The following is a 105,086-nucleotide window of genomic DNA, read 5'->3' as shown; positions in this document are numbered from 1 at the left end:
ATAAAAATATATATTGCTCTTTTCTACTTGTCACTTTGTTGTAATTCAGTTCTTTTGTCCATGTTGAGATCCTGTAGGAATGATAACTCTTTTTTTTTGAGTGATCTGATCTGTCAGTGGTCGTGTTGTTGACAGACTGTGATCTGATGCTCCAGAGCAGGTTAACTGTTACCATGGTGATATACCCCGTTAAAAGTGAACCACCGTCGTAGGACTGAAAATCCAGAGTTAAACCTGAAGTTAACTCGCTAACCCCAAATCAAATTTTTTGAGAGGTTTTCTTTTTATGACTTTTTTTTTAATGAATAAGCTTTGACACAACTGTGGTTAATATTGTGCACAAGAGGCTGCTAATGAGTTAGCCTAAATGTCACTGATTTCCTTTTAAGTGTTGTTGACATTTCAGGAAAGGTAAACTAGATTTTCTTTTTTAAATCTTGCTTGCCAAAATTTCTTTCAAAAATTGCTTTTACATTTTATGTAAAAAGAAAAACACATGCTGTATTTCAGTGCTTCTGTCACTGCAATTTTATCCTGATTTATCTTTGCTTCACAATGCAGCGGAATTGCTACGATGCTAAGCTATGCATGGATAGGTGATAGGTGTTTTTGTCCCTATAGCTTAAAAATCAACACAAACATCAGAAGAAAAAACAAAATATATGTTGGTTTTATATGTTGTTAAAGTTTCATGTACGTTTCTAAATATTTAGGTTCTTTTTTTTTAAGTCTTTAGGTAGATTATGGTTGAGGGAAATATGACATGATGCCTCAAGATGTTTTTCAGTTTTTAAGGATTTAATAGTAAAATTTGGTTTTGTGCAAAAGACCAAAGTGATATTTTAGCTGAACTTTAGCTGTATTATATTTATAAAAGCAAAGATTTGTATGTTTAGCCCTATCTAATGCTAAAAAGAACATAAACAAGCACAAACAATTTAACTGGGTTAAATTAAAGGTAAGCTTAGCTTTGTTTTGCACTCTTGCTCAGTTTTTTGTTTACTTTTGTACTTACTTTCTTTTGCTTTGTGTACTGTTGGTACTGAAAGTAAAAAAATAACTGCACTGATGAAGATGCACTCTTTATCCACTGTTGTTGAAATTTTTACATTATTATAATTATTTTTATTCTATTTATTAAGTTTTAATTTACTTATTGATATAAATGTACAACATACATTTTGCAAAAATGTTCCAGTTTTCACCAAGTTACGATTAATCACACAATATCAAACTTTACTGTTAAAAGCAACAATATCTCTGTTTTCCTCTATTTCAGGGGATATTTACGGGTATTTTGTTAACTTGTTTAAGTTGAGTGTTTCGGTGTTTAATCTGTGGTACATTAGGGTTTACTTTTTGACATTTGACTTAATACTGTGCTGGTTTACTTATTTTAATTCTGACTTTATTCTCAATAAGTTCAGCCTCAATGTAAAAGTTGATGTTTGTGTATTTTTTAAATTTTTTGTTCATCCTGCCACCACAAGATGGAGACTAACACCCACTTACTAAAATAAGACTTGATGGGAAATGCTCCACACCACTGACACTGACACTGACACATCCCACTTTCAGACTTGGACAGAAAAGATCTTGAAATTTTATTGATTTATTGATATTTCATTGCACAGGTTAGGTAAAGATCATCATATTTAATATTCAACTAAAACTCCACAACCTGACCTTTGATCAGAAAGGTCAGAGTGAAAGCTTCAACTATGTTAAAGGCAGAAGTTTTTAGACTCTTGGCTGATTTTTAAAATCTATTCTCCTGTTCAATCTATCTGTTTTAGTTTATTTTAATTATGTATTTTATTTTACTCTTTTTAGATCCCATTGATATGCAACTTTTGTATATCATCTTGTGTTTCTTTTATACCATGTTTAAAGGACGGCTTCACATTTTTCTTGCTGTAATCATTCCTCCTGTTCATACTGACCATCAGAAGATCCCTTCATAATGCACTTACAATGTAAGTGATGGGGGACAAAATCCACAGTTCTCCTTCTTTCCAAAAATGTTTTTAAAAGTTTATCTGAAGCTAATATGAAGCTTCAACTTCAAATGAGTCAAATCAAGTAGATATCTTTCAATGTTACAGTCTTTTTAGAGAAAAAGTCCAAAAACTGAAAACAGATTTGTGTATTAGAACTTTGTTTTTTCTTCTTTCCTCTCCCATTAATCATCTCACGACCCCTCAGATTTATCTGGTGACCCTTTGGAGGGGCCCGACCCCTTGGTTGGGAACCACTGGGCTAAACTAGCTAACTGTATATAAAGTAGTTGAAACTAGCTCCACCTCCAGCAGCTACAACAGTAACATGCTGCTCTAACACTGATGCTTCACTATTAATGACGTCATATATATTAATATATCGGTCAGAGGGACCAAACCACTACTTTTACTGCAATACTTTAACTACATCAAGCTCATAATGCTTATGTACTTAAGTAGGATTTTAGATGCAAGACTTTTACTTGTAATGGAGTATTTTTACATTGCTGCATTGGTACTTTTACTGTGGTCCTGATTACTGAAAACATAACAGTAGTCATCTCTGGGTTGGTGGCTCACAGCAGGAAAGCACCGTGGATTTCCACCAACCAGCTTCCAGTTATTTATCAGCCTGGTCATTCCCAGCACAGTTTACCATCCACAGCTTTGAATAGCTTATCTTCCATCCCTCTCCAATGGGAATTTGTAGCTATGACCCGTCTTCCTGAGCACATCCTTTTCCTTCAGTGATATACAAACACTGACAGACTTTCAGGGAAAAAAGTAGCCAGTCATGTGCTTCCCCTGCTTTGAGCAACAGCCATTAACTGCAGTTATAACTAAATAATAATAAACTAGGAAACACCTCAATCCAGTTGTCATGGAAATTGGCTGAAAACACTAAACACACATATGAAATAATACACAAAATACTGCTGGGTTGAAGATGAATAACTATTATTGTACAATAAGGAGACAGAACACACAAAGATTTACATCAGTTCGTCTCAGCGAACAACAAGCAAACCTAATCTTTTATAGTTGAAGAAGGAACAAAGAAATGATCTGTGGTTGGTCAAATCATGCAAACTTATGGATTACAGCCAATGGCAAACAGCCACCAGATACATTTACATGCACATGTATGTTAACTTGGAGCCACATCACCTAAAGACACAAATCAAGGAAGAGCCTCGAACCATATCTGGCCTTCGACCCCTCAACATGTCCTGTTTACTGCAACGTTGCAAGCCATCCACCAACCCCTCCACCTCCTAAAAAAAAAGTGAGCTTATATAGATGTCATGTGAAGTACATCACTTCAGAAATGATGATATTATACGTATTGTTGAAATGTTAATATGCTGCGTATTACAGGTGTTGAAATGTACATACTCAACGTGTCTGTGGTTTGCAGAAACGTACAATGCCAACGTTTAATTCTGGCGACCAGACTGAAATTTGTCACCTTATATAGACGTCATCGGTCTTATGGCGTCTATTTGTGGGAGTTCAACAGAAGTCTATCGGACTATCCTAAAGGGGTACCCAGTGTGTTAAAACGAGGAGTGAGAATGGGCTGTAAAATGATAAGACAATCCTTTGGTCTTTGATTACCTTCGCACAATGCACAACGCTTCAGTTCCTGCAAACAAGGGCCAATAATTTCCTGCTATTGTACAAGACTGGCTCGGCTGTTTATGATGTTGGTGAGTCAGTCACTTAATGGAAAACTTCACAGTCCGCAGATGATTGGTAGTTCCCTGCAGAGCCTATGATCAAGAATCTGAATTACAAGCCCTGACCACTGACATCAATTTGGGAAAATTTCTTCAAAAACTTTATTTTTAACTGCCATGTTGTTGTTTTTGACTCATAACTCACCCTGATAGGTTTGTCTGCTAACTTCCAAAATACTGTTTATATCATTTAGTGTCAAAATGCAGCTCTACGTTGTTGGTTCCTGCACTAAATGTTCATATATTTTGTGCTCTAACTCATGAATGTGAATGAGTAAAAACATGTTTTCATGAACCTGCAAAAAAAAAGGTCATCTACTCAAAGACTTTGTGTGTGAATTTTATTTAGATTGAATTTGTTGGTACTGAGAGTTACTCTTGTTTTGTTTAAAACCCTTAAAAGTTCAGTTATTTGTTTCTTTTTGTACTTAAATTCATGAACTCTGTGTACTGTAGGCACTAAAAGTTAAATATGCACTTTCTCCATAATTAAAAGTTGTTATATAATGTTGCTAATAATGTTATTTATTAAGTTTTAATTTATTTATTTATACAAATGTATAATAAGTAATATGTACATAAGAGGTGTGTACTTTTTAACTGATTAAATCTGTATTTAATGTGGCATGTCTTTAATGTCAGGCTTTACTTTTTGACATAAAGCTCTTCCAGTGAAACCACAGAATGTATTTGTGTGAAGTGTACTGGTTTAATTTTCCTATTCATTTTCAGTAAATTGTTTTTTTAAAATTTTATTTCTGCCTCTATGAAAGTGGTTCTCAACCTTTGTGGTGTCAAGGACCCACAAATTGATACACATCCCGGTACAAACCTGTATTTGATAAGCTGTAGTCTCAGGGATCCTCATCTGATAAGATTTAGTTATTCCATAACTGTCTATACTGTAGATCGGCATATTAACAATGAAGAGTATGAAACCTATAAACGGAGTCATTCTTACACATTCTCTCACTGGACTAACTTTTAGTCAATGAAATAGTGAAATGTAAGTATTCCCCATTTTTCTGGGGACCCCCTGCAACCCCCTTGAGAACCGCTGCTCTACGTAACACTTAATGCTTTTTTTTAATCACCCTGATAAGGTGATGAACAGAAGAGCAGATGAACATAAAATATATAGATTTTTAGCAAATTTTATTTATAAACTTAACTTATATTTAACATTTTGTACAGCAGATGACAAGAAACAAGCATTTTTAAAACATAACATTAAAGTTCAATGTCTCCCTTTATTGTACAGGTAAGTCAAAATATACAGCACATTAAATTAAAAAAACAGTAACACTGATTTGATATAAAAATACATCTTCAAAATATTACACATACGAACACTGACCTGGTTCTCATTTCCCTAAAAAACAAAACTCACAAGCACACATACAGGAGAAGCACCACGTTTCCCAGCACTAATGTGAAGTCTAGCGTACACATTTATACAGTGACTCTCTTTTTATATTATTATTATATATCATATTACACAATAATCTTTCCAGCTTAAGTTCATTATAAAAGTAACATTTAATCCAAGATTAGACTTTCACTGCAGATGACATTTGCTTCGTACAGACACGGTGATCATGTACACATCAATGTGTTCATCATACTAATGTAAAACAAACATTATGATACATTATATTGGACAACCCAACTTTTAAACGACTGAAATGAGGAGAATGTATCACTGGAGTGAACGTCTCATTTGATGGGAACTCTGGAGAAAAAAGGGCGAGCGCTGACGACGTTGGTTTCTTTCAAAGCGTCTGACAGAATTGCTTTGACGATTCTCCTGTCGGCCTTGGTGAGGTTAGTCTTGAGCTTGAGCAGAGCCGAAACGTGTTTTTCACTGTGGATGAAAGAAGGGAAACATTAGAAATGAACTTTTTTAATCCAAGACAACATTAATCTAATTAATAGAAGATTACTATAACAAAGGTGGATAAAAGGTAAAGTAGATTATGGTGTGGAAGTATACAGTATATTCCTTCTCCTGCACATACTTGACAATAGTTAGATGGGAAGATTGATACTGTTTTCATGTCTTCATGTTAAATATGAAGCTAGAGCCAGTAGACAATTATCTTGGTTTAGCAATCAGACTGTGCAAAGGTAAAGATGATAAAAAACAGCTCTGAAAATATTGATGTTTTTAAACATAGACTAAAAACCCACCTGTTTAGCCTGGCTTTTATGTAGTATCTTATTATTATATATATGTGTCTTTGATTTCTTGTACTTTCTTTTACTATTTTAACTGCTCTCTTACCATTAATTTATCTTTTATTGTTGTCTTATTCAATTCATTCTTTTAAAGTAGGTTTCATTAAATCTTTTTCTGTCTAATCTATTATTATCTTGAATTAGTTATTTTATTTACATTTTACAAGTCACCTTGTTTTATTTTTTGCTATTTTACTTGTATCCTGGTGTGCACTAGTGTCCCAGTCCATATTTACCATCCTGCGTGTTTGTCAGTCACTTCTAAAGTACTTTGAATTTCATTCGACTTGTATGGAAAGTGCTATATAAATAAAGTTTGGGTGATTGATTGATTGATTCTTAAGCTCACTAGTGCCAGCACATGACCTGTGAAACCACTCATTAAACAAAAGAGATCCAACATGTTATTTTGTGAGTTTTAGAGGTGCTGGTACCTTTGGATTGAGCTAGGCTAGCTGTTTCCCCCTGTTTCCAGGCTTTGTGCTAAGCTAAGCTAACCAGCTGCCAGCGCTAGCGTCATATTCACAGTAAAAGTGGTATCAATCTTCTCATCAAACCACAAGAAAGCAAAAAATATATATTTCCCATAATGGTAAACTATACTATTCTTTGGTTTGCATGTGAAAGTCTTACAACACTGACTCAGAGAGCAGAGGAAGAAAAACAAGACAGTTTACTGTCAAAGTAAACATTTGGAAGTAAACCTCATCCTCTGTAAACTGTTGACTCTAAATGTTAACATAACTGACTGTCGTAGCAAGCTTTCATTTAACAGCAGCACTTTTCTTTGTTTCAGTTCTGTTTTTCTTGGTAACTCCTCCAGAAAATTGAGCCTCTGCCTTTCATAATAATATCATAATATCATCCTCCTACCAGGAAACATCTGAACTCATGTCAGAGGTTTTAGCTCAGTTCACTTCCTGTTTCCTCTCAGCTCTTACTGAAAAATATGTTTGTTAATGTTCACCCTAATGTCAAGTAAACCATGTTTAATGATTCTGTCTTTATTAGGTCACTCACAGCTAAATAAGGACAGCTGCACATTTGCTTTTGCTAATAATAATAATGAAATGATTACCTGAGGTCAGGATAATCAGTTCCCAGTAATACTACTTGCATCTGTATGGCAGGGAGGTCTTGGAGTTTCAGCACTTCTGCAATCTTGTTCAAGATTTCCTTCAACCACTCCTCCTTTGATCCCTGTGAAGTAATTTTGTTTAGTCTTCAAGTTTACTTCAACAGTAATATACAAGGCATGTGTTTTAGGGAGGATTTAATAGTTTTTAAAGTGGATTTTCCAAGGAACACATTAATCACACTCTGCGGTCAGTTCAGTGACATATTTTTTCCTTGGAGTTTCTGATGTTGAACGTAAGATGTTGCAACCAAAAATGAATGTTTTGTAAAATCTAATACTTTTAGATTTTGTGCTTGAGTCTCACCATTTTCACGAATAAACTGTGCAAACTCTCCGCATTGTTTTTCACAGTCATGTAGGCTTTCTCCTGACGCTCCTTGTTCTTCAGTTTGACTTCCCCTCTCAGGAGCCTCTTCACATATTCTGCTGTCACTTCCTGGTGAAGCTGTCCCATCAGATCCTGCAATCAAATCAGTAATCAGGATAAAAAACAACATTATTTTAGCTTCAAATTAAGCTATTTTGTGCTTGTTGAAGAACTACTGGATTTAACAGATAATTTGTGAATCTATAGAACTATACCAGTAATTATCCATGTTTTACTCCTTTTACTACATAAATTATGAATATTTTACATGTTACTAACTATTTTACAAATCATACTGTAGTCTGCATTTTTCCCAACATTCAGGCAGCCATTGGTTTCCATTAACTTTTGTACAGTTCTAAAATCTTTGGCAGACTCTTGAATCTTGCTTGAGTTGTTTTATCCATCAAAGTTAACTTCAATTTTTTGTGTTCTGCTAATTGATTTTCATACTGTATATAAATGTAAAATCTCTCTGAATGTAAATTAATAGAAACCAATGGCCACCTGAAAGGTAAAATATATTCAAAACATTTAAACTGCAGTCCGCTTTGGAAAATGGTCTGTAGTAATGTACAGTCAACATGATTTAACATGTAGTTAAAAGTATACTATGCAGGATTTTCCTAAAAAAAAACAACATATAGACTCATACAAAAGTAATCCCTCTCAATCAAAACAAACAAAAAAAAACAGTGGCTTGTCCTTTAATATGAATGGAAGAATGTGTGTCATGGTTTCTCTGGTTTACCTTGTGACACGATTCAGCTGCACCTTGAAGATCCTGAATCTGTTGTTCAATGCTGACCAGCAGATTCTCAAACACTGACTTATTCAGCCAGTCACTGGTTCCCAGCTTGCGGTACTGTGGCTGTGTGAGATACAAATATGATGCATGAGACATTGAATTATTTTTTCTCTAACTTTTACCACAAACAGATGTAGGGGTCCACAGTCGCACAAAATTTGTAGTAAAAATTCTTTGGCTAAGGATTAGGGTCAAAATTTGAGTTATTATTCATCTACACGGTAGACAACACCCATGAGCACATTTTATGAATTGTGTCCAAATAGTAACTAAAATTCAGTAAATCCCCGTGGATGTGGTTGTTCCCAGAGCTCAAATAAAAATGAAAGGAGGCCAAACAATGTAACAAGACTGACCTTTTTTTAAAATTCTTTTGTTAATTCATGTTTTTTTGTTTGGTTCTGGGCGTCAATGACACAGAGGACTAAGATATATCTGGATACACAAATCTTTTCATGGGATTAGTTGACTACAAGAAAAATATAGAACATGACCAGACTTAGCCTTTAAATCGCTTGTAAATAAACTTACCTTAAGGACCTCGTGCACAGGGCTTAGTAAATACATGTGAGCAGATTGTTTCATGTCCATCAGAACAGACAAACAGCTTTCCCGAACATCCTCTGGGAACAGATCACTCTTCTTAACGAGGAAGTCCCTGCAGGCAGACCACAGGAAAACCCTCAAATTAGCTCACAGCGATATTTTTTTCTGTGATGTTCAAGGACGGGTTCACAATTTTTCAAAGCTGTCTGAAAACAGTCAGAAGCCCAAATGAACAGTGAAACATGTTTTTCTTGTTGTAATCGTTCCTCCTGTTCATACTGTTCGTTAGAAGATCCCTTCATAATGCACTTACAATGTAAGTGATAGGGGACAAAATCCACAGTCCTCCTTCTGTGCAAAAATGTATTTAAAAGTTTATCTGAAGCTAATATGAAGCTTCAGCATCCAAATGAGTCAAATCCAGTAGATATCTTTCAACGTTACAGTCTTTTTAGTGCCAAAGTTCCTCGTTTTGTTACTATACTTCCACCTGCAGCTCAACAGGGAAACACTGTCCGAGGAAACACAAAGAGGGAATTTGATGCTAAAAAGACTGTAAATGTGTCAGATATCCACTTGATATGACTAACTCAGACTGCTGAAGCCTCATATAAGCTTCACATCAACTTTTAAATGACTGTGTGGACACACTGTGGATTTTGGCCTCCATCACTTACATTGAAAGCACATTTGAAGGATCTTTTAATATCCGGTATGAACAGGAGGAATGATTACAGCGAGGAAAACCTCTTTCACTGTTCATATGAGCACCTGACTGCAGTTTTAAGACAGACTTGAAAAAAAGTGAACCTGTCCTTTAAACTGTGAGTTTGTATAAATGTCAGAAAAGTACCTGAAATGTTCAATACAGCTGAGTATCGCCTTGATGAACGGCTTGCTGTTCGGTTTGCTTTGCTTCATGATGTTGTCCTGGAAGATCCTGAACCTGCAGGAGTTTGTATTTGAATGAAATGTTGATATCATTAAGAATAGAACTAACTGCATTTATAAATGACAATACTTAGAAGCAAGTAATCAGTCTTGTTACCTTTGTAATGAATCTTTCAGTTGGTAAGTTAAATCCCGGGCCTTGCTTTGGTCTCCCACAACTTTTACAGTTGTAGTCAAAATACCATTGATGAGCTAAAGACAGATAGAGAACACAAATGAATAACTGCATTTAAAAATGATAATTGATTTAACATTATGTTGTGTTGATAATACTCTACCGGAATGAGGTCATAGGCCACAGGACTGACGAAGCAGCCGTCCTTTCTTGACGGCTCCTCTCCATCTTCCCACTTTTGCTTTGCTTCCTCCAGGACGCGGTCGATGCAAGTCACCATCTCACTCTGGATGTACGAAAAACAACATGAAGCGGTTACTTTTAACACACATAACACTCTTTCACAGGCACTTAATGTTCTTGGCTACTACTTTTTTTGTTCATGGCAAGAATTTCTATGATTCTACCAGGGTGGCACTAGCGAAAATGTCATCAGGTCAATCATATTAAAACTGATTATTGTCTAGAGGGCAGAAAAATGTGGCCTGATGCTGGAGCTCGAGATTAGATCATCTAAAATCCTCCAGAAAACCACAAGTATTATAGTTCCACCTGGGCTTGTTCTAGCAAGTGAATGTTCTCTGTTGCCATCAGGGCATCTTAATGTTTTACCTGCATGTAAAACTAACCGCTAGTCTAAATTGTTCATTCCTTCTGCAATCCGACTACTAAATGCTGTGCTGTGATTTCTCACTTTGCACAGTTTTTTCATCATGCTAACTGACTGACAAACATCCCGATTGCTAGACATTGCTGCTAATGTAAAAAAAACCCCCACCAAAACGAGACCTGAAGTTTGACTAAAACTACCAAACCCAAACAAACCGAAACTAAAAACTGCTATACGTGACTAAAATATAATGAATCTACCTGTTGTTTGCTCAGGTACTGTTCCTCCAGAGGTTTCAGTAACTTTTTAGGCAGCAGCTTTCCCAACGCTTCGTGATCGATCTCACTGGCCAGCTCTGGCTTTCGAAGGATTCTGACACAGAGAGCAGACATCACATTCACAGTCATTAACAAGTCAAGAAACATGAACTCTACAGATTAGGATTAGGAGTAACAAACATTATGTCGGATACTTGTATATTGTTCTACATCAGTAATCTGTGATGCTCAGTGTGTTACTGGAGATATAATTTGCTTTTTCATTTTTCCTCAATTTGCTTGTTTCATTTCTTCCACTTCAGTTAGTGAGCTTCTATATTTCAACAACAAGGACAAGCAGCGACTTGTTTTGAATAAAAAGTGTGTAACCAACTGGTTTGTGAACTCCAGGGTGTGACTCTGTAAAACCATTCTCGATCTGTCTTTTTGCAGCATTATATTATGGTGTAGTTTGTACTGTGCTGCCTTTCCTGAACGATTACACAATTTTAGGGCGAACCGCTTTGTCCATGAATCAGCCTGAGCAGTTGAGGGTGAAAGTGGTGCTTCCTCTTTCACACACTTAGATCTTAGATAGTAAAGACACTGATTGTGGACAATAAGGCCCAATTACACAAGGAGAGATTCATGATATTTTGTACATTTTGTGTACATTTCTTCATAACATCATGGTTTGGTCTCCAACGGACATTCAACACAAGACAAAAAAATCAATTTAGTCCTGTTCCCTTTAGCAGTAGTTCCCAAGCAATGTCTGCTTTGCACCCCTGTTAACCAGTTGCATGCATCTACTGATTGTGACCAGTTCTACCAAAGAGTATTTTTCCTGAAGAAGTAAAATTAAATTCAATGATTCTCAAAAAAAAAAAAAAAAAGCAAAGATTGGAGGAAACATTTTGTAAAAAATAAGCACAAATTGAGACTGAAATGTTCCTTCAACTGCATAATATGAACGCAATAAGCAGAATGAACGGAGGTAGAGGGGTTAATAATGCTAAATTGAAGTAATGTGGTATCCAAAATTCAAAGGGTTTATCCTCTGGGGAGCATCAGAGGAAATGTCAGCACATGTCATGGCAATCTGCCAGTTAAACTGTAAGATTTCTGTGGTACCTGTGAAAGTTTTGTCCCTACTGTGGTGAGTGAGAGAGGTGAGCACTAAACACACCAGGATTCATTCTCTGGAGAACATGAATATCCACAACAAACTTCACTTGTTTTTGAGATACCATTGTGGACTATGCCTTTGGTATCATGGACCAAAGTGTTGATCGAGAGGAACACTTGACCTACAGACCACATGGTCACCAAAATTATTGGGAATCATCCCCTGGAGATCATGAATATTGATACTAAATTTACCAGTGGTGGAAGAAGTGCTTAGATCTTTTACTTAAAAGTTGAATTAATGACTCACTCTGGATAATACTCGTTCACCCAGAGCAGGAGGGAAGTGCAGTCCTTGTCATCTAGACCAAACTCTGCGATCTTTTTGAGTCTGGCGCTGAAGGTTTGGTGGTACCACCTGGCGTAGGAATTACAGATGTGCAGCTCCGGCGGGTAGCTGCTCTTCACCACCTCCACCACCCACAGCAGGTCCTGCTTCAGCTGCCTGCCCATGCTGCAGATGTCCACCTGGAGAGACGACTTCTCCACCAGGTCTGCAGGGGGGCTGGAGGAGGTGTTGTCCATGCACTCCTCCACCAAGCTGTAGAGCGTTGAATCGTGGAGCTTCTTCCAGCCACTGGGCCTCCAGGGCGGCGGTGTCCCATCTCTCTGCTTCCACTGCTTGTCCTGCTCCTCCTCCTGGCAGATGGCCGTCACGGCATATGTTAGAGCCACAACATTGACCTCTGTGCTGAGAGACTGTTTCAGAATCTGCACTACGAGGTCCTTCAGGGCTCTGCGGTCTGCATCAAGCCTGTCCACTTCCTTCTCCCGATGTTTAAGTGCCTCTGCTTCTGTTATCTCCCCAAACAGACACTCCTCTCTCTCTATCAGCAGCTGGCTGGCCTCAGACAAATGGTTTGCCTCAAGGAGGTCCTCAAATGTGGGTATCACTGAGGGAGAAAAGCAAAGAGCAGACCTTGTTTTGAGCTGTTGGAGATGGTGTTTACAATAAAACTTGGCATTTAAACTTCCTGTAACAACTTTCCAAAATACAGATGATGTTTTTATCTTACCATGTAACTTTTAACTGGGAGAACTTTAGCCTGATTATATACTAAAGTACTATTAATGTAACAGAAGGGTTCCATGAAGCGTGAGCAGATAAAGACAAATGTCTTAGTCTTTGGGAGTGCAAGCAGGGAGTCTGTAAACTCTTCAGTGTTTAGAAAGCCCACATCCAAAGTGTAGATAAGAAATTGAGGGAAAGTACTTGGAAGCTCCCCAGGAAAGAAACATGACATGTAATAAACAATGGGCTAGCTGCTGACTTTTAATTGCTTCTAGGTGTGACGGAACGTTTGACGCTTTCATGACGGGTAACTATATATATCTCTGATTCACTTTGCCTTTCCACTCTTTCTCTAACAGACACTGAGTCCATGTGCATTTGATTTGATTGGTACTGTAACTTACATACATATGTATATATACATATATTAATATATATGTTATATATAGGGACTTGTAGTGTTTGTGGCCTTGAAGACATGAAAATCATATTTTATTGTAGAGACAGAATTCAACTGCTAACTTTATCTGTCTTCCTAAAACTTTTCAGTTTCTTCCTGTCTTTCAGTTTCAATGGTTTACGGTTGGCTAACGTTTGGCTAACGGTTGGATGTTTCTGATGTTAGCTCCATTAACTGACCGTTTTGGGGCTCCTTATCGCCGGGTGAGAGGTTTCCATCAGTCGCAGTGATGGTGTTTGGACCGGGTTGAGCTCTGTTGACTCCAAATAACTTTTTGAACTTTTTCTTCAACCCCCTTCCTCCTGCAGGGAGGGAGTTGAAGCCATCTGTCTCCATCAAATCTGAGCGGGTCCTCATCGCTGTCCAAGCGGAGAAACGTGACCAGCAGGCTAAGAAAGGTGCTGTCAAACCTGTAGAGACAAAAAAAACCCCAACTGTAAATATTTGTTAGCAACATTAGCAAGCAACACTGTTTTTGCATTATAGACTATATAATGGTATTTTCTTTTATTTTAGATAAAAAGAAAGCAAAAAAAAATTAGCTTAACAATTCATTAACTGCCAAGGTTGCCAGATCTTTGTGACAAAACCAGCGCAATGATCATTAAAAACCAACTCCAAAACCAGCCCAATGTCGGAGCTCAAAATATGCCTCTGCTAAACCATATACACTGCTTTTAAAGTCCAACAGCATTGCTATAATTGTCAAATGTATTGTAATATCTATGGATTTTTATTCATAGAGATTATTCAAGTAATTTGCATGCAAAATAGGTCTATCAAACCAGCGAACAAAAAATTCAACCAGCAGCAACACCTCAAAAGTAGTCCAATTTTGTGGCAAAACTGAGGACCTGGTAACCCTGGTAACTGCTCCTGGCATAAGTTGCTTCCCGTGTTATTTTGAAAATGAAAGCCAGTTCGAAGAGTAATGAAAACATAAATTAAAAGTGGAATCTGTGATACAAGACATGCAATTTATATCAATAAATTAAATTAGATTAAGTTAAATCACAACATAATTACACAAGAGAGCTAGTTTTTAATTTAATTTTGTGTAATACTCTTGCTTTCCCATTTTTTAATGTTTAAGTTAGCTATTTTTAAAACTGTGAATACTGTCTTTGCATTTTGAATTACTACAAAAAGGTATTTTCTCATATTTTAAATAAAAAGAAAGCTTTAAAATTTGGCTACTTAATTCACTAACACTCCTAAAATTAGTTGCTTCCTGTGTTATTTTCAGATAAAACTCTAACAAACACATTTTAGTCTTTTGAGCAAAAAAGTGGAATGAAAACATATTAAAAGAGGAATCTGTAATTAAACTGTTACTGTTTCAATCAAAAATAATGAGATAAATGAATAAATAAATCTGATTAAATCGTAACACAAAGCATCATCTGGCATCCAGTTTTTCCACATCATCGCCATTTTTCCACATGAAGAAACACACCATGCAAAAAACACATGCAAAACCGGGACACGGAAATGACAGTAAATAAGAATACTACTTTTGAGTGACAACATTCACCTTTCAGCTTCTTTAATTAATAACTAAAAAAAAAGCTTGTTGGTGATTCAAGTAATAAGAAAGTTCAAATAAAAGTATCAGCCTATGTAAGGCAATGTGAGGAAACTTTCTTAAGAGAAAACACTCTACAACACACACTATCAACCAGTCCAGACAGGCAGACACATATCCGTCGTACAGTGCTTTTGTCTAACTCCTCCAGCAGTGTTACTCACCCCGATCTCACAGTCGCTGCTCTGTCAGAAACAGTATACAGCTGCTGTGAGTCAGAGGGTCTTTTTAAAGCAGCGATAAGCTCCTCCTGCTCTAGTTGATGTATTGGTAAATGACTTCCCAGAGTGGTGGAAACTCCACACACACACACACACACACACACACACACACACACACACACACATACCAGGCTTTATTTAGACACATAAGCAGTGAGGCAATGTTGGCCAGTATGACAGACCAGTACTTTAATTCAGAGTGATTTACCTCAACAACTGTTGGATGGATTGTCATGACATTTGGTACAGTAAACGGCTGCAACTAAGGATTGTTCTCATAACTGATCAATCACACAATTATTTTTATGATTAATGCTTTAAAAGGCATATATTATGCATGTTTACAGGTTTATATTTATATTACTGGAGCTCTACTGTTCAAAAAATGTAATAAAAAACAAAATAATCATCCTTCTCGTTCGTAGTGACCATTAGAAGATCCCTTCATAATGCACTTACAATGTAAGTGATGGGGGACAAAATCCACAGTCCTCCTTCTGTGCAAAAATGTATTTAAAAGTTTATCTGAAGCTAATATGAAGCTTCAGCGTCCAAATGAGTCAAATCAAGTAGATATCTGTCAACGTTACAGTGTTTTTAGTGCCAAAGTTCCTCGTTTTGTTACTAAACTTCCACCGCAGCTCAACAGGGAAACACTGTCCGAGGAAACACAAAGAGGGAATTTGATGCTAAAAAGACTGTAAATGTGTCAGATATCCACTTGATATGACTAACTCAGACTGCTGAAGCCTCATATAAGCTTCACATCAACTTTTAAATGACTGTGTGGACACACTGTGGATTTTGGCCTCCATCACTTACATTGAAAGCACATTTGAAGGATCTTTTAATATCCAGTATGAACAGGAGGAATGATTACAGCGAGGAAAACCTCTTTCACTGTTCATATGAGCACCTGACCAACAGTTGAATCTTTCACCAGTCAGGTGACAGATTTTCTTCTAAGGGACTCTCTGAGATTGTCTTTAGTTCATCATTCTGTCAATCCTGGACAGTCCCAGACCAGTACCTCCCTCTGGGGATAATCCTTGTTTCATCATCCTCTCATGTTTCACTTCTTAAAAGTACTGTGTACAGTTTATTCTTTTTCCATTTACAAAGTCAAAATACTTTTTATGGCTGAAACATTACATCAGATTTCTTGTGTATCACTTTATGCACATTTCCCCAGAAATACCATTTTCTACTGCATGTCTCAGCAATGTAATTATACAATATCATCTCTGAGTAAACATAGTTACCAGTATGCTCTGTTAGGACTGCTTGTGGGATGGTTAAATAGCTTCCAAAACCCCCCCTTCCCCCACATCTTTCCAGTGTTGGATTGGGGGGGACTGTGTCTGACTGTGTCAATCTTACTTTTCACCCACTTACGCTGCAGACCAGATTGGTCAGCTGCGTGGAGGCAAGAAAGGAGCCAGCGTTCCCTTTTTTCATTCTTGACATGAACTGTTTCACTTTTACTGTGAACAGCTGAGTGCAACACCATGAATGCCTTCCAGGAGAGACATTATCCCTGTGTTTATCAGACACTTCTGATTTGTACAAACTAGTTGTGATTGATTATAAACCGACTCATCTCAGTGAGTCAAAATGTAGAAGAAGTGAAAGTGTCTGAAAATAAATCCCCCACTAGGATTTTTAAAAATCTCAATATCCATATTTTTTTTCTCACCTTTATCAGCCAGCAGCAGTAATGGTACTTATGTGTACCAACAGGAGTACTTTTGGTTTTTCTTTTAAGGATGTTTTACAGTAAAATGGACCACCAGCAATATATGCATCAGGTAGAGTTAAAACATACAAAAAAGTGACTTTAGTTTATATTATATGATGTCATACAATCTCAAATATTTTAAGGAGGCAGCACCACAATGCGTCTGATTGCTAGTACATACGGCATTAGTCTGTTTAGTGAAAATGCCATTCTTTAATCTGTTCCTGTAAAAATAAACAACTAAATAATAATTATAAAGTAACACATAGAAAATAATCTATTAGAACATATATATATGCTACATATATATGTTATGATACACTTATATAAACATACAATGTCTGTGTATTTTATCATTTCATACAGATACAGATTTTATACATTATGCTGATTCTACGGTGCATATTTTGCCAGTAAATCATACAGTATACAGTATTTTTTTTATTTTTTTTTAGAAAAATTGGGATAATGATTATAATGTTGTAACTAAACTAAATCAGAATTAAAGTTATAATGGTCCTATGTGGTAATGACATTTTTCAGTATGTATGGTTCTAATATAGATTATCATATGTTTGTCAGTTAGTTACAGTAAATTCACATCAGCCATGTTCATCATCACTGACTATGTGTTGATGACAGTTTTTTGATAAGTATTAGCACGTAACCTCTATACAACCTGTTTATAACTTTAATAACCTGATTATTGTTGTGTTGTAAACAGTTTTTCTTACCTTTTGTGCTGCAATTCATCGCTCCTGAAGGCAGCAAGACTAACAGGTGTGTAAAGCTCGTCCGTCTCTGCAGCAGGTCGACTGAACACTGAACTGAGAATAACTTGCAAAATACGATCTGATGTCAGGATGTTGGTTAAGTCACGCTCTGAGAAACTCCCATTTATGCACCCATGCATATTTCCCCTGACAACAAACACTTATGATGTTAGTATGATTGCATGAATGCTTTCGAAATGGCACCTATGTGTGTATGTGCAATTAAAAATATCACCCAGTTTCTCGCGCTGATGAAGCTCACTGTAGGGTGTGAGATGTTATTATGGAGGCGAAAATAAGGTCTAACTGCCTCCATACAACCTCCAATCATATATACAAACTTTTCAAAGCATCTAACAAAGATGAATACAGTTCACACTACAAACTTCCCTCAAGTAATACAAATACATCTGGGAAAAGGTTTTCATTTCCTCAGAAAGAGGAAGTCCAATGCCAGTTTAGGTCTACATTTATTTCATTTTCTCACCTTGCTGATTTATAAATCATCAGTGTGATTTTTAGCACCTCACATACACACAGCTGACTTCCAAGCTCACTCAAATGGATGCAATAATCAGATTTTGCTGCACGAAATGACCGAAATACATCTGATCTGATGATGATCTGAAACATTTCACTTCCTGTGTCTTAAAGGAATAGTTCAACACATTGGAAAGTACGCTTATTTACTTTCTGTTATGGCGTTTTCAAACCTATTGTTTGTTTGCTTTGGTTCAAATCAGTGGATGAGTTTGTAAACCTGGTTCAGTTTCTTTTCACAATGAGAAAATGCATTAAAAGCCAGGTGAGATCATTCTCTCTGCTCATTGGTCAGCTGTGTCTGGGGCGGCAGCAAGAATGTGAACACAGGAAGAAGGTCCTGAAGAAGACTTTGTTACGCTAGTCTGGGTCAGATCTCAATTTATTCTCCAGCTAGTTGCTAACAACTGTTGACTTCACTCATCCGCATCCCAGCATGCAAAGCAGCAGCTGTTTAGCTCAAACTTTTAGAGTACGCCATGTAGGTGGATCAGTTTGAGTTCTTTTGGGACCGCACTGAGACCACTTCCTGTAAAGGGTCTCAGTAGGGTACAGTTGTTGTTTTCAGTCCGAATCCGATGCAACTGTACTAAAAAGCTCAAGTCTGAAAATGCCCTTAGAGAGTAAGATAAGAAGATTTATATCAGTCTCATGTTGGTGCGTTAAAGGACAGGATTGTGTTTTGTCTCTACCCCTTGTGTCTCCTCTGTCTTTGGATCAAGTATGTTGTGTGTAAAGTTCTCTATAAATAGTTGAGTGTTTGTGTGAGTGGTGGGTGACTGTGGTTACACAGAAGTAAACAGCACGACCACTTACAGGCCGTGTCTTTATGTTATATAGCTCACAGTAAAAAAAGAAAAAAAAAACCTTGAAATCTCAGTCAGAGAAATATTTCCACAGACAAAACTGATAAGTTTTAGTTGTACTGTACATTAAAAACCAGATTTTTGTATTCATATAAACTTATGTAAACACACCTTTCACAGCGCCACTAAACAAGCTAAATGTACATTAAATAAAATGTGATTCTAGATATTTGTCAGTTTTTGATCACGAACAGCAGTGTCTATTTGTTTTTGTTCACAGAAAAGGAAGTAGGATATCTTTTCGTTTTTTCTCTTAGTGGTAACATTTACATGAAAAGGGTTTTTTCAGACAGTATTTCATTCCAAAATGTCACAAGAACCTCTAAATTTGACATTTAACCACTGCAGAGTTGGCAAACAAGCTTTGCAAAACATCTCAGCAAAATGAAAAGTGAAAGTATCTGAGCTGCAGTTGCTTAAACTTGACTCCGCATCAAAAGTGAAGGGCAGACAAATCTAAAACTGGAGGTGTCTGAATGAGAGCCTTTATAGGAATTACAGTATTTATTACATGCTGCTGCCTCTTACAGACATTTTCAGTATTTCCACAGAGACGTCCAGGGTTTTGTCAGTGATGAAGCTGCAGGAAGTGTGACGTTCTGAACCACAGGAATTCAACTTGAGCAAAAGTACTGGAAAAAGTATTCAAAACTAAGACTATACTTTCAGGCATCATTTCTGTACTTCTCAACTTGAGAAATGTGTTTCTAAAGAGTTCGGTCTCGCTGACCACAATGACGAGTTAAGATGTTTCCTTCAGAGCAAGAAACTGGTGGGAAGACTTTATCTCTCCTCCACTCTCTGAAACAAGACTCCTCAGTGGTTCTCATGGGAAAATATGTTGTGTACAGCTGTCAAAAAAACTTCCCCAAGAGAACAGATGTAGTGCAAAAGTCACTCTGTTCACCCAGCACTTTTCTCTGGAGTAACTGAACAACTACAGGGCAGATTGACATAAAAATGTGTTAAGAATATTTGTCCAAAGAAGAGGAATCATAATAAACCTCCAGACCTTTGCTCTAGTGCCACAAGTTTGTGAAATTCTTATAATACTTGTGCTAAAACAGAATTTTAACTAGCAGATTTCCATGAAATATATCTGGCACGTTCACTCTGATGAATATTGGCTTGACCTTAATCAGTCACTGATGACACTGTGATTGAAGGAGGAGTGTCTACAGGGGATCACCTGGAGTACGAGTGCTCGTCTCCAGACATAAGACCCCGAGAAACATCCAACACAAACCAAGACTATACTTTCAGGGATCATTTCTTTAGTTCTTGACTTGAGAAATGTGTTTCTAAAGAGTTTGGTCTCGCTGCCCACAATGAAGAGTTAAGATGTTTCCTTCAGAGCAGGAAACTGGTGGGAAGACTTTGTTTCTTCTCCACTGTTGAAGACTGTTCAGTGTTTCTGAAAGAGGCTCTGATGGAGGAAACATGTTCTGAGTGGACTGTTGAATCTCTTCAAGCCGCATTAACTTAAAGATTCACTTCTGACAAAACTGAAATTGTGTCGGATATGTAAATTCCACAAAAAGTTCAAACAGCTCTTTACAAACCCTTAAAAAACTTCCACTTTCTCTCTCCCACTAGAAAACAAAACTATGCAAGAAACAAGATGTCTCCTACTTCAATGTAAAGCCCATTATCAGTCTATGTGCACTGGAGGCTTCAAGTTTCCACGTCACACTTGTTTAAGTTGGCACCAAAGTTGTTGTGACGTTACAAATCATGCTGGTAGGTACGTGTCTTAAACTGAGATATAAGACGAGCACAGAGAAACTTTCCTCCTTCAGCAGATGAATGTGAAAACAAACCTTCATTCTGCACAGTGAAGTCCAACATCCAACAGAAAGAACAAGAAGAAAAACACATTTTTTGACCAGAGGGAAACTTTAAATACAGCAGTTTTAGATCAATATTCAAAAGGTTTTGTCATAGTTTCTCCAGGCTCGTTAGCCTCCGTTTGCTCAAATAACAAAATGAAGATGCTCTCAAAGTAGAGTGTAAATGCAAATTTAAAGACAAACAACATTATATATATACACAAAATAGAATAAAGATAGAAATGTTTATCCATGTGAGCAACAGCTACAAATGTCAGTTTTTCTTGTTGACATTTGCTCCCAAAATTTACCTGATTTAAATATTTTTAATTAACTCAGATTTGTTTCTTATCTCTTTTCCTCTTTGATTGACATATTGATATATTGGAAGAAGTGTGATGGAGGGTGTTTATGTCCATCTCAGAATATTTTTGAAATTATTTGTATATTTATTGGCACAGTCAACTCATAATACAGCAACACTGGTGATGAAATAAACATTTATATGTTGAGCTGCTGCTAAATTCTGCTGCTTCATGGATGATGACACCTCTGAAATATATTCACAAGTTCCTTTATAAACACTCATTGAAAACATATTTATAACAGAACAAAGACACAAAAAATTAGTTTATCTGTTTCAGTTTGTTATCAATTAATGTGTCAGTGAGGATGCAGTTATTGTAGGAGGAGCGTCTACAGGGGATCACCAGGAGTACGAGTGTTCGTCTCCAGACATAAGACCCTGAGAAACATCCAGAACAAACCAAGACTATACTTTCAGGGATCATTTCTTTAGTTCTTGACTTGAGAAATGTGTTTCTAAAGAGTTTGGTCTTGCTGCCCATGATGAAGAGTTAAGATGTTTCCTTCAGAGCAGGAAACTGGTGGGAAGATTTTGTTTCTTCTCCACTGTTGAAGACTGTTCAGTGTCTCTGAATGAGACTCTGAAGGAGGAAACATGTTCTGAATGGAGTTTGCACAGTGGTAAAAGAGGAAGTGCCATTTGAAGGCCTAAAGCTTTAAGCCTAGAGACAGAAAATCTTTCACTGCAGTGAAATATTTAGCAGAATAATAACTTTGAAGTTCAGCTGTATATCTTGTGAATGTTCTTTGCTCTGTTGAACACTTCAATTTGGGGTGAAATATCTTAACAACTGCATTCAAGGTGACATGAACTCTGCTGTGGATTTAAAAAGTCCCCAGAGGAAGAATGTTTGACAACTTCACAACCTTTCCTCCATTGTTACAGCTCATTATTTCCACTTGTACACATACATAATTTAATGGGGAGAGTTCCATGAAATTTACTGATTATATTCAACAAACACTTGGTCTGTTCTGTAGTCCCTCTGCTGCTCTGTACAGAAAACACTCTGCACTGAATATTTATTTAAACCCCAAAGAATTTGACCTGTGGCCATCAACAGGCTTAGGTGGATGTGCACTGAAAGGTCACAACAAACAAGGTCAAAGTTGTAAGTGAATTGTGGAAAAAGCCTTAAAGCTACACTAGCTTTTCTCCAGAACTAACACAAGTCAATCAATCATTGACGATGCTGTGATTGTAGGAGGAGTGTCTACAGGGGATCACCAGGAGTACGAGTGCTCGTCTTCAGACATAAGACCCCGAGAAACATCCAGAACAAACCAAGACTATACTTTCAGGGATCATTTCTTTAGTTCTTGACTTGAGAAATGTGTTTCTAAAGAGTTTGGTCTCGCTGCCCACAATGAAGAGTTAAGATGTTTCCTTCAGAGCAGGAAACTGGTGGGAAGACTTTGTTTCTTCTCCACTGTTGAAGACTGTTCAGTGTTTCTGAATGAGACTCTGATGGAGGAAACATGTTCTGAGTGGACTGTTTATCTTGTTAAATGAGTAGGAACTTGTAAAAACTTCTCTTAAGTGTTTCCAATGTTTGTTGCTTTATATCTTTGCTGCTTAGTTTTAAATTGAGCAGAGGTTTGCAGGGAATCCACCTGTACACAGTGACCCCCTGTACCAAAAACCAACATACCAACATAAGTGGGAACACATGTGTGGATGTTCAGAGTTGTTTGAAGTCGGCAATCCTGGGAAGACTTTGTTTCTTCTCCACTGTTGAAGACTATGCGGTGTTTCTGAACAAGACTCTGATGGGGGAAACATGTTCTGAGTGGACTGTTTAATCTCTCCTGACAAAAAAGATACTGTGTCTAATATCTAAATTCCACGAAAAGTACAAATACCTCTTTAGAAAACCCTTAAACCTCCACTTCCTCTCTTTCATTGAAAAACAAAACTATGCAAGAAACAAGAAGTCTCCTACTTCACTGTAAAGTCTATTATCAGTGTTTGTGCACTGTAAGTCGGCTCCAAAATTGTTGTGACGTTTCAAAAAAAAAAAAAAGTTATTCAAAAAATATGTTGTGCTTGTATTACAACTCCAGCAATATCTCAAAAAACTAAGAAGCATATACATCCTTTTTTCACAAAATGCAGTTTTTCTGTGTCTTCCAGCAGCACACACATTGTATAATTCTCAGACATTTCAGTAATATTTCATATAAGCACCAAAATAGCTCACTATCATACTTCATTACTACATAAACAGTGTGTGTAACTGTTTCCAGAGGTCAACTCTGAGCCCGTCAGGATTTCTAATAGCTAAAGTACAGTTATGTTTTTCAATCCTCTCTTTGGCAATCACTTTTATTCTGAGAGCTTCAGGCGTTCATAAATCAAAACAGTGATTAAGATATTGATTGATAAACAGGGAGAGCTGCAGCCTGCCAAGACAAGTCAGAGTGTTACTCAAGAGCTCTTCAGCATGTCGACTCCTGTGAACAGACTCATTACAAGCTAAACAGAACCAGGTCGACTCTTAGGACATTGTGGAAGGAAACCAACATGAGAGCGAGGCTTTGTAAAGGAAACGGAAACTGTTAAAACACTTGAAACTGCACTTCCTCTGTTGGGAGCAGAAACACGTGAACACGACACTGATCAGTGACAGAACATGAGAAATATTCAAAATTGTGTCTTTATTGAAGATCCAAATGAAAACACACTGATGGAAATCAAAACACAAGAGTGAAAGCTGCCGTCATGATGTCATGATGTCATGCTGTGTGTTTGTGGAACCAAAATCAACCAACCAACCAACCAACCAACCCACACACACCCACACACCCACACACACACACACACACACACACACACACACTGTTTTTCATTATAGGTCATACAAAAGCCTTCAATGTTGTGGTGCAGAAAACAGCTTCTACACACATGAACAACAATGAAAGATGCCAAACAACAGTCTGAGATCATAAAAATTACAAATGATTTAAAGGTTAGAAGGTCTTTATTTTTCTAAAGTAAGTGAACTTTATTAGTTAAACATGTTTTAAACTGTGGGTTTGCATCCCCTCATAAAAAAATTCTTAATACAACAGCTTGATTAATGTTTTGGTAAAACAGGTTCCAGACAATTTATGACACAAACCATTTCATCTTTAACTTCTTACAAGGCACAAAACCCACTCAGAACATGTTTCCTCCTTCAGAGTCTCTTTTAGAAATGCTGAACAGTCTTCAACAGTGGAGAAGAAACAAAGTTTTCCCACCAGTTTCCTGCGCTGATGGAAACATCTTAACTCTTCATCGTGGACAGCGAGACCAAACTCTTTAGAAACACATTTCTCAAGTCAAGAACTAAAGAAATGATCCCTGAAAGTATAGCCTTGGTTTGTTCTGGATGTTTCTCTGGGTCTTATGTCTGGAGACGAGCACTTGTACTCCTGGTGAACTCCTGTAGTTCACAAAGAAACTCCTCCTACAATCACAGCATCCTCACTGAAACTGATACAGATAAACTGATTTGTTGTGTCTTTGTTCTGTTATAAATATGTTTTCAATGAGTGTTTATAAAGGAACTTGTGAATATATTTCAGAGGTGTCATCATCCATGAAGCAGCAGAATTTAGCAGCAGCTCAACATATACATGTTTATTTCATCACCAGTGTTGCTGTATTATGAGTTGACTGTGCCAATAAATATACAAATATTTTCAAAAATATTCTGAGATGGACATAAACACTCTCCATCACACTTCTTCCAATATATCAATATGTCAATCAAAGAGGAAAAGAGATAAGAAACAAATCTGAGTTAATTAAAAATATTTAAATCAGGTAAATTTTGGGAGCAAATGTCAACAAGAAAAACTGACATTTGTAGCTGTTGCTCACATGGATAAACATTTCTATCTTTATTCTATTTTGTGTATATATATAATGTTGTTTGTCTTTAAATTTGCATTTACACTCTACTTTGAGAGCATCTTCATTTTGTTATTTGAGCAAACGGAGGCTAACGAGCCTGGAGAAACTATGACAAAACCTTTTGAATATTGATCTAAAACTGCTGTATTTAAAGTTTCCCTCTGGTCAAAAAATGTGTTTTTCTTCTTGTTCTTTCTGTTGGATGTTGGACTTCACTGTGCAGAATGAAGGTTTGTTTTCACATTCATCTGCTGAAGGAGGAAAGTTTCTCTGTGCTCGTCTTATATCTCAGTTTAAGACACGTACCTATCAGCATGATTTGTAATGTCACTACAATTTTGGAGCCAACTTAAACAAGTGTGATGTGGAAACTTGAAGCCTCCAGTGCACATAGACTGATAAAGGACTTTACAGTGAAGTAGGAGACAGTACATATCTGGCATAGTTTTGTTTTTCAATGAGAGAGAGAAGAAGGGGAAGTTCTTGGAATTCATGTATTAAACACAGTATCTTTTTTGTTAGGAGAGATTAAAGAGTCCACTCAGAACATGTTTCCTTCATCAGAGTCTCTTGCAGAAACACTGAACAGTCTTCAATAGTGGAGAAGAAGACTTTCCACCAGTTTCCTGCTCTGAAGTAAACATCTTAATTCTTCATCGTGGACAGCGAGACCAAACTATTTAGAAGCACATTCCTCAAGTCAAGAACTAAAGAAATGATCCCTGAAAGTATAGTCTTGGTTTGTTCTGGATGTTTCTCAGAGTCTTATGTCTGGAGACGAGCACTTGTACTCCTGGTGAACTGTAGACACTCCTCCTACAATCATAAAAGAGTTTGTGGATGATTAGCTTACTTTACTTTGAGTGACCTTTTACACTTTCTAGTGTATTAAAAAAGTGGAGATACGGTTTGGTTGACATCCAATGTCATGATGTTCACAAGCATACAGTAAAGTACATTTTTTAATAACTGCCCAAATAGTGCACGGACAAGAGTTTAGGAATGCACAGATATAATTTGCACTGGGAGAAAGAAAGAGATATGTCTCCCCAAAAATTTCATGTAAATAATTTCTACCCCTAAAATGCTTAAATCTATTAGTTATAAAGGAAAGTACGAATGAGAGACTTTGTTGTTCACGTCACATTTATGCACCGTTAATGTGTTGCTGATCAACCCAATCACCAGAATAAAACGTTGGCATTAAACGTTTCTGCAAACCACAGATACATTGAATGTCCACGTTTCAATGTTGGCCATTATCCATTGAATAATGATGTTTTATGATGTGACAACGCTGTAGTTAAGGTCTGGTTAGGTCCTCCTCCTAATAAGAAAGTCAGCTCATATAGGTGATACATAGTGTTGAAATGTTAATATGCTACATATTACATGTGTTGAAACTATATATGATGATATGATATTAAACGTTTCTGTGGTTTGCAGAAACATACAATGCCAACATTTTATTCTAGCGACCAGGTTGTGCTGATGAGGCTGTGATTGAAGGAGGAGTGTCTTTGTGGACTAAAGGAGTTCACCAGGAGTACGAGTGCTCGTCTCCAGATATAAGACCCTGAGAAACATCCAGAACTAACCAAGACTATACTTTCAGGGATCATTTCTTTAGTTCTTGACTTGAGAAATGTGTTTCTAAAGAGTTTGGTCTCGCTGCCCACAATGAAGAGTCAAGATGTTTCCTTCAGAGCAGGAAACTGGTGGGAAGACTTTGTTTCTTCTCCACTGTTGAAGACTGTTCAGTGTTTCTGATGGAGGAAACATGTTCTGAGTGGAGTTTGCATACTTGTCAAAAGAGGAAGTGCTATTTAAAGTCCTAAAGCTTTAAGTCTGAAGATTCATTGTAGTGAAATATTTAATAGAATAATAACTATGAAGTTCAGCTGTTTATCTTGACAGTGTGACAGTTCCTTGCTCTGTTGAACACTTCAATTTGGGGTGAAATATCTTCACAACTGCATTCAGGGTGACATGAACTCTGCTGTTGATTTAAAAGGTCCCCAGAGGAAGAATGTTTAACAACTTCACAACCTTTCCTCTATTGTCACAGCTTATTATTTCTACTTGTACACAAACATAATTTTATTGGGAAGAGTTCCATGAAATTTACTCATCATATTCCAGAGAACAAACACTTGGTCTGTTCTGTAGTCCCTCTGCTGCTCTGTACAGAAAACACTCTGCACTGAATATTTATTTAAATCCAAAAGAAGACATCCTGTGACTATCAACAGGCTTAGGTGGATGTGCACTGAAAGGTCACAACAAACAAGGTCAAAGTTGTAAGTGAATTGTGGAAAAAGCCTTAAAGCTTCACTGGCTTTTCTCCAGAACTAACACAAGTCAATCAATCATTGACAATGCTGTGATTGTAGGAGGAGCGTCTACAGGAGTTCACCAGGAGTGCGAGTGCTCGTCTCCAAATATAAGACCCCGAGAAACATCCAGAACAAACCAAGACTATACTTTCAGGGATCATTTCTTTAGTTTTTGACTTGAGAAACGTGTTTCTAAAGAGTTTGGTCTCGCTGCCCACGATGAAGAGTTAAGATGTTTCCTTCAGAGCAGGAAACTGGTGGGAAGACTTTGTTTCTTCTCCATTATTGAAGACTGTTCAGTGTCTCTGAATGAGACTCTGAAGGAGGACACATGTTCTGAGTGGTTTTTGTGTTTTGTAATAAGCTAAAGATGAGCTGTTTTTTGTCATAAAATATCTAGAGCTTGTGTAGTTATTAAAAAATGTCAAGTTTATTGCTGATTTCCTCAAGTAAATGTAGATGTTGTGTAATTCTTCTTAGCTGGTTGTAGTTAGGAAGAGATTTGCTGACAACAACCAGTGTTACTGAACACTATGTTTTACCAGAATAATAAAGATTAAAGGTTACATAGCTCTGGTTCTGCAGTCAGGAAAGATTTTGTCTCCCTAACCTTTCTATGTGGTGTCCAGAGTTCAATCGGATTGAACTTTAACACACTGGCTCTCTATTGTCCAGCTAGTTTGACAGAGTGTTGAGATTGACCTCTCGCTCAGGACAGTGTTTATTTTCCTCTTTCAAAACTGCATGATGAAATAATTCAAGCAGCAGATAAGGGAAAATGTTGTATAGTGGGTGCAAGGATGGTAACAGAGGTTAATGACAATAAAATGTCTGATAAAAAGTTGCATAATTTGCAACTTTGTGGGCTGCTGTTGTTTGCCTGCCAGCCACCTCCAGCAGTTTCTGTTCACAATCCGACTCACGCTATTTCCTGTCATCTCAGCTTTTGGCCACAACATGCAAATAAATTTCTCAGGCAACATAATTGAAAACACCTGTGTGGGCGAACCATGATTTTATAACAGCTTAAAAGTATTTGGCTGGTGATTTTCTATATTTATCTTATCATCAACAAATCTCATGTGCAGAACCAAACCAACAATGGACTCATCCTATTAAGTATTGTGCGTGTATCCAAAGCCTGATATATATTATTCCTCTGTGCTGTAGACCTCCGTTGTTGTCCAAAAACTATTAGAAACACACAATGAGCCACACACTGCACTGGGCGACATGTTCCTTCATACCTGAAGACAGAAGTTACTGTAGTTTTATAGAAACAGCTCCCAAGACTAATAATTGCGATCACGTTTTCAGTCTCAGGAGAGTAGTTTTGTGTACAGCAGACGCCACTGAGCATTTGCGGGAACTCATTTCAGGCTGTATACAAACCATTTCAGGTGTTGTGGCGCCCCGCTGCAGGTGTGAGCAGAGGTGTGTTGGTGTGTTTGTGCTCCAGAACGTAACCGCTGTTAATCAGAAAATAACATTTTATTGATCTGATTCACCGGCTTTCTCACTACCATTGCTCCCTCCCTTCATTCCCTCTCTAGCTCGCTCGACCACAGCTGCTCTCTGTCTCTCTTTTTTTCTCATCTTTTTTAAAATGAGTTTGAGTCGAAAGATTATTATGTAGCTCAACAAGCTAAGAAAGCTGTAAACAAAACTGAGTTCCTGCACATGCTCAGTGGCGTCTGCCATTCAAGGAACCTCTTTCCGGAAAGTTTCAATCTTATCGATGTTATTCATCTTTGGAGACTCATCTTTCTAAACAAACTACGGAAGGAACATGTCACTCAGTGCAGCGATGTGGCTCATTGACATGTTTTTTGGACAACAACGGAGGTCAACGGCACAGAGGAATAAGATATATCAGGCTTTGGATACATACACACACAATACAAAGCATTTTTCCCATACACAAGCACTAGAAAAGGAGCGGCCACACTTGAATACAACAGATCCATCATTAATTTTATCGGTAACATCTGTGCTTTTGGTGCCTTTACATGACATTTCTGTTCTCCGGAAGTTCACCTCCGAAAAAGGGTGTCATGTCACATTTGTGTTAAATAAATATTGATGAGAGCGATCGCAAACTCTAGACAGTCTATAAGAGAGAGACTACAGTTTGTAGTCAGGTAGTGAGATAATTTACTAAAAACTGTGATGAAACACACAAGAATAATAACTTCTCCATTTCCAAACATGGCGCAGCAGTTTCTATTGGCCAAGTAAGCATATCCGCTAAAATTTAAACAAAGGGGAACTTTGACCTGTGAAACCACCAGAGCGGGCTAGACATCGCACAAAACAGGAAACTAACTCTTACTTTATTTGTCAGCCAGGCTTCAGTAGAACTGAAGAGGAAAGTGAATATTTGTCATGTCAAAATGTCCACTGTGAAAAAGAACAGTTTTGCTCCATCACCAAAAAAAGAGGCCTATCTGTCAATGATGACACTGATTGAAGGAGGAGTGTCTTTGTGAACTACAGGGGTTCACCAGGAATACATGTGTTCATCTCCAGACTTAAGACCCCGAGAAACATCCAGCACAAATCAAGACTATACTTTCAGGGATCATTTCTTTAGTGCTTGACTTGAGAAATGTGTTTCTAAAGAGTTTGGTCTCGCTGCCCACGATGAAGAGTTGAGATGTTTCCTCCAGAGCAGGAAATTAGTGGTAAGACTTTGTTTCTTCTCCACTGTTGAAGACTGTTCAGTGTTTCTGAAAGAGACTCTGATGGAGGAAACATGTTCTGAGTGGAGTTTGCACAGTGGTAAAAGAGGAAGTGCCATTTGAAGGCCTAACACTTAAGTGAAATATTTAGCAGAAAAATAACTTTGAAGTTCAGCTGTATATCTTGACAGCGTGAATGTTCTTTGCTCTGTTGAACAACAATGTCTATGGATGCGAGGTTGGTGATACAGGTACAGGCTCTGGCTTAGAGATGGTATATAGAAAAGAGTAATATGAAATAATCAGAAATAAATCTAAATCACATATATGGAAGTGAGAAATTCAGGTCATAATAGAGAGGAAGAGGGTGTGCTATATTCAGTCGCTGGTGCTCTGAACCGAGTTTTCATCAGTCCTTGTATAGGTCCAAAAGAGCTCCCAAGGGATTGTCCCATCATCCATATTCCCTTTCAGTCTGTTGAGCATAGACTCATAAGATGCGTCTCCACCGTTGCATTTATCCAGTCTTTCAGGTCCGGTGATACAGCAGTTTTCCAATGTCTCAAAATAATTCTGGAGGCTGAAACCAAACCCACCATAATAACAGAAAATATTCCTTTTGATACATTTGGTATTTGGGATCTATCCCCTAGTGAACATACAACCGGAGTCAGTGGGATTGCTGCACCAGATTTACTCAGGAAGTCCACAACTTTTCTTGAGCTCATGATTAAACAGTTATAAACTTTTGTCTAAAAAGCTTTAGTTTTTTTGGTTTCTTTGCAGCTATTTCATGCTAATTCATTATTGACCTAGTTATTGACTCTACCTCAGTATGTTCCACAACAGGATTTTGTCTCATTATTCAGAGTGTCCATAAATATTATGTGGTCTGATATCATCAGTACAAAGGCTACACAAAACTTCCTGCTCTGAAGGAAACATCCTATAACTTCCTGCTCTGAAGGAAACATCTTATAACTTCCTGCTCTTATCGCTTCATTGCTAGTCGACATCCAAATATATCCGCTCCATCTGTAATCTCTAATTTAAATGCATATTAGTAAAAGCTTATAAAATGGCAGCAGAATTCATTAAAACCAGCAAATGAACTTTTGTGCTTTTCTACATACTAGACTGGTGACTGAGGAATCGTGTTCTGAGTGGGTTTCATGCACAGCTCAAGTTAAAAATTAAATCTTTTGAGTCATGCAGATTTTAACATCTTCAGCCAAAATGAACCAGCCAAAAAATTTTAAGCAATCACTAGAATGACCATCTTCAGACTTCCATTTTTTTTCCGTTATCTACTTAAAGTTGTATTTGAAAACCTGTCAAATTCCCAAAAAGCATAATTTTTCAGTGTCTGCAGATACATCATTCTGCCAACATTGTGAACCCACATTTCCCAACTTTGTAAAGTCTGCACAGTTTCATACATTTTGAAGTCACCCCCTTTTTCCCAAGAAAATTATATTTCATCTCTGAATTAGGTAAAGCTGTCCAGACTGTCTCTTTGACGAATGTTTGAGGTAGGAAGATCCGGATGTTAGACTCACTGAGAAGGATTGGGGGGAGTTTATTCACTATGTCCACTCATCCTCTCTGTGAGCCAAACAAGGATTCATCCAGTGACCAAACTTGCCTTTTTACTTTAATACACAAACTCTGATCTTTTCCACTATTACAATGCATTCTCAACAAAGTCCTAAGTCTTAAATACGAGATTTGAATATGAGAGAAGAGCCAAAAAAGATTTGACTATTTTCCTAAAAACTTACAACTATTTATTAGTTGTTATCAAGGTTGACAAGCGTCTTGATTAACATACAGTTGTGTACAGTAATATGCACATATTCATGTTAACATTTGATATATTTTAATACAGAAAAGATTAAATAGTGCCAAGAAAATTTTCCTGCAGCTGTGGCCAGAAAGGAACATCTGGAATATGAGATTAAATTAAAAAGGAGGAAAAAAAGCAGAGTAAAGAGACCCATATTTCACTCTGAAAGGAGTTCAGAGGACTAAATTCCCTGTACAGAGTCCTCAGTTCCTGGTTCAATAGCACTTAACAGATACATGGCGCAGGCACTTGAAGAGTTACAGTTTCTTACAGTTTTTGTCCGCTGATCTGACACTAAAAACTCAAACTAAGGTACAACACAGCCTTTAAAGAAGACACATTTTGCAAAAAAAGGTCAAATTCTATTGCAAAATAAAGTGCTGTTGAGAAAACTCGGCACAAAAACCTGCCTTTTATTAGTTACACATGTTGACAGACTTCATCTGAACACAAAGTTTCACAATTGTTTTTCTTCCCTCCTGAAACTTTTAATTACATCCAGATTATCTTGGGAGAAGTTTTACTTCCCAGAAACAAAAGCATCTCCTTCCTTACAATTCTATGTGTCTAATGTGTTGCATTTTATAGGTTTTGTAAACAATATCACATTTCTACATTTGTCTGTGTTAAAGGAGATATTAAAGGAAATGTCTGACAGTTTTCTATAATTCTTCTTATCGTCAACAAATCTCATGTGCAGACCAACCAAACCAACAATGAACTGATCTACTAACAAGTATTGTGTGTGTATTCAAAGCCTGATATATCTTATTCCTCTGTGCCGTAGGCCTCGGTTATTCAAAAACTATTAAAAACACACCAATGAGCCACACTGCTGCTTCATGATGTTCCTTTATTATGAAGTTTGGTCACATTAGTTTGTTTAGAAACAGCTCCAAAGACTAATAACAACAATCGTGTTTTCAGTCTCTGGAGAGTAGTTCCTTGTAAAACAATTGTGCTACATATTTCAACCTCTTGACTTTGTACCTCATTGTAAATTTCTCGAAGACTTTAGTACAAAGTCAAGAGGTTGTGTTATGTAGCACAACAAGCTAACAAAGCAGTAACTAGAACTGAGTGCTCAACAAGCTAGCGAAGCTCTTTAAACGCAGTCCTGCATATTCTCAGCAGTGTCTGTCTTGCACAGAACTACTCTCCTGAGACAGAAAACATGATCGCTTTCATTAGTCTTTGGAGCTATTTCTAAACAAACATTATTAAACTCTTCATAATAAAGGCTCATGTCACCCAGTGCAGCTGTGTGGCTCACTGATGTGCACAGAGGAATAAGATATATCAGGCTTTGGATACACACACACACACAATACTTGTTAGTAGATCAATTCATTGTTGGTTTGACTCTGCACATGAGATTTGTTGACAATAAGAAAAATATAGAAAATCACCAGACTTATATCACATGTGGCAAATGCAGAAATGCCACATGTTTACCACTTACAAAACCTATTAAATGTGACACATGCAACATGTGTGTTACATATTAGAATTGTGAAGAACAGATGTTTTGGAAAACAGAAAACAAGCTCATCATCAGTTTATTTATCAGAAATCTGTCAGGCCAGAGAATTAAAAGTGCATTTTGTAAAAATGAATGAACAGATGTTTTAAAGTTTTATTTTAACTTTGTTTAAAGGATAAAACTGATGTAACTCTATTTTTTTCTTACTGTCAACAAATCTCATGAAAAAAAACAAAACCAACAGTGTGTTAGTCCGTCTCCCAGTACTTCACTCCCCTGTCTGTGGCCTTCAGCTTCAAGCCCATTGGTCCCTGTTGACAACTGTTAATCTTTAAAACAGTATATAAATATATAGTTCAATTGTTTAAAACTGCTCAGTCATTTCCTCAAAAAGCTGGGCACACGGAAATGGTCCATTTGTTGGGGATTATTTTCAGCAGCATGTATCTGATTCTGCACAAAAATGCTGCAGTTGGTTTGAGTTTACATGGCTGTGCTTGAGAGCAGGGTCCTTAATTTTTGTCAAAATATTTCAAACCAGCTTAGGAAAACTGCGACTGTCAACCTTTTCTGTGACCTCTTGTGCTTTCCATTCTTCTTTCATGCAGCGATGCATGCAGTCCATCACATTTCAGTAGTGGTTGGGCAGCAAGAAGTTGAGGCATGGGAAAGGCAGATTGGACAGGCAGTCTGTGTTGACGGTGACCTGCATGTCACTAAATAAAGCTTGGCTCTTGTCGCCGGCAGCATTTCCCTGTTTCTTCTTCAGCTCTGTGAGTCGCTGGAGGATCAGCTGGTGCTCACGGCCCCTCACCAGACCTCTGAAATTCAGAACAGCAACCAGGTGCTTCCTGCTGCAGGTAGAGAAGAAGAAAAGACTAATTATACCCATGAATTTCATACTTGCCACAACTGTGGGGTTTTTTTGCAGGGTTATTAAGGCATTTGAGGAATGTTTTCTGATATACTTGAGTGTCATGGCAGCGATGACCCACAAAAATAAAAAGTTAATTTGTCACTAATTATAGGAGTGTCTTTGTGAACAACAGGAGTTCATCAGGAGTACGAGTGCTCATCTCCAGACATAAGACCCTGAGAAACATCCATAAGAAACCAAGACTTTCCTTTCAGAGATAAATTCTTTAGTTTTTGACTTGAGAAATGTGTTTCTAAAGAGTTTGGTCTCACTGCTCATGGTGATGAAGTGTTAAGATGTTTCCTTCCAAGCAGGAAACTGGTGGGGAAACATTATTTCTTCTCCATTGTTGAAGACTGTTAAGTGTTGCTGAGAGAGACTCTGTTGGAGGAAATGTTTTCTGAGAGGTCTTTTTACTTAAGCAACAGTACAAACTCTTTGTCATCTATCCTTTATTGCATTGTTTAATGTTCCAACTATGAAAAGTAAAAAACCTTTAGCTTCAAACTGTCACAAGTTGGATAAAATGAAGGAAATATTTGGAAGTGTTTACTCACTTGAGCAATCTCTGCAAATGTATTTAATTTTCTCTGAAATTTGCTGCAGGAATGTTTATGACACTGAGTTCATGGTTTCACTGATGAAGGAATCCTGTTTCAAGTGGACTGTTTTGTAGATCTAACAACAAGGCTCTGTTCACTTTAGTTGACTTTTGCTGTTGTGCAACATCATTCAGCAACTCACAGCAGTGACCAGTCGAATATTAATCATACTCAAGGGGAATTGTTACTGTTATAATAACCTTCCAGAGTTGTACAATCTTGTCTCATGCAAAGTTTTGGCATCTGATTAGCTTTTAAACTCATGGATGTGTCACGCAGACTGGACTTTCTGGATCATACTTAATCTTCTCATACAGTAGGCAGCTGTAGCAAAATGCTCAGACCAGTGTAGCTCTTTGTATTTTTATTGACCCAGTTCCATTTTTTATCTCAAGGCGGCCTAACAGCAGTGACAGTTGTTTGAAGGATTGAAGGAGGAGTGTCTCTGTGAACAACAGGAGTTCACCAGGAGTACGAGTGCTGGTCTCCAGACATAAGACCCTGAGAAACATCCAGAACTAAACAAGACTATACTTTCAGGGATCATTTCTTTAGTTCTTGACTTGAGAAATGTGTTTCTAAAGAGTTTGGTCTCGCTGCCCACAATGAAGAGTGAAGATGTTTCCTTCAGAGCAAGAAACTGGTGGGAAGACTTTGTCTCTTCTCCACTTTTGAAGACTGTTCAGGGTTTCTGAAAGAGACTCTGATAGAGGAAACATGTTCTGAGTGGACTGTTTATCTTGTTAAAAAATATCACTCTTTTTTTTTATATGTGTGTTTTTAAAAAGTTATATTTCTCCTTTTCAACACACATAGAAACTACAACAAAAAGAAAACTCCAAACTAAACAAACTCAGGACAGCAGCTAAATCAAGAATTGCCATGTGACTACATACATTTCAAGACTAGTGCAAAACAAAAAAAGGGATCTGCTGCTTTCCAGTATTAGGACACTAGTTTTCAGAGAAAGAAGATAGGAAACAAGATAAATTGCTAACTATCTTTATCGCGTCACTCAAACAGTAATTCACCAAAATGTTGTAGCAAAGTGCTTTCCAATTAGCTCTTGTTAAACTGTTCTTGGTATCTTATTTTTTGTTATCAGTGAATGTTGCAGCCATTTTACGCTCATTCATTACCAAACTTGTTTACCAATTTTCCTCAGTTTATGCTACAGGATTTTGTCTCATGATTCAGGTTTTAAATAAATATATTTGTAATCTGGTATTCTCAGTAGAAGTCTCTACTGTGAAACCATCTGATGTGAATAAAATGTCCTGAGGACCACAACATATCTTCAGACATCTTTTCTTTAAACAAATCTCCAAACACCAGTTTCAGGGTTTTCTTAAGAATCAAAACTCAGATGTTCTTGAGTCCACATGGCAAAGGATTGCCGACTTCAAACAACCCTGAACATCCACACACGTGTTTCCACTTATGTTGCCTGATCAGACTTCCTCTCTGGTCATGTGCAGACCGTAATCGATTAAAATCTCCTTCACTCTTCTGATAGTTTTGTTGCACTTGTTAAAGCAAGACAACTTCAATCTTTATCATGTTTTTGGTATAGGGGGTCACTGAGTACAGATGGATTCCCTGCAAATGTCTTCCTAATTTAAACCTGAGCAGCAAAGATATAAAGAAACAAACACCAGAAACACTTAAGAAAAGTTTGAAAGACAAGTTCCTACTCATTTAACAAGATAAACAGCCCACTCAGAACATGTTTCCTCCATCAGAGTCTCTTCCAGAAACACTGAACAGTCTTCAACAGTGAAGAAGAGACAAAGTCTTCCCACCAGCTTCCTGCTCTGAAGGAAACATTTTAAATCTTCATCATGGGTAGCGAGACCAAACTCTTTAGAAACACATTTCTCAAGTCAAGAACTAAAGAAATGATCCCTGAAAGTATAGTCTTGGTTTGTTCTGGATGTTTCTCAGGGTCTTATGTTTGGAGACCAGCACTCATACTCCTGGTGAACTCCTGTTGCTCACAAAGGCACTCCTCCTTCAATCAGACAAACAACTGTCACTGCTGTTAGGCCGCCTTCTGATAAAAAATGGAACTGGGTCAATAAAAATACAAAGAGCTGCACTGGTTTGAGCATTTTGCTACAGCTGCCTACTGTATGAGAAGATTAAATATGAACCAAAAAGTCCAGTCTGAGTGACACATCCATGAGTTTAAAAGCTAATCAGATGCATAAACTCTGCATGAGACAGGATTGTTCAACTCTGGAAGGTTATCACGACAGCAATTCCCCTTCCGTATCTACAGTATGATTCATATACGACTGGTCACTGCTGTGAGTTGCTGAATGATGTTGCAATGCACCAAAAGTTGATTCAGGTTCAATTTTATTTTTTTAATTTTTTTTACAGAAGTTTTCTGTGACAGTTAAATACTGAAAATGTCAGATTTGAAAATAGTTCCCTGTACTGTGATGACAAAATAACATAAACTGCAACTAAATATGTCGACACCAAACGGTGAGTTTATGCTATTTTGAGCATCTGGCTTCTACAGTTCATGTTCAAGCATCTGAAATGAAGTCAGGCAGAAAAAAAACTTTAGATTAACTAAAGTGAACGGAGATTGGTTGTTAGGTTCTTTACATCAGTGAAACTATGAACTCAAAGTCATAAAAAGTTCTGCAGCAAATTTCAGAGAGAATAAATTACATTTGCAGAGAGTGAGTAAGTAAGTGAGTAAACACTTATAAGTCCTGTCCTCATTCCATCCTGTGCATATGTGAAGTACAGGAACAACATTGAGTGACTCAACCAACAAAAGGAACCTACTACTTAGTATTTTACATTGCTAAGCTAAACAGTCTACTCAGAATGTTTCCTCCTTCAGAGTTTCGTCCAGAAACACTGAACAGTCTTCAACAATGGAGAAGAAACAAAGTCTTCCCACCAGTTTCCTGCTCTGAAGGAAACATCTTAATTCTTCATTGTGGATAGTAAGACCAAAATCTTTAAAAACACATTCCTCAAGTCAAGAACTAAAGAAATGATCCCTGAAAGTATAGTCTTGATTTGTTCTGGATGTTTCTCAGGGTCTTATATCTGGAGACCAGCACTCGTACTCCTGGTGATCTCCTGCAAAGACACTCCTCCTACAATCAGACTGTCATCAGAAACAGATTAAAATATTGTTGTGAATTTCTGCTGAATGTTTTGATGTGACAGCGAATGTATAATTTCTGTAAGAACACAACTCAAAACTTTCATCTAAATCATGAACTACTACTACTTGCAAATTTTCATCCAGCGTTTTCAGGAGGAGTATCTTTGTGAACAACAGGAGTTCACCAGGAGTACGAGTGCTGGTCTCCAGACATAAGACCCTGAGAAACATCCAGAACAAATCAAGACTATACTTTCAGGGATCATTTCTTTAGTTCTTGACTTGAGGAATGTGTTTCTAAAGAGTTTGGTCTCGCTGCCCACGATGAAGAGTCAAGATGTTTCCTTCAGAGCACGAAACTGGTGGGAAGACTTTGTTTCTTCTCCACTGCTGAAGACTGTTCAGTGTTTCTGAAAGAGACTCTGAAGGAGGAAACATGTTCTGAGTGGACGATTGAGTTGTCCAAAAAAAACAAACCTCGTTGCCTAGTAATCAAGTGGTTTTATAGCTGACTCATTTGAGCAAGTTAACACATGATAATTCGCATGTGTTATTCCATTCTGTAGTGTGTCACCTGAAAACTGTTGTTATTGAGCTGCAGTCTGAGTGTTGCACGAAGGGTCACTGTAGTGTGAACCACATGAAGCTGATCCCTTTCATTCAGGTTCACTTCCACTCCAAACAATCATGCTTTATCACCTCTTCATTCAGACAGGAATCAAAGGTCACACATCACATCTTCTGTGTTTTTATCTTACATTCCTCCACATATGCCATGTTTGTTTACTACTGTGGTCATGGAAACGCTCTCCAGCCTATATCACCTGCTTGAGGATTGAGATTGATCACCTCCACCGTTGTGTAAGAGCGCACCTTAAGTATGTTCACAGGGGTTGTGTGTTTGCTGGCTTTGTATACCTACGTGAAGCATTTTTATGGCCAAAGAGTTCATCACCAACATATCATTAGTTTGTTTGTTTTTCCTGTTGCCTGTTTGATTGACCAATCCCATCACATGTCTCCAGTTTTTTGCTCTACTTAACACATGACTTCACAGCAGAGGTCAACATCATCTCACGGGGCATGAACTTAAAGAGGACATATCCTGCACATTTCCAGGATATTAATATGGGACTTTACTGGAATATATATATGCATGATTTACAGTTTATCTTATACTGGCCTTTACAACGCCCCTAAGTTCAGCCTCTGTGTGAAACAGGCTGTTTTAGCTCCTGTGTCTTTATGACTCGCTTCCCGATGAACCCACTCTGCTCATCATGCTCAAATGTAAATTACACACAGTGTGATCTTGAGCATTTTAATCAATAAAAGTATGAAAATCATAGATAATAACAGCACAGAGGCCACATGCTAAGCTCCTTTCTCATCTATCAGAGCAAAAACTGAAAATATTTCCTTTGAGATCCATCTGCAGAGCAGAAGTTTTGTCTGTCTGTGTTTAACCTCTCGGTTAAAAAGTCCATCAGCCAACATATCAGGCCAGGATCAATGCTGTGGATGCTCTTTAACCTTTCTGATAAAATATGTGGTTGGATATAAGTAAAAGCTGAGGAGAAATCTATAAAAACACCCTCAAGGTGTGACAGAATCATGTTAAGTAGGGTGCCCGTCGCATCATCAACACCCCTGCCAGACCTGTAAGCAAATTGAAGCAGATCCAAATTTGCCTGCACTGTGTTCAGAAGCTCGTCCTTCACAATCTTCTCAAGTCATTTCACAACCAGAGATGTAATTGCCACAGGCCTGTGGTCATTAAGTGTCTTTGGAGAATTGTTTTTTTGGCACAACACACAAGGAACCCTATGGAGTTGGAGAGACAACTTAAAAATAAAATAAATAAAATAAAATAATTTTTAAGGATACAACCTCCAAAACCATCAGGACCGGGGCTTTTCCTTTCCTTTACACCCCGTAAAAGTTTCAGAACCCTACTCCTGTCTAAGTGCACGCTGCTCTGCTCGGAAACAGCATTTTTATCAACTGACAGCACCTTGCTAAAATCATGGATGTTAAAACAATTATAAAAAAAGTTCAGTTCATTTGAAAGGTCTAGATCAGGGGTGCCATTAAGGGAGATGAGACATTTCTTGGACTGCATGGCAGGTGTGAATTCCACTGGAAATTTCCACTGGAGTGGAATCCATGAAGGGGATGTGGTCCAAGGAGTGTCTCATGTCTCTGTTGATCTTTCTCTCCTCCACCTTTGTCTACTACTTCCTCAATAAAAAAGGGGAAGCAGTGACACTTTTTAGGCTTTTAAAATAGAAATTGAAAGCAGGAATTTGTGTTTAATGTCTTCACTCTGGGTTTTTGCGATGATGCTTTCTTATGTCTGTTGATTTTGACATGTTTAACTCGACAAAAGTGCCGCATTTCAACACAGAGATATGTCACGGCGCTCAGGTAAACTCCATGTGTGTTTCACTTCAACATCACTGCCTGATTTATTAGAAACTGATGGGAAAAGCCCCCCTCACTAATCTGTATGACCATGGCTGACTCTGAGCTGAGCTGCACATAAACGGATAAACCAAACAAAACCCCCTTAGGTCTGACACCATTATTATCACGAACATGCAGGATTTCCTGGGCAATTACTTCGTCCGCTGTTACTGTAAAAACTGATGTTAATGTAATTAGTCTGAAAGCCTGACACAATAAGATTACATCGAAACTATAAAAAGACCCACGTAAAACATCCAAATAGAGCAGGCCTGTCTTTTCAGCCTCTTATTAAAACCTTTTTTTGTAGATCGTTAAAGACAAAAAAATTAATACACTTATGGTGGAGATTATGAGCTAGTATATACAATTGTGAGTTATTCAGTGTTTAACCTTTTTTATTTAATCGAAAGAGCTTTAAGTCTGCATGCTCTCCTGGTGTCTTTAAGGGGTTTTTTTCTCTTGCAATCCAAAAACATGTAATACTTACTGTTCACATGTTTGAATATGAGTATGAATGTATTTGTCTGTGTCTGTTAAGCCACATTCAGAATAAAAAATAGCACTACATCATAAAAATGCCGCCCCCTCATTAGGGATGAGTTTCTATTGTACGTTCCATTTTGGATCCGGTTCTCTAAATATGAACACTAACAAATATCTTAGTGAACTTGTATCTTTCCCCTTTATTTTTTTTTCTTAGCAAAGAGCAATAGAAACACAAACTGTGAGTGGACTGTGTGTTTTTGTAGATTCACAAGTGGAGACTCTTCTCTTCTGTTGTCCTCGGGTCAATTTTGACCCGGGAGGACAACAGGTGTCATTATGTGCTGTCATCAAAAAAATTGAAATGGTTTTAAAACAGTATTCTGACAAAACTAGGTTAACAAAACAGGTTTAACATACAGAACGATTTTAAATTGTTGAGTGATAAATGCTTACCCAAAGTCTGGGTAATGCTCCACTAAAGGCTGCAGATGGTTCTTTATGTCCGCTTTGTTTTTCTGTCCAATGATCTCGCACAGCTCGTCTCCTACATGGTACAGCCACTCATGAACCGACTCCTGCATAAGAAACATACAAAACAGAGAAAAGAATAATGAATCCGCTGCTTGTAAGCAACAGTGTGACTGTGTGTCTTGTGATTTTCACTTGATGAATTCGTGCTGCTCATATCTATAATTAAACCCAATTCCAACATATTAATTTTAAGTATACTGTTATTATTGTGACCATGACTTTAATATGTCACTATCACCAATTAAGAAATATATGCTTGTGCAACAATCCAAATTTATCATCACTACAGATGTTGAAAAAATGTAAACATTGTTGTTTTCCAGACTAAACATGGAAAAAAAAAAGTTCTTCAGTTATTCAGTTACAATATTGACAGCTAACTTTATTAATTCTGACCAGTTGTGTGACACATCTTTTGAGTTGCATCATGAGAAATGAAGGATCCAAACTGGTTTGCTCTGGTCTGGTGTTAGCTCAGAGGCCTGTATTATGAAGCAGGATTTGGGGTTAGCAAGGTAACTTCAAGTTTAACTCTGGGTTTTCAGTCCTACGATGGTGGTTCACTTCTTACCGGGGTACATTGCCATGGTAACTTAGGCTGAACAGCTAACCTGCTCCAGGTTATCTGTTCCCATAAAAAACAAGTTTGATTTGATTGGACTAAAAAAACAGGTTTGAAAACACCCTAAAAGTCTGGATATCTTGGCCGTCTGTTGTCTTTTTTTAAAAAAATCTCTCTCTTGTCATTTTTCACAACTTTACACCAGATTTTGTTGCAGAAGTTTGCTGCATCAAGACAGCTTATATTCTGAGAAATTATTATCAGCTCCAAATAAATGTCTCCTATCATGTGCGGGCCAAACAGAGAAGATGCTTTCCATGTTGATGGGGAAGTAAAGAGGTCAGTACCATTTCCTCAAACAGTTCAACGAGTTTAGCCCACTGACGGCGGATCTTGCTTGCTGCATTCTCGTGTCTCCGGTTCTTGCACGAGAAGTTATTTTTCATCAGCTGGCCAATGTATTCCTTCACCACATGGTAGTGCAAATGGCTCGCAAACTCCTGTTGCAAGAAAAACAAAGACACACGCACAGGGAGTGATGTGGCAGAGCAACAGGATAGGCACAAAAAAAAAAAGGGAAATATAAGTCACACGACCAGCCGCCTGCAGATCATCTGAGCAACACCTTCACTACTTCCACCTATTCTTTTGTCCCATTTGCCCTCTCACTTCGATGTTTTCTGCAATCACAGCATCCATACAAAAACAATGGTGTCTAAATTGATTCATTGGAACTTTTAAGAGGATCACTAGAGAGCACCTAAGGATTTCCTCTGCAGATCTCCAAAGAAATTTCATATCAGTGTGGAAGTTTATATGCAGCTATTTTTTTTGGCTCTTTTATGCTCATTAAGTCAATTTTAATCACTAAACCTCATGGCTGCCAGGCATAATGTTTCCTGTTTAGTCTGATTTGTTGGATGTCCCAGTGATATGAGATTTCTCTAATCAGGATGTGACAAGGGCCATTAAATCTTTGCCCTCAGTTGGGTGCTTTATCAGATTATAGCCGACACTTTTCCAAGTAACCAATCATTTTAATGTTTGGCCGTATTTCCCGTAAGCAAAATGATTTAGCTGGTTAGTTTAAAAAGTTGTGGGAGAGTGCTGGAATCCCCTGATAGCGTTTTCCTGTCTGTCTCTTCCTAACCTGGACGTGTGGAGGCTTCATGAGAGCGCAATGCTGGGAAAGCTGCTCCGTCTGCCTGTAAAGCTGCTCAAAGTCGTCATCGTTGGTGAGCCACTTCCTCGTCATCATTCTCCTCAGGTACGGCTAGAAAACAACACATGTTCAAAGTGAAAAACATAAAACACATCTCTCAAAAGACTTAATATTAAAGGGGAGGCACCATGCACATTTACATGTCTATATTTTGAATCTGGGGCTCTACTGGAATATCTTTGCATGATTTACAGTTCAAAAAGCTCCTTATTTTATCTTACTGGCCCTTTGTGCAGCTTCTCAGTTCAGCCAGTCAGTTTGGAACTTTGACAACATTTAACATCCGACATCATATCAATATAAAAATGACAGAAAGTCACAAAAAGCACAATATGTCCCCTAAAATAATGCATTTTCGGTTTTATTTGCCATTCATTTGAGTGATGTTATCCATGTTTTTTTCTTCATAATACCACATTAAGGCTGATCCATAATCCTTGACATTGGAAACAGCAGTTGCCAGAACAATCTCCACTCAATATCCACTTAACTCACTTGTTTGGGAGCTTTTGACTGTGTCACATGGTTGCAAGCTTGTCTTTTTGTTATCCATTTTCTGATTTCATAACTATATCATCTATTATTGCATTTCATAAGAAGGTCCCCATTAGCTTCCACTGGGGCAGTTCCTACTATTCCTGTTGTCACAAATATACATAAGACAAGATATATACATTAATAGTTATTAAAGAACAAAGATATAAAATAATAACCTTCATTACAGTTAACTAAAATTTGACAAAAGGTTAAATTAAAGTGATATGAGATTATCAGATTAGGAATGTACCGTACTTTCTTACATTATGTTTCCACATGTCCTTGTACGTGATATTTTGTGATCTTTTACAGTAAAAGCATTGAGCAGTGCTTTCGAGGGGTGGTTGAGGAAAGTAGAATCCTTTTTTCAATTCTCCTTTTAAGAACCACGAAAGCTAATGTTTGCTCTGTGTGAGGAAATGAATCAATGAAAACAGGAATCAGGCTTTCAACTAAAATCACCCGTCTGTATTAACCCAGTATGACGCACTGGATACTGTACCTTGACGTCTTCTTTGAACCGGTCCTCCAGGTCCTTAGTGAGCCTGATGATCAGCCCCTTCACCTCTTGTCCGAACCCTTCCACCTGATGTGGACAGGTGTCCCGGTACTCCTCCATGTGCTGCCTGCAGGAGGGAAAAAAAAAATCAGGGTTAGGGTTAGGGTTAGGGGTTAGGGTTAGGGTTAGAGACTGACGTTATGAAGTGAAATTTGACTTTTGTTAAACCTGCAATAACAGATTTTTTGGCTACTTGGGGGCAGCAGAAACAAGTTGTGAACAAATATCACCTTTTTAAGATGATATGCTGACTATGTGCTTATTTTCCCATCTAATAGTTACGGAGCAACATTATCATTCATTTGGAGTCGTGTTTCTGTCCACCTGGTGAATGTAAGTCCAATATTCACTCTCTTCTAGCTCTGTTTTTGCTCTCTACCAACTCCTGAGAGAAATATCTGGCTCTTTAACTGCTAAATGCTCCACTATGTTCTCCAGCCAGTCTACAGCTAACTGTGTCTGTTTGCTGTTTGATGCTGAGCAGGTAGTGTACTGTGAGTTTTTACAGCTTTTTCTCTGAAAACAGCTGCCCGCTGTGGCCTAAAACAACACTATGAGAGCACTGAGAGTGAACCAAAACAGTAAAGTTGCAGCCAGACAGCTAAACAATGAGCTGAAACTCTCTATAAAGCTCCATAAAACTGAGGGGAGCTGCAGAGTCGCTGATAATTTACTGTAGGTTTATCACTATGAGCCACGACCAACACATTCTCATTTTATAGTTATTATACAAAATATTGTTTATAGTTGCTCTAAGTGATTGGGGGTTTTTTTGTTTGGTTATTTTAGCAACAGATGTGCTTATATATATCTTTTAGAAATACTCAGTTGTTTTCCCTTCTTAACCTTTTTCACATTGGTTTTCATCTGGTTTGTTTTTCAAAGCCTTACTGGTCAGTCAGTTTTTGCCACCAGACTTCATGTGCTACCTCAAACCAACCTCAAACCATGCTCAAAGCGCTTATTGAATGGCGCCTTGTGAATTCATATTTGAAGTTCTCATCCAAAATCTTGCAAAGGGCTCCAGCATAGTCAGGTCTGGCTCTGGGATGATGGAAATGTTTTTGCAGGTATTTGGTCATAAACAAAGTAACTAAGTTGAAATTTTGACCTGATGGTGGCACTAGATGAAATGTTAGAGGATCACTAAAGTTTTTACACTTCATCCTGAATGGAACATAACTGTCTGTACAAAACTGAATGCCAATCCATCCAATAGTTGTTGTGGGAACAACTGACCGGCATTGCTTCCCTAAATCTGTTTGATATTCATTAATGCACCACTTGTTAGTTCAACCTCATGTTCTCAATGTTTCCATCAATTATTTCTAATTGCCCCTTAAGTTTCCCTCCTGTATGAAGTCCTACACATCTATATATTCTTTATCTGATTGGGCTTTCAGAGGAAATATGCTTATATTGACTTAAATATAAAATGCTCTTTATGAATGTGCAGGTCTTGCACATAGTTTCTTGCATATTGGCCTCTGATTCATTATCATTTTTCTTTGTTTGTGTTTTGTAAACATCATGATTTGGACTATACTCAAAAGAAGAGGTGTGGTTTAAAACTGTAAAAAATAGAAGAAACGTGAACATATCCAAGAGACCCCCCCGTGCACGTTCACCTACCTGCAGCCCCGAGAATCTAGTTCAAGAGGTTAAAAGGTCAAGGGGAGCTTGTGTATGAGACACTATCAAACCACAGATTAGCTTGTGCTTCAAACATCACATGACAGCAAAAAATAGAAAGCAGATATCAAAACTGAAACCACACACACACACACACACTGTCTGCGACACATCCTTGAATGACCTGCCACAGCTCACATCTGCTTCTTGTGTGACGGACTGAAGCAGCTGCAGTGGTTTTGGTGGTTCAGCAGACATGTTATAACTACTTCCCCTCCCCCTTCCCCTCCAACACACACACACACACACACACACACATAACACAGCAGCGTCTCTTACTCGCAGCACAGATTCCCAGAAATCATGTGAGGCAACACTCTCTCCAAGGCTGGCACATTCATCCTTTCACTAAATGCAAGTGGCACAACCTCGTTTTAAGGACTGTAACTCGCCTTTGCATGTGAAAGAAAGAGTCTCTTGATCCATTTCATGCTTGTGAAAGAAAGCTTGAATCTTATATAGAAGATGCTGGCACTAATGTTTGGAATCTCCCAGAGGAAGACTAAAATAGGTCCGAGATGAATCATCCAAACAAAAGCTCTTCATTCCATCCGGAGTCTGAGCTTTTTAACCTCTTGTTTTCTCCTTTCGATTTTACTAGTGCAGTACCCATTCAAGACAATGCCTGTTCGGAACGGGACAATTTCTCAACACCTAGAGAGAACAGTGCCCATCCCCTAAACACCTCTCATGCAAACTATCGGTAGACGCTACAATTTACTAATGATTCCTTAACGCCTCACACGCAGGCTATCAGTAGACACTGCAATTTACCGATGCTCCCTAAACGCCTCACACGCAGAATATGGGAGACTACAATTTTGAGTTGAGCTGAAGTTGATCGGATGAACTGTAGTGCCCGTTCAAAACATACCTGAGACATCCTGCATTATGTCTTGAACATACATACAAAGTTCCTGCTCGTGTGAAGAACAGGAATAGAGCTTAACTCTATAAACTTTTTTATATATTGTAAAGACAGAATTTAAAGTGTTTAAATGATCAAAACAGAAGGATAGGATTTAATAGGATTTAGCACACATCTTCTCATGAAAAACTGGAACTATAAATCCAACAAAGTGCATTTTAAATTGTAATTCTTTGTCAGCATCCTGATTTAAAATCTCATTTCTGCTACAGGAAACAAACAGTTAACACCACACAGATTCCCATTGGGTGACTCAGGTGACAGCTTTTTCTTTTTTTTTTTTTTTTTCAGGAGACTGGAGGCAGGCTGCCAGCTTTGGCAGGGTGTGACTTACTGTAAAGAGGTAAAGCTGTTGATGTATGTTATCTGATACTCTGCCCAAAGAGGCTGATTGAGAGCGCTGCAGTGGCGTCTGAACTCTGCCTCAAACCTGCAGAGTGAAGAAGAGACGAATAAAAGTGAAGTTCATGACTGTATGGAGAACAAGCCTGCAGGGGGTGGACAAAATAATAAGAACATCTAACAATTCAGAAAAAAAAAACATAAAACACACTTAAAGAGACACATTTTCCATATTTTGTCATTTGTATTTCAGGGAACAGCCAAGAGATATGGTAACATCTGTAACATCTGCAGATAAATGTGTAAATGTCAGTCAGAAATCTGTTTCTTTATGTATTCCACCTTTACTTTGTTAGACGCTGAGACCTTCTGCAAGAAGTGTTTCCTAAACGGTTGAAGTTTTATCACTTTTAGTGATTTATTACCTTTGTTGCACATTGTTCTTTGTGCTCCAAGAGATGAAACATCTCCAGAGGAAACATTTAAGTTTCTTCTGATCTTTCATACTTTTTTGAGAAAAAGATATGAAGTGTGAGGCGTGTATCAGTCATAAATCATGTGAAGGATTAAGAAGGAACATTCTCACATTACCCAACAGGAAAATCACTCAACACTGGTTTTCATACAGAGGGCAGCATCCTGTTCTTGATTTTTGTTTTGTTTTTCTGTGTGGCTTTTCTACCTTCCTCTTCTGCTTCTTTAAGTAGATTTCTATATTTTGTAATAGGCTTCACAGAATGCTTTACTTATTCATCTGGCCTTGTTTGACCTTTAACCTCCTCACTAATACATGAATCATCAGAGGATAAAAATGCTGGATAAAAATGTGTGTTGCATATTTTAATAACTAAAAATAAAATTAAAAAATATGTTGCACAGCAGGAAAATTACCAGGATATTAAACATACACATATCACACAGTTTAAGCATTGTAATTCATGTTACTGGGTGGAAGTCTGTTTAAGAAAGGTGACGGTGAATGATTGAGCTGCTGCTTAAGGTGGACGTTACTCTTAAACTCATACAGTATTCTATTCTATTCTAATCTATTTTATGAGTATGCGTCAGTCTGTCATTATTTCTGTGTTGCAGCATAAATAAAAAATAAAAGAGAAGATACAGAAACTGAAAATATGCAATCAGGAAAGTGATATTTCAGCCAGAGGAGATGAAGACATTAGAAGAGAAGAGGGAGAGGAGGAAGAAGACGACACAAGCTGGCCAATCTGTTGTTGAATCAATTTGTGTGTAATTTAATTATCATCATCACTCATTTAACATCAAATGTCACTTAACGAACAACGTCTGTGTTTATGTTAAATGTATAGACTTAAAAATGAACAAAAACTGAAAGCTCAATTTAAATAAAACACGTAGTTTTTGGTTCCTGCTGCAGGTTTCAGAGCTTCTTAAGAGCTCTAAATAAACTATTATGCTCCTACAAATGTGTAAGAGTCACTCGTTAATCTACAATTACTTTCTCAAGAGCGTCTTCAGTTACAGTACAATGCTTTAAGGAAACACCTAAGATGGATATTACAGTCGTCTTAGCCTTAAAGGACAAGTTCACAGTTTTTCCAGTGTGTCAGGTGTCCATGTGAACAGTGAAAGAGGTTTTCCTCACTGTAATCATACCTCCTGTTCATACTGGCTATTAAAAGATCCCCTTCAAATGTGCTTTCAATGTAAGTGATGGAGGCCAAAATCCACAGTGTGTCCACACAGTCATTTAAAAGTTGATGTGAAGCTTATATGAGGCTTCAGCAGTCTGAGTTAGTCATATCAAGTGGATATCTGACACATTTACAGCTTTCATTTAGCTTCATATTAGTTTCAGATAAACGTTTAAATACATTTTTGCATAGAAAGAGGACTGTGGATTTTGGCTCCCAAGAAAACCTGTTTCAATGTTCATTTGGGCTCCTGACTGTTGTTTTAAGACAGACTTGAATAATAATGAACCCGTCCTTTCAGATGCTTTTGGGAGACAAGGCCCAGTGTTGGTTATATCTTTGTGTCAGTCTACGGTGCCCAGTTGCATACAGCATCAAAAGATAATTTCAAAAGAAGATTTCTCAGATGGAAATGGGTTGACTAAATTCAAGTTAAGTCATGCTCTGTGTAAGGAAAAGCTTAAAACCTGTTTTGTATTGCACAAACCTCCCTTTCAACATAAAAAGGAAAAGAATTAAAGTGTAATTCTCTTGTATTGTGTGTCTTTTATATCTTTTATGTGTCTCTATTTTTATTTGTTACTGGTGGACAAGTTTTCCTTTCTGGATTATGAAGTGGAAGTCTTTTTCTCTAAAATGTCTTAGTTAAGATTGTCTGTAAAATGTTTACATCAAATGAAAAACATGCAAATTATTCTAACATTCAGTATTTGTACAAATACAGTACACAGTATGTGTTTTTTGTGTTGATATACCTTTTGGGGAACTCTTTCAGCTCTTCGAGGCAAGAAGAAATTACTTCCTGCTCCAGTTGAGCATCAATTACTCGAGAGTTCTTGGCATTTCCTTTTACTTTCTGCAGAGAGAAAACAGAGCAGCAGACAGAACAGTAAACCTGCAGATCTGTGCTGCCCTCACCTGGCCAAATCACTGCACTGCATCAAGAAAAAAATCCCACTGATGAACAGCATCATCTAAGGTTTTGACTCCTGTAACTTATTTAAATTTCCTTGATTAATTAAAAAACATGTTCCACATAAAGAATATCACTATAAATATAATGAATATACTAAATAAATAATATTACAGTGCATACATGAAAAATTAAGTCAAAGGAGGGTAAAGTGTTGTACCGTCGAGATGTCCATGGGAATATGAGAGATGAGGAAGCCCTCCTCCTTTTCTGGACTCTTTCTGTCCCTCCAGAGCTCGTCATTATCAAGCTCAGTAACTTTGTCCAGCGAATATCTCATGTCCCCCTTTAGTGACAAACACAAGTAGATGAAAAAGTTTAAAAATTCAATAAAAAATACGAAACATGATTGAGAGTTAATAAATGCTAATAATAATAATGCTGCTTGTTTTAGTTCATCTTTCGCAGCTAAAATTGAACTGTGTTTGCACTCTAGATGTACTCAGTCACAATCACACGAACAATATAATTATTTTCATTGTCATGTCCTACAGTGCCAGTTTAATTCCTCAGTGGAGAAAGTGAATGGTAATGTGAACTTTTACTAATTACATTTATATGTATTTGATATATTTGGTATAATTATGGTTTGGTTTTGTGACTTAAATGTGACCAAATATGACATTTCTTTGTTCTTTTTTTTAGCTAATGCCATATCTTTACAGTAGATAAACTGACAGAAGATTTAAAAAGTGCACTGACCAAACATGTTTGTTGTCTGGTTTTGGATTTCTAACTATCCAATTTTTTTTATTATTTATTCTGAGGCTCTACTGGAATATCTTTGCATGATTTACAGTTAAAAATTCCTCATTTATCTTATATTGGCCCTTTATGCAGCCCCTCAGTTCAGCCTCTGTCTGAAACAGGCCGTTTTAGCTCCTGTCTCTTTAAGGCCCGCCTTCTGATGAGCCCACTCTGTTCTGATTGGTCAGCTTCAGGAAGCTTCTACCAGCTTCGGAGGCTACGTAAACAAACAATAGTAGCAGGATTTCACTGCTTTTTCTTGTTCTTTACTCGAAATGGAAACTTCTCAAATACAACCGAACATGTTTGAGCTGAATCAGATCTGAAATATGAGAGTGAACAACGTGAGGAACCTTAGCAACAACAAACAGACGGCCACTTGTGGGCATGTGCGAACAATCTGATGTCATCACGAGGAGGAAGTAGACGTAACTTTGCAAACAAAGCATTCAGAGCAGGTTGAAGCCCTGACTTTTGACTTGCAGGGAGCATTTTACATATGTTCACCTCAAGTTTTGAAACTTTAACCATATTTAACTTAAATATCTGACATTATAACAGTATATAAATGACAGAAAATCACAAAAAGCATATGTCCGCTTTAACATTTACAACACAAGCACACTATTGATTGATTGTCACATTTTAGTCAGGTATTGTGTTGGTTTAACACGCTCTATCTTTACTCATCTTCTCTCAGAAGTACAAACAAATACCTCAAATGCTTGTGTTCACCAGCATCATACAGCATAACAAAGTTAAACATCAAATGTCTTATCTACTCTAGACATCTTGTTTTCACCTTCGCTCTGCAGCAGTACTTGTCTTTCAGCTGTTTCATGAAGTCGTCCTCCAGCTGGAGATCGGTGCCCTCATCTTTCATCTCCGGCTGCAGGGACAGACTTCCCATGATCTTCTCGCTGTTGGGGTGAAACATTGTACATTCAGATAGATTTCACAACATTTCACGTTGCTGCACATCTGTGGGCACTAAAGAATGCTGCAGACATGTCGCTTCGTGTCGGGGCCAAGAAGAAATCACGATTTAGATTTCACCAAACCTTTGTGATGTTGTACGAGAAAATTTGGGAGACAAAATAGATGAAATTAGTCATGAAATTTAATAGTTGAGTAACAGAATGCATCTTTACTATAAGTTTCATGAAAATCCAATCACCAACAATCACAATTTAGCATGTATTGTAATGAAATGTGTTCTTATGTGTATGAAAATAAATGTCTGTTATAGTAGATTGTATGTGTGACATACCGTACTTCATTAAAAAGTTTTCTTCAAGGATGCTACCTCACATAATCTGTGTGAGAAATGTGGACATGACCTGATTAAAATTTTCCATTTTGGCCTCAAGAGAGTTTTGTGTCTCCTTTTTTATCAGATCAGCTGTTTATTTCGGGGGCATGCACTTCTCCCAAATGTTGTTTTGAGCACAGTTTTTTGGATTGGAGTGGCCTGATTCAACAAATAAAGTCAGTGAGGCTGCATCTTCTTTAACTGCCCCCCCCACTCATGCTCACGCTGCTGCTGTGTTAGGTATCTTTTCAACATTTCCATCTGCACCATCTGTGGATACATCTTAAGGTAGGAGGTTGTTTTTTTTTAAGACTATAAACATGACAACAAGAAGACAATCAGAACTATTTACTTTCTGGTATGTACATAAACAAACAAGTCATGACTGGCTGAGGACGTTAAATGAATGTTATTCCCTTCTTTCCCTGTCCTTGTTTTTCTGGTGTTAAACTGAAATAAGCCAAAAATGCATAAAACTCTACTAAAACTCTCTTTTATTAGTGTTAGCAAACATGATACCACTGTGTTGTGCTTGTTGCTTGTGCTTTTGGGCTTCTTCAAGGGATGCTTCAATGACCCCAAACCTCATTAATCATCTCCATTCCACCCCTATTTTGGTGCAAAATCGCCTAAAATGCCCAATTAAAATGGCTGTAGCTCCTGAACCACAGTGACTATATGCATAAACAAGCTCCCAAAGTCACTCTAGGTGATACAGAAAGAGACCAGAAGGTCTTTGAAGTCTGTAGGAACTGAAACATTTTGTCCACCTCAAATAAAAATACAAAGTTTCAGTCTAAATAACTGCTTTGTCTGTCAATATCAGGGCAGCATGAGGCTGTAAACTAAATAGCAGTGAATGCCTGTCTAAAATTTGAAGAAGAGAACACACAGTATGACAATTCTACAGTGTTTTCTTGATGAAAAGGTCCAGGTGGATCCCTAAAAGGATATTTTAGAGTCTCCATATTTTTGTAAACATGAGGTCTTCTTGATTACAGTGAAACCACATGGGGTGTGATGGAGCGAGGAGAGAAAGGGAGAGATGTCCAGCTGGCAGACGCTGGTGTCCAAGCAAAGTTAAAGAGGTTATTTATGTAGGTCAGGAAAAATGTATCATAACCCAAAGGTAAGGCTGGATTTACAGCTGGGTAAAGCAACAAAACCTCTGGGTTTAATGCATGTCAACTGGTTTTGATACTTTGAAATTTGCAGTTAAAGTACATTAATTTTGGGAGCTTTTGTTGTAGAAGGATGTTGTGTCAAAATCTAGTTTTATTTGTTTCTGTTTGCATATTCCTTATAAAGTTGTGCTTTGCCAAATTAAAATGAACTAAGTATTATTTGACATTGAAAATAATATGTATCTATGTAATGCACGATGTTGCTAACTGTCAGCTGGTGTGCTGAAGTATGCTCAATGAAGCAAAAGCAAAAAACATCAACAACTAAACACAAACTAAGTATTATTTCAGCACAAAAGTTCTGGTTTCCTTGGATAAAACTGGAACTTGAAGGCAACAGGGTACATACATAGTGAGTAATATGGCCGTGCCCATATAGGAATAAAGGCAAACACTATTAAAATATGACTAATTTACAACACACATCAGCATTTTTATTCATTGATTTTATTGTCAGCAAAACCCATAAAAAGCATAAACAATTTGTTAGTCCGCCTCTAAATACTTTCTGATTCACTACCCTACCTGTGGCCTTAAGCTACTGGCCCATAAGTCCCTAATGAAGATGTAAATCTCTATATTAATTATATACTTAATTTTTTTTTCTAAAAAGGCTCTGTAATTTCCCAAAACAGCTGGGCACTGTAGTTTTTAGAAAACATTACTCAAGCAGGAGGAAATAGTGCGTTTGTTGGGGACTATTTTCAGTGGCGGATGAATCCACATTCCATGCTTGAATGAGTATTTCTGGCTGCAGGAAGGTGTGTGTGAGATTGAGTCAAAATAAATTACAGTGTTTGTGTTCATGTTGATGAGAGAACATGTCACCAAGTGCAACGGTGTGGTTCACTGATGTGTTTTTAATAGTTTTCAGACAAAAATGGAGGTTTATGGCACAGAGGAATAAGATAAGATCAGACTTTGATGCACACACAGCACTTTTTAGTTGTCAGTTACTCGTTAGTTCATTGTCGGTTTTGTTTTTATCATGTCATTTGTTGACAATAAGAAAAATATAGAGTCAACAGATTTATTTTTTAAGAAACAAAGGGACAAAGAACACAATTCTACTATTCTAAACTCTATTTTTATACTATTTTAGTCACTTTAAAGTACGGTAATGTAGTTAGCTGGTTATGAAGATATCATGTGACTGTCTCTGAGGGATGCTGGTTGCGTTTTGTTAATTATAATAACCTTGTCATTTATGCAATCTAATCCACACTGAATATATATATTTTATGAACTCTTGCCTTCATCCACTGACCTCTTGTAGGTGTTGATGATCCAGTTTAGCAAAGCGTGCAGATCCCTTAGCTCCGTCACCTGCGGCTCCACCTTCTTCAGGTGCTGCCCAATGACTCTGTGGTAACTCTTCACGTAGGTGCTGAAGACTCTGAAGCTGGGCGGGTACGACCACCGCAGCTCCTTCTTCACCTTCTCCAAGTCCTCCACGATGGCCTGACCCAGCAGACCCAGGTGGACAGACAGCCAGGAGGATTTCTGCTCCGTCAGCTCCAGGTGAATGCTCTCCACTTTGGCTTGCACCCCATCACCCACCGCTCCCCTCCAGGCCTCCATCCAGCTGCCTGGTAGCCCACCAGGTTCCTCAGCCCTCTTCTCCTCCTCCTGGATGATGCGAGCCACATGTTCCAGAAGCCCCTTGTTTCTAGAGGGAAGGGAGTTGGAGTCGCGCACTATGCCACTGATCTTGTTCCTCAGCTCTCGGTAGAGGAGGCTGAGGTCCTTTTCCTTCTTGGCCAGCTCCATGGGCGAGTCCTCGCCGCACCGCTCCTGTTCCTGCTGGAACTCCCGCCGCATTGCAAGCAGGTTCAGGTAAGCCTCCTCCAGCACCTCCATCTCTATCAGCTTGTTGATCTGCATCACTGGTAATAAACAGAGAAAATGGTGAATCTCTCCAAACGGTACAGTAAAGAAATACAAGGAGAAAGGCAGGCCCACACTGTTATTCACAAACTACTTTAAATTTTACGTTATTCATTTGTTCTTATACAGCAACATAGGATTACTCTTAAAAGACAGAAAAGTAGATAAAGAATAGCAAGGAAACTTAAATGATCAAATTGGAAGTAATCAGTTATCACTCCTCGTTTCACACATAAACTAATGTTCTTTGCTTGAGGCAAGATTTATAAAAGTTCAGACAGTTTCACTGACAAAGTGAACCTTTGTGTATATACACAAGGAGAAAGATCGCTATCGCTGGCTGCGTCTGTTGCCACAACAGAGAAGGATAAAGAGGAGAGTTTAATGTACAGACAGAGAGAGAGATGCAAGGTTGCTCAGGAACATTATCAGAGAAGGTTGCTGTTAGCTTGAAGCTATGAATGTCTTTAAACATACATTTTGAACTAACATTTGAAGTAGTGTACAACTTTTTCTGCACAATCTGAAAACTAATGCAACTAAGGGTTCTTCTTACAGTGAAACCAGGAAACCTAATCCCTAGTCCCTATTTGCTTGATTTCCAAACACTTCTGTAAGATGAAGCACCAAGTAATTATTATTAATTATACACTATTTACGAGCTGGAATCTAAGTGAATTTGACATAGTGGCCAAACAGTGTAATTACAGCTTCTAGGTCCCTCATGTGATGCACACTGGCCCAAAAAGCATTTTTCCTGCACACAATCACTGGAAAAGGAGCAGCTTCTGAGTGAAATTACTTGTTTTATCATCAAAATTTGATCCATTCAGTTCAATAATATTTGGAAAGTCTAAAAGAACCGCATGATTAAATTATTTTATCCTCATTCAAGTGAGCAAGAAGCCAACCGGCAGTCAGTCGGCTCAGCCAGCGGAAGTCTCAGACATGCTGGAGAAGGACTCTACTGAGCATGCTCTATGGGCCCAAGTTCAGTAAATACCTCAAAAGTGCCTTTGAGCAAGGCACAAGTGGGAGAGTCTTACCTGACAGTGGTGTGTGTGGTATTTCAGGCAGCGTGTACATCTCCTCGACCATCTGCAACACCACCTTCTCTTCCTCTTTGTCCACTTTCTTCTCTTCTGCTGACCCTTCAGAGACAGGGTCCAGCGACAACTGCCCACCGGTTTTGTCTTTGCTTAATCTCAGGCTTCGATATAAGGACTTTCCCTTCCCAAAGAAAGACTCACCAGACTTTACCATATTGGGATCTGTGGATGGAAAGCAAACAGGTTATGTTTAAGTATTTGTGTCTTGACCTTCATATGATGTTTGGTGTTTTGTTTTCCTTCCATTTCTGCAGTCAAATGTCAACATTTGTGTTGGGAACTTAAAAGACAGGTTCACAATTTTTCATGTCTGTCTTAAAACAACAGTCAGGTGTCCATATGAACACTGAAAGAGGTTTTCTTCGCTGTAATCATTCCTCCTGTTAACACTGGCTGGTTAAAAGATCCCGTTCAATTGAAGCTAACTAGTGAAGTTTCAGGAGCAGGACCACACCTCAACCGCACCCTTTCCAGCAATCCCATAAATACTAAAAACACCATCTCCTCCTCTTTCGCTCTCGCATTCTGCATCAGAGCCGAGACCGAACACGTCACATCGAGTACATCTTAAAAACTACGAAGATACTTACAAAGAGATACGACTCCCAAAACTCCATCATCAACAGCCTATCGCCCTCAACCCTTTCATCATACTGGACAGCTTGGAAAAGTTTCCATTACTTTCACGACCAGCATAACATAACCTTCCTGTCATTCGATCTCATCACTCTGACTTGTTTCATAACCTATGCCCATTCTGTTATGACTGTTAAAACACACACCATCAAGGTCTACCTGAGTGGCAGCTTCTTTTTCAACTCATAACTGGCAGTCTGGGCTTGGCTGCAAGCTATCCTCAGATAACTTCACTCCTCAAAGGACTCCTCCGTCAAGAACCAGCCAAAAACCCTCAAAAACCCTCAAGCCTACCTTTTAGCCTACCTTTTAGGTTCAAGCCTACCTTTTAGGTAGGGTAGGTAACCAACCAATCCGGTCCGCCCACACCCATCTTCTACTTCAAAATCCAATCGCCCCTGAATCCTTTCAAAATCCTGGCAAACTACTTGATATACAGATAATCTCGGAGCACTATAGTGACAGATCCTCTTTTCATCTCTGAATCCGGTCAAGTGGCTACTCGATTCTGGTTCCACCAACACTTCTGCCACATCCTTTCCTTCTCTGGAACATCTCTCATTCATTACTCTACTCCTTCAGAATCAGAGCCACCACATCAGCTTCCCGCAATGGAGTTCCAGAAAATTTAATTCCACTTATGGGCCAGTGGTCCTCCCAAACATACCATCGTTACATCCATTCGGATTTCAAAGAGCTGCTCAAGTTCACCTTAAGTAATGGGCGCCGCAGCAGATTCCCAACAAAGCTTCCCCACACTGCATACAACAAGCCAGCTAGCAGAGTTCATTCACCATTTTTCTTCTATAAATCACTCAAAGTATCTTGTTGATGGTATGGTCCTTGCTAGTGAAATGTGCTTTCAATGTAAGTGATGGGGGTCATTTTGTGCAAAAATGCATTTAAAAGTTGATCTGAGGCTTTTATGAGGCTTCAGCAGTCTGAGTTAGTCATATCAAGTGGATATCTGTCACATTTACAGTCTTTTTAGCATCAAATTCTCTCTTTGTGTTTCCTCGGACAGTGTTTCCCTGTTGAGCTGCAGGTGGAAGTATAGTAACAAAAAGAGGGACTTTGGCACTAAAAAGACTGTAACGTTGAAAGATATCTACTTGATTTGACTCATTTGGACGCTGAAGCTTCATATTAGCTTCAGATAAACTTTTAAATACATTTTTGCATAGGAGGAGGCTAAGTGCATTATGAAGGGATCTTCTAATGGTCAGTATGAACAGTAGGAATGATTATGACAAGAAAAACCTGTTTTAATGTTCATATGGACACCTGACTGTTTTAAGACAGACTTGAAAATTGTGAATCTGTCCTTTAATGTCCAAAATCAGTAAATTAATGGATTATGGTTAGTTTTTATGTGCTGTCACAGAGAATGCAATTAAATGTTTTAAACAGTAAACTACATTTAATCAGTAGTTATCACTTTTCATAACAATGGACATATTGTTAACAGATTGTCTGATTATCTTTCAGGAGTCTGGTCTGTATGACAGTCTACGGATTCAATATGTGTACTAACAGGTTCTTTCTCATTTTTACTTTACAACTTTGGCTCAAAGTTTGTTATTCAGGGCTACATGATAATTATCTTTTTGGCCCATTTCCCAGAAAACATTTAGATCTGTCAAGAGGAAAAGTACAGGTGTAAATAATAAAAGTAATAATGGATCTGTGCCATTTAACTACCTCACTAAACTATGTTGATGAGCCACAATGCACAATAGAAACTGATGCAGTGTGAGAAGTTACTGTATTATTCTAGCATGTTTTTTTGCCATATTTAGTACAATATTACACTACCAAACTACTGCTGAATTGCGTTTACTCATAGTTGGTAATCCTTGCTCAACATTTATTTATCACCCACATCAAAATCCTGAGATTTCGTCCTTTTTCAGGGTTGAATGTGGGGAAATTTTGTTGAACAGAAGGATAATATGACAGTACTTTTCCACTGATAACTGAGTGACAGGTGTTGTTGGGGCAGAAACTACCTCAACCAAGGAAAAGAGCTCCAAGGGCTGAAACCATTTTATTTGAGTGTCCAGATTCTGAGTGTGTAAATTTATCCACTATATAGTTCCACAATGGAAAGAAAAAAGCAGTTTTCGTGGCATTTTATAGATGTGAAAATGACCATTGTGTAGCTGACAGTGATGACACAAAATGATGATTATTAATAAGTGTCTGAAATCTCAATTTGCAGCTCACTATTGAGTAAACTATTGAGTGTCTATGAGTAACATGGGAGTAGGGTGTAGTTATCTGATTTGCTGCTAGATAGCATCTGTGCATCAGTGCATTTAGTCACAGTAGCTCGTGATGGCATAACATGCTTGGGCTCCAGTTATGAATATAAATAATAATACGCATATAAGGCAACCCTAATTATAAGACCTGCCCCCTGTTTTTGGAAAAATAACGTTACTTTTTGAATATAACTTGCGTCATAGTATAGTTAAGTTCTCACACATTCTACCGCCAGGCTTTTGGAAGCAGTCAAAAATTATTTTCTCTGACAGCACAGATGCTGCCTGATTGTCTTATTGAGCTCCTTATCATCTGTCGAGTGGTATTTGGCAGCTTGATATATTCCGTTTCTGCAGAAGACTCTGGATTCGTTTTCATTTCTCATGAATTCATATCCTCCATGGCAGAAAAGCACGTTACACAAGCCTATAGAAACTGCTACAGGTTAAACTGGACTAACTAAACACTTTCAGTGCCAACTGACTGTAACACACCCACTATGAACAGACTTTAAGACACTCACTAGCAACATTAATGCTACAAACAACCCATAACGTAACACTCTGTGTAGAAGTCGGTTTTACACTGGTACTTTATCTATTTAAAAAGGAATATATGATGTTGTGAATACGTAATTGTCTAGCCGTTAGTGGAGTGTGTATGCAAAGTAACCTATTGACCGACATGGTCAAAAATATTCTCAGCGGTTAACCGATGGTTACCTGTTGACATCCCTACTCTGGACACAGTGACAAAAGATGAACACAGGAAATGTTTCCAAGAATGGGGGAAGGTCTGGGACAAGTGTATCACACCTCAAGGAGAATACTTTGAAGGGGATTAGAGAGGCATTGCTGAAAGATTTATAATGATTTTCATTTTACACTTCAATTTTTGGATTACCCCTCATATTACATAGGTAGTAGTGAATGATTAAACAACAGAGGAGTGATTTCAAACACAGCCAAAGAGAAAAGCTGCATATTGTGCCTTTAAAATCACTGTATGGCCAAAAGTGTGTGGACACCCTTTTCCACATGATTTTGGAGTGTTTTTTCAGTTTGGGCCCCTTTGTTCCAATAAAAGAAAATCTTAATGCTTAATGCGCGTGCCCAAAGCCAGGTCAATGGTTTCCCAGTTTAGTGTTGAAGAACTAGAGTGCACAGTGCCCTGACCTCAACCCCATCCAACACCTCTGGGATGAACTGGAACGCCGACTGTGAGCCAGGTCTTATAACCCAACATCAGTGTTGGACCTCATTAATGCTCTTGTGGCTGAATGAGAGCAAATCTCTGCAGCCAGGTGCATAAAATCTGGAGGAAAACCTTCCCAGAAGAGCGGAGGCTGTTATAGCAGCAGACTAATGCCCAAAGTTTTAGAATGAGGTGTTCAACAGTCACATATGGGTGTAAAGTTCAAGTGTCCACCATCAACACCATAGACATGCAGTCTATAAAAGAAATCATTTCAAATCATTTCAAAGTTACATGGGTTTAAATGTAGAAAATATTAACATTAGCAGCCACAAGTCCTCTTAATCTGAAATATCACAGGATCAATTCTGATAAAAGTCAATGTACAACTTTAAAAAAAACAGTTTATTTAAATGGTAGTTATACCTGTCTTCGGACGAGGCAAAGATTTGTATTTCTTTGGCGTACCGTCCGTCTCGTCTCTCATGTTTTGCAGAGGAGAGGTCACCGGAGTGCCGTCGCTCAGACCTGACAGACAGGCAGAAAGAGAGAAAGAGAGAGAGAGACATGTGACAGCAGCAGAACATTTGTCAGTTAACATTGTTCCTTGTTTCACAATCATATCTATATTTGTCAGTATGAGAAAAAAATCAAGCTTATTCCTTGGACTCAATCCGGTTTTATATTTCTGTATGTGTGCGTGACTTGGCAGTTCATTGTCCTTACAGTGACCTTATACTAAACTAACTGAGGAATGCAGATATTAAGTCCTGATGAAAACCGACTAGTGTGGCTCGATTCCAGGGAAAGATGCATGTAAAAGTGAAAGTCACCAGTAGAGTGTTTCCTGATTACTACTGACAAAGAAAATGATTTAAAGGAAACTGTGAGACTTACAGTAAATGAAATAAACTACAGTAACCTCGCTGAGTGATACAGACATTTCGAAATGTCAATAAACGCTGAGCACATGCTGTCTGTCAAAGGAAAGGGAAAACCCACCCTAAAACATTTCAACATAATCTTAAATCTTGGGACTTTCCTGCATCTATCTGGTGTATTTTTCTACATCTTTCAGACAGCTGTTGTATCCAGACAATCTCTAACAAGCTGACTTTTTTTTTTTACTGCAAGACTCAAGTCTGGAAAACATCTGTTTTAGTATAAATTGAGTCTTCCTGGTTTTGGAACAATCAGCCAATGTTTAGATGATGAAGTGATTCTCTGTACTCCTGAGCTTTGCTACTAGCTATTAAAACAAGGCAACATGGATCCAAATAAAGCAAGAGTCTACATCTATTGGCCTGTTTCTAAAATGTATTGAGAAACTGATTTAACTGGATAGTGGATCCCTAGGGGTCAATAACCCCCTGAAGGCACCTTTAGACTGTGTAAAAACGACAATTGTGTGAGTTTATCAGCACATTATCAGCTCACATCATCCATCGGCATCACTCTCATGTTTTGAAATGCAGCAAAGCAAAGAAGGTTTTCTTTCCTTAGATTTGGTTTGTGTGTGTGTGTGTGCTTTTTCCCTAAACTTTATGCAAAACTGTGTATTCTTCATTGTTTCATGTACTATTCTGACTGGTTGATCCTAAATTTCTGGCAGGATTTTGCCTCAGCCTGTCTTTGATCATCAAAACTCCAAATCCATCATCAGATTTTACCACATTTCTCTCACTACTGTCAACTTTTCTCTTAGACAGCCCAAAATCATGCAGTGTAAAGATAATCATCGAGAAAAGAAGACCCTGCTGCACAAAAAGTATATTCCATTTTTCCTTCAGTGCTTGCTTTCTTGTGAAAGACTGGATAGTTTAACCTCTAAAAATCACTTAAATTAAACAGTCTGAGAGGAGAGGATCTTCCCTTCGAAGTAGCCATAGCTTCATTTAAAAGTGTCAGGAGCCCAAATGTTTCAGACCAGTGATGGACAAGAAAATTGACAACATTACAATAGCAACAGACATGATTTCCAGATAGAGAAAGACCGTTAACCAGTGACTGTTTATAAAGATGGACGACGGATCTCCACTTCCTACTGCTAAGCAAAAGTGAAGCCAAAATATCTTGTTTCCAGGAGCCGCCATCTTGCTTGTGTGACGTCGTTTGAAGCCAGAGTCGGCGCAATAGAGTCGGGTGGCAGGATGACAGCCCGAGGGACACCTTTTTTTTTCCTAGGATGGTAAAGTCATGATCCACCCTTCTCTGCCTCTGATTGGCTAGTGCTTGTTGACCTCATTTGGTTGGGTTGGTTAGGTTTAAGGATGAGGAATGAGACTGATTACGGTTAGGGTAAGAATATTTTTCATATTGTCAAATAACCAATTAGAAACAAATTTACAAGGAAAATGAGCGCTTGGACAAACATCAACATGATCAGAATGACTTAAAATGACAGAAACAATCCTGAGATTATTCCTGAGATTTAAGTGACCATTTTTCCAATTTTTTGACTATATTATATTAACAGTAAGAAAATCTTTTGTAGGTTTTTAGAAAATCATGTTTGTATTTCTCAAAATCACTAAGGTATAGACACATTTCTAACAATACTCCGACCTATTAAAGAATCAAAGACTTTCTGTCTGAAGCTGCCATTGTGCCTCCAACAATCATGCAAATAAAAATCCGCTGTAGGGGAGACGTTTAATGACACTCGATTTTATCTGAACTAGAAAAACTTGCTCTCCTTTGCTTTTATGCCCACACTATTGCTCTTTCAACCTACACATATAGCATCACCCACAGCTGAGTGGAACAAGTTCACATACTCTCTGGTGGGCGTTAAAAAGAATTCTGGGAATTGTAGGCACTTAACTAACTAAAGCAGGTAATTTGATACGCAAAACGTCAGATGTTTGACAATATTTCTCTTAAAAAGAACAATATGTTTCCACGTAAGTAAGCTCTTCTTTGTAGCTTGGTGAGTTAGAAGTTAAATGCCCACTGATGTCATACACGCTGAAAATTAAATCACTCCTTTAATGCTGTAAGGCGCTTTAAATGTGTGCAAACCAAACAGCTTGTGGTGCCTTTTCGGTAAGATAAGCCAAATCTCACCTTGCGTTTCCTCTATTTCTGACCTTCGGAGGTCACATTAAAGCACCTGCCTGCAAATCCCATTTCACAGCAGATTTCATGTTGATACTCACTTGGTGACGAAGGAGTTTGTGGACGCTTTGACGCCGACCCATTGCCGGGTGAGTCTGCTGTGGTTGTGACCTTTGACCCCTTGCCCCCAGGTGAGAGCGGGCTCCTCTCTGCCGCACGTTGGATGTTTTTTCGGAACAACTGCATCACACCCTGCGTCTGCTTCATCTTAGTTGGCGTCTTCTCCATGCTGCTGATGGACGCTCGATCCTCATCGTGGTTTTCTGTAGATCTGTCCATCATTTGTGACATCTCATCCCACTAACGTAACATCCAGCTGCAAGGAAAATGGCATCAAGGGAAAAGGTTGAAACCAACAAAAGAAACTGCACTCTGTCTGCCCTCTGAGAAGTGTGTGTGCAACAAGCTACGGTGTGTTTTTGGTTATTGTGGCTCCAATCAGCACAGACAGGCGGAGCAGCTTTGTTTACTGATAACATGACCGCCTACCTGTGCAGTTCTTGTCAATACAAGAAAATGAAACTGGAAATCTGTTGCAACAGCAGCTACATGCTGTGCTGTCTTGTGTAGTATAAAGATTCACTTGTAGGGCTGCAACTAACGAGTATTTTTTCAATTTATCGATTAATCTTTTCGTTAGAAAATAGAGAAAAATACCCCAGTGGAGCCCGAGTGATGCTTTAAATGTCTTGGTTTGTCTGATTAACAGTGTATTATCATATACAACACATACAAGCTTCAAATCCTAACATTTGAGAAGCTGCAACAAGTAAATATTTTAAAAGATTATTCAATTATCAAAATAGTTGGCGATTAATTTTTGGTTGATGGACTAATGTATTAATCAACTAATTGTTCCAGCTCTATTCATTTGATTCATCCAACATTTTACAAGTTTAACCTCTTAAAATCATTCTTACCCTTACTATTTCCCTCTAATTAGGTTAAAGATCTTATTTTACTTTTTCTGACAGGAAGTATTAAACACAAGACTGCATGTTTTTTTTGTTGTTTGTTTGTTGTTTTTTATGGCAACTATTTAAATGTTCAAATAATTGTTGTAGTCAAAAGCAAAAACTTGCTGTTTTCAGCCTCACAGATGTGAGGGTTTGAAGTTTTGCTGTGTCATACATGATTTAAACTGAATATATTTGTTTTGGACTGTTGATCAGATAAAACAAGACATTTGAAGACATCACCATGAGCTCTAAGAAATTATAACTGGCTTTTTCTGTATTTCTAACACTATAATTTGCAGATTAACCGATAATAAAATAATCACCCCAGTGAAGAGCTTAAAGGGCCAGTTCACTCAAATTACAAAAAGATAACGAAACCAAAAGTAGGACTGCAACTAGCAATTATTTTCATTATCAATTAATCTGTTGATTATTTTCTCTAATGATCAATTAGCCGTTTGGTCTATAAAATGTCAGAAAGTGGTGTAAAAAGTCAATCACGGATTCCTGAAGCCCAAGATGACGTCCTCAGATGTCTTATTTTGTTTGACCAACAGTCCACGATCCAAAGATATTCAGAAAAAATTCCCATTTAAGAAGCTGGAACAGGAGAATTTTAGTATTTTTTTTCTTGAGAAATGACACAAAATGATTAACTGATTATCAAAATAGTGGCTGATTAATTTTCCATCTACCGACTAATCAATTATTTGACAAATTGTTGCAGCTCTAAACAAAAGTATGCAGTATTTTGTAAGCTTTTAGTTAATTTGCACCTTACAAATTGAATTATCTTTTGTCTCAATTATTAAAACATTACCAGCAGTTGAATCTAAGTGTTTTTAAATGATATATACTGTTGTCACAGCTCGGCTCAAGGACTGTGGCAAAGATGGAAGACACACAGGTATACAAAGTAATGAAGTACAATTATTTACAACAAATTATTCAAAACAAAATATAAGTAAATAGGTGAGTGAATCTGTAATGTGGGGAGTAGAAGAGTACTACTTATCAAACTTATCATTTGTGTTTCACTATAGACAGGACACAAAAAAAGAGTTTCCACTGTATAAATAAAGGTTTCAATCAAATAATACTTGTCGTCTACTGTGTCCTGGCCTGCTGGAATCGCGCCATACAGATACTTTCTCTTTTTTTCCTGTTTTTTTGGTTGAGGAGTCCCGTCAAAGTAAACAAGCAGCTGCTAAACAACAGTCTAAGCCTACAGTTTAACCCACCAATTTATCATCATCATTATTATCAGGATGCAATAAAACTTTCAAACATTCATTTGATCTTTTGAGCAAAGGTGGGAAAAAGTTGTAGAAGTATCTTGTACGGGTCAAATTGTTGTTACTTTTTGTAAATATCAATAAAGTCAAAGTAGCCTCTTTGTTCGAATGACGGCAAACAAGGAAGTGACTAAAATACTTTCAGTTGTGCTTCCCACCTGGATTTGTAAGCATATTTTACTGGTAATTTAAGGTTTTATCATTGTAAAAAATACAAAATCTTCAGTGTTTATGTGAGAGTTTAAAATAGGAGATGAAAGTTTTTTAGGCTACATATTCAAAATCACAATATGCAGGAAAATTTGTCTTTTCCTACACAGTTGCCCATTTTTGTCAGAGTCAGTATTCATTTTTTTTCTTATTTTTTCTTATTCATTCATTGTCTTTTATCTATGCTTCAATTTCTTGATTGCAATGAGATTAATTCTAATTTGTAATTGCACTGTTGATTTTCTGTTTTTATGTCTGTGAAGCACTTCGTAAACTTGTTTTGAAAAGTGCTATATAAATAAAGTGTATTATTACTATTATTATTAATATTATTATTATTATAATATAAAATAAATTAGCCAACATTAGCCAGGACATTACTTTTAAATATAAGCTAATTTAATTTACATTCAATTTCTCATTAATTACTAGGAAATTTCCACCATATTGGACTATGTAACAGTCTCTATAGTATAGTAAGTCATAATGCAACACACAACAATAGTGTAAATCTTGGTAGGGATTATAGTGATATCATATCCTTTGTATATAATATCATTATTATACTATATTACTAATGTATGAGCCTATCAATCATGCTTTATGACAAAAAACTACGGCACGAGCCCACAGAAAAGTCACTTATCTGTTGGATAAATGCCAAACAACCTGATGTCTGAGCACCATTGTTGTCACTGAGCAACCAAAACTTATCACTACGACTGAAGCAGAACCGTCTGTATAGTCTCTTTATGTTTGGTCGTAAAGATAAATATTTAACCGGTGCACACAGACACATAGTAAAGGAGTTACAGAGAAGGTATTCAGAAAAAAGTGTCGACTTACCTGCACAGCTCAGGGAGAAAATGACTCTCCTTCTGCTCTTTTATTACGTGCTCTCTCCACCTGCTTTCACTTTCTGTAACCTACCTGACTGGTAAAGTCACTTTGAGATATATTTAAAAAGGGGGAATTACCGCTCGCTGTCAGTTGACAGAGACGAGGCTGAAAACTGAGTAAAAGAAAATTTGAAAAAGTAGGGCAGTCAGGACATGTCAAGTCAGGACATTACCTTCCTGCCTTCTGCTATGATTAAAAAGGAGAGAGGATGAGTTAATGATTACACAAATCAACTGAAGGAGGTGTGTCGTTCACAGTGCTGGAGGACTTCAGACTGTTTCTTTTACAAGCTGTGTTCATTATTTTTCTGCTCTTTCTAAAGTCCTGATCAGTTTACAGGTAGTTTTCTTTCCCCTTCTTTTCTTTTTTTTTTCTTATCTGGAATGTGGCGTTAAAGCATGTGTGCTGCCTGTGTGCTCCAGGAAAACTCATATTCAGTGGTGGAAAAAGGTACTTGTGTTGTTTATTCACACTAAGTAAAAGCATTGTAGAAATACTCTAGCATTTGTTAAAATTAGATGTTAAGCCCCTTTTCCACCAAAAGTTAACAAATTAAAAACAATCAAAAATCCAACAATAACATCTTATACATCTAATAAAGACAACCTCAGACAATTCCATAAAAAGCCAGTGAACAAACTTGCAAACAAACAAAAAAACTAAATAAAAACCAGCATACACACATTACAGAGGGGTTAGTCTCTGTAAGTAATAAATTACTATCTTACTGTAGCAAGTGGGTAAATGTGTCTCACTACATGGACATGGTTGCTAAGAAGAGTCACCATATTGAGTTGTACTTTTACAGAACAGCACTATCTCTCCACTGACACAAAATCAACTTTTTCGCAACAGCAAACAGCCTTAATACAAACTTTTTTCCATCCATCCATTTTCCACCACGTATCCAGGACCGGGCATCACACTGAGCAAGGAAACCCAGATATCCGTCATCCAGCTCCTCCTGTGGGATCCCAAGGTGTTTCCTACTCTGAGCCTCCCCCTGCATGTCTGAGCTTCTCACCCTGTCTCTAAGGCTGAGCCCAGACATTCTGCAGCTGAAACTCATTTTGGCCGCCTGTATCCGCAATCTCATTCTTTCAGTCACTACCCAAAGCTCATGACCCTAGTTGAGGGTTGGGACGTAGACCGACTGGTAGATCGAGAGCTTTGCCTTCCTCTTCACCAAAATGGTCCGGTACAACGCCTGCATTACCTTTGTCACAGCACAAATTTTCTGCAATACATCAATCCAAAACATTTCAACAGTAACACATTTCCATCACATACATACTATAGATATGACCCTTTATTAGATGCCAAAGGACTGGTATACAGGTGGCAGAGGGTTGGTTTAAGGCCAAACAGCACATGAGAAATATGTACTTAAAGTGTAAAAATTCTAAGTATTTCTGCAGTAAAATATCCCCACTGACTGATATATTATTATACAGTATATTATTAGATTATTAACACTGAAGCATCAATGTGTAAGCAGCATGTTAGTGTTGTAGCTGCTGGAGGTGGAGCTGGTTTGATCTAGTTTGATCTGTCTGCCTGTCTGTGCTTTGTCAGGTCAGGTCAAAGTGTGCCTTGGCTGTAATGACAATAAAAGACAACATGATAACAGGGACTGTCATGCCGTTTATGTCCACTGGAGGGTGACATGTGCCATATTTATCTCTGGAGATGGCCCAGAAATTATTGTTAAGCTTTTTTTTTAATTGCCAGAAACATTACTTTTGATAGAAACATAAAGATTTGTATTTTTAACTGCAGTCTGACATCTGCTGCATCTCCACGGTCGAGGAAACTGAGAGAGAGATCATCAGCATTGAATATTTCTGGTGCTGATAAGTGGCATCGTGACCAACTGCTCCATTTTGTGTGTGTGTGTGTGTTAGAGAGACAGAGAATGTGTGTGTGTGACACGAAGTGAGAGGATCATACTGGAGATATACAGACATGAAACTAGAGTCAGCTCAACTTATCACATCCTGTTTTATCCATCATCACATCCATCGTCCTGTTTTCAGTCACAACACTCACATCAAGGTTTTAAACTATTTATTACAACAATATGCATTTTATGTTTTTTTCTTGCTCGTGGTTCTTCATCATGTGATGCTCTGGAGCAAATGTGAGCAAACGTGACACACATAACTAAATGCTAATACAAGAGGAGGCTGGGGAGGTGGAGAGTTGAGCAGCGAGGATGCAGAGCTCAGTGCTGTTATATGCAGACTAAATGAGCACAAAATGTTTATATGGACAGCCTGTTGAGAGAGATACTGCGGCTGCTGAACATACATGATTGGAGGAAAATTTGACTATAAAATGACTTCTGTGCCTGCCTGAATTATTTCCAGTTCTTCTCCGTCTTCATTATCTGATTATATCCCAAACTGTAGGTGATACTTTACAAAAGATGTGCATGTTAAATATTCTTCATATGTCCCTTATAACAAAAAGCACTTATTAAATAAGTGTTTTCACTTGTGAGGTATGAAATTTCACATGGAAAATAATGAATTAGTTTTTATTTACATGTCATGCCAAACATTTCTATAGATATTGCTATTCATAAAACATCAAATAAACAAATAAATGAATAAATAACATGCATCTTTCTGAACAAATGTACAAAACCAGAATAAAAAACAGCAAAAGTCACAGCATTATTGGTAAATTTGTATAATTTCAAATAACATATTCATGCAAAAAAAAAAAAAAAAATCATATGAGTTGTACACCGAATAGCAGAAGGAAGAAAATAAATCCTGCAAGCCTGACGTTTCTCCACATAAAGGACTTTTTTCTCTCCTCACAGATTTTCACTGAGTAATTGGCAGATTTAAATGTTTTATATGTGAACAGCCAACTCAGTCTTTGTGCATCATCCATATTTACAAAATCAATTTCTGTTTTTAATCTTACTAAACAAAGCATTGCATAGTTCCCAGTAAAAAGAAAAAAAAAAGAAAAAAAAGCACAACAGAAAACAAAATGAGATCTGGAAAACCAAATGTGCCAATATTAAATTAATTTTACAAGCGAAATGCTTGGAAAACATGTAGAAACATGTTCCAAACGTAATAAACATGAGATGTGATGAATTCAAATGTATTCAGACATATTTTTGTGTTTGGAATGTTTGAAATTTCTTATATTTTTGTATTTGGAACATATTGATAGACCGGATGGACAAGGAGGTTGATCACACTGTTCGTCGTTTCAGTACTACAGATATTTTGATTTTTTTTACCCCACGGTGAAAACTGCTCACTGATTCAACCCAGTATAACCAACATGAATTCAATGTGAGCACAGCTACAAACTACAAACTTTTATCCTCTTAATATGCACCCTGTTCTTAAACCCTTTTAATTCGAGCCTCCTCTGAAAGAATTACTCAAAGTGACACTAAGCCACTGCACCGAGGCACAAAAATGGTAAAATGTACATTTTTAAAAATATTTTGAATGGAAATGTTTCCCTGCAGCTATGCGCAGTCAACTCAGAAACACGATGTAACCACGAGACTGAAAAAATCCTGACACAAATGTGATGATGTTAGTACTAAAATAGTTTTTTTCTAAGGCTATGTCTGTGGTTAACACAGATGGAATTAACGAGTCTTAGCAAGTTTTAACAGACAGCTTTCTTGAGATAATTAACATACACTGACGTTAACAAATAGGATGTAAGAACATGACTTTACACCTTTTAATAAATACCATTAATACTGTAAATTGCATTCTACAATGTTTCTTCGATATGACATTTAATTTGGACCCTTAATAACTAAATGGGTGAAAACTCAAATTGCTTTAATCGACTGGCTGTACTGTATTTTATCTATTTAATGTTGTCTGGTCAAAAGTCCTTCCTTTTTTTGACAATTATATCTGGGTGTTAAAAGGCCACTGTGTGACGAGACAGTTACTATCCATTCATCTGTTTATCCTTTTCTTTTCCTATTATTCTTCACATTCACTAAGGAAGCATCCACTTCCTTCTTTTACAGTATGGCCGGTTTTTGCCAACAGTCCAGTGATTTCCACGGCGCTGCTTAACTCAGCAGCAGCTCTGCCACACAATGGCTGCCTTTGAGCGCAGGCTTCAGATTAGTGTTGCATAATGTAGGGAAAGCTGTGGCGTGAGCAGTGTGTTATTGTGTGTGTGAGCACAGATGTCCATGAGCTTAGACCGTGTTGCAGGTTCAATTATGCTGCAGGGCTATAAAACCCTGACTGTCAAACTGAGGAAATGTAATTGAGATTATTTGATAATGTTCGTCGTGCTGTTGTATTGTGTGGAGCAAAGGGAGCAAATTACTAACATGTTATCCTCTCCTTCCAGATATTGATTTTTGTTTTTTGTTTTCATTCAGACAGCAGGATTTAAATGAACTCAGTTTGTGTTCATTCATTTCTTTGCATTTTGTTACCACAGATCCAGCATGGACATGGCAGATAACTGTAGAACTGTAGCTAAAAGGTTTAAATGTATTGGGGTGTGCTAACCTGCTCTGTTACATTATCTTGTTAAGCAACGTTATGCTAAAACTCTATTATATGCTAAGCTGTGCTAAAGAAAATAATGCTATGTTACGCTGCTATGCATTGCTACATGTCTTTTTATGTTATATCATGTTATGTTATGCTGTTATTTTATCTGTTTATCTATTTTGTTATCTTATGTTATGTTGTTATGTATATCATTTTATGTTATGTTGTGTCATGTTATGTTATGCTATGTGATGTGATGTTTTTATGTTATCTATATTATGTTGTATTGTTGTGCTATGTTATGCTGTTATGTTCTCTATGTATGTATGTTATGTTATTTTGATATTTTATGTTATTCTATATGTTGTGTCATGTTATGTTAACTATGTTATATTACAATATGTTATGCTACTGTATGTGATCTATGTTATGTTGTGTCACATTATGTTATATTCTTATGTACTGTATGTATCTATGTTGTTATTTTGTTATTTTATGTTATGTTGTGTTATGTTATGTTATGTTATGTATATTATGTTATGTTATTTTGTTATTTTATGTTATGTTGTGTTATGTTATGTTGTTATGTCATGTTATGTTATGTATTTTATGTTATGTTATATTATTTTGTTATTTTATGTTATGTTATGTTATGTATGTTATGTTATGTATATTATGTTATATTAATTTGTTATTTTATGTTATGTTGTGTTATGTTATGTTATGTATGTTATGTTATTTTGTTATGTTATTTTGTTATGTTATGTTATGTTATGTTATGTTATGTTATGTATGTTATGTTATGTTATGTATGTTATGTATGTTATGTATGTTATGTTATGTTATGTTATGTTATGTTATGTATATTATGTTATGTTATGTATATTATGTTATGTATGTTATGTCATGTTATGTATATTATGTTATGTTATTTTGTTATTTTATGTTATGTTATGTATGTTATGTATGTTATGTTATGTATGTTATGTATGTTGTGTTATGTTAGGTATGTTATGTATGTTATGTTATGTTATGTTGTTATGTTATGTTATGTATGTTATGTTATGTATATTATGTTATGTATGTTAAGTGTGTTATGTTATGTTATGTTATCTTATGTTATGTTATGTTAAGAATGTTATGTATGTTATGTTAAGTATGTTATGTATGTTATGTTATATATATTATGTTATGTTATTTTGTTATTTTATGTTATGTATGTTATGTTATTTTTTAATTTATGTTATGCTGTGTTATGTTATGTTATGTATGTTATGTTATTTTGTTATTTTATGTTATATTGTGTTTTGTTATTTTATATATGTTATGTTATTTTATTATTTTATGTTACGTTGTGTTATGTTATGTTATGTTATGTTATGTTATGTTATGTTATGTTATTATGTTAAGTATGTTAAGTATGTTAAGTATATTATGTTATGTATATTATGTTATGTTATTTTGTTATTTTATGTTATGTATGTTATGTTATTTTTTATTTTATGTTATGTTGTGTTATGTTATGTTATGTATGTTATGTTATTTTATTATGTTATGTTACGTTGTGTTATGTTATGTTATGTTATGTTATGTTATGTTATGTTATGTTATGTTATGTTAAGTATGTCATGTTATGTTATTTTTTTATTTTATGTTATGTTGTCTTATGTTATGTTATGTATGTTATGTTATTTTTTATTTTATGTTATGTTGTGTTATGTTATGCTATGTTATGTTATTTTTTATTTTATGTTATGTTGTGTTATGTTATGTATGTTATGTTATTTTTTATTTTATGTTATGTTATGTTATGTTATGTATGTTATGTTATTTTTTTAATTTTATGTTATGTTGTATGTTGTGTTATGTTATGTTAGGTTATTTTGTTAATATTGTTATGTTATGTATGTTATGTATGTTATGTTATGTATGTTATGTATGTTATGTTATGTTATTCTGTTATTTTATGTTACGTTGTGTTATGTTATGTATGTTATGTTATTTTTTTATTTTATTTTATGTTATGTTATGTTATGTTGTGTTACGTTATGTTATGTATGTTATGTTATGTTATGTTATTTTATGTTATGTTGTGTTATGTTGTGTTACGTTATGTTATGTATGTTATGTTGTGTTATGTATGTTATGTTATTTTGTTATGTTATGTTATGTTATGTTATGTTATGTTATGTTATGTTATGTTATGTATGTTATGTTATCTTAAGTATGTTATGTTATGTTATGTTATGTTATGTTATGTTATGTTATGTTATGTTATGTATGTTATGTTGTTATTTTGTTATTTTATGTTATGTTGTGTAATGTTAAGTTAACTATGTTGTTACAGTATGTTATGCTACTGTATGTTATCTATGTTATGTTGTGTCACATTATGTTATGTTCTTATGTGCTGTATGTATCTATGTTATGTTATGCTGTTATTATATGTTATGTTGTGTCATGTTATGTTATGTTATGTTATGTTCTTATGTATGTATGTATGTTATGTTATTTTGTTATTTTATGTTATGTTGTGTCATGTTATGTTATCTACGTTATGTTATGTTGTGTCATGTTGTTAACACTGTTATGTTATCTATGTTATGTCTTGTCATGACACATTATGTTATGTGTTATGTGTTTTTGTGTCATGTTGTTAACACTGTTATGTTATCTATGTTATGTCTTGTCATGACACATTATGTTATGTGTTATGTGTTTTTATTGTGTTATTTTATGTTATGTTATGTCGTGTCACATTATGTTATTTATGTTATGTTATGTTGTTATGTCATGTTATGTCATGTTATGTTATGTTACTATGTTATGTTGCAGTATGTCATGCTACTGCATGTCTATGTTATATTGTGTCACGTTATGTTATGTTCTTATATACTGCATGTATCTATGTTATGTTATCTATGTTATATATGCTATTTTATTTTCCATTACATCATGTCATGTCATGTCATGTCATGTCATGTCATGTCATGTTATGTTATGTTATGTTATGTCACGTAATGTTACGTTATGTCTTGTCATGTAATCCTGTCTGTTACATGTTACCAGGGGTAATAATATGATTATGATTAGGTTATGTACTGTAGTTTAAGGTATATTAAGATCCATTACATCATACATTATGTTATGATGTGTTGCATTTTATGATATATTTGTTTTATTGTCATGTTAGACCATGATATGATACATTACCTTACATCAAGTTACTCCACTATCAGGTTAGGTTGACTTGCTCTACTGTGTTAGGTTGCAATATTTAGCTGTTACTCTCTCAGTCCCAGTTGCACACACACAGAAACATATACCACCCACATCACTGTGTTGTGTCACCTTGTGCCCATGGGCAGCCCTGGAGTGCAGAGTAAAGCATGAATCTTGATGCTGGTATTAAAATGCACTGACAGTGATAGCTCAGTGCTCATACAGCCTTAAAACTCCCAACACTAAAATAACACAGAGTTGCTGTTGCTATTTGGACATAATATTGTGCGTGAAAATGACACAGTCGACCTATGGAAATAAATTCCCTTCATGTCTGCCGGTTGTCCGACAGGTGACCCAGACAGCTCTGAGGTGTTCTTCCTGTCAATCACACAGTCACACCAGACAGGAAATCAACTGTCGGAGCTGCACATCTATTGTTGGTCAGGTCTCATCACTGCTTCACTGCACATGAAACTCTGGCTTCTGCAGATACGGCACGTCAGGTTTGAACTCTGCTCTTTGGAGACAAGTGAACCAGGATAATCAACTGGACCGAGCTGCACACTGTGCTGAATGTCTCCATACTTTAAAATAATCCAGGAAGGCCTATTAACTGTGTATATTCCATTTATCTCTCAAAATTTCTACCCATCTTTTCTCCCTCATCTGCATCGCCTTCATTGAAATTTATTTTTCACCCCAGTTTATATAAATCAGCCCTCTGGGAACAAGTGGTCACAGATTGTGCATGTTTATGTAAATGAAGGCTAGATTGTCTGAAGACCTATAATATTCCCAGACTGTCTACCACCATCATTTATCAGCTTTTTATTCTTTCCCCAGAACGCTGTGACAACAATGTCCCGCCAACCTTCCCATCAACTTGCCCTGGGAGCATTTCCGCTGTGTTCAAGCTGTCAGGCTGTCTGTCTATCAGTGTTTTTGCTGCAGAGCCTGTTTATCTGTTTATTATCACAGCGACTGACTCTCGGTGGTTATGCATCTCTGTTATTGTCGTCATAATGCTGTTCAGGGTCAAGGGGTCATTTTTGTGATAAATAAAAAATAAAAAACTAACTCATCAACTCAAATTAAATGAAGAAGTTTAGGGGAAATGGGAAGAAATTTCAGTTTTTGCTGCAAACCAAATTTGAGTTTTGAAAGCCAAGGTAGGGAAGCCGCACACTCATAACTCTGATGAATTTATTTAACAGATAAAGATCAACATTTCAGCAAACAGCCTGAAGAAGGGTGTTTACCAAAATGTTGATCTTTACCAAAATGCCTGCAAGCCGGCCAGCACCTCACTAGAATAGGTGTCAAAAGTTTTCATTTCAGACAAGAGCAGGCTTATAATTTCTAGCCAGTGAAAACAGATTTTGAATTAAGAGACAGCTGACAAGCTGATTAAGCTAGCTAGCTACAGCTGAGTAGCTAGTGCAGTGGTGGAAAGTATTTACTGTATTTTGAGGTACTTGTACTTTACTTGAGTATTTCCATGTGATGCTACTTTATACTTCCACTCCACTACATTTCACAGGGAAATATTGTACTTTCTACTCCACTACATTTATTTGACAGCTTTAGTTACTTTTCAGATGAAGATTTGATACAATTGATAATATAACAAGCTTTTAAGATACAACACATTGTTAAAGATGAAACCAGTGGTTTCCAACCTTTTGGATACCTAATATATCAGTCAGAGGGACCAAACTACTACTTTTACTACAATACTTTAACTACATCAAACTCATAATACTTATGTACTTTTACTTGAGTAGGATTTTTCATGCATGACTTTTACTCATAATGGAGTATTTTTCCATTGCTGTACTGGTACTTTTACTTAAGTAAAGGATCTGAATACTTCTCCCACCACTGAGCTACTTAGCTAATTAGTAGTTAGCTCGCTACAGCTGAATAATCCAAATATTGTCTCTGTCCGACTTTTTTATATTCTGTTATGTTTTAAAACTAATATATTTGAATTTAAATCTTGTAACAGGGGTTTTAAATATGCACTTTGATGGCTTCCTTCATGAAATCACGCTAAAAGACTTAAGGATAAGCTAGCAGGTTCAAACAGTCACCAGTTGATGATGATGATGATGATGATGATGATGATGTAGAAGACATGGATATAAAGAAACTGTGTTATTTTTGCAGTGTAGTCTAGAGCTAGTTAGTCCTAGTATTATAAAAGTGAAAGATTATACTGATCATTTTTACTAACATAACCTTGTTTGTCTGCTTAACTAACAGAATTATTTGTATTTTCAAACTGTATGTTTTCAATCATTTTAACATCAGCAAGTTGAGGACTGACCAGTGTGTTTTGGTTGACTGGGGTTTCTACAGTATACCTCCCCAAATCCAATAAAGAGTTACATTAGAGCAGATAAACACATTGTTTACAAGTTTGTTTGTGTTAAAACAGAAAAAAAAATACAAATTGCAACCCACCTCATGTTATCCCCCCCAAAAAACATGGAGCTAATATGAAAAAATCTCATCTCACATCATGTTATAAGAAACAAAATTGTGAGCATTGTTGAAGGAGCCTTGATATTAAAAGTATTTGGGATCCACTGTGTCAAACAACAGATCAAAATAAAATGTTCAAGAATAAAAAGAAAGGAAAAGTCAACATGCAGATGGCAGGAAAATGTCGGCTACATTTCTTTTCTTTTTCTTTTTCTTTATCTTTCTGGTTGGATTTCGGCTCTGTGACTCATTCTGTTTTCAGTTGTCTCTGCTCAGGGGAGGGCAGGGGAAAAAAAAGAAAACAGGTGAGGTGAGTTTTTATACTTCAGCTGTCAGTGATGGTTTTATGAGAATGGGTTTTGGGAAAAGTAGGAAAAGAAAAAGACAAAAGATACAGACAGATACAGGAGAGAAGATGAGTTTCAGAGAGAGGGAGACTGACAGAGAGAAAAAGGGGGCAGCGAGGGAAAATAAAGTGAAGGCATGAGATGAAAAGACAGGAGAGAGAGGGAACACGAAGTCAACAGGAGGGATTTATAAAAATGGGTTATAGCGAGAGCGGGATGTGTGTTGTTTACACGTGAGTCTGACATGTACATATTTTTGGTTCTTTCACAGTCAGAGATTTTGATCCGATGCACCCGACTCTCTGGTGTCAAACAACTTAGTTATAATATTTTCTGGTGTAAGAGGTGATGTAACGGCATCACTAAAAACATTAGATCCATCCTCTGGAGATCATGAAACTCCACAACAATGACAAGGAATCTACTGTAGTGATACTGTTTCAAGTTATCTTGGTCTAAAAGAGCTCCAGCTCACATTGTGAACTCCCAGCATCATGAATAATATATTCACAAGTGAACTAAATGCCTTTTATATTTCATTTTATATTAATAGTTCCCTATTTGTCACTTAAGTAGTAACATTATTGGTCATTTATTCAAACACTTAAAACATCTTATGTTTACTTTTTCCTGACAAGTGACGGCTTGTGATTGTGCAAATAACGTGACTCATTTTAACCCCTTAACATCCACCCTTTTTATAGAATTTTCGCCTATTTGGCATACCTAAATAGAAAAGCTTTTAACAGAAGAACTGTAAGGCCATGATGCATGTATTAGACTTCATTTGACAAGTGACATCTTCTAGTTTCTGGAAATGTGTTTGTTTAGCATGTGGCTAAAACACAAACAAAACTACATCAGTTCAAATGAGGCTCAAAAAAGTGTTTTTGGTCCTTGTCTATAATGAGTCATATTTGAATAACAATAATTAGGACATGCTTTATGCCAGAACTATGCAGAACACCATAAACCTTCTACATCTTGTCAACCTGTATAAAATTCCAGACCCTTAGGCCTAACCTTACGGGAGCTAGAGAGTTTTTAGTTTGTGGTGTCCCTGAACCTCTCCAATCATCTCCAATTGGCCAAATTGTGCCAATTGCTTTGACTCATTACTGTGTGATGCTGCCGCTTACAACTGGTTTAAGCGGGTCGCTGGCAACCCGGTGGATGTTAAAAGGTTAATGAGCTGGTCGGGTGGATGGTTGGGTGTACAAAGCATCTGACTTGACCACTGTTCGATCCTCCTAGAACCCAGATCTTTCCCTGACCTCAGTCGAGTAGTTCTAGTTGTCTTAACAAACCTTGTTGTGCTGTGAAACGTAATCTTGCCTGTAGACATAATCCTGCCTGGATTATGTCTACAGGCAACGTTTTCCCAAATGAATGACATTTGTATCCTGCACTGAAGTCATAGGGAGGAGGTCGGGGTGGATGGCGGGCTTAAAAAGCACAGGACCTTGACAGGAGAGAATGTTTTTTTATGTTTTTAGGTTCAGGCAATGAAAGCACTTTGTGATTTCGGTTAATTAACACATTGTGCTTGAAGTCACCGCTGACATTTTTGTATTGAATAATAATAATCTTTTACCTAACCTCAACCTAAGTGCTGCCAGTGCCTGAACATAATGAAACAAACATTTAATAATGTTTTAAGTAGATGCTGTAGTGCAAGATTGAATATTTTGGCAGGAAAAAAATGAAATACGTTGTCGTTGAACACTGTACTCATATGTTCAGTATCAACATTTTTGTGGCTTCCCAGATACGTTAATCAACAACATTTTCTTATGATTTTGACAGAAAAGTTTGGGCAGCATTAAGTTTTGTTCAAAATGTTATTGTTTTTGCAATTTAGTAGTATATAAATATAATTATGAGACAGGATTGCATATGGAAGGCAACGAGAGATGCAATATTTTGGTCCTTTCACTCTGAGGCGTAAGCCAACATTGAGATTTGTTCTGTCTGCAGCTTTCCATGAGAAATGTCTGTATGATCAAACATACTGAAGTCTTACACATGTCAAACTAACAGAAAGATATGTCAGCTGGTGCCAGAAAACAATAGTCACATCTAATAATTGATGCTCTTCGAGCTAGGATGGGAATATTTATGCAATATGACAAGTTCACTTTACTAGCAGTCAGATAGTTTGCATGCAAGTGTGAAAACATAAATCTCCCACAAAAAAAAACCCCTTAAATCCTCATAAAAACTAGGAGTCCAATGGTGGCGGACACATTTGCATTGATAACTCTGCAAAGCTCCTGTAGGCACAGTCAGCCGATTAGGATTTTCTAGGAAAAAGTGGACAACAGTCAACTTATCAAGGTTCACTCTTTTAACCGAAACTAACTGATCAGTAAAAAGCATAAAAGGGAAAGACAGAGGCGGGGAAGTGAAGGGAAGGTTTGTGATGATAAACAGTCAATGTGCTGTTTCCATGTTGTCAAAAGAGCTTTGCTTGAATATGTTGAAGGCAAACCCCCACCAAACAAACACACACACACACACAAGTACATACTGTACACACATACACACAATAACCCCCACAGAAATCCAGAGCTGTGGGCTTTCTTCACAGAGCAAGGTCACAGATGGCTACTAATGCCCCGATCACAAAAACATCAACCTCTATCTTCATCTATGCCACAACATCCTCCCCCAACACACACACACCCACACACACACCTTTACTCCTCCACTCTGCCTTTTTTTATAGAATAAATGAACCTTAACAGGCGCTTTTTTTCTTTCCAGTCATGTGTTGCTCCCGTGTTGCAGCATAAAACGCTGTCAGTAAAAACAGATTCATATGGAAGTATGAGGCGTAGAAAATGCATTATGTAATACATTAGCGAGTTGTCAGTCACTCGTGTGTTAGTTTACTTTGTGTGTGTTTATCAGATCTGAGTGAAATAATTGTCAGAGAGCAAAAGAAGATAACAGCTTGTTTCTTCTCTGTTCATTTCTGAAGCAAATTAGGGACAAATTAAGTAATTTGAGGGTATTGAGCACAAATTAGGAATCCATTCTGTTGAATTAATAACTCATGTGCATGAATAAATAATTTGAATTAAGGCTGCATTAATCTATTTTGGCCACTGGGAGCAGAACAAAACAAGTTGACAGACACACAGTCCTCACATAATGTCAATATTGTCATATTGTCTATATCAACTTTATAAAGTTGATGTGTTAATGTTGCCTATTTACACATCCAGCAGATACAGAGCAGTATTATCGTCCTACTTCAGTCATGTTTGTGTCCACCTGTTGAACTTAAGTCCATGATTAATTCTCCTTTTTGCTTTGTTTAGGTCTCCAAGTGCTGTCAAAACCATCAGGCTATTTAGCTACTAAATGTTCCACTTTCTTCACCGGCTAGCTGCTAACTTTGTCTGTCTGCTGTTTAGTGCTGGGCCAGTATTTTGAGTTTATCATATCTTGTTGGCTAAAAACGGCTGCCTGCTGCTGGAAATGAGATTGATGAGAACAGTAAGACTGAACCACACAGTAAATCTGCTGTTAATAAGATGGTGAATAAATGTAATAAATAATAGAACTTCACAGTTGCCACAGTCTCGGAGCATATGAGACAAACTGGTTTTGAACTGCCTGTGGGAAGTATTTGCTCATCTTGACCTACGTTCAACAATGTACCTGAACGCCCCCTGTGTAGTCACTCGCTGCTGCTGCTGATCTGCTAAACGTGCTGCTAACGCTACACTTTCTGTCTAGACATGGGGTCTGAGTGTCCATTCTTAATTAAAAGCTCTGTTTTCACTGTCTACCTTTCTCTTTTTAGAGCATTTTCCTCTGATTCATGCCACGCTTCATCTCTGGTCTCTCATACTGGAGTCAGTCAGCAGAGCCCTGAAGCTCCACCCTGCCCCTGCACAGAATGCAGTGGCTCGCTGATTGCTGGTTTATTCAAAGTTTATCAATATTATACATATCACGTGTCCAAATTGCACCAAATTCGACACAGCACTCCCTTTAGTCCCCAGTCATATACTAAACAAGTGTGTAGTCGATTGGATGAACGGTTCAAGAGATATGTGAAGGACATACATACATACAAACATACATACAGAGAGTCCTCCCTTTAGTAGAGAGAAGTGGAAATCTGAAGATGATCATACTGGTATAGCTACTTAATGGACTTTGAGGTGAGATTGTTTATTAACACCATGTTGTGTTTAACAGCCAAAACCCTTCCCATAACACAAATCATAACAAATAAATTTTAAAAAATAAAAAAAGGGGGGCCAATTTAGACATGTTTTAACATTTGTAATTAAAGAGTAAACAGGAAGTGTTGCAGCAAAACCAACATTGCACCAAAACTCTACAAGATACAGTATCAGTGTCAAGGGAACAAGAACAACTGGAATTAAATTTGAGAGAATTACTTCATTAATTTTTGGCCAACTCTGTACTATCAGCTAATGCTAACACAGATTCATCCAAGAGTTCGCAAGTGATTACAATCATTGACTTGTATAACTCTGTTTGTCGTAAGTGAGATTATAGGATTCAGCAGTTTAACAACATACACTATAGGACACGTGCCACCTCACCCCATATGTGAAGTCACATGCAAAAAACCTGGGTGTTATCTCTTATTCTGAGACAATAAATCAGTTCTGTTGTTAAAAATAGTTACAATGATTTAAGAATCTTTCCATAATAAAAAATAATTATGCCTTCATTACATCACGACTGGACTGTTGCTATTCCCTATATTTAGGCCTTCCCCAGTCTTCATTAACTCGCCTACAGATGGTCCAAACTGCAGCTGCAAGGATGTTGACTGGCACTAAAAAGTGCAAGCACATCACCACAGTCCTAGCCTCTCTTCATTGGCTCCCTCTTCATTTTAGAATTAAATTTAAGACCTTGCCATTGCCATTGCTTGCCATTATTCACTGGCACTCAGTTTGTAGGTCTCTACAAGTAACTAAAAGGCAGAAATTATGAACTTGTGCCCATGAATGATCAGAAATGTAACCCGTGATACCTGCCTGAGGTTTCACACAACAGGTCCAGGATATCTCAGATATGTAAGAAATTTGACACCATGTTTATTCACACCGCCACCTTTGTCAGAGTTGAGTCTCACTCCAATTTGCACAATCTATATGTCACAGCTGTGATAATGAACATCCAGCTTTAACCTATCTTCTCTCCCTGACTGAGGCAGACTTAATAGGTGAAATCAACAAGGGACTGTGGCTTTTCCACCCGAACTCACTTTCATTGAAAAAGTGTACACTTGTCGTCTGCAAGCGATAAATACAGTCAGCTATTCTGTCATATATAAATGTATATGTCCTATGTCCTGTGTTTTATTTATTCATTGAAAGTGGCGTTTGACATCACAGGTCTGCTTTCAAAGACCTGTTCCCTGTTTAGAGTTTGAACCGCCTCGCTGCTGCGTGGTGCAAACATCAAACGTACATGCAGTCTCAGATGTATTTTTATCCCCCACACACACTCCCCTTGTCTGCGGTGAATAGACCCTTTAAAAGGATTTTGTCTGACCACTTCCTTTATTCTCCCCGCTGAAAGCTAATTGAGGTTGTGCAAATTAACAGAGGGAGCTGTCAGACAGTGGGAGGCTGAGGGAAGGGGGGATTGGGGGGGTGGAGGGGGGTGGGGGGGTTTGGAATGGATGGCGGCGAAAAATAAGCCCTTCCTCCTCAGTGGTTCCCAAAATAACCCGCGCCCCCGTGGCTTGATCACCCCATTCTCGAGGACCGGGTATCCCAGCTGTGAGACGGGCTGTCAGAGTCGCTGTCTCTCTGAAACACACACACAACACACACACACACACACAAACACACACACACACACACAAACACACACACATCTCTCTCCATCTCGATAAAACAATACAGATACACACACTTGTTCTCTATGGTTTATTTATTGCTTTCATCTTTATGTTATTACATTTTTAACTTTGCTGCCAACAGCAAACGCCCCTCTAAGATTTCTGTCTGACTATCTATCTACATGACATGGCCAAAAGTATGTGGACACCTGAGCTGTGTCTGAAATCACATACTTGTGTTAGTACACTTTCATGTAGTACACTGTGTACACTATGTACTTACTGGCATAGTGCACAAATTTCTACAGGGTAGTGTTGTCTCAAATCAAACACGGCCGTTGTGCACTTACCGGAAATGACGATCGCAAATTAGCATTAGCTAGCGTTAGCATTCGTGCTATCATTCACGCTACCAAATCATTACAGACTGCTAAATTAACCCAAAAAACATACTGATGGCTTATATCCGACAACAGTATAGTGGTGCTTAGAGCTAAAAAACGTATGTATAACTTACATTTGTATAATGTGGCGATGTTCACTGCAGTTACAACGCACTCGGCCGCCATTTCCAGTTTGAAAAGTGGTCCCTCCCTGACCGCTACGTAGCCAAGATGGCGACCATTGAGGGCGAGAAGTGTCCAGAGTTCCACACTCAACTTTTTGACCGTTTTGAGTGCACCATCCAGGTACTCACAGTGCACTGCATTTTTCCATACTTCTCAGTGTGAACAAACTTATGCACTCAAAATGTTAAGTGTAAGTACAGAAGTATGCGATTTGAGACACAACACTGGACACAACATCCATATGTGACAGTTAAACACTGTATTCCAGAAACATGAGCATTACTGTAACAGATATAACAGCCTCCACTCTTCTGGGGATTTGTTCCCGTTCTGCCACAAGAGCATGAGTGTGGTCCAAAGCTGATGTTGAGCGATGAGGTCTAGCAGTGTTCATCCCAAAGGTGTTGAGGTCAGGACTCTTTGTGCCAGTCAAGTTCTTACACATGCAACTTCAAATTGAACAACAAAATATATTGTTGGTCCATCCAGAATGACACATACATAGGTGGTTAAAATAAAGCAGGTTAGGGAGACATTGTGGTTTGGGATAAAATGAGCTTAAAGTGGCTGTAATCTATATATTTTATAATTATGTATGAAATGACCGTAATGTGTTGGTCATGGCTCGTAGTGATGAAGCTACAGAGAATTATCAGCGACTCAGCTTTATGGCAAGTTTCAGCTCATAGTTTAGCTGTCCCGCTGCAACTTTACTGTTCTGGTTCACTCTCAGCACTCTCATAGTGGTGTTTTTGAAGAAAAAGCTCTAAAAAGCCACTGTACACTACCTGCTCAGCACTAAACGCCAAACAGACACAGTTAGCTGTAGACTAGCTGGTGAACATAGCGGAGCATTTAGCAGCTAAAGAGCCAGATATTTTCCTTAGGAGTTGGTAGAGAGCAAAAAAAAGAGCTAAAAGAGAGTGAATATTGGACTTATATTCACCAGGTGGACAGAAACACGACTCCACATGAATGATATGTGGAAATACGCAACTATTTGTTCAACATATCAACTTAAAAGCTGATGATATGTCAGTGTTGTGTTCACTACTTGTTTATGCTGAAAACAAGTAGCCAAAAAATCGGTTAATACACGTTGGTTAGGGGACCTTCGACGTCATGGTTACAATAACAACCATGTGATTAAGGTTATAGGGGACGTGAAGTTTGTGGCTATATCATGACATCATCTGATGTCTTCCTTTGACCCCTTCATAATTACTAGAGGACACTGTCACTTGAACATAAATATATGTCGTTTTGGGGCACTTTCATAAACGACTGATCTGCTTTCTTTTGTCATTTGTCTAAAATATCAATATATGCTCCAATATTAAGGCTTCTCTTCATTGGAATTAAGGGACCAAAGCATGAAAATCAGCCACAGACCAAAAACATGTGTAAAGTCTGCTGCGTCCTCTCTTTTGATGTGTTATCTTAAATCATGGAGTAGTTTAAGTCAGTTTTTCTTACCCTTGTGGTCAGGGTACATGATTTCCAAGTGGGGTTGCAGGAATTTTCTGATATAAGATAAGAGAGATTTCTAATATTGCATGAGATTTATAAGACAGATAATTCTAAGATAATTCTAAATCTAAAATATAAGAGATTTCTAGGGTAACTTCATTGGCTTATAATTTCATGAGCACTTTGAGCTGCATTTTGTGTATTAAAGTTGCTTTGAAAATAAAGTTGTTTATTATTATTATCAATAATATAAAGTTGTAATGAGTCAAGCTATTGCACAAGACAAACTCACATCACATTTCACCACCACTTACAGTTATATTTCTTCCACAAAAGCGGCATTTGACATCACAAATCTTCTTTCAAACACCTGCTGCACGTTCAGAGGTTAAACCACCTCCCTGCTGGGTTGTGCAAACATCAAACGCACCTTCACCTTCACTTTAGCGCTGGTGTTGAGACTGAAGTAGAGATCGGTACCCTCTGCAAAGTCAAGTATTTGCATTTTTATGTCAATACTGCAAGTCAGATCAGGTTCTGACATAAAAATAATTATTAGCATTCAACATTAAAAGTTACTCATTATGGAATTACAATGAAATGGAAATTGGGTACTGATGATCCATATATATACCGATCTATCTATCTCAAACTGCACCATACTTCTGTCTTGTATTGTTGAGATGAAGCATACAGAATGAACAGCTGCGTTTATCTTCAAGTCTGCAAACAAAGCCTTTTTTTTTTGTGCCGTTAGCGTCAAATTCAGGGTAGACACAATGTTGAGAGAAACTGAAACAGGAACATCTGACTGTTAAATCAGCTGCAGGCTAAAAGGAAAGAGAAGTTGGATTGCCAGAGAAGATGAGGAAAAACTTGAGACAGAGAATATTGCTTTTACTTCTTTGCCCTTGAACAGTGCACTTAAATCCAAAAGATTCTTCATTGACACCAACAGTAGGAGCTGACGTTCTACTTCCAGGTATGACTTGAAGTAGAGACACACAGCGTGCTAAAAATGAAAAGGAAAAAAAAGCTTATGTGTCCAGTGAATCTCCCCAGGATAAAATATAAGTTTAAAATATATCAAATCTGAATAAAACATTGTTTTTAAACTCTTGACGCAGAGCTCCATGAATGACTGCAGGGTGAAAGTCACGCTCCGCCTGCTGTATGAGCTGCTTCAGGTGACGCTGTGAGTTCAATAACACACCTGGCCGGCTCTGCCAGCATATGGACGCCACCAGGGGAGGAAAAGTAAGCCGACATGGAGGTAATTACAAGTTACACATGACCCCCAAATCTATTATCTGTGTCTCTATGTTTATGTGGACCTAAGAAATCAAGCTAATGACCCTAATTTAGATAAAGCAGTCTTAAGATTAAGCATTTTACCAGATTTATGACTCTAAATGCCCATTCCTTTATGATATTATACGCTGTTGCATCTCACATTTTGCAGGCAGAGATGCCAAACATCTGAAAAATCTACCTAAATATTGCAAAAAAGTTTTTATCCACAATTGAGGTGGGAAAGTAAAAAAAAGGAAGATGCAATAAAGGCTGATGAAAACAGGTTTTTCAACAAAACAATGATACTGCAGGACCGCCTTCTTCATCTTCCTTTGGTTTAACTTCTTGCAGTGTAGACGAAGTGTTGCACCATTACAGGCCTCCACACCAAAGCTGAGCGCTCTTTGAATGCTCAAGGTGAGAATAGATGAACATGGTGGAGAATACTGTACACTGTAAAGCAGCTGGAGCAAAAAAAAAAAAAACCCAACAGGCCTCATGCAAGAAGCTCTCGTTCAAACAGATTCATTCTTACATACAAGAGATTTAAGAAAAATTGTAGCATTTTCTTTTTTCGTATGTAGAATTTTGACATATGAACGAAATTTGCAAGTTCAGAGGTGCTGTACGAGTCATGAACACATCACGTTACACAATACGTTTGCGTATTTGTTGTAAACAGCAGCTTCAGGGTCTTTCTGCAGTACCATCTCGCCATCTGTAGGCACTAATATTTGCTCCTCTAATATCTCTGTGACTGTCATCCTTTGACCTCCTCCTATCACGGAGCACTTTGCTTTAGAAAGACATTTCTTAGCATCTAAATTCATGTCAAGACGTCTTTATTTCTGTCACAGTGCGGAGCTGCTCTGATGATATGTCATCATGGTGTGTCAGTTATTTCGGGTCCCCTGCTACTGACACTCTTTTGTTATGTTTAACATGTGTTATGTTTTTTGTCTGCTGTCTGAAAGCAGGACTTGAAGCTCTGCAGTGTGAAATTCTTGTTTTATTTAGTAACATTTTTGTAAAATGAAGCTTACTCACAAACGGAGCGGAGGATGCTGATGACAATGATCAAATGTCACAAACGCGCACCTCCTCATGAACAGGTGACATTTATCAGGCTGAAACGTGCGATTTACAACAAATTCGACATCCTACAAACAACAATCATACGAACAAACCTCAGAAAAAAGTCAGAGGTTTAGGATAAGATTATGAAAATGTTCTTCTGTGACAGCAAAATGTGCCATCAAGGTACTAACATGTTAAAAATGCCTTACAATAATTTGATAAAAACTGTCAAAATCGTCTTTGATATTTCATATTCTATTTTGTAGCCGCTAATTAATTAGGAATGCAGTTTATGTGGTTTTCTTTCATTCAGAGCATCTTCTTAATTGGAGTAGATACACTTCAAAACATGGAGTATTTCAATGAAGTCTGTGCTCATTTTATTTCCCTTCAGAAGAGACCTTTTTAGACATACATGCAATGCACAGTTGTCACATTTGTTGACATGAGCTCTGCCTCTGTTCAGCTCATTACTGCATGTGAGTGTTGAGTAGAAGTCTAGTCCCTACTGGTCTGAATTAATATCTGTCATCCACAACAGCTTCAGGACAACGAAATGCTCATTTCTCTGTTGATGAAATCCAAAAGCCAACCTGAAGGCAACGTGTATCTCCCTGCAGCCTATAATTTCACAGATTATTTACCTTTAACGGGTATTTTACTCAATGTTTCTTACTTAAAAGGAGGTAGGGATGAAATCATGTCAAGATATTTTGTCAGTATGTCATCAGATACATGTAAAAACAATTTTTTTAAAGTAGAAGTAGTAGTTTGACAAAAAAAAGTCTTGACTCAAGGTCCACTTACTGCCTGTTAGTGTCAAAATTTAGTTTGATTCTCGTTACTTTCCAGATTCATCATTTTTGCACCAACTTTCAGAGAGAAAAATCCTTTACAGAGCAAGAAAAAACAGTTTCCTCTGGAGCTCAGGAGATAAATGATGAAGCAATCAAAGCAGAAGGTCACACAGCTCTGCTCTTCATCATTGAACTCCCTCGGGACTTCCTCCTCCAGAAACACTGGGTTACCTTGTTGCCAGATGGCTTTGAGAAGAATCAGATGCAAGAGAAGCCTCCTTCTCGCTGTTGGGTTTCCAAAATGAAACACGTGAAGCATGATATATGAAGCTTTCAGCACAAATTCAAGCAGAAAGACAGTTAATTGTTCTATGTTGTCATCACTCCTGGACTCCAGTTCCTCCAGTGATTGCACTGGGATTTGTTCAAAATATTTAAACCACTTTACCTGTTTCGTCTCTCTGTTGTCCTGCTCTCTATAGCTTACGTAGAAAACATGATAGAAATATGACATTTCTGTTTGTTTCATGTAGTAACTTGAGGAATGTTACAGTCTCATCAGTCCACATAGATCTGATGTTTTCGTCTCTTCAGTGGAGCAGAAACGTTAGTGGACATTTAAGTCACGTGGTTAATGTACATGATGGACAGTACATCAATATGCCAACAAATGTTAAATTTGTAAATGTCTTGCATTGTTCCAATCACAACTTGTCTAAACTGAACAGAGTTGAAAGAGTACAGCAGGTTGATTAACAAACTGTTTGTGTTTTTGTCTTTTTCAATGGCACCAGAACCTCGGGCCCCAGAGGACCAGGGGCCTCAAGAGACATGAGCTAAAAAAAACGAACAAAAAAACCCCAGTAAAAACGATGTAGGCAAATAAGTTACCTGTGATGCGGGGGTGGACATGATGAGGAATGAACGCTCTCGCTGTGCTTCAACACTTTGTAAAAACATGATTTACGTCATTATGGCAGTACCAAGCAGCAGCAAAAGTTTTCATTATCAAAGTAAAGACATCGAAAAGGACAACGAAAATATCACATGGACTTGGAAAAGGACTTTGTGGCAGAAGTGATTCAATTTCAGGAAGTTGTGTGCAGTGAAGTGAACACAGCGGCTGTTGGTCATGAATTTTAAGGGCACAATCAGCACTTCTGAGGGTAAGACAATATGCTCTTTTTATACCGGTTCTTTGCTTGTGATGTTTGCAGGCTTTTAATTGAAAAGACTGGTCGCCTCGTGTTGCTGCTGTACAGACAGGCCTACTTGGCTGATAACTTTGTTTTGACTTATTTGGGGGGGTAATGTTAAAAGTAAGTAAGTAAGTAGTAAGTAAGTAAGTTAAGGTGCCTCTACTCTTTGTTGTAGAGTTTTACTCATTTTCCAGTGACCTTTGTCTTTTGTTCTTCTCTATTTACCCTACTGTATGTTACAGAGCAACTAGGCAATTTAGCAAGGCTACCAGTTTCAAGCAAGACTTCGACTTTCTCCTCCTGTCATGTGATCCTCTCCTTGCAGTTGTCCGTCAAGAGTCTCCCTTCTAAATATTGCAGTATACCCAAGCTTAATCCCTATAGTTTAGATTTGTGCAATCAAACTGGTCAACCCCAAAGTCTCTATCAAATCAAGTTTTTGCATTCTTACACTGTTCTTAGAGCCTGTGGTCAGAGGTGTAGTGGTGCAGGTAAACTATATATATCACTTCTGGGCAGGGAGATTCAAACGAGTATGAAGAAGATATTTCAGTCGTCTCTCCAACTCTGCCTGTCAGCACCAACAGGGGAACACAGAGGCCCTGCAGGAGGGGTCATGAGAGGTTGCAGATTAAAATGCTACGACACTGGGAGTTAGATAGACGTTAAATAATGCATGCAGTGTCATCAGCTCTGTGTCATGTGGACAGGCCAAAGATGCAGAGACTCTGTTCAGCCTGAGAGGCCTCGAGGCTCTCCGTGACCGGATGGATCTCCAAGGCTTTGAGTGGCTCACGAAGCAAAACGAGGAACATTTCAATTTCAATAAGGTGGTATTTACTTTACAGCGAAATGACACATTGCATTAAGGGAATAGCTTTGTAAATGTCTCCTCTTTATGACTGAAGCAGGTTTCAAAGGTAAAATCAACAGAGGTGGGAAAATACATTTAACCGAGGACTGTACTTCTGAGTATTTTCCATTTTAGAGACTTTCTATGCTTTTCTTCACCACATTTCTGGGCAGGAATTTGACGAGTTTAGTTGCAGCCTCAGACTTCACCTACAACATGAGATAATTATCACTGTTGTTGGGTAAAATTCTTGTTCACAATGTAATTTTTTCAGGAACTCCTGAAACAGAAACAACTATATTTCAGTTCAATGGTACAAATGGCCTTCATGGTGCTACATTAGCATAATTAGTCGACAACGCTGTGGTGGTTTGTTTTCTGTCTTAAAAACACATTTGACAACAGCTGGTTTGCTTAGCGTAGCATAAAGACCGGAAACATGGGGGAAAAAGCTAGCCTAGCTCTGTCTAAATGTACTAATCAGCGTACCAGCATCTCGTATTAACTGATTAGTTGTTTGGTCTAAAAAATGTCAGAGAATTGTGAAAAATATTGATCATTGTTTCCCAGAGCCCAAGGTCACGCTGTCAAATGTCTTCTTTTGTCCCGACCAACAGCCCACAACCCAAAGATATTCAGTTAACTGTCATCAAAGACAAAAAGCTGGAATAAGAGAATGTGGGCATTTTTTTCTTTAATGACTCCAAAACCATTAATTGATTATCAAAGCTCACTACTTAACACAATATATTTCATTCATTTAATACATATGCTTCTTGACTTCTTCTATCCTTTTATCCTTTTATTCTTGGCGTAAATTGATCCAAGAGCGCAAAAGCCCCAAATTAGGTTTTTACGGATGATTTTTCGCAACCTTGAATGAAAATAATCCCAAAAATAAATATAAGGGCAAATTAAATTTTTTCCACTTTGTTGGCTGTAAAAGCTTGTATGTCCAAATTTATGGGTTTTCTTTATACATCAATAATTTATTACTCTGTCCGGCTCCATTCTTCACAATAGATAGTACTTCTTACACTCGAGTTGAACAGTGTTAGACTGCTAACACTTACTATTTACTTACCATCACTTACTTAAAATTTTGACTACAGGATTTGTATGTTTAGGGATCACAGCTTTTCACCTGGATAAAGCTTTTTCACATTTGTACACATGCCACAATCTTTACACTAATTCTGGTATTTACATGAAATATACAAGGTTTATTTCTATTTAGAATAAGACTCAGTTAGCTCTGGTTTCAGGTCCCAAACCACTTTGGATCTGGTCTTACCTCAGACTTACCTGATGTGCTCTGACTTGGATGAGAACACAGAGATCTTTAGTATAAGATCTGGGTCACCACGATGCAGAACAGCGAGAGAAACTCCGTCTGCAGGAGTTTGTTTTTGTTTCTGTTGGCTTGCTGTGACTCCCAGAAGGGAAAATAATACAGTGTTTTTTCTTGACTGCACTCTCCCTGTTGTCTTGTGTTTGCGGTTCAAGTGAAATTGTCGGGTAAAGTATTGCAGCATTATTAGGCTGTATGCAGCAGACACAGGAAGGAAAGATGAGATGAGATGAGGAGACAACATGAGCTGGATTTGACTCCTGAGCATCACAGACATGAGCCCACATCAGGACAACATCCAAAGGCAGATTTGAATTTTTATTTATTTATTCAGAGCGAGCATCAGGATAATGAAGCAAAATTATATTAAAATAGAACATTTTACTTTTCATCACTAGTTTCCAAACTATACCCAGTGTACTGTATGTAATAAAGGACTCTATAGTGAGCAGTATATTGACTGATCTTTATTAATAGGTGTGATTTTGTGTGAACTGTAACTACATGTTTAAGAGGGAAGCTCACACTTGAGGTTTTTTTGGTACAAAGTAGGTAAAATGGCATTGATGCTACATTTTTTCTTCCAATGTGAAGATAATTTGGAAATTTTCAACTAAAAGTAAGCGATTGAAGGTATATCATATAGGAATTTAGTTGAATTAACTAATATTTTGTCAACTCTACTTAAATATTATAAATTCAAGTTAATTGAACTTAAAATTTAAGTTTTTATGTCAATATCATTTCACAACTCATATTCTTGAGTTCTTGTGACTTGAAGTCTTTTGACTTTAAATGATGGGTTGAATTGATGTATGACTCAGATTTCTTTGTGTCAAATGTAAAACTGACTCTTCTAATTAAGAAAATGTCAACGAAAACTAAAATTAAGATTTTTTAGATTAACATTAAGATAATTTAGATTTACAATTTCAAACAACTACCTGTTCAGTTCAATGAATTAACATTTAAATTCTCCAAACAAAGATGAGGGTTCATACAAAATGCTTTATTTAGGCAAGATAACTTTTGGTGGTGTTAGAAGAATTATTTGTATCGTTGACTAATTAAAGGCAGCCCTTTCACTTATATTTTTTAGTTGAAACAACAGGTTACATTTTACAGTGTAAGTAAACATAATACACGAGCCAGGATGTTAAGTTATTTCAGTCTTTGTGTCTGCAGGGATTGTTTTTCTGTTTGTGACTGGGTAGTTTAGCATTAGCATAAGCAGCAAAAGCAGCAGTTTTACCCACAGAACTGTTGAGTCTATCGTATTGATGATCGGTACAACAACCGTTGCAATGAACTAATTACATGCTGTAATACACGGGTGACGTTTCAGTCGTCCATCTCACACTAGACTTTTTATGTTTTAAACAATACAGATTTCAACGCACATAGCTGCAAACAGAAGCACATTTGCTGGCTCTGGGAGTAAAAGTATTTGCTGGTTCCCAAAGATTAACGTTATGTGAATCACAGTTGGAACACGTCTACAACTCAGGTCACAAACAAGGTCAATTATGACTCTTTCTGTTATGAATTTTTGATCCATGGAGATGTTATATTTTTTATATTTATATTTTTATATTTCTCCAGCAGGAGAAACACTACTGCACATATTCAATGGGCCCCACACCCCTGGAAGTAAACCTGGAAGCTAGAAAGTTTTTTAGCATATGCCCAAGGCAAGCAATCCTAATTGGACTGATTAGGCCCCATTTTCAGTCCGGCATCCAACTCTTATAATACATCCATGGTTTTAGTAGCTCTTGAACCTCAAACTCATGTCCTTTTTCTTCTGGTGTTTATTAGGTAGCCAGGTGTCCATTTGTCATTAGACAATCAATGCAAATCAGAGAATGAGTATTGAAACCTACTGGGTTCTTAGAGGGGGTCACGTTTAAATATAAACATCTGACATTGTAACATTATATAAATGACTGAAAATAAGGGAAAGAATAATAGGTCCCCTTTAAAGAAAAAACTTAAATGGGAATACAGAATGAGGAAAAACACTTTCTTTGATTCATTTGTGATCAATCTTACAGTTGGTCTCTACTTTTATGACTTTAGTTTCTTTGTAACTTTCTTCACTGTGAAAGTAGCTTCAGTCTAACTCTTGATTATGGAATCTCATACCTTTCTGATTTGTAAATAAATAAATAATTTTTTTGTATTTTATGTGAAATTGTTTTCAAAATTTCACATTACTCCGGTTCTCAACCTTTATTGGAAGTGTGTTTAGTTGTGCACCTGTTGTCTACACATAGTGAGGTGAGTGAGATACTTTGGTTTCCTGCAGAGCTGTGTGATGTTGACAAAATCAAATTTTAGAGTATGACTTTGGGCAAATACCTCAGTATAAATATATTATATTTCAGATATGGTGCAGATATTTGGGGGATGAGGATGGATATTTTAGGCATTTATTATTTATTTCACTCAGCTAGAGAAATTAAAGTCTTTTAACTGTCATGTAGCTTTTAAGTCCAAGAAAACACTAATCTAAACTTTATCACAATACTATGATAAATAATATACCATTATGATATCTAATTACAGGTCACAATGTTGATAAAAGGTAGACATGTTGCCTCTCTCAGCTCCACTCATCAGATATTTAGGTTCAGAGCTCAGATCTGTTTACCTCACAAAGCCTTTATAAAACATCTGGGATACAGTAGGCGGAGGCGCACTCAACCCAGCAGCAGCTAACAACCTCTTTTCCTCCTCCCTAACCGCTGCAGGCTCCACCTGCAGAGCCGCCCTATCTAAAATTGATTACAGTGACATTTACTATTCATAGAAAAGGTTACTAGAGTAACCCTGTGCTGTGCCGCATGTTTGAGTGGAACATTATTCCCAAACAAATGAAGAGGCGCTCTTCACAGAACAACTGTGTACCAGAGCTGAATGATAAACTGCTTGTATAATTATGAATAATATGCATATCTGCAACGTGTATTTGGACACGATCTTGAAAAAGGTAAGATAGAAAGAAAATAGACACACACAGAGTGTTTAAGTCATTTCTGAAATGTCAGTATTTTTCTATTTTTCTTTTTCCTCTAAGCACACAATTCAAGTTAAAAGTGATCAAATATTTTTTTTTACATATTTTGCCCTCATGACCTCTTCACGTTTCTGATTGCTTTAAATGCATGACCTCAGAGAATACCTGTTTCTGATTGGTTGGCATGTCAGAGTTTTGGTTAACAGTTTAACTACTGGTCTTAGTAACTGCTGAAGGTGGTTTATTAACCTGCAGGTAACCATAGCAACAATAACTCTGCCTCTACCTCTTAACTCACAGTGGTGAAACAAACCAAAATATGAGTTAAAACTCTCTACAAGCAAATTTATTCCCTTTTTTCCATCTGGTGCTGCAAGTGGCTTTGTTATAAGCACAATAATGCACTCTGAGGTTACAGTTACATTAAAAATAACGAACTCAGTAGAAAAATCTATTCTACTGTGTGCCATCTCTTTACCCGTTTTAAAAATGTTTAATAAGAGTTCAACTGAAATCACAGAAGTCAAAAATTATATCAGTGACTTTCAGATTTGTTGTTGTTAAAAAATATTGTAATTATTGTACTATTGTAAGAAAAAAGATCTTTGGAGATTAACAGAAATGTTCTTTTAGCCTAAAAGCCACTGATAGTATGTGCTAGACAGCAACGACACTGACACACAACGTAAATAACCTTGTTCTAGTAACTGTAGTTTACAAGTAAAGGACAGAAACTACTTTGTTAGCAGAGGTGTTGAAGAACAACGGCCACAACAACATCTAAAAAGACCAATCTTGATATTTGGAGGTACGTTTTCAAGCTGTTCGATGGGCTGCAGCTGATTAGCTGATTAGCTAGCAGCTATCAAGCCTGCAAACTGATGTTAGCCGTGCACAGCAACAACAACCAAGACGATCACATGGTAAATCATATTCAGTTTACACACCAGATACTTGATAAAAGTATTTTTGTTTTCATTAAAGGACCAGTGTGTAAGATTTAGTGGCATCTAGTGGTGAGGTTGCAGACTGCAACCAGGTGAATACCCCTCCCCTTCCAAGCGTGTACAAGAACCTATGGTGGCTGTGAATAAACGCAAAAGGCCCTCTCTATAGCCGGTGTTTGGTGCAACATGGCGGCCTCTGTGGAAGAGGACCCGCTCCCTGTGTAGATATAAAGGGCTCATTCAAAAACACAACAATTCTTATTTTCAGGTGATTATACACTAATTAAATCATACAAATATGAATATTGTACTCCATTTCAATCAGGAGAGACTCCATTTTTTATGTAAGTAAATGTTATTTATTGAACAAGCATGACAGATGAAAGTGGAAAAGTCTTAATTATTAATCGTGACATCACGATTAAACCCCATCGTGATGTCATCGGATATAAAAGGGGGAGGTGAAGGCGAGAGTAGAGAGTAGATATCTCCCTGATGGAGTCTAGACACTGGCGGTGGTGATGAATGAGGCATAGATCTTGATGGGCTTCTGGTCCATTCGGGCCTGGTGTTGAAGTAATGTAGTGGAGAAGATGAGGTGGTGATCTGGAACGAAGAGGAGAGGAGCGAGCTTCTGGAGCGACGGCCCGTGGAGGTGCATGAGGCGGAGGAGAGCCGCGATGATTGCTCTGAAATGACAGAGCTGACAGCGACAGAGAGGGAAACAGATTTTTAAAGTTTGACAGTTAAGCTGTGATTGGCGGTTAGAGATCGTGGAGGAATCTGATTTGATAACTATGAGTGACTAAACAGCTGATGCGAAAGCAAGAGGAGCAGAGGAGTTGCTAGATGCCACTAAATTCTACACACTGCACCTTTAAGTATGTTTTCTCATGATTATGCTGGTGGGTCATAAGATACCACATCACATTTATGAGACACTAAGACACTTCAACATTGTCAATCTATAAAAAAAGATTAATAAATTTGTTGCATGTTAGCTGAGCAATGAGTTTCAACACATTTCAGTTGTTGATTCAGCCACCTGCAGGCATCAGCTGCACATAAACTAAATTTGGAACAAAGTGCCTGAGAGTCTCGGACTAGCTAGCAGACTAGCAATGCTGACTACCCTTAAAACTAAATTGAAAACACATGTTTAAGCTGCCTTTTAACTCAATTTTAGAGCTGCATTTCTTTATCCTTTACTCTGTCTTTTTAATTCTCCTCCACTTACTGTTCTATTACTTTTACTTGCCTCTTTTAGCCTTGTTTTATTTTTTAATTGTTCCATACCTGTTCTCATATTCTTTTGCATTAATGTAAAACACTTTGAATTCCCTGGTGTATGAAATGTGATGACCTTCCTTGCCTAAATAATAAAATATCTACATGGGTTCCACTTGAAGTCACTCAATATGTTGATGGATGAATAATATTTACATTTGCTTTCTGCTCAACATTTCCAGTTGCAGCGCCGTGCTGGGCAGCCATGATAAGTCTAACATGGAGGGTTTTTTTGTTTTTTTTTACTCTGTGTGGGCGTCGGACTCAAAGGCTGAGAGGCCTCAGAGGAGACGGAGCTCCTCACTGGCTGCCGTCCATACACTAAGTGCTCTTCATACAACCACACTGCATCTCGCTGCTCTTTAATTTAGTCAGTCCACATTCAAGTGTTTCATAAAACTCATGCTCTGTTTCATCAGTTTGGCCTTTCAAGAAATCTCATCTCTGCTTATGTTGTGCGGAACGCTATCAGCATCAATTCTTTAAAATTAAACCAAACCTTTGACCTGTTTTCAAACACTTTACTTGATTCAAGGCAACACTCAAATGAGATGAGAGGTCTGTTTACCACAGTGATGCTTTCACTGGCTTCAGAATGCATTAAGTTATATGGTAACATAAGAAGAAATCTATCAGAGTGAGCATCTATTATATAATCTATAATCTATTAGAGTGGGCTGTAGTATGTTGATGAAAATTAACCGCTTAGATATACAAACTCAGTATTATTATATATTATATAACTTGGTCTAATCAAAATTCAACATTGACCCACTTAAGACTGATTCCAGATATAATTTCAAGACATAAAGACACTAATTTACAACAGTTTAACCTCCTGAGCCCTGATTTTGACAATATTATTTCCCCTTAAGCGGCTTTAATTCATGTGCAAATATGTCCTGCGATATTAAAGGAGCACATGGTGCAAATCTGATTTTGTCTGATTTGATTACAGTAAGATAGTTTAAATTTACTTATGATTTTTTCAAATTAAGTTAAAATAATTATTCCATGGCCATATTTGATTTAACTATTAAAGAATTGTTTGTCATTTTGAAAGAAAAAGAAAAAAAAAAAAATATATATATATATATATTTTTTTTTTTTTTTTTTTAAATTACACAAACATTTACACAAATACAGTCAAGGATGCATGGACATGATATCTGTTTCCATAATACTAATTACAGAAATACTTAAAAATTTAAGTAAATACAGCTCTTTATAATACACCATTCTTACACAGAATTTCTGTAAGTATTCTATCGAGTCTAAAATCTACATCAAATACAATATTTTTTTCAATTTCAGCATTTATTTTGTTCCTGGAATGTCTTCAATCAAACTTCAAGGAATTACACTTTGTAGTAAAAAAAAAGTTCTGAGTATCTGAAAGTAAAGAAAAAGACACTTTTATCAAGTTTACTTACAGCAAAGTGTCAGAAAAAACCTTTAAGTGCAGCTTTCACGTGATTCATCACATGTATGTTTAGAGCAGGAATTTGTGGAATTGAGATTTGCGGAAGACTGTAAGCAAAAACCCACAGTGGAAGGCATGAAATTATATATATATAATATATACTTAAAGGATATATATATCTTTTAAGTAACACTTATCCTAAGACTTATCCTTTTAGTGTTACCATTTCCCCTGTATACAGTATAGTTGTTTACTCGTATAAGCAGGATGTTTGTGTATAGACTGCATCTTGTGTTGTCTATGATACGTTGACATTACAGCAGCAGTACAAACCTTGTTATCCAGTCCTGGTGAGCTGGGAGCTGCAGGCGGAGGGCGAGTGTGCGTTACCTCGGCCTATCACGGACACATTTAAAAGACCTGTTTGATGCCAGCAGGAGTGGGAGATGAAAGTCCTGGCACAGCACACTTTGACATCATCAAAACACAACTCCCTCACAACACTCAGCGGCTCTAATGGCTGTGTTAAAAGGTACTTTTAAATACACCGATTTACAAGTGGCCGCTGGCGTGGTCTGTGTGGTCTTTGTTCCAAATTGAACATGAATGAATTCTACATAATGAAACAGGAGAGCAGCCGCAGCAGATACAGCAGAGAAAAATAACAGTTTACTGTGACTGAGTTGGTTAACATTTTGGGCAAAATGTGGAATTTGTTTTTGGAGATGGAGGTTTGTCATAGAAAAAGTACTCAAATTTTTTAATTTAGTTAAAATACTGGAGTTAAATATAAAAACACCACAAAGTCCTGCTTTCACAAATTTGACTCACAGGAAGTAACAAGCAGTAAAATGTGAGTAAAAGTACTTCTTGTGAAGAGGAGTAGACAACTTCAGTTTAATTAAAAAGTGAAAACATTGTATTGTCAGTTTTGGGGATTTCTATGCTAGGATAGAGGGAAGGAATAATAGAGGTATAGAAAAAGAGGAAAGGAAGGAAGACAAAAAAGAAAGATGCAAAGAAGAAATTAAAGAACTAAGGAAACAGATGAAAGAAGGGGAAAAGGGAGAACAGAGGGAAAGGATAATAAAAGTACAGAAGAGGGAAGGTAAGAAGAAAAATGTTAAAATGAATGTTGGAAAAAGAACAGAAGAAAATATGTTAAAATAGAAAGAAGAAAGAAAGAAAGGAGCAAAGGATAAAGGATTGAAGGAAGCAAGTTGGGAGGAAGAAGAAAAAGGTGAGGAAGATTGAAAGAAGAAAGGAAGAAGGGAAGTGAGAAGGGAAGGACTGTAGAGGGGAATAATATAAAGAAGACTGAAGTATGGAAGAAAAGAAGGTAGGAGGATAACACATAAGAAAAGAGGGAATAAAGAAGAACAGCGAAAATAAGAAATGAATGAATTTTTGGCTTTTGACGTCTTACAAAAAGCAGTGTGTAGTCGGGGTCACATTTCAGATGTCTATGAGTTGTTAACAGCTCCACCAAATAGTGATTTTTCCCTCTAAACTTCTCACATGCTTTCATTTCAATAAATGTTCAAATGATACAATATTTCACCAAAAAAATCAAAGATTAGAGAAAAAGTCCAAAAACTGAAAACAGATTTGTGTATCAGAACTTTATTTTTTCTTCTTTCCTCTCCCATCAATCATCTCACGACCTCTCAGATTTATCTGCTGACCCTTTGGAGGGGCCCCGACCCCTAGGTTGGGAACCACTGGACTAAACTAGCTAAGTGTATATAAAGTAGTGTAAACTAGCTCCACCTCCAGCAGCTACAACAGTAACATGCTGCTCTAACACTGATGCTTCACTATTAATAATCTAATGATGTCATATATAATAATATATCAGTCAGAGGGACCAAACCACTACTTTTACTGCAATACTTTAACTACATCAAGCTCATAATACTTATGTACTTTTACTTAAGTAAAGTATCTGAATATTTCTTCCATCACTGGCTGCAGCTGAATCTTGTACACATCTCTGACAATGTTTTACTGGTGCAAATGCTAAAAGCTTCCACCTTTGTGAGAATTATGTATAAAAAAAATAGCGAGACACTGTATGTGTGTGTGTGTGTGTGTGTGTCATCCTTAAGACAAGAGATGAGTGCAAGTCTTCCTTCCTCTGAAAAACAGCTTGTGACATTTAGAGATAATTGACACTGCATTTTTCCCCCCTCGCAGCCTTGCTCCCCGCAGCCCTTCATTTTCTCAGGAGTGACCCCGCTTGCTCCGATGAAGTGCTCTTCACAGGGTTGTCATCCAAAAGGTCAGATCCAGAGAGCGAACGAGGCATGAAAAAAAAAATAAAAATGGAGATCCCGGCATCCATCTCGCTGTCTAGATCAAGACACTCATCTGACCTTTAACAGTATATCAGCCTCAACAAGCTATCAAAGTATACGTGGGAGTGCAGCGCATGTTGCCTGTTCATCTGAGTGTGTGTATACAAGACGGGAAACACACAGAAACTATATAAACGACAAACGTGTTTCTAATATTTACATGCAACAATACATTCCTTATAAATATCTTTCTGTATTTATCTACATACAGTATACTGCGGGGTCAAAAGTATAGAGCTGTCAATTACAGCACTAAAATATCCTGATTAAGATGGAACTAGGGCTGCAATTCACGAGTATTTTCATTATCGAAAATGTCAGAAAATGGTGAAACATGTCAATCGCTGTTTCCCCAGATGACGCCCTCAAATGTCTTGTTTTGTCCCGATCAACAGTCCACAACCAAAGATATTCAGTTTACTGTCATAGAGAACTAAAGAAACCAGACAATATTCACATTTGAGAAGCTGCAACCAGATAATTTAGACATTTTCTTCTTATGATTTTGAGAATTTGGAAATGTTCCTCTTAAAATGACTCAAAATGATTATTCAATTATCAAAATAGTTGGCCATTAATTTAATAGTTGGCAACTAACCAATTTATCTATTAATCAGTATTAATTATTAAGCTGCAGCCTTGGATGGAACCTTTAAATCATCCACCCGTGATGTTTCTCCTCTTCCATTAAATACATTTAGGATGACAGTTTTCACCTGGATTCACCTGGTCACAGTAAAGTGACTTTGCTCTGTTCTTGTCACATTAGATTTTGCTGTAACTTTCACATCAGCCTCAAAGCGACGATTACGAGCGGAGCGTGTGTGGATATTTTTGTGATGTCTGTCATATCCACCACTTGAGGGCATAAAGTGCGGAACATGTCGGCACAGCTGATCCACAGCCGTGTAACATATCATGATGAAAAATGAATTAATGTCAAAAGGTGCGGAACATCTGCTGCCATTTGTCAACGCCGGATTCATAAATAAAATTATTTTGAATGAGGGCGACAAGTGATATTTGAAAAGTTGCAGCGGTGAGATGTCATGTTATGACGTAAAATGCAGCAGTGGATACAGCAGATGGTGGAGTTGCTCTCCTTGAATAACTATGAGGCAAGAAGGCATAAACCAGAGACTAAAATAAGAACAGAGAGTTTGGATTCATGCTGCAGCCTCCAGCTCAGAGGAGAAGAAACACACCTGAGCCAGCTTCAATGAGAAGAGCTGCACTCTGCGTTAAATAGGAAAGCATTTCCCATTAAATTATGTGATTATTAATATGGATACATGTGGTTTCTGCTACTTTTTATCAAGTACTGTAAGTTAATGATTATAGATATTGACGCAAGACATAAAAGCAACAGTTTTTAAAGAGGGTTCAGTCATGTAGTCAGGAGTGATCTGGTGCTTGTTGTTTTATGATACTTTTGTTGTATAAATGGGCTTCATGCCAAAACATTTTTGTATTTTTCACCTAAAACTCTTTTTTTCTGTGAGGTTTGCTCATACAAGTGTTTCAAGTCAGATTCAGCAAGCTCTCTTAAGTGCTTGAACTTAATAAATATAAATCGCTTGTTTCAGCCTGATGAATGCCACCTGTTCAGGAGGAGGTGCAACGCCACTAAACTGCAATATGAGGCCACATGTTCTGCTTTGTTTGTGGGCGAGTTTCATTCACAAAAATGTTACCAAAGAGTAAAAACAAGAATTTCACACTGAGGAGCTTCAAGACCTGCTTTCAGACGTCAGCAGACAAAAACATAACAAAGTTAGGAGCGTCAGTAGTCGTATTAAGGACACAACATTTCTGTGACAGAAATGAAGAGTGAATCCTTTTAAGTTAGATGTTAAAAAACGGCAGGCAGTAAATTCTAAGATGTACTTATTCTTGATCTACTTACAAGTATTGTGTGTGTATCCAAAGCTTGATATATCTTATTCCTCTGTGCCGTAGACCTCCGTTGTTGTCCAAAAACTATTAAAAACACATCAATGAGCCACAACACTGCACTGGGTAACATGCTCACCGCTACATATCACAACCTCTTGACTTTGAACTACACTGTAAATTTCTCAAAAAGCTTCAATACAAAGTCAAGAGGTTGTGATATGTAGCATAACAAGCTAGCAAAGCTGTAAAAAATGGAACCATGTTCCTGCACATGCTCAGTACCGTCTGCCTTACACAGAACTACTCTCTGGAGACTGAAAATGTGATCGCTGTTATTAGTCTTTGGAGCCGTCTCTAAACAAACAAACTTGTCCAAACTCTTCATGATGAAGGGACATGTCACTCAGTGCAGCCGTGTGACTCACTGGCGTGTTTTTAATAGTTTTTGGACAACAATGGAGGTCAACAGAACAGAGGAATAAGATATATCAGGCTTTGGAAACACACACCATACTTCCATTCAAGAATTTTATTTATTAGGATAAGCCCCTTGAGATGTACCATTTCATTTTCGAGGGGGTCCCAACATATATCACACTCTAAACAATAGAGTGTGAGTGGATCACCAAATACCATAAGGTATAAACATCAGGTATAAACTGTGACGGCTTCATTGATTACAAGAGCAGTCCATTTCAAATTAAGAAGACAAGGCATTCTTAAACATACCAAATGATGAAATGGATCTAATATCATAAAACATAAAAGCTCTTTTGCTAATTGTTTTCTTAGCACAAGGGACAGAGATACAGAGCTCAGCAGAGTGCCTAACTTGATAATTTGAAGTAAAAGGTACAAGATACTGTTGTAAATAATGAGGATAACTGAAATGAATACATATAAATATAAGATGAAGCCAGTGAATGTGTCTTCTTACATTTAGAGATGGCCTTTTCAGTGCAACAGACATTGTACAGAGATGAGTGAGCAAAGGACATCCAAGGACAAATCTGCAGAGTCTATTATATGCTGTGTTAAGTGGAACAAGGTCTGATTTTAATGCGTTTTGATAGACAACATCATCATAATCACAAATTGGAAGTATAAGTTGAGAGGCGAGTTTCTTACGAACGTTGTATGTAAAGCAGTTTCAAAATCGATATTGATTTTATGTAAGACATGATAAAAGTGTGATTTGAATGGAGTTCAGAATCAAGCCATACACCAAGATATTGAATATTATCACTTTTATGCAGAGGAGTGCCGTCATTACAGGTTATTACACAAGAACCGGGTATGGATTGGAGTTTCTCTCTGGTACAAAAGATTATAATATAGTGACTTTGTTTCATCAAGCAATAGTTTATTACATGAAAGCCAATCTTTTAAGATGTTGAAATCAGACTGAAGAGAAGCATGAATTTGTGGTAGATCAGGTTTATATGTATATATGACAGTGTCATCAGCATAAAGTTGATCACAACAGTTATGAAAATTGATGGTAAATTGTTTAGAGAAGAGAAGTGGTCCCAGTGTGGAACCCTGGGGAACACCTCTTTGTTGATTTATTTCCATGTAAGACGACACATTGTTTTCTGTTATGAATGTATGAATTGAACCACAGAACTAATGTAAAGATTATGAAAGACCTCGAAAAGGTTGGCTTATCATTTTAATGTGCAGAGTTGTGCAAGGATGATCATTTGCTTTGTTAATGTGTGTACGTCCTTGTGAGAAGGAATGTGTTTTAGGGAGGCACACTCCTCTCTTTCCATTCTTGTTTAGGCTCAGATAAGGTAACATCCTGGGTCTGGGAGTAAACAGGACAGGTTAAAGGGTCAAAAGCCACAGACAGGTTAGGGCTCTTGCCTTCCTGTGTCCTTGGGAGATGTGGCTCTTATCTAGCATACATGGGCATGTAAGTGTATACCTTGTGGCTGTTTGCTATTGGTTGTAATCCACAAGTTTGTATGATTTGACCAATCACACATCATTTCTCTGTTCCTTCTCTCATTATAATAGAATAGATTTGCTCTTCATTCGGTGAGACGAACTGATGCAAATCTTTGTGTGTTTCTGTCTCCTTATTGTATTGG

The 105,086-nt window shown here is 37.3% G+C and overlaps 2 protein-coding genes, 10 non-coding genes and 4 pseudogenes across 13 annotated transcripts; 10 read left to right on the top strand and 6 right to left on the bottom strand.

Moving 5' to 3' along the window:
- Positions 1-4,877: 4,877 nt before the first annotated feature.
- On the bottom strand, positions 4,878-17,776 carry LOC122998442 (tumor necrosis factor alpha-induced protein 2-like). Of its 2 annotated transcripts, none has more exons than XM_044375347.1 (12): positions 17,708-17,776; positions 13,609-13,839; positions 12,208-12,850; positions 10,773-10,884; positions 10,066-10,188; positions 9,885-9,979; positions 9,690-9,782; positions 8,822-8,948; positions 8,234-8,353; positions 7,420-7,575; positions 7,056-7,177; positions 4,878-5,603 (listed from the first exon to the last, which is right to left on the bottom strand). In XM_044375347.1, exons 1-12 carry the CDS (start codon positions 17,724-17,726, stop codon positions 5,456-5,458), a joined length of 1,989 nt encoding a protein of 662 aa, XP_044231282.1. In that variant the 5' UTR covers positions 17,727-17,776; the 3' UTR covers positions 4,878-5,455. The 2 variants fall into 2 exon arrangements, with proteins under 2 accessions (XP_044231282.1, XP_044231283.1); XM_044375348.1 differs by lacking the exon at positions 17,708-17,776 and adding an exon at positions 15,179-15,257.
- Positions 17,777-19,805: 2,029 nt separating this feature from the next.
- Positions 19,806-19,976, top strand: LOC122999122 (annotated as a pseudogene).
- A 423-nt stretch (positions 19,977-20,399) lies between these two features.
- LOC122999053 lies at positions 20,400-20,606 on the top strand. The gene has a single exon (XR_006407582.1). It is a non-coding gene; the product is annotated as a small nucleolar RNA U3 (small nucleolar RNA).
- A 1,143-nt stretch (positions 20,607-21,749) lies between these two features.
- LOC122999159 lies at positions 21,750-21,956 on the top strand. Its single transcript, XR_006407676.1, has one exon. It is a non-coding gene; the product is annotated as a small nucleolar RNA U3 (small nucleolar RNA).
- A 677-nt stretch (positions 21,957-22,633) lies between these two features.
- LOC122999041 lies at positions 22,634-22,840 on the top strand. Its single transcript, XR_006407571.1, has one exon. It is a non-coding gene; the product is annotated as a small nucleolar RNA U3 (small nucleolar RNA).
- Positions 22,841-24,502: 1,662 nt separating this feature from the next.
- On the bottom strand, positions 24,503-24,709 carry LOC122999120. Its single transcript, XR_006407641.1, has one exon. It is a non-coding gene; the product is annotated as a small nucleolar RNA U3 (small nucleolar RNA).
- A 1,075-nt stretch (positions 24,710-25,784) lies between these two features.
- Positions 25,785-25,986, bottom strand: LOC122999066 (annotated as a pseudogene).
- Positions 25,987-26,847: 861 nt separating this feature from the next.
- LOC122999101 lies at positions 26,848-27,042 on the top strand (annotated as a pseudogene).
- Positions 27,043-27,722: 680 nt separating this feature from the next.
- LOC122999147 lies at positions 27,723-27,929 on the top strand. Its single transcript, XR_006407665.1, has one exon. It is a non-coding gene; the product is annotated as a small nucleolar RNA U3 (small nucleolar RNA).
- A 2,217-nt stretch (positions 27,930-30,146) lies between these two features.
- LOC122999135 lies at positions 30,147-30,353 on the top strand. Its single transcript, XR_006407654.1, has one exon. It is a non-coding gene; the product is annotated as a small nucleolar RNA U3 (small nucleolar RNA).
- Positions 30,354-33,457: 3,104 nt separating this feature from the next.
- Positions 33,458-67,210, bottom strand: exoc3l4 (exocyst complex component 3-like 4). Its single transcript, XM_044375289.1, has 14 exons — positions 66,984-67,210; positions 63,715-63,989; positions 60,983-61,084; positions 56,399-56,623; positions 54,733-55,351; positions 51,772-51,889; positions 50,383-50,508; positions 50,005-50,105; positions 47,569-47,664; positions 44,558-44,681; positions 43,447-43,569; positions 42,644-42,796; positions 41,657-41,778; positions 33,458-34,448 (listed from the first exon to the last, which is right to left on the bottom strand). The coding sequence occupies exons 2-14, from the start codon at positions 63,962-63,964 to the stop codon at positions 34,226-34,228; spliced, it is 2,382 nt and encodes a 793-aa protein (XP_044231224.1). The 5' UTR covers positions 63,965-63,989; positions 66,984-67,210; the 3' UTR covers positions 33,458-34,225.
- LOC122999121 lies at positions 34,710-34,919 on the top strand. The gene has a single exon (XR_006407642.1). It is a non-coding gene; the product is annotated as a small nucleolar RNA U3 (small nucleolar RNA).
- Positions 35,637-35,843, top strand: LOC122999089. The gene has a single exon (XR_006407614.1). It is a non-coding gene; the product is annotated as a small nucleolar RNA U3 (small nucleolar RNA).
- Positions 36,827-37,033, bottom strand: LOC122999123. Its single transcript, XR_006407643.1, has one exon. It is a non-coding gene; the product is annotated as a small nucleolar RNA U3 (small nucleolar RNA).
- On the bottom strand, positions 37,950-38,154 carry LOC122999113 (annotated as a pseudogene).
- LOC122999078 lies at positions 38,492-38,698 on the top strand. The gene has a single exon (XR_006407603.1). It is a non-coding gene; the product is annotated as a small nucleolar RNA U3 (small nucleolar RNA).
- Positions 67,211-105,086: the final 37,876 nt, after the last annotated feature.

This window comes from Thunnus albacares, chromosome 15 (assembly GCF_914725855.1).
Source record: "Thunnus albacares chromosome 15, fThuAlb1.1, whole genome shotgun sequence".
NCBI classification, from domain to species: Eukaryota; Metazoa; Chordata; class Actinopteri; order Scombriformes; family Scombridae; genus Thunnus; species Thunnus albacares.
Note: the sequence above shows the minus strand (reverse complement) of the source record. Positions and strands in the feature narration are given on the sequence as shown.

Excerpts from the sequence above, each read along its gene's own strand:
- LOC122998442 (XM_044375347.1), bottom strand. Across the intron at positions 12,851-13,608 it reads CGATAAGGAGCCCCAAAACG|TGATACCCACATTTGAGGAC; the intron begins GTCAGTTAATGG and ends TTTCTCCCTCAG. Across the intron at positions 7,178-7,419 it reads ACAGTTTATTCGTGAAAATG|GGATCAAAGGAGGAGTGGTT; the intron begins GTGAGACTCAAG and ends ATTACTTCACAG.
- exoc3l4 (XM_044375289.1), bottom strand. The coding sequence starts at position 63,964 with ATGTCACAAATGATGGACAGATCTACAGAAAACCACGATGAGGATCGA. Across the intron at positions 51,890-54,732 it reads ATCATCAACACCTACAAGAG|CGAGAAGATCATGGGAAGTC; the intron begins GTCAGTGGATGA and ends TCACCCCAACAG. Across the intron at positions 34,449-41,656 it reads GAGCATTACCCAGACTTTGG|CAGGAAGCACCTGGTTGCTG; the intron begins GTAAGCATTTAT and ends CTCTACCTGCAG.